The sequence below is a fragment of the Furipterus horrens genome, unplaced genomic scaffold, assembly GCF_987537825.1.
Source record: "Furipterus horrens unplaced genomic scaffold, mFurHor1.1.pri manual_scaffold_17, whole genome shotgun sequence".
Lineage (NCBI taxonomy): Eukaryota > Metazoa > Chordata > Mammalia > Chiroptera > Furipteridae > Furipterus > Furipterus horrens.
Genome location: NW_028327187.1, coordinates 2312857 through 2457035, shown reverse-complemented (window position 1 = coordinate 2457035; position 144179 = coordinate 2312857). Strand labels below are relative to the sequence as shown.

General features: G+C 39.4%; 1 protein-coding gene across 1 annotated transcript; it reads left to right on the top strand.

The window, feature by feature from the left end:
- Positions 1 to 49174: 49174 nt before the first annotated feature.
- On the top strand, positions 49175 to 101509 carry KLHL4 (kelch like family member 4). The gene is made up of 11 exons (XM_090263957.1): positions 49175 to 49837; positions 72363 to 72530; positions 72911 to 73047; positions 76779 to 76975; positions 81218 to 81430; positions 84061 to 84247; positions 89098 to 89322; positions 91006 to 91168; positions 94810 to 95022; positions 98778 to 98949; positions 100067 to 101509. Exons 1-11 carry the CDS (start codon positions 49449 to 49451, stop codon positions 100124 to 100126), a joined length of 2124 nt encoding a protein of 707 aa, XP_090120083.1. The 5' UTR covers positions 49175 to 49448; the 3' UTR covers positions 100127 to 101509.
- Positions 101510 to 144179: the final 42670 nt, after the last annotated feature.

The following is a 144179-nucleotide window of genomic DNA, read 5'->3' as shown; positions in this document are numbered from 1 at the left end:
GGTGAAAAACGTGAAGGGATTAAGAAGCACATTGGTGAAAGAAGCCAGTCAGAGGAAGACAGATATCCTGTGGCCTCACTCATATGTGGAATCTGATGAACAAACTAAACTGGGGGACAAAATAGCAGCAGAGGCAGAGGCACGTGGGACAGACTGACAGCTGTCAGGGGGGAAGGGGACTGGGTGAAAGGAGGTTAAATAATAGCAAAAAAATGTTAACGCAGAGATACAGACAATAGTGTGGTCATAAGCACGGGGGAAGGGGGTGGGCAGAGGGGAGAGAAATGGGGGCATGTGTAATAGTGTCAACAATAAAAATAAAGTTTTAAAAAATACAAAAATAAAGAACTTATCTTGACAAACACCGAAAAGTAGGACATAAATTATTGTGTAAATAAGAATATAAATAAACTATGTTCAGACATAAAAAGTACAGATTGGCATTTACAAAATAGTTATGGGGACATAAAGTCCAGCACAGGGAATACGGTGAATAATATTGTAATAACTGTGTATGGTGCCAAGTGGGTGCTAGATTCATCAAAGTGATAACGTAGTAAGTTATATAATGTTCAACCACTGGGTTGTACACCTGAACCTAATATAGTATTGTATGTTAACTGTGATTATATACACACACACACACACACACACACACACATTTAGAGTAAAAAAAGGAATACAGTGAAATGAAGTTAAATTTATACAGTGAAATGAAGTCCAATTTATTGTTAGACAAACATTTTTGAAAATTTCAAACAAAAATTACAATACACTATATATAAAGTATTGATTACAGAAGCCATTTTTTCACATTGTATTTTCTTCAAACATCTTTCTCCGACTTTTCGAGTAAATCAATTTATTCTGTCAAGTTTACAGAACCAGAGAAGAAGTGCAAAATGGCTCCAAATGTTTTCAAACTATTCAAAGCATTGCACACATTTTATAGAATTTAATTTTGAGAAAAATTTTTAAAATATCCACCATGCAGACTATTTTTTATTTTATGTCCAATATAGAATGAAAGCATTTTATGTTTTATATTAATATGATGATACATTACATAGCTTTTAGAAATAACTTTCTGAAGACAGCGGAAATAGAAATGTTTCTTATTTATAATATCAAATCATATAATAATATACTATACAAGATAGGCATCTATGTAAAATGGATAAGCACAAAGAAAAAGAGAAAAAGTTTTAAACATATTTGCGACTTTTTTTGAAGACCAGAGGGGAAGCGGGAGGGGGTTAATGGAGGAAAAAAGAGGAAGGGCCTAGGCAAGGAACAGGTATAAATAACCCACGGACGTGGACAACAGGATGGGGACTGACTGTGGGAGTGGGGGCGGGCGGGGCGGAGGAGGGCAAAGGGGGGAAATGGGGACCACTGTAATAGACGAACAGCAAAAAATTATTTAATCAAAAAAAAAGAAAACAAAACTTCTAAGGTTTAGAATTGGAAGTTTCCCCACACTTTGCTTAATCACCTCCGTTATCTTCTCTATTTCAATTTTATTTTTCAATTATAATTTACATTCAATATTATTTTGTTTTAGTTTCAAATGTACTGCTAAATGTCCCCACCCCTGAAATTTCCAATACCCACAGGCACCATACAGCTATTTCAATATCAACTCCATTAATTTTATAGATGAAAATAAGATCATTAAGTTTAGTATGAAAAAGAAAATTTCCCATATCAGTCCTATAAGCTGTGAAAAGTAAACAAGAAAATATTAAAATAATTTTACATTTCTCAAATAATTATATAAAGCATTATAAAATTTCCTAATTAAAAAATAATTTAAAGCTCTAGGAACTAACATCGCTTAAAAAAAAAAAAAAGAAAGACAATGGAAATCTTTGATGATACTGCAACTTATTTTTAAAAAATAGAAAGCACAGAACTCAGGAAGTGCTGATTGGCGTCAGAATTGTTGAATGTCAGGTCTGTGGGCAGTACAACGGAAAACATTTTTTAGGAGTTTCCTTGCTGAGAGCAAAGTGGTTTTTCTTTTTTCTCCAAAGGTAAAATGCATACATTTGTCATAAGCAGTTTGGGGGCAGAAAAGAGGAAGTGAATCAGTGAGTTCTATGAAATATCCTGTCCCTGGAAAGCAAGAAAAAACATGTTTACTAGAACAATAGTCAAAGTAAAACTTCACATCTCGCTAAAACTAAGACAAGTTTCTCTTGGTAAAAGAACAATGCCCATATTCCTATATAGTTTATATATAGTTAATATCTCTTTTCCGCAAAATATTTATATAAAATTAGTTTTAAAGTAACTACAGTTGGTTTGGCATCTATTGTGAGGAGAAAACTGTGTTAGGTATCTCAGGAGAGCATATATGATTTCTGATTTCATGCTTCAAGATACATTTCATTTATCCCCACTTGATAGATGAGAAAACAGCCTCCGAGAAATCAAGGCACTTGTTCGAGGTCTAACAGCGGTTCGGAGTCTAATGTCCGAGTTAAACCTGGATCTGTATGGCTTAAAGTTCTTGCACATTTCACTAGACCTAAAACTGTAATCGTCCTGTTTCCTATTAACACAATATCTGCCATATCTGCAAAGAAAACATACTATGATTTCCTTAACATTTTTTGGGGTTCCAGTGGCACAATCGGTTAGCACGCCGGAATTATACTTAACATTTGTTAATTAACTAAAGCATCTTGCTTTGCTTTGGATGGGGCAGAGAGAATTTAGCCAGGTATCAAAGTCACAAAAAATTATGATGTCACCAGTTTGATGGATTAGTTTCACTACTTCTAACACACATTCAAATAACTTAAAAAACTGTGTCAGTGTAACACCTAAAACCATCTTGCATAATCCCCAAAGTATAATATATTGTCATATTGGGAAATACTGCCAGCCACCAATCTTGAACTGCAAAAGCATTCATATTTCAATGCCAGAGAGACATTTCTAAATGGCATCTAGTTACAGTTTCAGGTGTATAGTAGAGATGGGAAACTAGAAGTTACCAGAAGATAGAAAATCGATGCCGTAAGTGTGTATGAGTATATGTAACGACTAGGGGACAGTGTATAGTGAGATGGGAAGGATAAGAATAAATCTAGCCCTGGCTGGTGTGGCTCAGTGGATTGAGTGCTGGCCGGAGAATCAAAGGGTTGCCAGTTCGATTCCCAGTCAGGGCACATGTCTGGGTTGTGGGCCAGGTCCCCAGTAGGGGGCGTGCAAGAGGCAACCACATGTCAGTGTTTCTCTCTTTCTTCCCTACCTTCTCCTCTACCTAAAAATAAAAGTAAATAAAATATTTTTTTAAATAAAAATGGTTAAATCTAGACAAATATTTACTTTTAGGGAATATAAAGATAAAATGTATTCTATGATTTTTTTATGCCAAAGAGGAGAAAATTTCCAATGGAATCATTTGCAACATTGGCTTCCTGGAAGCGGGTGAAGGGATTGAAGAAATGCCACAAGATTTAATAATTAGGTGATTGCTGCTTTTATTTGTATAATTGTGGTAAAACAAGCTGGAAGGCATTAAGGTGTAAGTTGGCCATGAAATTAAGTACCATTGGCTCAACCTATGAGAAAGTTGAAAATATCTAGGCAAGATATTCTTAGGATAGGTGAGGTGGAGATGTTCATAGACTGAGAGGAAGAAGCAGGTGGACAGATATTTAAAATATTAAGGGAACAGACATCTCGTTGGAGCAAAGACCCAGAGGGAATAGAAAATAGACAGTGGGGTAAGAGGTGTAAGACAGAGTTTTAGCAGGGAAGAAGGATAAATTTTGCCTTCTGACAGGAAAATTGTTTAAAAATGGAAATCGTAAGCTAGAGAAAAATCAAAGTTTTGCAGTGGCTTGATCTGATCAGTATAGAGAGGCATGTGCTAAACATAAAAACCAGGGGTGAGTTTGGGTCTCTAAGTGTGGAAAATATGTGAACATCTGTTTTGTGAAATGTAATAGGGGGTCAACACTGATAAACAGGAGGATTTCCAAGCAACGGGGATGGTTTGTCTGAGGGTAGATGACCTGAAGTTGCAATGGACCCAATTAGCATTGTCTCATGAATTTTTGCAGCAATGTTTCGCTGTTCAGATGTGGGAGCAGAGAAGGGAAACTGGGAGTTCACCCAGGGTTGGGAACTGGCATTTCATGCTAACCAGACAATGGCTGAAGTGATCAGCTGTGTCCACGTGAAGTCAGATGATAGAAATCCAAAAGAGAAAATTGTGAGGGAGCGAAATGCTTCATCACAATGTGAGGCGGTTCAATCTCGGCGGGAGCGGATTAGTTTAGATGTGAGTCTGGGGTGCCAAGAAGGAGTGTCAGAACTTTGGGCCTCAAAGAAGACCACGTCTCAGTAACGAGGGTAGAAAGGAGGGCCGAAGTACAGCAGAGCTGACAATCACTGAAGACAAACTTAAGAAAGCATGATACGTAATGTCTAGCCACCCGAAACTAATATAATACTCTGTTGACTATCACTGAAAATTAAAGAAATGATTTAAAAAATTAAATTAAATTAAAATTGCACAGGAGAAAAGGAATCATGATATCAAGAAAAGTCATAATTGTACTGCAAAAAAATCACAACGCTTTAAAATCCTGGTTTTGGTTTTGTCTATGCCATTAACTATTTTAAAAAAATTTCTCTGGAGAGCCAGGATGTCCCTCAATATTAAACTAGATATATTATGTATGGTGATTAAAATTCAAACATCTGCTATTGTAAAATATATAACATTCCTGCCCTCTAAAAACTTATGAGACCTTGAGAAGACAGATATAATCAGCTATACATATTTTTGTTCATAAAGTTTGTGCTAACAATTTTATTTTATTTTTTAAGATCTTATTTTTAGAGAAAGGGGAAGGGAGGGAGAAAGAGAGAAAAACATCAATGCGTGGCTGCCTCTCACATGCTCACAAATGGGAACTCCATCTGCAACCCAGGCACGTGCCCTGACTGGGAATTGAACTGGCGACCCTTTGGTTTGCAGGCCGGTTCTCAATCCACTGAGCCACCCCAGTCAGGGCTGTGCTAATGATTTTACAGACCCTCAAAACACTTTATTTTGTAGAATGTTGAACAGCCCCTTCACTTGCTTTCTCTATGAGATACAATTGAACTCTTGCTTTGTATGTAATGCATATCTTTAAGTCAAGATTTTCAGTCAGAATTTAATAATTGTCTGACATACTTTACATGCCTGCCAAAGCAGTTACTGTTACAAGTTTCTAAAATGGAGCACTAACTTGCTTCATCTAAGAGTACTTACTACAAAATTAGGGACAGTACAAATTTTTACATGAAGAATACAAATTTATTTAAAACAAATTAAAATCTACACATACATAGAGGAAATATAATCTGAAAGTCTGACGCCCCAATTCTAATTTTTCCCAATCCCACAAGTGTGTTCATTGATATAAAAATATTTTAAAGGATTCAGAAAGATAAATCACATAATTTTCTTTCAAAATATATTCACTCGGGCTTCTTGAATATGGGGATTTAGCAATGAGTTTGGACCTCTGTCATTAGTTGAATAGTTGCTTCATATTTGTTCAGAATTAATAATTTTAAGCTCAGTAGCAATCTGGAATTTATGACAGGCTCATAACCAAGGAATACTGAATGGTAATCTATAATTCACAGATTCCAAACATGCATAATCATATGTAAACTTCAGAAAACGCTCAGTCTTTTCAGAGAATGTTCCTCACACCCAGCTATGCATCTGAATCACTTAGGGAACTTTTGAAAATACATATTACTGGTGTTTATCCCACACCTACTGAAGTCAGAGGCCCAGAATTGTGATCTCCAAATATCTATTTTCAGAAGCTCTCCTCCTGCTGATTTTATATGCCACCCATCAGCTGGTGTTTTGGAACTATTGTTGTAGAGAAGTTATTCAAAATAGAATTCATTTTAAACATAATATTTTCATAGCCATTGTTTTAAGCAGTTTTTTCCTTCTAAGAATTATAAAATCCTATATCGTAAAACTGACCTACTGATCAAAGTACATATAGTACAGCCTCCATCCCAGGACAGCAATAACCCCTTTGGCAGTATCCCTGGGCAAGCATTTGCAAACTTCCGGCACCGATTGGAGAAGGTTGCTTATGACCTGTCACACAATGCATATTTCACTAACAGCTTTATTGATGTATAATTCATACACCACAAAATTCCCTCTTTAAAAATACAGTAGTCCCTCCTTGTATCGTGGTTCACGTAGCACGGCCTCACTGTATCGCGGGATTTTTAAAAATATTATATTTAATTGTTTATCACGGACTTTTCGCTCTATCACAGGATTTTGCGGTACTGTATACGTATGTTGTTAAAGTTACGAAGGTTTAAGAGTGTAGAATAGGTTTAAAACAGAAGCAGTGCTTATAAAAGTGTGGATAAGGTTAATAAGGGAGAGGGAAAGGTTAATAAGGAATTGGAACGGTTTATAAGTGTGTGGGAAGGATTTATAAAGCCTTAAAATATATATAAATACTAAAATAAATTTAGGGTTCCTGCTTCGTGGATTTTCACCTATCGTGGGGCTAGAACATAATACCCTCAATAAGTGAGGGAATACTGTATGTAATTCAGTGGTATATTCACAGAGCTGTGCAACAATCTTAGAACATTTCCATCACCCCCAAAATAGAAACTTGTTAGCATTTTCTCCCCTATTTTTTTTTCTCCCCAGTCCTAGGCAGTCACTAATCTACTTTCTGTCTCTATTGCATGAGGATTCCAATACTTGTGTTAACATTTCTTACTGCCTGTATTCTGTTTTAGAAATCCCCTCCAGTGTAGAGTGGTATCTCACTCCGGGTTTGATTTGGATTCCTCTGAGGGGCAACCGCATTGAGCTTGTTTTCTTGTGCTGACTCTCCACTTGCATATCTTCTGGGAGAAATGTCTATTCAAATCTTTTGCTCATTTTTAAGTGAAATTATTAATCGTTTTATTGTTCAGCAGTAAGAATTCCTCATACATTCTGATACAACTTCCTGACAACACGTTGTGGATGGCATTGTTTGCAACACAAAGATTTTAGTTTTTATGAAGTCCAATTATTTTTTCTTTTTGTTACTTCTAGTTTTGGTATTATACTTAAAAAATTATTGTCTGTTCCAGAGTCACAAATATGTACTCCTTTGTGTTCATCTAAGACTTTTATAGTTTGGGTACTTACATTTATTTATGTGTGTGACCCATTCAGACCCAATTTTTATATCCGGTGTACAACAATTATACTTCATGTAATTCTTCCTTCTTATAACACACATCTGCTGTGATAGCAATTCTCTTCAGTCTTGGTGTTTTCCTCTGAAATAGAAGGAATTTAAATCTATTCTGTTATGCACATAAGGACCATCAAACATGTGAATTCAACTCTGATAATTCTCATTACAGCTTGGGGGTTTACTTGACTGAGTCAACAGTGTTATGTAGATGCCAAGTAAGCCAGTGATATCATAGTCTCTGCAAGAAAAGCAATGATAAGGATTTACATCAACTGACCCCAACAAGGGTGACCCCAACAAGGGTGAAAGGCAATATAATCTAGCCTTTCATCATTTTAAAGGTAGCAGAACACGTGAATGATCTCTTTCTTCTGCTAGCAGACCAGGAAGAAAAATGTTTACTTGTGAGAGGTTTAGGGTAGACATAAGAAAAAAAATCATGCCACGGTAACTTCTGTTCACGTTGAAACAAAAGACGTGTGTGCTTTCCACGCTCCCACTTACAAACACAGAGTTAGGGCTTTAGAAAGTCCAATGACGTGCTTTGCTCCTTTGGCCCCCTCTTTTGTTCATGTATTTCACCTTAACGTGAAAACCAGAAACGGTAAGCACGGGCAGAAGGCAGCAGTGGACACCCAAGAATGTGAGCAGCCTCCAGGTTCCAAAGGTGACATTTAGAACTGAAACAGAAAATGTTTCACATTTATTGTTACCGCAAATCCCGGACTGGCAATGTTTTAAGTATAGAGTGGTGTCAGTGGGTGAGGAGGGAAGAGAAAGGGCCCGTGTGTTTCAAAGCAAACATTTTAGCACTGAGACTCTTATTTACACTGACTCCTGCAAAGATGAACATACTGAAGTAGAAATTGAAGGAAAATATTATTTTTATCTTATGAAACTTTTCATTTTCCTGAAAAGTTGGAGTGCACTGAACGTTATTGACTTTTAGATAATATGTACAGATATGTGACCATTGAATTTTAACAGCGTGGAATTTTATGTAAAATATTATCAAATGCTATTCTAACACAACCACAGTTGTGAACCCGAAAGGTGGCATTAGTATAAGGTCCCAGGTGTAAGTATATTTTCTATATGATTGGCTGAGGAATTTTCTGCATAACAGCTTTTCCAAACTTAGTTTTTACAGACTCAAATTCTGTAAGAATCAAAAGTAAACTTTTAGTCTTCTAGAGTTCACATAAAGCCTATATACTTCCTGGCCCTCCACAGATGATGTCTTGTAAAGGGACATAAGGCTATTGCAAAAACTGAAATACTCAGCAGTTTCTGATGTCGTCCTGACTCCAGTTCCAAGGTGAAAAGTCATTGTAAACATGAAGAACCGGACAGCAGATTTAAACAGCCAAAGGGAAAAACTTTCAAACCCATGAATGACATTTTCAACAAAGATTTACTACATAGGATACATGTTGGGGAACTAGCCTTTGATTGCCTGTTCCCTGAAATAACAAAGCTGGTTACAAAAGAACAATGGGAGCACAGGGGATTGTTGACAGTGGGAACAAAACAGCATCATGAGATTTTCCAGGCTGTGGTGTAATGTTATCTAATGATAGGATTTCTCTCCATTCTCTCATTGAACCAAACACATCTGTCACAGAAAGCGGATAGTCAGTGGATATGCTAAAATGATGATAGGAGTTTTCTTTGGGGCAATAACTCTTAGTTGAGAGACTTTTTTTTTTTTTGAAAAATGGAACTATGTGTGTCTATAATAAATTACCAAGAATTCAAATTTTATAAGTTAAACTCTTAAGTGACTTTTCTAATTTGACATAAAAAGAAATGTGCAAAATGATGAATTATTTTATATTCATTCATTTATTCAACGATATGTATTGAGAGCCTAGTAGGTACCAAAAACTGTTCACAGGTGCGTAGGCAGTGATAAAAAAAAAACATGTCTCACCCTGGCTGGTGTGGTGCAGTGGATTGACCACCGGCCTGCAAACCAAAGGGTCACCAGTTCAATTCCCAGTCAGGGCACATGCCTGAGTTGCAGGTCAGGTCCCTGGTTGGGGGCTTGCAAGAGGCAACCACACATTGATGTTTTTTCTCTCTCTTTCTTCCTTCCTTGCCCTCTCTAAAAATAAATTTTAAAAAATAAATAAAATCAATTTAATAATATAATGTTGCTTTTCAAAGACTTTATAACTGAGACCAATTTATATAAGTTCTTATATTAATCCCAGTAAGCAGTGGCTGAGGAGAGAATATTGCCAGTCAGGGAAAAATTTAAGGCCTTAGGATGTAGGAATTTATGAAAATTGTAGAGAATGTACATAATTGTGACATCTATTCTTTCTTCCTTTCTTTACTTTTGAAGATTTTATTTATTTACTTTCGGTGATGCAGACTGGAGACTGGACGTGGCCCGCTGAGCTCCTCCACCACAATTGGTCATTGAAACATGTAACAAAGAATCTTGAGTTTGCCAGGCCTTTGATAGTGCATTTCATCAACAAAGCTCAATGGGCCTCTAGGAGGGGATTTAACCAGGTTCAGTGAGATCTAGACTTTAAAGCAGATTGCAAACATATTAATATTAAGCAAAATGTATAACTGCTATCCATTCTCATGAATCCACAAAGAGCGCCTCTTCATGTAAGAAAATCACATTCGGAAAGCAAATGAGAACGAAGGGGTGGTTTGTGAACACAGAATCAAAACAAGGAAAGCCATCAGGTTAAGTCAGCAGGACGCACTCGCTTCCAATAGTGACAATACACCTGCAGTATCATTAGTCCTGCTCAGAGTCAGCAGTAAACAAATTTTGACTCTCTGTGTTACAGAAGAGATCCACAAAGTGGTGGGTTTCACCACTCTTTCAAAACGTGGGGATTCCTTTTGTGACCTCTTTAAATCTGCTTTTTTGTTTTTCTATTACAGTTGTCCCATTTTTCCCGCCATTGCTCTCCCCTGACCTGACCGCCTCCCCCCTCTCCCACAGTCAGTCTGCACCCTGTTGTTCATATTCATGGGTCATTCACACTAGTTCCCATGACTAGACCCTTCCCCTTCTTTCCTCCCTCCTCCCCTCCCCCCTCCCCTCTGGTCACTGTCAGTCTGCTCCTTGTTTACTTGCCTCTGGTTCTATTTTGCTCATTTGTTTTGTTCATTAGTTTCCTGCATTAGGTGAGATCATATGGTATTTGCCTTTGGCCACCTGGATTATTTCACTAAGCATAATACTCTCCAGTTCCATCCACGCTGTACATGTGCTTTTTTATTAAACTTCTTTCACTTGAGATAATCATAGAGTCATTTGCAGATGTAAGGAATAACATGAAGATAGCCCATTATCTAGTCCCCAGTTTTCCCAAAACAAACATTTTGCAAAACTGTTAGGACAATATCACAGCTGGATATTGGCACTGAGACAGGCAAGAATCAAAACAGTTCTACCACAAACACCTTCCACTGCCAACCGTCAGTTTGTTTTATTATTTTAGGTTCTTTTGGACAGACTTACCTATCCAGACTCTACAGAAACAAACTTTGCTGAGATTTTTATAGGAATTGTATTAAACCTATAGATCAATTTTTTGAGAATTGACATTATTATTATAGGAAGTCTTCCAATCCATGAAGGTGATATAGCTTTCCATTCTTCAGATCTTTTTATGAGTTCTCTTATCAGTATTTTATAATTTTGAGCATAACAATCTGATGCATTTTTCCTGAAACTTAGATATAAGTATTTCTTTATCTTTGAAACAATTATAAGCGGTATTATGATTTTTTATTATGGTTTCAGTATTTTCATTGTTAGCATATGGAAATGTGATTGATTTGTGCATGTTGATCATGAATACTGCAACTTTACTGATTTTGCTAATTAGCTCTAGTAGGGTTTATTTTTTTGTAGATTCCACTACTGCATGTTTACCCAAAGCAAATGAAAACAATATTTCAAAAAGATATATGCACTCCCATGTTTATTGCAGCATTATTTACAATAGCCAAGAAATGGAAACAACCTAACTGCCCATCAGTGGATGAATGGATTAAAAAGACTGTGGTACATGTGAGGGGGGACCCTCCAAAAAATAGAATTTATTATTTAAAAAATTGTGCACTTATTCTTTCATGTTTAAATTTCAGTCACCTTCAAAGTACTCTCCATTTGATGCAATATATCTATTGAGACTTTTTCCCACGGCTCAAAACAGTGTTTGAACTCATCAATTTTGATGCCTTTTAGTGCTCCAACCAATTTTTGTTTCCCCTCCTCCACATTGGCAAAACGGTTCTCTCTGAGAAATTTTTCATCCAGGAAAACAAAGTCACTCTGGAGGGATCGGGTGAATAAGGATGGTGGGGTACAGGGATCTTGCTATTTTTAGTCAAAAACTGCTGAACACTCAGCATGGCATGAGCAGGTGCACTTGTAAATCACCCATCATGAAATGAGCAAATGTATTGAAAGAATCTTCAAAAAAATTCACTGAAGCCGAATGCAGCCTCTCACAACAACACCAGCTGATACACAGATACAGATGGGTTCCTAGAACACATATTTAGCAGGGGAAGCCTGTACTACAAGGGGCCCACCATCCAGAAAATAATTCTGGCGCTTTTGGGTACCCCCTCATACACACAATAGAATATTATTCAGCGATGAAAAAGGAGGATATCTTGCTATTTGGGACAACATGGGTGGCACAAGCTTGCAATGAGTGATAATGAATATAGGAAACAATATTGTACTGTAGTTACATATAGTGATAATATTGCTAGAAGGTGATCATATTATAAGTGTATCGAAATAACACTTTTTACACCTTCATGTTATATGTCAAATATATTCGATAATTTACAAAAAACAAAAGCTAGAAATGAAAAAGAGAAGTACCGATGGGGACCAAAGACCATATTGAATATACCTACCTCCCCAAGATTTAGTAATAACAGTAACAATAATGCTAAAAACATCAATGGCAATAAATTTAGTGACGAATAATTTTGTCTTGCTTGCTATATGCCAGATATTGTTTTAATCACTTTGTGCATATGAACTCAATTCTCAGAACACTATTGTTGTCATTATTTCAAAGGTGAGAGAAATCAGGCATACAAAAGGTAGTTTTTTCAAAGTGATATCACTTTTCAGTCACAGGGCTATTCTTCCTCTCTTTCTAGACTCTGCTACAATGTGTGCTACTAAAGTGTGGAAGGTACAGGAGAAAATACAGCCTTAGCTTTTTCCAATGTCACACAGCTCATAAAAGCCAGAAATAGGATCCTCCTGAGCATTCTGCTTCCAAGTGCATTCACATTAACGTTCAAAGTTGTATTAAACAAAGTAATGACTGAATCAAAATCATTTAGAAAAACAGTAGGGCTAAAATTCTTCATGCACTCTTTTAACATATAACATCACAGACCTAATAAATAGATGTCTGTATGATCTTGGAAATTGCAAAAGAATATTAATAAGGTCTGGAATTCCATTCTGTCAGGGAATAAACATTTAAGTTTAGCAACGGTGGTTTGAAGCATGTACACATGATTCAAGCCCTGGCATCTCTAAAGTGAAATCTCTTTCTGTGAAATTAATGAACTGCTTTCACATTTTATGAAGGCCTTATTAATTTTAGGGTCTAACTTCCTAGTTTTCTCAAGTAATTTCCGTGAAGTGTACAATGAAGATCTGTTTCAGGGATTAAACAAATTGAGGGTGAAGAAAGTCTATTTGAGTGTATATTAAAATGCACAGCAGGAACAGGAAATCAGAATGTTTGCTCACTGGTTGAATGTCTCTGGCTCTGTTGACTGGCACCCAGAGAACAGCACAGTCTAGCTTCATGGCCCGGAGGCAAGGAGCAGAGATCTCAGAGTATTGGTTATTCCTATCACCACAGCTTCACAGAGAAGGAAGTCAATGTACCAGTAAGCTACAGCTGTGAAGCTTCAGAATTGCTCAGGTGTGATGGACGTATACAGAGAAAGTCAAACACATCCCATGGAGAAGTAAAAGCACACAAATCACATATCATAAGAATGTACACCTGAAACTTATGCAATCATATTAACCAATGCCACCCCCCCAAATTTAACTTAAAAAAGTAGAAACACATTTAATTATTTTTCTCATTAATTCTTTTTTTTTATTTTTTTGCCCACTACCATTTAGTCCCCGTACACCCCCCTCCCCCCAGCAATCACCACACTGCAGTCCACGTCCATGAGTTCTTTTTCCTTTTTGCTCAGTCCCTGCACTCCCTCACCACCCCCCAGAGCTGTCATCCTTCTATCTATGCATCTGCCCCTATTTTCCTTGTTAGTTCAGTTTGTTCATTAGATTCCACGTATGAGTGAGATCATATGGTACTTGTCTTTTTCTGGCTGGCTTATTTCACTTAGCCTAATGCTCTCCAGGTCCATCCGTGCTGTTGCAAAGGGTAAAATTTTCTTTTTTTGTGGCTGCATAGTATTCCATTATATAAATGTCCCATAGTTGTTCTATCTACTCATCTACTGATGGGCACTTGGGCTGTTTCCAAATCTTGGCTATTGTAAATAATGCTGCTATGAACATAAGGGTGCTTTATGTTCTTTCAAATTAGTGTTTTAGGTTCCTTGTGATATATTCTCAGACATGGAATTGCTGGGTCAAAAGACAGCTCCATTTTCAATTTTTTGAGAAAACCCCATACTGTTTTCCATAGTGGCTGCCCCAGTCTGCATTCCCACCAGCAGTGCACTAGGGTTCCCGTTTCTCCACATCCTCGCCAGCACTTGTTGTTTGTTGATTTGTTGATGATGGCCATTCTGACAGGAGTGAGGTGGTATCTCATTGTGGCTTTAATTTGCATCTCTATGATGATTAGTGACGTTGAGCATATTTTCATGTATCTACTGGACATCTGTATGTTCTCTTTGGAGAAGCATCTTTTCAGGTCCTTTGCCCATTTTTTAATTAGATTGTTTTAGGGTTTTATTGTTTGTTTTTTTTTGTGTGTGTGTTTTGGTGTTCAGTTTTGTGGTTCTTTATAAATTGTGGATATTTTTTAATTGATTTTTATTTTCCTTTTTTTATCATAATGAAGTTTACTGATTCAAATATGGTATAAAATTCAGGTAGGAGCTATAAGGTTATCATCAATAAGAAATTTACTTTAATTATAAATCTGTAAAGGGATATAAAATTAAATATTCATAGAAGAGTATTGAATCCAAATTGTTTGGAAGATATTTTGACAATGGGCATTAGCTTCTCCTAAGTCTCTTGTCCATTACGTAATTGAAACCTTAGTCAATTTTCACATAATTAAATGGTTTAATTCAAATGACCATTAAAAGGTGAGCAAATGTACTCAGTGCATTTTGTCAACATTTATCTGTAAATAAGGTAGTTTTCTTGGCATTAAAGCTATCAAATAAAATTTTTACCTCCATGTTTCTGATATATAAATTTTCAGATGTACAGGTTGGGTTAAACAATTGTCTATTTTACATTATAGAGTTTATCATATCCTTACACACCCATCCCAATATATCTTTACCATCATTACCTGCCAACAAACACATTTTCCAGCAATGCCCACGTCACTTTTACACCTCCATACTTCTCAGAAATTGCAGGATACAATTCCTTTATTCAGCTATGTTGTGGAATTCAATTTCCTTATGGATTGATTTTAGCATTATCTCTTCTTCTCCATTATTTCCCCCTGGACTCAATTATATTCATTTTCCCCTCTGGAGTGAGTTATATTTAGCTGGTCATGAGAGTGGTCTGAACAAATCTATGGAAATAAATTTTACAGGAATTTACTTTCATTTGTAAATATTGAATACACTCATACATTCCATATGACATGACTATGTGTTATATCTATATGTCATTAAATATCTTGATCTTGGTATTTGTACTTCTCACTAACATACCATTATTTAAAAAATGAACTGAAACAAATTAATATTATTTTATATGTTTCAGGTTGTAAATGAAATTTATTGGAGGAAAATGAGCTCTAATTGAGAATGTATCACAAATATTTTCAAAATATGATTTCTGGATGCTTTGGCCTCTCCATTTTGCAAAGTTTCAGTAAGAATATACACAAGCTTGTTTGTTAAAGCACTTGTGCCTTCTGGAAATGTCACTGAGGAGGGAAACTAGTCTGATGCTTTCAGAAATGTCTGCGTACATCTATCAGAGCATGAAATCAGCTTTGGACATATGTGAGCTTTTGATATGGTGTGCCTGTGTAAATTAGTTTCAAAAAGTTAAAATTTCTAAATATTTGTGTATATTGGATGTTTCTAGGACATGATAACTCTAAGCAATAGTCTGCAGTTTAAAATGTCAGAGTAAATGATTATGACAAGATACAGCCTCGAAAAGCTTTCACTTATACATTGAAAAAAAAAACAACAAATCACATATGTGAGGCAATTTAACAATAGACATGAGAAATAATGTTACCATATACTACAAACAGAATAGTTTTGCTACCTCTAACCCATGACCTAGTTATAATCAAATTTAGGGCAAAAATCATATCTTTTGAGACAGCAAATCTATTTATCTATATTATATTCAGTGCTGATCTCACAAGGTTATGTTGAACATTAAATGATATAATGTTTGAAAACAAGCTTAGCACAATGGCTGGTGTGTAATTATTTCCTCTTTCCTTCCTTTTCAAAGACAATGTCTGTTAAATTAATTGGGAAAAACAAAGAAAAGAGAAAGAAATACATTATTTAAAAAACAATGAAAAGTAACCTCTGAGGTATAATCACAAAATTTCTCATTATGCTAAACAGTTTGGCCTCTTATCAGAACTATATTTCCGGTTCTAGGTCTATCCTCAGGGGATATAAAAAGCCAAAAAATGTGGGGAAAGACTCCAGATTTATTCACTTTGGTGAAGAAAAGGATGTGGAGCCTTTAACAAAAAGGATAATGACCTTTGGTTTCCAGGCTCCATGAATGGGAGAAAAAGTAGAAATGCCTTTAGTTGAAAGTGGAGGGAGCTCACAGAATTTATTCAGTAGTAAAATAGGGATAATAAGTAAATACTGTTAAAGCATAATTTCAACCAAAGCTGAAAAATGAATCTCTTACAAATATACCATGAACATGCATCAAATATTTTCTTTAGCCCATTGGTTAATTGGAGATCCAATATAAGGTTAAAAATATTTCAAAGAGTAGTTGAAGAGTTAGAAATGTATAAGTAATATTAGGATAATATTTTTTGGTTATATAAAAATTGGTTAAGGTCCAACAGGCCATAGAATATAAGAATGTAATATTTTTAATCATATAGCAATGACTTGCTATGAAACAAAAACCTGTACTGACATATAGCTTTAATGACTCTGAAATCTTCATCAATAGTAAAGTGAGAACGCCGGTAAGTGTGTTCCCCCAGGAAACCTTACTTGGCCTGTGCCTCTATATGTCACTAAATGGTGATTTTACCAAGTTTTTTTCTTTTTTCCTCAAGTTTTGAAAGATTGTTCTGATGGTATTGACCTGGAGAGATAAACATTTTATTTAGAATCATTGTCTCAGCTGGGTTGATGTGTTTCTCAGACCTAAATGGAAATGTGTCCTCAGAATAAAAATACCGAAGATAAATGACTCTGAATTCTGTTACCAATGACACATAAAAGAACAATAATTTCCCCTTAGGAAAGCCAACATCTGTTGAAAAAATAATATGTACCAGTCACTATTAGGCATATGATTCATTGATAAAATCATCACAATAACTCTTCAGAGTAAAAATTGTTATCTGTAATTTAAAAATAATTACTGTTATTGGAAACTGTCAACAAGATTCTCTGCCACCAATCAAATGCCAGCAGGAGTTTCCAATCTGAGGTGCACAAAAAGGAGAAATTGTATTTAGGTGAACAGTTTGTAAAGCAGGAAAATGCAGCCTCTGGTCACAACCCAAAGTGCTGTCCCTTGAGACAAAAGGAAGGCCCCTTTTATAGAGAAAGTTCACACTCTGGTCCTATATGGTCCAATTTTATGCAAATGAGGAATCCAAATTTGCACAGTGTGATTGGTCCACTGTCCTTATTATTTGGAATTGCATGTTCTGATTGGTTATTATGGAGCTGTTCTGACTGGTCAGGAAAAATGTAAGTGAGGCTATAGCTGTGCAGTTCTGTTTGATCAAGGCCAGTCTCAGCCCATTGGTTGAAAGACGATTCCAGACACCTCTTTAAAAAAGTCAACTCAGAAGGCAGAAGCACAGTGTAGCAGCCAAAAGGTTCAGTCTAGCTTTTCCTTGAAATGAAATGTTCATGTGAGGCCTCTGCCAGCAAAGGCTACTAAGCTCTGGTTATGAATTTGAGCCCAACTAACCAGAAGGAATCCTTCTTGGCAAGTATATTTCTTCACAGGATTCACAAAATTCACTGCCTACGGAAACTATTCTTAATTATTTCCATTTCAGTCAATTCCACTTAGCTTGCAAAAATACTGTGAGGTAAATATTAATACTATTTCTATTTTAAAAGCTCAGAAAACCAACTACTAGAATAATTAAATACCAGATAAGGAAACTGTTAGAACTGAAAAGTGCTGTGAATAAGCCTTATACTGCTTTATTTAAACTTTATTTAAAAATTCAAATAAGCCATGGTATTGTCCAAGCTGTACACTTTATTCCTCTGTGAACAATAATTCTCGACAATGGTGGCATATCATTATCAGTGGAGCTACATAACCAGACAGATGACTTGATCAAAACCCAAAGTGAATAAATCAATAAATCTCTAGGGTTGCACTTTTTCAAGTGCATTTTTAAATTAAATTTAATAGGGGAATTTTGGTTATTAACATTATATACATGTCAGGTGTCCAATGTTAAGATACATTGTGTGTATATTGCATTCTGTATTCCACACCCAGCCCTGGCTGGTTTGGCTCAGTGGATTGAGCGTCGGCCTGCGAGCTAAGTGTCGCTGGTTCGATCTTCCAGTCAGGGCACATCAGAGAAGGAAAACTCTGACTCCAAAAAACCTCCGCTGCCTTGCGGCATACCTCTTCAGGGGAAAGGCTAAGGGAGTAAACCCCGACAGAAAATCCGGAGCCGGAGTCCCTAAGGCGGTTTGACGTTGTAGTCAACACCGGCAACTCCTGCGGCGCACCTGAAGCCAAGCTGTATTGACTCCGTCTTTCCCTTGGACCCTTCAGCTGCGAAGAGAGGGGGGGTCTGCTGCATGGGCAACAGCAGACCCTCCATATCACCCTGCCCAGGCTCTGTAGCTTCAGCGTCATCGCATGATGTCGATTCAACACGGGAGGAGACAGATACCGTGTCACTCCCGAGTCGGACTGCACAGCCATTCTCGGCGGTGCAGATAGACTCTTAAGAAGCTACACCATCGTCTCTCGAGACGGACGGCTGCCGACGACGACACAGAGCAAAAGCAAGAGGAAGAAAGCCACACTGAAAGAACTAAGCATGCGAAAGGCATGATGTGATTTTTCATGTCAGAATGATGAAAGCAAACCTTTGATTTTCCCGAGTGAAGTCCTGTTTAGATTGTTGAAGAAGGAGGGCCAACTACCTTGCAGAGGCCATGATGACAGAGAGGCAGAAACCATGTGTTTCTGGGCCCTGGTCTGGATTCCCCAGGAGTGTGTCCTTCCAGGTTTCTATTTATAAAGAGAAAAAGGTGTCAAGGCTCAATAAATTCAGTTCATCAAAGCACACAATCATGAATCTGTGATTTTATTTCATAGTGGATCTCACAAAGCTATTTCGAAGTGAATAGTTTATTCTGTTATAATAATTAAGTTCTGGTTTTCCCTGTCATAGGGTCAGGAGGACTGAACAAGTAATGGACAGTGAGGAAATAATTCAATTATTATTAACAATACACCATTGTATTTTTAATTTACCCCAGAAAAACACATTTGCTTTTGTTTGAAAGATTTGGTATTCCATAAGAAAGAGCTACTATCAAATCTGTAAAAATGTAGACACTTGTGTAATATTGTAATTACTATGCAGTATACCTTTGTTAATTCTACACCTTCTAACATTATCAGTAGAAATAAAAATAACAACATATAATATTGATTTCAATTTTAATGATATCAACTAAAAGACTGATCCTAAACCTAACAAAAAATATTTTTCTCAGTAAGAGCACTACTTTTATGAAAGTACCTTTATATTTTCTCCTTATTGAAGTCTAATGAATCCCATTTTATGCACGTTATTTCTGTTTATATTTTATTTTTTATTGTTATTCTATTACAGTGGTCCCAATTTTCCCCTTTGCCCTCCTCCATCCATCCCGGCCCCTTTACCACAGTCAGTCCTCTCCCTGCTGTCCGTGTCCATGGGTCACTTATACCTGTTCTTTGTCTAGTCCCATCCTCTTCTTTCCTCCATTATCCACCCCTCACCTCTGGGAACTGTCAGCCTATTCCGTGTTTCCATGTCTCTGGTTCTATTTTGTTCATTAGTTTATTTTCTTCATTAGATTTCTCTTATAGATGAGATCATATGGTATTTTTCTTTCTTTGCCTGGCTTATTTCACTAAGCGTAATACTCTCTAGTTCCACCCATGTTGTCGCAAATGGCAGGAGTTCCTTCTTTCTCTCTGCTGCATAGTATCCCATTGTGTAAATGCACCACAGCTTTTTGATCCACTCATCTACAGATGGGCACTTAGGTTGTTTCCTGCACTTAGCCATTGTAAACAGTGCTGCAATGAACATAGGGGTGCATAAGTTCTTTTGAATTGCTGTTTTGGGATTCTTAGGATGTATTCCCAACAGTGAAATCACTGGGTCAAAAGGCAGTTCCAGTTTTAGTTTCTGGAGGAAATTGCAAATGGTGTTGGAAGAACTGGATGGTACCTGCAAAAAAAGAAAAGGAAAAATGGAAGGAAGGAAGGAAGGAAGGAAGGAAGGAAGGAAGGAAGGAAGGAAGGAAGGGAGGGAGGAAGGAAGGAAGGAATTAGCCCAACTTCCACTATATACCAGGATAGACTCAAGTGGATAAAAGACTTAAATATAAAAGTCCTGGTGGAGAACACAGGCAGTAAAATCTCAGATATCTCACCCAGCAATATTGTTGCCAATATATCTCCTAGGGCAAGGGAAACAAAGGAAAAAATAAACAAATGGGACGACATCAAATTAAGAAGCTCCTGCTCAGCTAAAGAAAGCATCATCAAAATGAAAAGGGAACTGACCATACAGGAAAACATATTTGCCAATAATAGTTGTGTTAGTTGAAACTATAGAGGCAAGAAATAATGCTATGAAAAGCACTATAGACTCATTAGAAACTAGATCAGACGTGCAGATGACTTTGACGTCTAAGGTCAATAGCTAATATCGGACCATAACAACTTGCTACTGGCCTCAGTGACTTAAATAACATTTCCGTTAAAGCGCTATGGAAGTTATAGACTGAAGGAAGCACAGCATATTACAACCAAATAGAACTTATTTTTTATCTGTTGTTTCTTTGTCCTTGTGAGTTCATTAACTGAAAGAAGAGTGTTTCATTACTCTAGGTCAGGATTCGTAACCTCATATTTCAAAAATCTGGTGTAGAATCTAATTATCCCTAAGTTTGAATAGAGACTGACCTTGAGGGAATAACACTTAGGAAATAAGCTATTCAATTTGCAACACATTTATATTTTGTAATTATAGCTATCATTGAGTTCCTTTCAATGCGTCTCATGAAAATATATAGCAGAAGACGGGTCCTGAAACCCTTGTGATTTAAAGTAGTTGTATCAGTAAATGATTGCACTCAGCTTAATGCAGAGGATGGCAATATGCTTTAAAAATCAGTACATTTTTATATAAAGCCTGTTTATTTTGATACTTGTTTGCTTCTAAGGCATTATTTCTCGCCACAAAGAAGTTGCAAAACTGAAGCATGTTTCTATAGTTATACACTGTGCTTTGTTTATTGTTATAGAGAATATTTCCATATTTCAAACTGAAGAACTCATTCTGTCATTTCTTTGTTTCAACCCTTGTCCTTTTAAGTCAACCAAGCCCTAAGAACAAGACAAAGACTCCGTGAGTTTGAGAAACAATCCTCATGAAATCTAAAGAGATAATCCTCATTTCAAAAGTGTAGAAAGAAAGAGCTAGAAAAAGCTCCCCCAAGATCAACAATTGCACAGCTATCGGCCAACGGCCAACAAAAATAGCTCGGGAAGAGCTCTGGAGTCGACTTAGGACCCTTCAGCAACACAGCGGAACAAAAACCCCGGAGAGTAATTGCACAGAAAGGGAAGGGAGAACAACGTCATCTGCCTTCCCCATGCCAGCGCAGCTCAGCAACAGGCCAGAGGGTTCTTTCTGTCACTGGAAGAGAGGGAGCAGGGTGAGTGACCACTTCCCGAATTCCTTGCACACCTGCAAAGGGCCCACCTGGAATTCACCCTGTCCAGAAACTTGCAAAGCTGGGTGAGACGGACAGAGACGGCCAGGAAACGGGGGAGAGAAGTGGGGGTCAGTCAGTCCCGACCACCTTTTCGGAGTGACTACATTTCCTAGTCCCGTGCTTTGTCAACAACTTCAGCAACATCACCCCAGAAGAAAACAGCCACCAGCCCAGCGGCTGTGGATGCCCTAGAGCTCTCCATCCCTTCCCCACAGGTATTTGCATTTGCTGATGCAAGATACCTGATTCCTTCTCCACTCCCTCTCCTGGGGGGGGGGGGGGTAGGGAAGTCCAGACCTGAACCTGCCCTCCAGGCCAGCTCTCCGCAGCTGAGTGCAAGACTCCAGGTCAGGTCCCTGCAGTTGCCTCTCCTGTCTCTGTGTGCTTTCAGTGCTGCTCCTCCTGCGGTGTGCTTGCATGCCCAGCACCAAACTCCATGCGCTCACTCACAGCAAGGTCTTTCAGCAAGAAAAAGTGCATGCTGCTAGTCAAGGCTCCCACTACCGCTTGTGGGCCCGAATTAGGGCCTATCGCTGGCTGCCACCAATGGGTTTACATGCCACTAGCCCTCCCCCGCAAGCTGTCCACTGTCCTCCAACCCATTCCTCAGTGCCAGTCTCCACTGCTCCGCACACATCTGTGGGGTGATATTGGCCCCAAGAGTGCATGCAAATACCCAGGGCCAATGCAGCCCCTTGTGTCTGACTCCAGCCCGTACTTAGGTTTGTGCTCTGCATTATTGGGCTCTCTTGCAGCTAGTCCCTTCAGCTGTTCACTTGCCTGATCCTGCCCAGAGCCTCTACACTGGCCTCCACTGATGTATGCACATGGCAAAAAGCAGCAGCCACTGTAGTAAAGGTCAAAATCCAGGGCCCTGCAGCTGACCCAGGCCCGTGCTGCCACCTCTGGCCCCCACTACTCTTTGTGTGTTTGCAACCGAGCCCTGCCACTACACAGGCATGGATAGCTGGCCCTCACAGCCAGGTGTGTGTACCTCACCAGTTCCAGCCAACGTTGCTGGCTGCCCCAGCCCCCGGCCACTGGAGCAGGAGGTGTACATCTGCGTAAATATCACAAACATTTCACTTCCTATTTGTTTCCTTAGAAACCCATTTGTCTTTCCTGCACAAACCATTGACCTTCCCATAGCATTCCTTTACTCCCCCCTCCCTCCCTTTCACTTATTAAGTTAGTTGTATAAACCTCCAACTACTGATCAAGAAAATTCTTTTGTGCACACCTAGATGCATATATTGAATTTTGTCTTTTCTCCTGTTACTCTATGGTTTGACAGTTTAATACACAGACTCACAGTGACTGATTGTAACAGGGCAGAAGAGACATGCTCTTTGTCTCCTCATTTTGGCAGTCTCCCTGTGTTTATTACTATGTATTACCCTGGCTGGTTTGGCTCAGTGGAGTGAGCGTCGGCCTGCGAGCTAAGTGTCGCTGGTTCCATCTTCCAGTCAGGGCACATCAGAGAAGGAAAACTCTGACTCCAAAAAACCTCCGCTGCCTTGCGGCATACCTCTTCAGGGGAAAGGCTAAGGGAGTAAACCCCGACAGAAAATCCGGAGCCGGAGTCCCTAAGGCGGTTTGACGTTGTAGTCAACACCGGCAACTCCTGCGGCGCACCTGAAGCCAAGCTGTATTGACTCCGTCTTTCCCTTGGACCCTTCAGCTGCGAAGAGAGGGGGGGTCTGCTGCATGGGCAACAGCAGACCCTCCATATCACCCTGCCCAGGCTCTGTAGCTTCAGCTTCACTGGAGAGGACACTCCAGCGTCATCGCAAGATGTCGATTCAACACGGGAGGAGACAGATACCGTGTCACTCCCGAGTCGGACTGCACAGCCATTCTCGGCGGTGCAGATAGACTCTTAAGAAGCTACACCATCGTCTCTCGAGACGGACGGCTGCCGACGTAGAGTTGCTACATCTTCCAGTCTTGGTAGAGTGGCCTAATGTAGCAGGTGTACTGTAAGGCCCAGTGGCACAGCCTCCCTGGTCACTCAGGCTGGGTACTCCAGGTATGTCCCGGTGTGGGCTGTGTGTACGCTCCTGTTGTAACTGAGACTTGATTGCTGTTGGCACCTCAGTAGGAGGGATTTACTCCCAGGCTCACTGGCTTATTAGGCTGGCTGTGACTTCAGTAGAGAAGAGCTGCTGTGCAATTCAGCAGAGCTCTGGCGCTCAATGGGTCTGCCATTTGAGTGTGTTGTTGGTGGAGGCAGTTGGGTGGTGCTCCCATGTGGTCTGAAGCTGGCCACCCAGTGTTCTGGCTCCGCAGCCTCCCGGGAGGCACAGGTTATGATCAGCTCAGAATGCTCCCTGCCTGAGGCCACTAGGCATGAACTACAAAGTGATCTGCAGCATGGCTGCTTCTTGTCCTGAACTTGGAGGTGCCCTGGAAAGGCCAAGCTGCAAACCAAGGCCAGCTGCCACGCGTGCTGGTCATTGGGCCACTTAGTGAGAGGTACAGGTCATTCTGAGGCCAGTTGCTGGCTTGCTTGAGAGATTTTAGGGAAGCCTGAAGCATGAGCCAAGAGAGGCCATTTGTACAAAAAAGTGACTGGAAACAGCTTGGGTGGGCTCACACATTGGGTGGGGCATGGGTCACAGAATCACCAGGGTGAGGCAAAGAGTGAGAGCCAGGTTGATGGAGACTCAGTTATGGTGCTCACTTGCTGTTTCTGTTTGGGGCGTTGGGGAGGGTTCAGTAAAGGAAAAATGACGTCTGCCACTTTTTCCATCTAGGAGAAAGCTGCCCCTTCAACTCTTACCCCTGTATCAGGCAATTCCGCTCATTGTGAGTGTATAGATTTTTATGTAATGGTTTTGTATCCTTTAGCTTTGCCAAATTTATTAGTCCTTCCATTAGATTTCATGGAATCTTTTGAGTTTCCTACATATAAGATGATTATATCTGTGAACATATATAATTTTATTCCTTACCAATTTGGATGCCTTTCTTGCCTAATTCCTCTGCCTAGGACTGCCAATACTATGCTGAATAGAAAGTATATTCAGCAATTTTAAAGAACTTGTAGGAACAAAATTATTAAGAGAGCTGAAAAAGAGGAGGACACAACCTTAAAAAGAAAAACACAAGATTGTACTTTCACCCCCTAAACTATAAAGATCTTCTCTTGTATAAAGTAAATATTATATTTAACTTCATGATTTACCTTTCTTGCAGAATTTAATCTAAGAGAATGTGGGTTCAGATAATTAGCAAAAACTAAATGAGAACATTTTTATATATTTTTTATCTTGTGTACTAACATTGATTGTTAAAAGGTGTAAATGTTGTACCATAATTTTAATACATAACTTTAACTGTACCCTTAAGATACTTTTTGGATCTATGAGAAAAACTATTCCTTAATTTGTTTCCTGGCCCTTTAAATATGATTTTTGACTTTTACTTTCTGGATGTAAAAATTCTGTTTCTCTTAAACAGACTTATCACATGTAATGGGTGTATCATGTTTAATATTACTTATGGCTTGTATCTGAAAGCCTCAACTATTTGTTGCTAATGTGCTTATTTTATAAGCCCTCTATGATGAAGCTCATGATGTGTCTTATAATGTAAAATTAAAAAGGAGACATTATCTCGATAGCATATTTCCATAACTATATCTCCCTTTTTGATGTGTTTCTTTAAAGCAGGGAACTTTTTAGAGGTGATTTTATGGGGAGTCATGGAAACTGATGGATACTACCAATATTCACAAGTTAATTTGCAAAATATCCAGCTTAGCAATTTTCTGCCAGAGCATAACAGGCTAGCTATATACACGCCATAGTATAACGTGCTGGGCAGATAATGTCTTGTCATAGTCCGCAGCTAAGGACGAACCAACCAGCACCTTGATAAGCTTTTAAACAAAATGCACCAAAGGGAAAAGCCACTTTGGTAGGACTACCAGCAGTATTGAGTGTAAGACAGGCTGTTGTTTGCTTTTTGTTCACCAACCTAACTGAATGTGTGTTAATTTCCTCTTTAGTTTATGACTATTTTGGTGGAATATTACTTTCAAAGAAGGTGAATTATTCCCAAAGCATGTTCCTACCCACGCCAAGATAAAAGAAGACATTTACATAAGAATATAATACTTAAACAATAATGTTTATATTATTGTTTTTGACTGAAATATTTTCTTATTCAATTGCAGCTGCAACAACAAATTGCCATAGACTGGGCAGCTTACACAGCAAACATATATTTCTCATAATTCTGGAGGCTGGGAAGTCAGAGATCAAGGTGCCAGCCAACCTGGTGCCTGGTGAGAACTAGTCCTGGTTTGTAGACAGTCTCCTCTCTGTGTTCTCTAATAGTGGAGAGAGAGTGGGTTCCGGCCTCTTCTTTTTCTAAAATAAGGTCACTGATTTTTAATCATGGAGGCTCCACCCACATGGTGTCCTCTAAACCTAATTACTTCCCATAAGCCCCACCTCCAAATACCATGACATTGGGGATTAGGATTTCAACATGAATTTTGAGGGACATAAACATTCAGTCCACAGCAACTATCGATATTACCAATGCATTACCAAAGATATGGAATAAGATGATCCATTTATAGCGCATTACTATAATCTGATAAAAGTTGAGCAAATGACGTGTTTAAATTGTCGTATACTTACAACTGGACAGAAAAATATTCTGGGTGTCCCGGGCATTTTTTAGCAAATCCTCTGGGGATTATTTGATTAAAGAGGCATTTTAACTTTGATAATCCATTCACTGAGTTATTTTGTATTTCTTTAAGGGTAGAAGTTATCTCGTAGACAACTGATTATAATACAGATAATTTTTCTTTTACACTATGCAAAAGGTTTTTATTCAGTAAAAATACATTTGATTGCCACCTGGAAGAAAAAATCCCATACATTACCTTTCATTCTTTTATCACATGTAACTCATTTTGTATATATTACAAACTTACTTCAGTACTTCTACCGAATTTTTATGTGTCTTTTCTTTATGTTCTCCTTTGAACCAATGATAATATATCGCTGGTTCCTTCATTAACTGCAGTGTTAAACACAATTTTTGACCCATTCTCAGTTTATATTTGCATGTGACATGTTTTCAAATATCTGAAAAGTATCCTGTAGCAGATACATAAAATACACTGAACAATAAAGGCTTCATTTAGGCACTATTATGTATAGGGTGCCACTTACTTGGTCTGACGTTTTTTTCCATAAAGATCATCAGTGTACTTACTAGCTGTCTCCTTTCAGTGGTGATATGTATTTTAAAATGACTGAAGTGATTCTTTACTTATCGTTTATATAAAATCCCAAACAAATTATAAAATAATGTCTGAGTACATGGCACAGGAACACAAAATGTTTAAAATATACTTATAGTTAGTTCATTTACTTATCAAATTGTATATACATATATTTTTTCATTTTTAATTTATTTTATTTATTGCTTTTCTATTACAGTTGTCCCACTTTTTCCCCCATTGCTCCCCCCACCCCACCCCCTCCCACAGTCAATCCCACCCTGTTGTCCCCATCCATGGATCATTCATACTAGTTCCCTGACTAGACCTTCCCCTCTTTCCTCCCTTCTCCCCCTCCCCTCTCCCCTCTGGTCACTGTCAGTCTGTTCCTTGCTTACCTGCTCCCAGTTCTATTTTGCTCATTTGCTTGTGTTGTTCATTAGTTTGCTGTATTAGGTTGAGATATGATACTTGTCTTTCGTTGCCTGGCTTATTTTGCTCAGCATAATTCTTTCCATAACAATATTTTAAAAGAAACCTATCACTTCTAGTCTTGCAGGTATGGTTAGAGGCAGTCGTTTTGTACTGATCCTGCATAGAGTCTCCTTTTGAGTTCCTGCATCTGTGGGGTTTACTTGTTATTTTCTCTTTCCCAATACATTCCAAATTCCACAATGTTAAAATACACATGTCTTTGCATATGGGCTTTTCTATTAATCACAGAATATTTTCAATATTTCTGCCTACAACTGCTTCATGTTCACAATGTACTACAGAATTGAGACTAATTGTATTTTGACAGGTTTCTGTTATATTTGGGTAGAAAAACAAAATAAAACAAAACAAGATCACTGGCTATTAAATAATGTCTGTTTAGAAAGTGTGTAGGTAGGTAGGTAGGAAACACGCTGTAAAGAAGGGGACTCAGGAATTTTTCTTAAAACTGCATTGGAAGGGCAAGCAAAGTGTTTCTATTGAGATTATTTGTTTGGAAGAACTGTGGAGGGGCTGATGGGATTATGAAGAGATCTCCCTGAGCCAGTCCTTGAAAATACTGCTGAATAAGATATACAGTGATCCAAATGAGACACTCCTGTGTGTTATCAAGATCAAAAGACTACCTTAAAAAGAGCACCTGATTTGTCGTTCTCATGCGGCTGTCTATTAGTGATATGACCTAGGTTTGATCAATGACCCCAGCAATTTTCAACAGGTGCGCCATGACAAACTCTTTAGTCAGGGGCACTGACCTCTTTTCCCTTAGATTGTCCAATAAAACCATGACAATCGCCAACACAACAATAGCCGCCCAGTGTCAACGAATCAAACTTATACCTTTGCTTTTGGTCAGGCCAGTAAATAATATACTTCTGGTGTGCCACAGAATTTTAGAGATTAGTTTATGTGTGCCACGAGATGAAAAAGGTTGAAAAATCGCTGAATGAACCTACTCCTTAGTTTCCTGAATCTGTAAAACGGACTTAACTAACCATTGCCTGCCTACTTTACAACTTTATTGTAAAATGACACATAGGTGACACATTTGTAACTAAAAAATTTTCTATATAAATGTAAGTACAGTAATCAAATAGGTTAGATTGAGAAATTATTTTCAGAAAGCTACAGAAATTGAAGGTTTATTTTTTTGTATTACTAGAGCCACTAAAATCATAATGTTCAACTTAACTGTTTGCTAGACCGTAGGCAAATTCTATCCTGCAATTTGGCTGTAAGATTCCTTCCCCACATCATGGGGTTGTGTCTTTGTTGTTAGAAAAGAAAAAAAAAAAATCCCGCAATGGTTTCAAGACATTTTCCAATCTGTTATTTTGTCATTCTCTACATTGAGGGAAGGTGATTTCAGTACAAGTTTTTAAACCATGCCAGATCTTTCCATCCTTACCTCTAGCTCTCTTTTTTTTCATCTCACTGTGATAAAAGTAGTTGCTGGGATGGAAAGAAGGTTGTGAGAAGAGTAATTACGATGACAGGTAAACCCACCTTCAGAGAGAAAATTCCCTCTTCCTGAATATGTATACTATAATTATATATACATACTAGTTGTTGAAGCATTAGAAAATTGTAAAGTTAAGTCTAGGTTTTTCTAAAGACAGGTCCTTTGCAAATATTATTGCCACATTTAGTGAATAATAACAGAGGACGCCTGTTACATTTGAATCTCAGATAAGCAACGAATATTTTAGTCTAAGCATATCTAAAATATTTTATTAGATGTACTCATGACAAAAAAACTTCTTCGTTATTTATCTGGACTAAGATTGCAACCCTCTGTCCCGTATTTCATCTGGTAGCCCTACCTACATTGGCCAAGTAAAGAAGTTTTCAGAAGGAAGCAGTGTTAGAAAAGCAGAACCAACCCTCGCTGGGTCCAGCACATGCCCCCAAAATGGTTATTGACCAATGAGAATGCAATTAGAGTCGGGGCTGTGCTGAAGAGGCTGCTCCTTGTAGGCCGGTGACAGTTGAAAGAGGATCCCATCATCTGGCAAGAGGGGAAGGAAAGAGAAAATGTTATACAGTAGTCTCTCACTTTATCGTGGTTCACTCATTATGGCCTCACTGTATCACGGGATTTAAAAAAATATTATATGTAATTATTTATCACGAATTTTTCACTATATCACAGGATTTTGTGGTGCTGTATACATATGTTGTTAAAGTTACGTAGGTTTAAGAGAGTAGAATAAATGTAAGGTTCCTACTTCGTGGGGGACTCTGGAACGTAATACCCGTGATATGTGAGGGGATACTATAATCTACTGGTTGAACTGAGATATAATCCTTCCTATCTTGACAACAACTGATGATACTAGGTGAATGGACTGACATTTGATAAAGAGGTGAGCAGGTTACTTACCACGTGCTTATTATACATCCTAACAGACCAAGGAAAGGAAATGGCAGGAGCGAGGTTAAGTCACTGAAGACACCAAGGGGCATAAAGATTTGAAAGAGGGTTAAAGCAATGCAGACAAGTCCCTTAGGTGGGGTTTGCAGCCCGGGCAGGAGCCTTAGAACTAAAGTAACAAACAAAATTCACCTGAGCTTGGAGACTAGGAAAACGCAGATGGAAATACCTGAGGAGTATTTCCTGGAAATGAAACTTAGAAGATGACAAGGTAGGTTATAAATAAAATGCAAATTTCACAATGTCTCAAAATTTGCTGTTCTTGGTAATGGTATCAAGCAGGAAAAGTTTAAGTGAGATGCCATGAATATTTAACTCGATTTTTACTTTTTCCACCTTTTCTTCCCTTTTGGGAAATGATTTCCCTACGGCTTAATTTTTATGGGGAAATAAATGTCCTTATGATTTCTTAGAAAAACTTACTCTGAACAATATTAACCTTTCATAAAGTTTCCTCTGATGGTTGTTTTTAAAGCTGCCTGTAACAATTCCTGCAAAAAAAAAAAAATATTGAGAGTTCTGTGAAAAAAATTACTTTTCCCTACCCTGAATCTTTCTCTACACGGCATGATATTGCTATACTAAAACATCGTAGGCCAAGATGTAGCAATCTTACAAATATTTCAAGAAGTTGTGGTTATAAATGGGCTCAGGTAAATAAATGCCTTTTAGATTTTTGTGTAGTGTTCCTCTAATTGTAGAAAATTAAATATATTTTAAACTCCATATAAGATGAAGCGTAGTCATGAGTTAAATTGTAAACTTCATTATAACTTAGTTTGTCTAAAGGTTTCCTCAAAATCAGTTCAAAGTACTTGTCATGAGAACGAATTCTCAAGTGCAAATGTCAGCTTCGATTGCTTGATTGTGACATTCTGCTTGGCAAAGTTTTTTGCTATTAAGTGCCGTGGTTTGTTTGGTCTCTCTTACATGATATGCATAAAATATATTTTGACCATAAGCTATTTTTAATACACGTGATTTTTCCCGAGGCATTATATTCTATATCATAAGAGACAAGAGTGCCAACCATTGCTAATTTTTTTGTGGTTGATGAAGAGAAGTGCTAGAGAGTAGAATTTAAAACAAACGCAGCTGCGATGCAGACACCACAGCGCGAAGAAAACTTTCATCACTGTTTCTGTCTACACAATGTGAGAAACTTACCAACAGAAGTGAAACATCTTCCCTTCTATTTTAGTAAGTGTTGTTAAGCAAATCTTTCGACTTAGAAAACATGTATTTTTCAGTTTTTATAAAACATCTATTTAGAAGGTTTGGGAGACTTATGAAATTGAGAGAGAGGGTTTATGGCTTGATGTTAATCTTAAGACAGATTTTCTATATTTGTCTGTTAGCCTTGGAGTAGTATTAGAATGAATCCTTAATGGATCCACTTGATCCTAAGACTGGCAGTTGAACAAGTAAGGGAAAAGAAAGCCCTCCTCCCTTCTGGCTGAAAAGAGGAACTGTAAACTCTGGATCTGAAATATATTTTCCCTCTTTCATTGGCCATGGCACTTGAAATTACACGCATTATAGTGCTGCCTTTTATTTGTTTTAAGAGAGTAATGTATTATTAGACCCAAAATAGGAGTGATTGAATAATATCATATTAAAATAACATAGAACAGGTGAAAAAGAGAAAAACATATAGAAAATGGTAGAGTATTAAAAATGTCTATTGACAGAAAATAAAAGCAAACCTAACTGCACACTATTTATGCAATAAGTGCAGGTGAACTAAAGACAATTGTAAAAACCATATAAATATTATAAAGAAATAAAGAACATCATTTGTATAATCTTTAAGGAAGGACTTCTTCAGCAATACCAGAATCTCAAAAGCCGTAAATTGAAAACACAATGAGTTCATAAATATTTCTCTATAGCAAAAACAAATCATTGAAGTCCAAAGACAAGTCTGAAAAATTGATTGCAACACAGAAATTATTTTCATTGCCAATGTTCGTCACAATAAATAAACAAAAGGCACCCACAAAATCTATGAATAAAACAACCAATCAGATGTAAAAGGGGAGATATAAATACACAGTTCACAGTAGAGGGGATAAAGGAAAGGAACACATCAAAAATGCTGAAGAGCTCTAGTAATAAGAGGCAAACACGTTAAAGCAACAATAAATGAACGGTTTTCTATTGTGGCTAAATGAGCGAATCGAAGAGGATGTACATGGGTTTCAATAATAACTCAGTCAGTAGCTACTCTGCCATTCTGTGCCCATTAACAAGCTCATCTCTAATTCAGTCTCTTTATCTACAGAAATGAAAGTAATAATGGTTCCCATATAGCATAACTATTTGGTATTGATTATGCCCCTGCAATATTGTTGAAGTGTAACCCATCAGTGATTTTTTAAATTATGAATTCACACCCTTTTGAGTCCCATACTGAACAATTTATCTTAAAAAATTAAATGTACCTTTATGAAAGAGATTTGAACAAAGTATTTATTTCCATGTTGTTTGTTGCGATATTAGAACTTTAAGTGCCTTTAAGATCTATCAATAGGGAAAAGAGGTGGTAAATACGGCATAGGGGCAATGGGATATGGTCAAGCTACTGAAAAACATAAAGTAAATTTATATGCAAATACTTAAAGGAATAGCCACCATGTTTTGTTAAGTGAATAAAACCAGTATATGAGTATAAGAATATGTATAGTGCAAAACAAAAGCTAGCATCTACACGCACATATATGTTTGTGGAAGAAAAAGAAAATGCACGAGAAAAGAGGCATTGGGTTTCCAACACGAATTGCTTTTGTGGATGGGGTGACAGGATGAAGGGGAGCCTGTTGGTTTTACTTCGGTCACTGCCAGATACACGCAGACAGGACCTTATACAGTGTTATGTCACTGTATCTGGGGCCTTAGCATTGTCAAATGTTGTTCTGTTTTGTTTGAATTTATTTTTTATTGTTGTTCTATTTCAGTTGTCCCATCCCCCCGCCGTTGCTCTCCCCTGCCCCGCCCACCCTGCTCCCACAATCATATCCCTCCCCGTTGTCCATGTCCATGGGTTATTTATACACGTTCCTTGACTAGACATTCCCCCCCCCGCCCCCCACGCCTTCTCTCCCTCCCGCCTCTCTGGTCACTGTCAGTCTGTTCCCTGTTTCCCTGTCTCTGGTTCTGTTTTGCTCATTTGTTTGTTTTGTTCATTATGTTCCTGTGTTAGGTGAGGTCAGTCAAATGTTTTTATATACGTTCTCCCATTTGGGCCTTCCTTATCCAAAAGTTTGGCTTCTACCCCACTTTATAAAAGGAAACACTAAAACTCTGAAAAGTATCTTGCTCAAAGCCTCAGAGGTAATAACTATTCCTGAAAGTCCTCCCCAAAGTATACCTTGCAAAGTTATCAGTGAAACTCCCTGCCAACATTGTCTCCCCGTGAGGTCTAGGAATGGTTTGTGGTTTCTAATGCTATACATCTTAACCACGCTTTTGGACTTCCTCCTCTCTTGGATCGAACTAATGTGCCTATAATGCAATACGGCCACTTAAATGTTTGAAGTGAGTTGGCATTCCATGGGGTGGCGCATGTTTCTTAATTACCATTCATAGATAACATGTATAAAAGTAAAACTTCCAACCATAGAAGATATAGTAACAACAAATTGTTGCACTTCCAGTTTTACACGGTGCAATCACATTTAATGGGGTTCACAATATATTTTAATGAAAGACCTGTTTTCTATATTACATACAAAATTCTGCCAAGCACATGCTTTGTGTTTTATATATATATGTATATATATAGTGGTTTTATTGTGAGGCAATTTCACTAGAACAATTAAATAGGCCAAATTGTTCAGCTATAAGGACCTAAGACTCTTCTGTTACGTTCTAGGGGTTAGATTATTTAATGTAACCGTTTTTTTGTTTTTTTTTTTTTTTACTGTAAAAGTTTAAACAATGCTATTTTGCACATATCTTGCATCCAGTCCATGGGAAGTGGATTAATGGTGAAATGAGACCAGGGACCATGCATTCTCTGAACACAGGATTAAGTCAGGATTCTGTCTGCTGAGACATTATGTGACTTCGGCTACTAGTTACCTACTTCAGGGTCTAACAGAAATAATCATAGCATTCAACTGGTGGCGGTAGCGCATCGCTGTAAACACTGTGGACTCCAAAGTGGGACTGCCGTGCTTAAAGTCCTGGCTCTGCCGCTTCCACGAAGTGCGAGATTAGAAAACATCACTTCTTTGTCTTTCAGTTTCCTCGATTGTATGGTGAAATGGATCCAGGTCTGCTGGGTCCGAATCCACTGCTTTTTCCATCACACCACGCTGAGATAACTTCCGTGAAAGCTCATTGTGATGGACAAAGGAACATGAGTTATAAACACCTCCAGCCTGAGAAAGAAATGTAGCGATGCAAAGGGTGGACACATAAAAATAAAGCAGCATTAAAAGAAACTCATCTTGCCACCTCATTGAGGTAAGCCAGCTATTTCAAGAGATCTTTTTTTAAACGTTTCTCAAAACAAGAAACAAGAGTGAATATCTGTCAAAGCATAGCAGGCAGGAAATGCCGAAGACGCTGACCTTCCTCTGGAAACACGTGACCCCCATTGTTGGCGGTGCGAATCTGGGAACTTCAGTAGGAAGGACGTGAGCAGTGCTGAGTTATCATGAGGCCCCATAAGTATCCAGGTTTAAATCATGGGAGACTTCATAGATTGTGGTCAGAGTTGCAGAGATAGTAAATTAAGTCAAAGTGAGAGTAAACTTCCTTTTTTCATAATACTCGATCTGCCCCCCTACTGAGCCTAGGTTGTGAGGGAGGTCTGAGCTCAGATAAACAGCAAAAAGGATGTGTTCATGGAACTGCAGGACAGCGAAACCACCGATTAATTCAGTAAGATAAAAAAAAATGTTAATTGAAAAGATTTTTGAAACAGACCAGAAACAAAAGGGAACTGCTCATTTGCGTTGAATTGCTGAAACTGGTTAAGTGAACCTGTCTTCAGTTTTCTCTTGGTTTTGCTTCGTTTCCACTTTTCATTGGTATTGTTTTCTTATTTGACAGAAGCATTCAGTGGTTTTCGCTGCTAAGAAACCCAACTCAAGGTCATGGACTTGAGCATGATTTGCACATCCAATTGCCGGCTTAATCTATCTAGTTCAAGGACTAATAGGCATCTCCAATTTGTCCCCAAAGGTCCTTGATTTCTTTCCTATCCCTGCCCTTCTTTCTCATCACAGAAAATGGGAATCCATCCACGGTGCTGATTGAGACAGAAACCTAGAAGGCTTCCTTGATTCCTTCGATTCCTTCACTCTGTTGCCCATAACTGATTCATCACTAATTCTTGTGGGATTTACATTGAAACATGTGTCTTAACTCTGGCCACTGGTTTTCATCTCTATTGCCACCAACACATTCCAAGCCACTGTCATCTCAAGCCTGAACTATCCCATTAGTCTCTTTTATATGATCTCCTCATTTATACACTTCCACTCGTAAGCTTGTCTGATTCAGTCTCTAAAGAGAGTTTTTTTTTCTTTTAACGTAAATAAGACCCAGTTACATCCTTCTCTAAATGTGTTTTTCCATTGCAATTAGAATAAAATCCAAACTCTTGTCTGTGGTTCCTGTTTCTTTTTAAATTGATACGGCAAAGAGGGAAAACTGGGACAACTGTAACAGCACAATCAATCAAATAGACTTTAAAAAAAGAAGGGTCACTGAATGTGGTATGATCCTTAACAGATAAGTAGGATTTGAATAATCAGAGAAAAAGAAGCGGTCATTCTTAGCAGAGAGAATGGTATGAACAAAGGCAAAGAGGTAATAATGAATAAACTTATATTTCAACAACTTGGTTCTAAACAGAGGGTCTCAGTCAGCATGTTGTAAAAAGATACAGCTAGGTGGGTAACTAAAGTTAGAGTAGAGATGACCTTATACACCAGGGAGTAAAATAACCGAAAGCGCCTTCACCTCTATTCATATGGAGTCTGCTCAAGTCCTTCCCCCACCAATTGTATCAGCGCTACCTCTCCACTTACTGATCACTGTCGCTTTGGAAGTACAGCCAGTGCCATAAACTTGAGGAGCCGGAGAAGCACAATTGCAACTGGGCACTCTTTCTACTTTTATCACAAACAAAGCGTCTTGCCCACGGTTTCCACTTAATTTAGGTCTAGCCTTTTAAGAGTAGGGCCAGAGGCGTTACGCTTCTGCCCACACCGCGCTGCCAGGGACACGTGCAATAACAGGCATGGCATTCATGTAAATTACTGTTTCAGAAGCACAGCAAATTGCCCACGGCTTTCACTCATATCACAATTTCTCTCTGGATTCACTCCATTTGGGCTTGGTACTGGTGGTTCACATTTTAGGGTGTCTGCAAATGTGGTTTGTTCTCTCGCAGAAATGAGAGCTATAATTAGGCTAAGTCCCTCTTAACATCCAGAAATTATAGTGATACCTATTATAGTGCATCAAAAAATGACAGGAGAACTAAGTCACCATTTTCTACATTAATGGGGAGAGGAGGTAGCGGAGAGCGTAAAACAAATCATTTCGGAAACCGCTTGCATTTTGTCTTGGGCTCCAGTCAGACAGAGATGCACATCTTCATGGATTCTCTCTGCCCTAAACACACAGGGTGGGGTGGGGTTGAGGAGGATCTGATGACGTACAGGAGGAGTCAGCCTGTGAGTCATTTCTACTCCTCCTGAGACGTGTATGTCCTTCCCCGTCTTGATGGCCGCGTCCCCAGCCCAGGTTTTTCAGAGCCTTCCTGCAGCACGAAGAGCAGGTCACAGTACGCATTCTCCCTAGACTGCCAATGCTACCCCAGACTACACAAGGACATCTGCCTACGGGTCCCTGCTTGTCTATCTTACAGACACCCCAAACTCAACTCTTTTCTTTCATCAAACCCTCTCTTCCTCTTGGGACCTCAACGTGGTTGCTGAAAGCAGCCAAGTGAGCCGGGACCGGATTCTCTGCCAGGTTTGGCATCGCCTCTGCCCCACCTCTCATGCCAGTTGAAAGTCTTAATGATGCCCTCAGCAACCTTCCTGTGGTTGGTTCTGCCACTGTGTGAACTCCCGCTCATATCGTGTCTTTTTGACAGGGCTAATTTCTTTTCTGCTGTCTTTGTCAGGTAAAAACCCTTGTCATTTTCTCTTTTGTAAGAAAAAATTTTATTTATTTATTTTTAGAGAGAGGGGAAGGGAGGGATAAAGAGACTGAGAGACACATCAATGTGTGGTTGCCTCTCACGCGCCCCCAACTAGGGACCTGGCCCGCAACCCAGGCATGTGCCCTGGCTGGGAATTGAACCAGCAACCCTTTGGTCCATTTAGCCACACCAGCCAGGGCCCTTGTCATTTCTTAAGGCCCAGTTCAAATGCTCTATTTTCCAATATTATTCTGTTTCTGTTTTTATTAATACTTATTTGGAAGACTTTACAGAACCTTGTACTTATCACATTCTGTTTCGTATCATAGTTTGGTGTACTTCCCTTTGTTGAAGCTACATCTAGATTACAGGATCCTCAGGGGAGACAAGAACAAGATTCTAAATATATATTTGGGAAGATAAATAGAATTTTACTTATTTTTACATATGTAAACTTATGATCTTGGATATACTGATTTGTACATGTGACTTGTCTCCCCAATACCCTATAAATTATACAAGAAGGCAAAAGACTAGATTTTGGGTTGTGAGCATATATTAGAGTATTGTATTACAGAGTTGTACACCTGAAGTTTATGTAATGTTATTAACCAATGTCACATCAATAAATTTAATGTAAAAGTATTCAAACGTGTTTGAAACATGCATGCATGAACATCATTGCTAACAAGTATGGACAGTAATATGACAAAGGTAGTGGAAACTGATCACAGGGTTCAGAGGAAGACATGGCACCCAGATAGGGTGGCAGGTTGAAGGTTGCAAGGAAATAGCAAAGACTGGAAAATGAAGATTATTTGGAAGTCTGATTCGGTCCAGGTTAGGGAATTAGTACAGATGAAGAGACCAGAATGCTATTTTTTTTTTTTTTACCTTGGGAGAAATTGGCTACCTTATTACACTCAAGAAAATAAAATTCTTTCAGTTGCATTCAGTTTGTTACCATGTGTTATGAAACCACGTGACATGTCATGCAGATTAGTTGATTAGAGGAATATTTGGTAAGAATCACGTGTATAGGAAAGATACATTCATGTGTCCGATGGGCAATGAAGAGAAGTAAATGGGACTCAAGTATAACATGAGAGCTTAAATTAAGCAAAAATTACTGTCTGTTAATATTATTAAATTCTAGATTATGTCAGCTTTGAATTTTTAAAATAATCTTGGAGTTCTCTTTAAAGATAAGTTTCTTTCATATTGCTATGTGTTAATTCTAAGAGCAGCCTTCCTTGTTAGAATATCTATGCGTGTGAAAATTTTAATGGTGCCTGGAAGGCTCTCCTCACATATGCACATACATACGCATTTTCCCACATGACCCTCCTTTAATCATTCATGTTATTTCAATATTCATTCTTTAGTCAGATGCAAATGCGTTGAGAGTAGTAACAGCTAGCTGAAGACAAGTTAATACAGGATGTAAAGGGAAAAAAGTAGGATTTGAGTGTAGTGCATAGTATATATTAAGGTACAGTATAAAGTTAAGGCCAGCCTCTCTGTTAATGATGGGGAGTATACATTCAGAGGTCAACTAGTCTTCACCATCCTGGCTGACTCCCTGCTATATCTGATTACATATGTATGCATTTCCTTTCTCTTACCTTTCTAATGTGGCTGAACAGTAGTGTTTTCAACTCTATTTTCCTGTTGTGTGCTCACATTTACATTATTGGTATCATTGTTCTCTCTTTTTTTAATTTATTGCTTTGAGGGAAAGAAGAAAACAGAAGAGAGAGAGAGAGAAGAGAGAGAGAGAGAGAGAGGGAAAGAGGAAAGTGAGATAGAGGGAGAGACAGGGAGAGAGAGGGAGAGGGGGAAGAGAGAGGGAGAGAGATGGGGGGAGAGAGAGAGAGGGGGAGAGAGGGAGAGAAACATCCATCTGTTGTGCCATTTGTATGCATTCATTGGTTGGTTCTTGTATGTGTCCTAACTGGACATTGTCACAACTCTCTAACCAAACCGACTGAGCTACCCAGCCAGATTGGTATCATTTTCAAGCTGCTTTTTTTTTTCTTCTGCAAGAAGAACACACACATGCACACAGTCAATTCTCGTTATTCCCAATAATTATGTTCTTCAGTCACCTTGAACAGTGAATTAGCGAAAACCTAAACATGGCTTTTTTGTAAAATTTAGGACTAGCTTCTGTCAAACCTCTGGCAACATTTACGTCAACTTACCATTATGCTATGTTGTTTTATGTGTGTTTCTGCTTAAAGACACCTACTGTTGAATCATGAGTATTGAATTCATGGCCAACAGCACTGCAACTCATGCCTAAAATAAGCTTATCCAGGACGCTCATATTTTCCTAGTGTGCTCCAGAGCCTTCTTACTCTTGGCAAAACCTGACAGCAGTTCAGCTGACGCTTGAGGGCCATTTTAAGCACAGAAATCACCAATAAAAAGCACAATAAATGCAGGAAACATGGCTTTGCCTTCTGGCCTCAGCTGGAAATGTGTGTGCTCAGATCTCTGCTGCTCCGTGCAACTTTGCAAATAAACACAAAGACGTTGCGAGTATTGATTTTGGGCTTACAAATCCATGTTAGCAGGTAGGTCAATACAGAATTCCCCCCAAAAGGAAGATCGCCTGCATGTAGGTAAAATTGCTTATTCTATACATACATATATGTATATATACATATAAAATTATATATAATTCTATGTATGCTTTAATTTATATACATACATAAATGCATATACATGCAACCCTTAGACATATGATATGTATACAATCTTATATACTGCATTTTATCTTATTGTATGTACTTATGGACATATTTTCACCACAAAAGGTGTTGACCTGCTGTGATAGTATTACAGAAATACCAGATCAAAGTGCCTAGATGCTATCATTATTTTCTGATCTTATTTGTATGAAATGCAAAACCATTTTCTGGTGTGAAGCAAATTCATTTTCTCAAAAGCACCCATTTCCCTGTTGAATATGTCGTGTACCTTTTAAGGTTTACCATTTTATGAATTTAAAGGAAATAATTTTTGGTAACATATAACATACCTTTGGTAAATCAGTCTGCTGGAAAAAGCCACCGAAGTCCAAGCAGCTTTCTGTGACTAAAGGACTCCACCCATTGTCCTTTTCGCACACACAAGGATTCCAGGGAGTCTCAGTCTTCATGCCACTCAGAAGCACTTTTCATTTGCAGGGTTAGCTGCAGAGGTGAAAATTCAGCGCTCCTACAGTCTCTGGGGAGGAAAGAAGCAGGACCGGGGGAGGGGAGAACGAGGGATGAAAAGGTAGGACCAGACTTCGTTCCCTTGTTGCTTGCGACTATTTGATTGTAAGGCTTCTGCAAAGAGGATGCATTGGCCCAAAGTTTCAGAGACTGTAGCTGAAATCTATCAAGATAACACACAGGAGAGCTCAGGGGGCTGAGGTGGGGGCACCCAGGCTGACTTAGTGTGAGAAGAAGATGAACCGTAACAACCCAGCTTAAATCACACCTCTAAAATTGCAATTTCTCCAATTCTAAAAAAACCCACACAGGCCGGACCTATTTGACATTTAGATGTTTCCCACAGTTTAATTTTTATTTCATCTGCCAATGATTTTGACTGTCATATTTTTCATATGGTTTTAGAAAAGCATTTTAATTTTGTGTTCATGAAGAAATGGGTTTTGAAAAGAACAGACAACAGAAACAAACAGCTTCGATGTGCCTTTTAGTTTCTGCAAACATGGCCAAGAACCATAGTGACTTCTGCCATAATTAAATTAATGTTAATGAAGTTTAATTGAAGTAGGCTTTCTTTCTGGTGTTTGGAAATTTAAATGCATATACAAAGTTTACAAATTGCTAAGACCCATAACGTTTTTACATGTCTATTCAGTCTTAGCAAATGTGATTTGATTTTCTTTTTTGAGAAGTTTAATTTCAATTTTTATTTTTCAATGTCAGTTTAAGTTCAATATTATTTTGTATTAGTTTCAGGTATACAGCATAGAGGTTAGACAATCATATACTTTTCATAGTGGTCCCCTCAATATTTCCTGTGTCCACCTCACACCATACCTTATTATTACAATGTTATCGACTGAATTCCCTGTGCTGTGCTTTACACCCCGTGATTGTTCTGTAACTACCGGTGTGTACTTCATAATTCCTTCCCCTTTTCACCCATTCCCCCACACTTTCTGTTCTCTGGCAACCACCCGTCTATTCTCTGTATCTATGAGTCTGTTTAAACTTTGTTTTTTTAATTTATTTTGTTTTTTAGATTCCTCATATAAGTGAAATCATATGGTATTTGTCTTCAATCAAATTTGATTTTAAAGAATTATCTAGCTAAAAGATTTTTAAATGTGTTCATATGTTTTATTGATTTTCTGTTATTTTTCTATTTCCCTTTCATTAAATTATGTTTTGATTTTTTTATTTCCTTCTTTTGTTGATTTTAAACTTATTTCTTTTCTTTTCTTTTCTTTTTCCAGTGTCTTCAGCTAGAATTTTGGATTATTGTTTGAAGTCCGTCCTCTGTGTGAATATAAGCATTCAAAGCTATAAATTGCTATTTAAGCATGTTCTAGCTGCATCCCATGTTTTTGTATGGGCTGTCTTTTTCATTTACTCAAGGTATTATTAAATTTCTTTTTGAAATTTCTCTTGGTTAATTATTCATGTATTACTTCCACATATTTGTGTTTCCCAAATGTCTCTCTTTTTGCTGTTGACATCTAATTGCATTTCATTGTCTTTGAAGAACATATTAGTATTATTTAAATTATGGAGTTTGCAAGTGTACGATATAATACATCATTATATATTGCATTGTGTTTACCAACCATTAGAAAATACTGAAAGCCAAGACAGATTGGACATTTTACATGGATGTGAAGAAGAGAACGTGGAATAGGGAACCAAAAATTGTAACAAATGCAGTCACTGCTCTTTTAATGAAGGCCATGGTTGATTTTTTTATGTTTAGCAAATGTTCTCAATCCATTAAGGAAAGAGTCAAATTTTCCTTCAAGAAGAAGGACATGAAAATAAAAAAACAAACGGAAGAACATAGTTTTTAAAAATGGCAATAAATATGTAACTATGAATATTCACTTTAAATGTAAATGGCTTAGCCCTGGCTGCTGTGGCTCAGGGGATTGAGTGTCAGTCGGCCTGCGAGCCTAGTGTCGCTGGTTCGATTCCCAGTCAGGGCACATGACTAGGTTGCACGTCAGGTCCCCAATTGGGGGCGCAAGTGAGAGGCAACCGCACAGTGATGTTTCTCTCCCTGTCTTTATCCTTTCCCCTCTCTCTAAAAATAAATAAAGAAAGAAACAAACAAATTAATTAATTAATTTTTAAAAATCAGATCACTTTAAAAAAAAAATAAATGTAAATGGCTTAAATGCTCCAGTCGAAAGACATAAGGTAGCTGAATGGGTAAGAAAACAAGGCTCACATATATATGCTGCCTATAAGAGACCCACTTCAGAACAAAAGCTCCACACAGACGACAAGTCAAGAGATGGAAAAAGGTATTTCGTGCAAGTGGAAAAGAAGAAACAGCAGGGGCAGCAATACTTATATCTGACAAAATAGCCTTGAAAACAAAGGCTATGGGAAGAGACAAAGAAAGTGCACTACTTAGTGATAAAGGGAGCAATTCAGAAAGAGGATAGAACCATTGTAGATGTGTACGTGCCCAACATAGGAGACTCTAAACATATGAAGCAAATCATAGCGGACTAAAAGGAGAGATTGGCAGTAATACAGTCATAGTCAGGGATTTTAACAGCCCATTGACATCAGTGGACAGATATTCTAGACAGAAAATCACCAAGGAGACAGCAGCCTTCAATGACACACTAGATCAGATGGATTTAATTGATATCTTCGGAGCGTTTTACCCCCCAAAAGCAGACTATACATTCTTTTCAAGTGCACATGCAACATTTTCTAGGGAAGACCATGTGCTAGGACAGAAAATAAGTTTCAATGAATTTAAGAAGATTTAAATCATATCTGACAGCCTTGGTTCCCACGCCATGCCCCCTCCCTCCACCCGCCTGCAGTTGTCTGGGAGTTTCCCATGATAGTGGGGTGCATCAACCCAAGCTCCGTTTGGCCTTGATCAGCCCCCAGACTCACAGCTGCATGATAACAACTGAATTCAGTAGCTTTTTTTTTCTTCTGCCTATAAAACAGCCCCTCCTTCCCTAGGAGCCCGGGGTCGGGCCATTCACGGTGCGGCTTCCTCCCCGCTTGCCAATTCCCTCAATAAACTTCTTTTCTTCTGCTCGCTGCCACCTGATGGTTCTCTGAGTGACATCTTTCTTACATTATCGAGCATCTTTTCTGACCACCATGGTGTGACACGAGAAAGCATATGCAAGGAGAAAAACTAAAAAACACACAAGGCATAGAGGCTAAATAGCAGGTTACTAAATAATGAATGGATCAACAATGAGATCAAGGAAAAAATCAAAGGTACTTTTTCATTATCATTACACTTGTCACGGTGATGTGTGACTAGTGATCTTTGATGTTACTCTTGTAATTGCTCCTGGCTGCCAAGAGCTGTGCCCTTATGACAATTGACTTAACTAATAAATGCTACATGTGTGTGATGGTTCCACTGGCGGCCCGTTCACCCATCTCTCTCCCGGTCCTTGGGCCTCCCTATTCCCTGAGAAAAAACAGCATTGAAATTAAGCCAATGAATAACCCTACAATAGCCTCTAAGTATTCAATTAAGAGAAAGAGTTGCGTGTGCCTGAGTGGAAGTTCAAAACTAGCCATGATTCAGTGAGGAAGCCGCGCTGAAAGCCAAGAGAGGCTGAAAGCTAGGCTCCTTGTGCCAATCAGTTAGGCGGGTTGTGAATGCAAAGGAAAGCTTTGGAAGGAAATGGAAGGTGCTACTCCAGAGCATACACACACGATAAGAAAGTGCAACAGCCTTACTGCTGATACGGAGAGAGCGTGAGTGGTCTGGATAGATGATCAAACCTGCCACACCATTCCCTTAAGCCAAAGCCTGATGGGGAGCCAGGCCCTAACTCTCTTTCATTCTGTGAACTTGAGAGAGGCGAGGAAGCGAGAACAGACGGGTCCATGAGGCTTTAGGAAAGAAGCCGTCTTCATAGCATAATCAAAGGGCAAAGTGAAGCACCATGTGCCGGTGTAAAGCTTCAGGAAGCTATCGACAAAAATCAGATATGTGCTATATCTGAGATATGTCATCTGTACTGCTTTGTTATTTATTTTTATTTTTTTAAGATTTTACTTATATATTTTTAGAGAGAGAGGGGAGGGGAGGGAGAAAGAGAGGAAGAGAAACATCATGTGTGGTTGCCTCTCACATGCCCCCAACTGGGGACCTGGCCCACAATCCAGGCCTGTGCCCTGACTGGGAATTGAACCGGTGACCCTTTAATTTGCAGGCCGGTGCTTAATCCACTGAGCCATGCCAGGCAGGGCAGTACTGCTTTTTTTTTTTTAATTGTTTTAATGTTGCCCAACGGAGTTTGTGTCAATTGAGAAGATCCATCTCAGGACTATGAGAAGTTGTTGATGTGCAGCTTTTAATACACAGATGTCCATGACTATGTCATTTTCCTTCAAGTCATGTGATCAGATAATTATAGTGAAAAAAGCATTCCTATGTACATTTCAACAATGTTACATTCTGAGGTGTCCTAATAACGGAATATTTCAATCTCCTGGTCAGGCTTTCACTTAGAATATACCACCAGGAGAGCACACAGCTGCTAAGTTGCCAGGATTTTTTCAACTAGTTTAGAGGTTTACTCCCCACCCATATAATCATTAATATCTAGGAGGGTATTTTAGCCCATACCCAGTTTTCAGTTTCACTGTAAAATAGAAACAGACTCATAGATACACAGAATGAACTAATGGTTATCGGAGGATAGGGGGATGGGGGGATGGGTGGAAAAAGTGAAGAGGAATAAAATGTACAAACCTTCAGTTACAAGTAACGGGGATGTAATGTACAACATAAGAAACAGAGGGTTGGTTACTAGACTTATTGAGGCAATAACATAGTAACGTATATAAATGTCACATCATTATATTGTACACCTCTAAGTAATGTCATGTTGTATGTCCACTATACTTTCATTTAAAAATATTAATGTATGAAAATATACTAGCACTTATTGGGACAATAAATTCATATAATAATAAATTCCTTTAGAATTGATTATTCATTAATTCTACATGTATTAAGTAGTTGCTTGATTTCAAGTAGATAATAAGACAATGGGAAAGCAAAGGTAAATAAGATATTGTTCTTACCCTCACAGACCTCTTATTTCTGGCTGACTCTGTTTGCATGTATCTTTTATAGTCAGAAACTTAGAGAAACCCTCATCCTTCATAAAATAGTATTCTCTTCAATTTTCTAGATCTATATACCTTCTTAGTCAATTCTGTGTCCAAGATCCAGGAAAATGTCCATAGTGTGCATACTTTACAACAGCACATCTTCAGTAAAGTCACACTGAAACCTGTGCAATCAGTGTTAAGGTTTTTGCAAGTATCAGTTAGCATTCACCTCTCTGTAAACAGTACACAGGGAAATGCACAATTATATCTGAATCATAATAAGCTCAGGGAAATATATTAGAAAAATAATATAGACTCTTGCTGTCCAAGAAGATATTACTTAGAGCTACTTAGATGACCAATGTAGTCATTGTTGTTGTGCTGTGACACATTATTTGCACCTCTATTTATTCTGTTTTCCGACGGAGGCCTGCCCCTGAGCAGGTCTGCCCAGGCCAGCTGTCGTGTGTGGGCTCTTGATTTCGTGTAGGAAAGATTTCACAACACGAGTCCAGGTGACTATGAGGACACATTTATTAAATCTGGGGACAGTGAAACAAGGAAGGGCCTAGCACAGAAGAAGCAACAGGAGAGCCCGGGCTGGGCTCCCTGAGCTCACTGGGAAGTCAGAGAAAAGGGGCTTTGGGGACAGATTCATGGGGTCAGCCTGGGATGAGCTGCCAGATGCCCACTGCCTTAGAGTTCAGGAGATGCATGCCTGTGGGGGGAGGGGTGGGGAGACCCTGGGAAAGGGAACGGTGCAGGCTGCTCCCCACAGGGAGAGCTGATGGGCTGCATCTTTTGTCTTGAGGCCTTTATTTCTCCTGCAGGTGGGAATCTTAAAGGAGGTGTCAGGGGAGGGTCTCAGCAGAACATTCATCCACCCTCCAGGTGTGCCCTCTCTGGGTCATGGTCTCCACTGATTGATCAGCGCCAGGGCAGGGGGTCTCTTTAGTCATTGCAGCGGGTCCTGGCTTTGCCCACCTGGCCTGGCTGCTTTTCTGGGCCTGGAACTGAAACACGACTGAGGCCTGGATGTTGTCTCCAGAGAGGAAAGGCCTGGGGAGCAGAGGTTCCCCTGGGGGCCAGGGCCTTGTTTTCCCAGTTTTGCCCCCTGCCAGGCACTTTGCAGCCTTCTGCCCCGTGACCCTCTGCACCTGGCTGTCAATTGCTCAGCCACTGTGCTCAGCTCTCGGTCTCAGTTTCCCTAGTCCACTTGCCAAGGAATCTCTATCCTGTCTCATGACTGCTGTTTACAGTATTCTTACTCATACCCAAGGCTGTGCTTTGAGCACTGGGCGGAATACAAAGGCGGAAAACACAGATCTTGACTTCAGGCAGTTTACTTGGGATGTTACCTACCCAGATAACGGAGTGTCAATTCCTGTTTTGTTGCCAGTACTTAAGGATCTGCCTGGGGCTCATGCGAAGAACTGTTTGAGCTCCTCTCCAATTGTTTGCATGCTAAGTACTGGAAATGGACAGCACCCTCCCTGAGGAGACTGATAACAGATGCTAACACTGCAGATTAAGATGCTTGTTGCGAAATAGGCTGAAAAGTTGGAGATGGAAGTAATTTATTTGCAACTGGTATAAAAATCAACTATATATATATATATATTTGCCCTGGCTGGTTTAGCTCAGTGGATTGAGCGTCGGCCTGCGAGCTAAGTGTCGCTGGTTCGATCTTCCAGTCAGGGTACATCAGAGAAGGAAAACTCTGACTCCAAAAAACCTCCGCTGCCTTGCGGCATACCTCTTCAGGGGAAAGGCTAGGGGAGTAAACCCCGACAGAAAATCCGGAGCCGGAGTCCCTAAGGCGGTTTGACGTTGTAGTCAACACCGGCAACTCCTGCGGCGCACCTGAACCCAAGCTGTATCGACTCCGTCTTTCCCTTGGACCCTTCAGCTGCGAAGAGAGGGGGGGTCTGCTGCATGGGCAACAGCAGACCCTCCATATTACCCTGCCCAGGCTCTGTAGCTTCAGCGTCATCGCAAGATGTCGATTCAACACGGGAGGAGACAGATACCGTGTCACTCCCGAGTCGGACTGCACAGCCATTCTCGGCGGTGCAGATAGACTCTGAAGAAGCTACACCATCGTCTCTCGAGACGGACGGCTGCCGACGACGATATATATATATATATATATATATCTGTTTATTAATTTTTTAGTATTGGAGAAAAAGCTACTGTATCATTCACAGTTCTCCAGAGAAAGAGACAATAGAGGTATGTGCAGGGTAGAGAGAAACAAGAGAGAGGTTGTTTTAGGATAAGGAATTGGATCGCATGACTCAGGAGGCTGACAGGTCCCAAGACCTGCCCTCTGTGAGTTGGACACCTCAGAGAGCAAATAGTATAGTTCCAGTGCAAAGACCAGCATGAGGCCTGGGAAGAGCCAGTGTTCCCATGTAAGTCTGCAGTCAGGGGAAAAAATGATGTCCTAGAGCAAAGGCAGCCAGCAGGAGGAAGGCCCTCTTAGCAAGGGCAGCATCAGCCTGCTGTGGGTTCGCACCCCCAATTAGCTGTAGAGGCCCATCTGTGGTAGAGAGGGCTGTTCACTCGACTCAGTCTTACTGAAATGTTCAACTCACCCCAAAACAGTGTCACAGAAGCACCCAAAATAATGTTTAAGCAAACATCTAGGTGCCCTATAGCCCCGTCACGTTGAGATATTTATTACCTATTCCACCTAGAAAAGAAGAGGGGGTGTAGAAGAAAGGTATATTCAATTTATACAAAGCTTCATGCAAAATACATACCAAACTAAGAAAAAGATATTTACTTCCTTCTCTGTTCCTAAGTTTTTAAAACGCACGGCAAGTGGAAATTTTGGAAATCTGTTGAGCCTCTCAATATTATGTATGAAAAAGTTGTGATTCAAACAAGTGACTTGTCCAAGGTCAATATATCATTAACCCTAAAGGCAGCATTAAAACGCAAACCTCCCAGTTTCAATACTCTTTCTAAGGGTACACTGATACAATTGCCCCCTTTTCACCTGTGCGCATGGCCTGGAGGCTGGGTAAAGTTCAAAGTAAGTTTCAAGGCGGCCTTGGGAGACGGATTCCTGATACGTGAGCGTGGTAGACGCATTGGCCTCAGTGCTACTAGTGATTCTCATTGAGATCTCAGCTAGGACTGAGTCAGGTGTCGATGCGGAGTTAATTCAAACCATGTCGTTTTGCATCCTCTTGTGAAATTCTGAACAAAAGAAGCAGACCTCCATCACCGCCCGTGAGAGTAAGGAGTGGGATAAGGCTGGTTTCCATGCTTTGGTCAGTGAGAGAAGACATCTCTTCTAAGCTAACGAGCTTAGAAAAACCACTGCTTTCTTCCTTCATCTGCAGACATAAAGCCCCTTTAATTATCCCACAGCGTGTCAGGGGAAGTGCAGTCTTGGCTAACCCACACTCTCTCATATTCCTGAAACTGTTCAGGTTTTCAAGCAAATATTTATATGCAGACATTCGCATTTTCAGATGTTTTGTAAAAACAAGGACAAACGCGCCTGAGGGGACTGGTGTTTTTCCTTAATAAAACAGCTTCGACACTTCCATAAGACCCCTAAAATAGATCCTAATGAATTCGTCGTCGCCAATTCTCCCAGGACAAAGTGGCACAGTTTTACAAGTGAGCGGCTGGAAGAAGGATCTGGCGGGGGCGGGGGTGGTGGTGGTGGTGAGTTTTTCAACACTTTGCTTCTGCTCACGTGCCCGGGTGCAAGCCGAGCCGCAGCTACTGTACTTGCAAGTCCAGGGGGGAAGGCGGGGAGCACTTGTAGCAGCCGGAGGGGGTGGCGGCGGCCGCTTTCCTGTGCTAAGCTGATTTACTCGTTCGGGGTCTGACCTCATCATCCTGTCTCAGCGAGGGTTCCCACCTCCACCGTGAGCTGGAAGGACCTATTCAGCGCGGAGCACCGGCAGCCCGCGGGGGAGGGGGGAACGCGCGGGGCTGCTCTAAACGCCCCTGTGCTTTTGTTAGTTCAACAGAAGAGGCAGAGGGACGGCAGATAACAAAGGCTCCGTTTCCTCTCCGCTCGAGAGAAGGCTGTTTTGTCTTTCCTCCCGCCACCATGTCCATGTCTGGCAAGAAGGACTTTGATGTGAAGCAGATCCTCCGGCTGCGCTGGAGGTGGTTTACTCATCCTTCGCAAGGCGCTCCCAGCGCTGGGAGCTGCCCACAGCAGGAAGGATATGAGCTTAGAGGGACCCCGGTCCAGGGCAGGCTGAAGAGCCACTCTCGGGACAGGGACAGGGACAGGGACAGAAGCGGGCTGAAGAAAAGCAGCAGCCCCAACTTGCTGGCGACAGGGCCACCAGCACCGGCCCCTACCCCTCCGAGAGCCGTGCGGAGCTGGAATCCACCGAACCTGCTAGAGCATCTTCGAGTCGATGAAGATTCTCCTAAAGCAGTTGCAGAGCAGATGATGGCTGATGACCCCGCAGAAGGTCCCACGGCGAGGTAGGAATTTTCGTTCGCGTCACTCCCAAGGCACGGTCTAGGTCAGCTTATCCTCTAAAACTCTCATTTAGTGCTTCAGTAAAAGTGCTGTCATAATCTGAGTCTGTACGCAGCCCATCGGGGGCTCCCAGACACTCCCCCCCCCCGAGTCTGTAAAGAAAACAGTCATAAAACATTTTCATAATTACCGGGCTATATGTTTTAGGTTTCTGGTTTGACTTCCTATTTCACCCTGATTGCATTAATAATCCTGTTTCAGTTCTAACAGCCGTTTGTCATCAGTATTTATTTTTTGAAAACATCCTCTGCAGCTTGGATGTTCAAATAGTTGGGATTCTTCGCACAAGTATGAAGGGTCAACTCGAACTCTTCTTACTTTGTGAGTGCAGCCAACTCTGACCAAATAAAAGCTCTGACTGCTCAGCACATCCTTGTCGATGCCGTGGCGCATAGTTGTTATACTGATGATTGATAAGTGTTATCTTTTCGTGACAATATGGAACAGCCTCCTTTGATGTTTCAGATTCATCTCAAGTTGCATTGCTTTCATAGCTAATTAGAATTCAAAAATTCTGCATAAAGCAGGTAATAAAGTGCTGTTCACAGCAGAGAGATCTTGAAGTAGGAAACACAACGTTCAGCTATTTTAGGGCATTAAATGGAACAAGACGTAAGTTCGAGGACTATAATTTCAGTATAGTTAAAAAAATAGTTGACTTTGTCTTTATTGTTTGACTGGGAGAAAATTATGCTCCTTTCTCTAATATTGCCCAATATAAGTCAACCTAATCTATCTTTATTTTTTGTTTTATTGTAAGATTTTATTTCCCCAACATGGTATAGACCAAGTCAATGATTTTGGCAGTCTCATTAAGTGGTAAAAGAGCTTTGGTACGTTTAAAATTGTATACCAGTTTGGCATGAACTATGTTTATAATTATTTGGAAATTGGATATTTGATAATTGAGTCTCTACATAAGTACAAAGGAGAACAGCCAGCATATTTGCTTCTAGATATGTTTTTCCAACATACCTGCCTCAGAGTATCTTTCTTCCAGAAATTTAAAACATGATACCAGTAGAAAAAGAACATTACAACATTATGGCAAAAGACAAGTCAACTGTGCAAAATGATGCCTTGATAGCTCAATCTTCTTGTGGAAATGTAAACATGCAAAAGACTTTTGTAAAATGACAAAGTGTGTATGAATGAATTTTCCTAAATACTTTTGTGATTACCCCCAAAATGCTATATAACTCTTGAGATCGCAGGTTGTATTTACTACAATTAACTGGACATTCAAAGTAATATAGAATCCACACTTTCAGGTTTTGCAGGCTTTCAGATTATCTCTACTCACCATGAAACTCAATCTTTAAAACTGCCAAATTCGGAGGTTGAGACTAAACACATTTGACTCTCTTGTAGAGAAATTTAAATGATGCAGTCAGACCTCGTAACAAAATTCTTTGAGGATCCCTGAGTTGAATTTCCTGCATGAGAATATATTGACCGTAAATTAATTGCTTAAAATTAAATGCTGGATAAAATGTCAAATATAAAGTGTTGCCAAATAATACCTTTAAAAATATGTCTTTTTAGAATTTTAGTTATTTTTTAAAAAATCTTTATAACTTTTTTAAACTTTATTGTTGTTCTGTTACAGTTGTCCCACTTTTTCCCATTGCTCCCCCTGCCCTGCCTACTCCCCTCCCACAGCCAGTCTGCACCCCATTGTCCATGGGTCATTTACATTAGTTCTTTGATGAGACCCTTCCCTTCTTTTCCCTCTCCCCCCCCCCCCCGTCACTGTTATTTCTGATAGTTTTCCTGTTCTAAAGAAATGTTCTGTTAATGATCCTATGGCTAACGTGGAAAGTTAACAATTTTTTTTTTTAAATGAAAAGGAAGTAGTTTTATAGGTGGGCGAAGACCATTGTCAGCAGAAGAGAGGGGGCAAATTAGGGAGCACTCTTAACTGGAATGTGAGGACTTATTAGTTTATCATTGCCTATTCTGAATTATGTCTTGGTCAAGGAGAGTTAGAGAAGGAGCCTTCTTCTGTCCAGCTTCTGTAATACCTCTTCTTCAACAAGATAGGGGAGCCAGGAGGAAAGGATCGCCTCAGTAGAAATCTTGTAGCTAAAGTCAAACGAAAATGGCAGACGAGGCAAAGGGATGATCTTTAAGCCATGAGGCCTTCTATAAACATTGCACAGAATGAATATAGAATGGACTATATTACTACCATGCGATATGACTGAATAACCTGCAGTCGTTCCTGAAATAGACAGTAAAGCCACATTATTAAAGTTATTAGTTTGGGGATTTAAAAGCCCAAATACATTTGTAAGTAATTTAAGTATATGGACTTGATTTAAGAACATCTGTGTGTGATGACCCCACATTGTGAGTATGCATGTATTAGTATGTCTGTCACCAGAGACCTGGGCTCAACTGTCATTTTTTTCTGTCTTTCATCTACTAACTCTGAATCTTTACTTCCCCATAACTGCCCTTGCTTGGTGTCTTTTTTTCTTCTTTATTTCACCCCTGGCATTCCAAAAAGCAGAACACATATTTTAACAATGTATTATGGTCATGCTTCATGTGACCTAATGTTTACCTATGACATTATATACAATATTTTTATTTGCTCATAAGGAAATGATGATATACGCACCCAGGTGCATGTGAAAGTGTTCAGCTGCCTTTGATAAGACAAATAGTATCTCCTTCTGGTGTTTGGGAGCATTTCTCTGAACTGCTGGTAACAAGTGTGTGGACCCAGGCAACTGCTCCAGTACAAAGCTGCTGTCTCTCCGGGCTGGTTAGTTTTAAGAAAATGACAGGAATTGGGATCGTACCCTCATTCTACTGGTTGGGGCTTGAAGGTTTTGCATAACCTACAGTTGTACAAATATGCAGTTTTGTAGATCTTTGCCAGTGCTGCACTGTCAGATAAGACTTTAAATTCCCCCTTCACTTAACTTTTTTGCTATTTTCAAGTGAGGCTTGCTCAGAGGGAAAAAAAAAAAAAAAGAGTAGCTGTCATTATATATTTTGATATCCCCAAGAAGGAGGGAGTGGATGAATAAAATTTAGGATTTATTAATAATTCATCCCACACATATTGAACATCAATTGGGCATCAAGCAGACTTGTAGATGATGGAGTTAAAACGGAGTCAAAATCGAATATACTTTCATGGAGTATAACTTCTAATGGGGAGTGAGAAGGGCATGAAAAATAAACCAGCCCTGGCTGGGTAGCGCAGTGGGTTAGAGCGTGGTTCTAATGTGCCAAGGTTGCAGGTTCGATCACGGTCAGGGCCCGTACAGGAGTCGACCAATGAGTGCATAACCAAGTGGAGCAACAGCTTGGTGTTTCTCCCTCTCTCAAATCAATAACAAGATAAATAAATAAATAAACCGAAATATTCCAGGTAAGGAGGGGAACTCCTTCAAGTAGCGGAGGAGGCGTTTCTAATGAGCGGACGCTGGAGCAGAGATCTAAATGCAGTGAAGGAGGAGGCCATAGGGGTGTCTGGCTCAGAGACTGGAAGCAAGTGAGAAGTTCTTACTGCTGGGCCACAAAGGAGCCCTTGTCCTCGCCACCGATGTCACTGGCCACCCCCCACAGTCCATTGGTTAATATCCAAAACATCCTGGACCGGGGAACTCAGCAATGTACTCTGACCTGGTCATTATAGTGATTTTTGAGACCGCGTGTCGGTTCTGCCGCCACAGAAATGACCTTGCGGCCGTTCAGTACCTGTGCCATGTTGTGCTGAGAGGGGCTGGCTGCAGGTACAGAGGGCCAGTGCCCTTTGGGAAAATGCTCGTGGTGCGGTGCCTTGGCTTCCTTAACAGAACCATCTAGATGGGGCCAAGTGAACCCTCCACACACACCCTTCTGCGATATGAAATACTCTTGAGAAATGTTTTTGCCTAAAGGAAATCCTAGATCTCAAACAGCAAAACTTACTGTAAACATTCTTTCTCACAGAGTAGGAAGTAAACTGTGTGAGCATTTACAGGGGGAACTTTCCAGAAAGAACAGCAATTCCAAGGGTCCTGAGATGGGAGTATGTGTTATATATCCAAATACGAAGAGGCCAGTGCATCTGGTAGAGTCCTCCGTGGGCAGCGGTGACCTTCTAGGAAGGCAGCAGCGGTAAAACAATAGTAATACAACACTAAAAATGATACGTTCCTTTTGTAGACACTCTGTGCTTGCTAAGTACCTCGAATATAGTTTTCTGATTTTTGCAAGGAAAATATTTGAATGCGAATGTTGTGTTCTCATCTACAAATGATATTTCTCTGGGTATTACATTGCGAGATATTTGTTGTTCCTTACCTTCTTACAGTGAACAGAATGTGCTTCTCAAAAGTTTATTGCTAAACTGTTCAAAGGAGAGAAGGAAGAATCTATAATTTTATTGTTGTTTATAGCAGTTTAAGATTAAGTCCCTTTTCCTATAGTTTAAAATATACCACCCAAAAATACATAGTTCAACTGCTTTATTAAATATAGAGCATTTTAACAAATAATTTAAACATAATGCAATAATTTCTAACTTACTTTTTTACTATTTCACATGCTTTTTATTGACTATATTGGGGTGACATTTGTTAACAAAATTATATAGGTTTCAGATGTACAACTCTATAATACATCATATGTATATTGTGTGTTCACCACCCCAAAACATTTAGTCCCCTTTTACCTTCTTCTACCTCTCTTCACCCCTCCTTCCCTCTGGTAATCACCATACAGTTGTCTGTGTCTATGAGTTTTTAAACATTTTTTGCTTAATCTCTTCATCTTTTTCACCCAGCATCCTCACTCCCCTCCCTTGTGACAGTTGTCTGTTCTCTGTATCTATGAGTCTGTTTCTATTTTGTCCCTCAGTTTACTTTGTGCATTAGATTCCACATATGAGTGAGATCATATGGTGTTTGTCTTTCTCTGACTGGCTCATTTCATTATCATAATGTTCTCTAGTTCATCCATGTTGTCACAGAGTAAGGTTTCCTTTTTGACAGCCAAGTAGTATTCCACGGTGTAAGTTATTACAGCTTTTTATCCTCTCATTTACTGATGGGCACTTTGGCTGTTTTCAGATCTTGTCCGTTGTAAATAATGCTGCAATTCACATGGGGGGGGGATATATTCTTTGATTGGTGTTTCAGTATTCTTAGGATATATCCCCAGAAGTGGAATCACTGGATCAAAAGGCAGTTCCATTTCTTTGGTTTTTTTGAGGAAACTCCACACTGTTTTACACAGTGGCTGCAGAGGCATGGATGCAGGGAACACACTGCTAGCTAGCTGTCAGAGAGGAGGGGTTGGTGGGGTGGGAGAGATTAGCCAAAGAAAATAGACCTCTATATGCAAAGCCCATGGTACAGACAACAATGTGGGGGGGGTGCTGGTTAGAGGCGGGCAAAAGGGACAAAATGGAGGACATCAGTAATAGTGTCAGCAATTTAAAAATGAATGAACTGTGAATATTTACCTATTTACTTATACAGTGGAGCCTCGGTTCTCAAACTTCCTTCATCCCAGAAGGCTGCTCCAGAACTTAATTGTTTGACATGGGAGATGTTTGAGAACTGAGGTTTGACTGTCTTTTCAAAATAAAATGTTTGATAAACAAACAAACAAAACAGAACACTGATCATATTCTGGCTGGTCTTCTCTTCCTTTATCCTTAGTGGGCTTTTTTTTTTTCTTTTTTCCTTTTTTGGTACTTCAGAGTTGCTCTTTTCAACATACATATTTTTTGCTCTCTGCATAGGATAATACATCAAAAGTACGTAAGTCTAAAACTATAACCCCATACTGAAAAAAAGAAGAAATAGCTTATTGTCATTTTTAAGCAAGAGAGAAAATGAGATGAAAAGTTAAACATTTATCTATAAATTATGAATCTGAATAAGATATTTAATTTAATATTTAAATAATCACCTTTGAGGAGCAATTGGCTGCTCTTAATAACTTGACTTGCTTAATGACGTAAGGTGGATAGCAATTGCCATACGTCTTGCAGCCGATCAAGATGATTTTTATTCCTACATAAAGCATTGTGAGTACACTTGAACTTGACTAGAGTATTACTTGTGTGCTGTAATTATTTTCGTACCTACTGTATATCTGGAGAAAAAGGAAATTTCTGCTCTAGGTGTTTTCATCCTTTTGACTTTGATTGAATTGTGTCTTAGGATTTTATTTTTTATTATTTATTTATTTATTCTTAAGATTTTATTTATTTATTTTTAGAGAGGGGGGAAAGGGAGGGAGAAGGAGGGGGAGAGAAACATCAATGTGAGGTTGCCTCTCACCTGCCCTCAACTGGAGACCTGGCCTGCAACTCAGGCATGTGCCCTGACTGGGAATTGAACTGGTGACCCTTTGGTTCTCAAGCTAGGACTCAATCCGCTCAGCAACACCAGCCAGGGAATGTCTTAGGATTTTAATAGAGAGTACTTCTAAATAACTGTACAAGTATAGAAATTGAAGCCTAAAACATAGAATGACTACAGCTTATTAGTGGCAAAACTGGGACTAGAAGTCACATTTCTAACTCTTAGGCTTTCATCCACACTAGTCTCCCAATAGTGTATTCGACTCCTTCCTTCTGACAAAATTATGAATGTCCAGTCATCATTACAGCTGATGTCAAAAAAGTGCTTAGATTAGGCTGACTCCAATTTAAGTATCCGAAATAATCATGGCATTTTAACTCAGCTAACTGCCATGTCAGAGATATAAATTAGGACATTTCACAAACTCTCGTGTCATAGAAATAGTGAAATCATCTCGTTCATTCCACTGTTCTCAGAATATATCTACAACATTCAGTCAATTCAGGAGTAGACATCAGTCTGCCAGCACACTGGGGCTTCCCCACACACTCAGAAGTTCAAAAACAAGGCAAGAGCGGTCTCTGGACAAGGAATTACCTACTCCTTGGGTCTTCACCGGTTAGCAGTATGTACGTTCAACAACTGGATTCATAGTTATGCTGTTATTTAAATACTATTGACAGCTTCTCTGAGAGCTAGCCAACGCATACACTAAAACAATGTAGGCCTTACGCCACATTCTTTTGTCAGGAATGTAAAACAAATGATAAGCAGATCTATGTAAAACCTCTGAGGTACTTTCAAAGTTGCCCTACAATTTCCTCTTCTTCAAGCTGAATTTCCAAACTGCCATAACAATGGAACTGCCTTTTGATCCAGCAATTTCACTGCTAGGATTATACCCAAAGAATCCTGAAACCCCAATTCAAAAGAACCTAAGCACCCCTATGTTCATAGCAGCGCTGTTTACAACAGCCAAGTGCTGGAAACAGCCTAAGTGCCCATCTGTAGATGAGTGGATCAAAAAACTGTGGTACATTTACACAATGGAATACTATGTAGCAGAAAGAAAGAAGGAACTCCTGCCATTTGCGACAACATGGATGGAACTGGAGAGAATTATGCTTAGTGAAATAAGCCAGGCAAAGAAAGAAAAATACCGTATGATATCACCTGATACAGAAACCTAATGAACAGCACAAACAAATGAGCAAACTAGAACCAGAGGCAAGTAAACAAGGAGCAGACTGACAGTGACCAGAGGGGAGAAGGGAGGAAAGAAGGGGAAGGGTCTAGTCAGGGAACTAGTGTGAATGACCCATGGACATGGACAACGGGGTGGGGATTGGCTGTGGGAGGGACATGGGTGGGTGGAGCAGGGGAGAGCAAAGGGGAAAAATGGGACAACTGTAATAGAAAAACAATAAAAATTAAAAAAATAAAAACAAATAAAAATAATTTTACTCTTTAGATAATTTTGTTAGCTTTCTGTTGACAGCTAGTAAGGGCCTGTCATGGATTTTTAAATTTTGTGTTGAAAGCGGCTTGCAAACATAAATGAATGTGAAATTTTACTTTTACTCAAAAGTTCTGTGCCATCAGAGGAGAGGAGAATACTGGCAAAAGCATAAAGAATTCATGAAACATCTGATATTGCTTCCAGTCAAGCTCAAGTAATAGGTATTTCTCCTGGCATAAAATTATTTTCTTTCATTTTTTCAGCATCGCATAAGTTTTTACAGGTGCATGTCAGTCTTTGTCATTATTTAACTAAAACCTTCTGTCACAAGAAGAAATGAACCAGGTGGGTGATATAATTTGCAAAATTAATACATAGCATTACATTGTCTTTTCATTTTAAATGAATAAAATATATAACCGTCTTCCTAAGGACATATCAAAACAAAAGTCACTCTTAAACAGCTTAGCCATCACATACTTTTTAAAATATTCATCTTCAATTCTTTAATATTTAAGGTCAAAATATTTCATTTTCTCTTTTTTAATTACAGTTATTGGGTGATATTGGTTAATAAAATCATATAGCTTTGAAATGCCCATTTCCGTGACACATGATCTGTATATTGCTCTGTGTGCCCACCTCCCAAACTCTAATCATCCTCTGTCACCAAATAATTGACCCCCTTTACCCTTTACTATCCCGCATCCCCTTCCTTATGGGATCCAGCATCCTGTTTGTGTCTATGAGGTTTAAAACATAATATACAAATGTTTGTAAAAGTTACAGTTTAAATATGTCTGTCTATTTATTAACATTACACTACATCAAAATATTTATTCATTAGTAAATAAAAAAGTAGAAGTATTCTTACTTGTTGAATAATAACTGCTTAATTCTGGGAGTGCATCTAAGAAGCACTTATAAGCTAATGGACTATTAAATATATATTTTTAAAGTTGTATTTATTTATTTAGAGAGAGAGGGGGGGAAAGGGAGCGAGAAAGAGGGAAACATCCATGTGTGGTTGCCTTTTGCACACCCCCAACTGGGGACCTGGCCCACAACCCAGGCCTGTGCCCTGACTGAGAATTGAACCAGCGACCCTTTGGTTCACAGACCAGCACTCAATCCACTGAGCCACAACAGCCAGGGCAGCTATTAAATATTTTTAATGATTAATAGTAGTAAGAATGGAATTCACTATGACATCAAAACATACTTGATTTGTTTATTTCAAGCCTGTTATCTAATTTATTTGATTTGTAAAATATGTTGAAATCTATCTTAATCACTCATCTTTGTGACCCTTATAGTGTTATTTCCCAGGAAACATGCTTTTGACACCTGTGTGTTATTTTTAAAAATTAAAACAATATAATCAAGTGGATGTATGGGTAAAAGGGTAAACTTCAGATACCTAGATATAACCTTTTTACTTTAGTTGATATATGGGGATCAATAGATCATTGAATTGAAGTAACTTGTCCTTTGAAAACACATGTCTTTGACTGCATCAAAGAGACATAAGATGAAAGGTCATTTCTGCTTATAATATTAATTAGGATTCTAGAAAATATTTTATTCAAATGATTTTCTAGCTTTTCAACTTTTTTTCTTTTTTGCTCGATCCCTCCACTAGCTTTTAAACTTTAAATGGAAATTAAACATATGACTTTATGACTTTCATCTTGAAGGTACCATAATGCTATACACGCTCTCTCTCTCTCTCTCTCTCTCTCTCTCTCTCTTCCTAGATAGAAAAGGTTGAGCTTTCAAAAACCATGTCCTCTTAACTAAATATAATTTGCTTTTGTGATGAAAAGCTTAAATTAAACTTAACTAACTTGAATATCATGCATGCCTTTCAGATTCCACTTAATATTTTTAAAAATGTTCAATATTTCATTATTTTTATCAATAACTATATCATTCTTGTCATTTCATGAAAAGTAAGGGCACATGTCAAGAAAAGGGGTGACATGGGGAAATCCCATACTGATTTGGTTCTTGGAATTAATGTCAGGCACTCTAAGAATTGAAGAGAAATGATCCCACATCAGTTACTAGATATTTCATTAAGAAATGCTCACTGGCGATACCAGGAAGACTTCCGGTCAATATGGAGGCATAGACAGACACGCTGCGTCTCCCTCCACAACTAAGAAGGAATACAACTACCTCAAAACTAGAGTCAACCAGAAGCTCCAGAAAATCCAGCTACATGGAAGTCCAGCAAACAAGGATATAAAGAAGAAATACTCATCCAGACACATAGGAGGGGTGGCGCTGAGGCAGAGAGCAGTGGTGGCGGCAGCAGTGGTGGCGGCAGCAACAGGCTGGCAGAAAGCACAGTCACACATTTTAAAAGTCGGGAGGGACACCTGGGGAGCGCTCCGAGCACCAGACGAGACCACACAGCTCACGGTCCCAGCTCCGGGGAGAATCAAGCCTCATTGCTTCTGACGTTGCAGATCAGTGGGGGTTGGGGCGGAGGCAGAAACTGCCGGTCTCTCAGCAGAGTCCGCTTGTTTAAAGGGCCCCCACGGTCCTAGGATGTCCGCAGACCCACCCACTCTGGGAACGACGGCCAGGGCAACAGCTAGAGGGGTGCCAGTCCCATACGGAAGTGGGAGAAGTGCCTGGAAAAGGGGCGAGTGCTGGGCAGGCGGCATTGTTCCCTCTCAGACCCCTCCCCCACACACAGCGCCACAATGTGGTGAAACGGGTCGCCCATCACTGACGAATCCCTAAGGCCCCGCCCCTTACAACGTAACAGGAACCGCGGCTCTCCGTGGGACACGGAAGCAAACTCACACAGGGGACTTCCGGCCAAGGTGGAGGCCTAGGCTGACACGCTCCGTCTCCGTCCACAACTAAGAAGGAACACAACTACCGCAAAAGCAGCAACAACCAGAAGTTCCAGAAAGGAAATGGAAGCCCAACTGAAGAAGTTAAGAAGGTGTGTTGCTCGTCTGGACAGGTGGGAGGGGCGAAGCCGGGAGGAGAGTTCAAGCTGTGCTGTCCGCGGGGCGGCGGTGAGCACGGACACCCTTATTTAGGGGGAGGCGAGAAGCGCCTGGGGAGCACCCCCGGCTGCAGACCAGACCCGTAAGCTTGCGATTCCAACGCTGGGGAAGGCAGACCCCCACTGCCTTGGACTGTGAGGCCCAGAGGGGATTGGGACGGATTAGTAGGCTCCTGGTCTCTCAGCAGAGAGTGAACGGCAGGACTCCATCTTGGATCCCCGCCCCACAGAAAATGCCACAATGTGGTCAGACAGGTCGCCCGGTTGTGACGAGTGCACGGGGCTCCACCCCCTATAGTGTAGGAAGTGTGACAGCCCCGCCCAGGAGGCAAAGGTAAACACAAAACTGTTCAGGATGGCACAGATCGCGATAGAGATCCTGGTGACGCAGCCGACCAGACAGCAAATATCTAATCTAATGGCTCAGCAGATAGGAAATCTTTCTGAGGCTCAGTTCAGAGCTCTGGGTATACGAATGCTTACAGACCTGACAGCAGATGTTAAACAAGATGGGGAAGGAATGAAGGTTAGTCCTGCTGAAATGAACAAAAACACATATGAAACTAGTGGTGAGGGAAAGAAAACCAGGGATCAAATCAACAAATCGAAACATAGGGAAGGAACAAACAGCCAGGGCAGAAAGAGGAAACAAAAAGTGAGGAAAATGAGGAGAGGCTCAGAAACCTCTGGGACAGCTATAAGCAGGCCAACATCCGAATCATAGGGCTGCCAGAAGGTGAAGAAGAAGAACTAGAAATTAAAAAATTATGTGAAAAATCAATGAAGCAGGGCTTTCCTAACTTGGGGAAGGAAATAGACTTACAGGTCCAGGAAACACAGAGAGTTCCAAAAAAACTGGACCCAGGGAGAACCACACCAAGACACATTATAATCAAAATGTCAAAAATTAAGGATAAAGAGAGAATCTTAAAAGCAGCAAGAGAGAAGAGAATTACATACAAAGGGGTCCCAATAAGACTGTCAGCTGATTTCTCAAAGGAAACTGCAGGCAAGAAGGGACTGGCAAGAAATATTCAAAGTAATAAAAAGCAAAAACCTACAGCCACGATTACTCTATCCAGTGAAGCTGTCATTCAGAATAGAAGGGCAAAGAAAGTGCTTCCAGGACAAAGTAAAACTGAAGTTCATCATATCCAAACCACTGTTACAAAAAATGTTAAAGGACTTGTTTAGGAGAAAGAGGATCAAAACTATGAACATTAAAAAGAAAACTGAATCACAACAACCAACAACAGAAGCTAGGGAACTGAAACAAAGGCAGACTAAGTAGGCAACGAGAGTGGGAAAAGAACTATAGGTGTGGGGAACATATTGGGGGGATGTCAGCGGGGAGGGGAAGGGGGAAAGGGAGGGAGATGGTGCAGGAATTAAGAAGCACAGTAGGAGGGAATGGAGTAGACAGGAAGATGCTGAGAAGAACTATATGCACAACCAATGGGCATGGACTAAAGGGGGGGCACAGCTGGAGGGAAGGGTGTCACTGGGTGGAGGGGAGAAGAGGGAAAAGAAATTGGGGACAACTGTAATAGCATAAACAATAAAGGATATTAAAAATTATAAAAAAAAGAAATGCTCACTGGGGAACACACATAACTGTAGGTGAGGCCAATGTGCCATGAAGTCCTGTACTTAGCACCAAATACTAGTGTAGGATGTAAAAGTTTCAGCGTCTCGCTGCAGTTCTTCATTCTCTGCCGGGTGCAGACAACATCTAAACACCTGTGATTTTCTAATGCCTCAGCTTCTCTTTTTATTCCTCTTCTGTCTTTTTTCCCTTTCATTACCATTTTGATTCCATTCCTAAGGGGATGAACAGGAGTACAGTATTCCCTCTCTTATAGCAGGTATTACATTCTATACCCCACCCCCCGCTGTAGGTGAAAATCCACAAAGTAGGAACCTTACATTTATTTTAGTATTTATATATATATTTGAAGGCTTTATAAACCCTTCTCACACACTTATAAACTGTTCCCAGTCCCTTATTAACCTTTCCCACACGTTTATAAACACTCTATGTTCTTAAACATATTCTACACTCTTAAACTTACATCACTTTAACAACATCTGTGTATAGTACCTCAAAATCCCGCGATAGAGCGAAAAACCCGTGATAAATAATGAAATACAATATTTTTAAAAATCCCGTGATACAGTGAGGCTGTGATAAGTGAACTGCGATATAGAGAGGGACTGCTGTGTTGGAAAGATGTAGGGTGAAGAATCTCTGCTGTATTTTGTTACAAAAGGAACTCCAGGAAGTCAGCATAAATTAAAATAAGATTCTAATCTCTGCCCCAAACTTATTCTGGTTGATTATATTATACGGTTAGATTTGCATCAGGAACCAACTATGCCATACAGACCATGCTTATATAATTGAGTATGAACTATGAGGATTATTGACATTCATTTTTGGAAATACTATCTTTATTGCACTAACTTTGCTAGGTATGGTGATTTAATAATTACAGAAACCTTAAGCTAAGGTGACATAATTGGCCTTGACAAAGGTGGCAACTGAATTTTTGGAGGGCCATGACTACAGTTAGAACATAGAAAATCTAATTAAAAGAGAAAATCATTTTTAGAACTTTCTACTTAGGAAATTTGACTCGTACTCATCACCTTGGAAGTCAAACTTTGAAATAAAATTTATATTTTAAAGAAGAGATTTATTTTGTGGTGGCTTGCTGGAAACCACATATGTATACGTATTCTCAGGTACATATATTTATGTATTTATTTTGAATTTATACTTTAAATGGATGATCTTTTTTTAAAGTATATTTTATTGATTATGTTGTTACAGTAGTTCCAATTTTTTCCCCTTTGCTCCCCTCTGCCCAGTACCCCCTTCCCCCAGTAGTCCCACCCCCCTTACCCTTAGTTCATGTCCATGGGTCCTGCATGTAAGCTCTTTGGCTTCACCCTTTCCTGTATTATTCTTAACATCCTCCTGTCTATTTTGTACAAACCAATTATGCTTCTTAGTCCCTGCATCAGGTAAATATATTTAATATATTTTTAGTAATATTAAGACTGTGTGATTTCAGTCATTTTTATTTATACTGTTCTCTCAATTCAAACATATCCACATCATCTTTGTTTAAGTAGAAAATATGCTTTGATCCCCCCGCCCCCCAGTCTCCAGTTTTTGTGCTTTTGTGTTTTTGTCTCCTGCCTATACGTAAAAAATTTTGATCTTTTCTGTTAAAAATTACATTCATGGTAATTTTTTATCTTTGTTTTGATGGATGTATCTGATTTTTACACTTTTTTTTTGCTTCAGCAATACGAAATGGTCTTATTTTAACATTTTCCCCATGATTGAGCATTTCTCTACAAAACATCTGCAATAACATGACATGAAAATATACCTTTGTGATATTCAGAGTAAGCTGTGACTGAGAAGCAATGGTAGTTGGGCAATGTTAATTTCCAGGGTCAATATCTATGTATTTCAAGCAGGCTGCACTGAAAGGTCAGATCTGAGGTCCTACATGGCAATGCTCTCTGCCTGTGATGTCACATGCAAACCACTGTCTCTCTGTCCCTTGATCAGCTCTGTGCCACTGGCCCCAAACACAGAGAAGAATTGGCAATTGTTATGGACAGAGACAAAATGTGACTTTGTAGCTTATGGGTTTTTCCCCCTAAAAAACCTTTATTTTACAGTGGACCTCATTGTGTATTGAGTTTTCTAAAAATATTATCAAGCCTCATGTTTTACAAAACTAGCCAATATGAAAAAGCACCTTGACAAAATGGATAATATGCTGAAGAAAAAAGTAATGAATTGATATGAGCGACATAACTTATCTTCCGGTCTTGCTAACCAACCTAAAATGCCCATTGTTTTCTGGGGCTGGGGCGGGAGCTATTTACGGCTGCACGACCCGTTCAGGCACATTGGGTTTTTGTCCTGGGCATTTGTCTACCGCAGCCTATAGAAAAGGCATAGTAATGTGACTCTGCAGGCAGATTGTCAGAATCAAAGGCCAGGCATACCACTTCCTGGTATTATTATTTGTGCCACGACCTCAAGTGGGCTATTTAACCTCTTTGTGCCTCAGTGTCTTTCTTCTTAATTAGTTAACTTTTGATTGAGGTGACCTTGGTTAATATAAATTTCAGGTGTACAGCATGTTCCCCACAGAGGTCTGGTTTCCCTGTGTTGCCATATATTTGACCCCTTGACCCATTTCACCCTCCCCCAGTGCACTGCTGGTGGGAATGCAGACTGGTGCAGCCACTGGGGAAAGCAGGATGGAGTTTCCTCAAAAAAACAATGGACGTGCCTTTTGACCCAGTGATCCCACTTCTGGGAATATATTCAAAGAACCCGAAACACTAATTTGAAAAGAATTAATGCTCATCTATATTCATTGCACAGCTATTTAAAATTGCCAAGATTTAGAAACAGCCAAAGTGTCCATCAGTAGATAATTGGATCAAACAGCTTGGCACATCTACACAATGGAATACTACGCAGTCATAAAAAAGAAGAAAGTCTTCTGTTTTGTGGCGACGTGGATGGACCCAGAAATTAATAAGTTGTCTGTATCTCAGTTGGTTTTTGTTTTGCTTTGTCAGTTTGTTTCTTTGTTTTATATTCCACATGTGAGTGAAATCATACAGTTTTTGTTTTTTCCATCTGACATTTCACTTAGCATAACACACTCAATATGCATCCATGTTGTCACAAATGGCAGTGTTTTATATTTTATATGCTTGAGTAGTATTCCATTGTTTGTGTGTGTGTGTGCACACGCATGTATGTGTATATATACCACATCTTCTTTATCTACTCATCAATTGATGGACGCTTAAATTGTTTCTGTATCTCCACATATTTATGATTTTTTCCAGCTTTTTAATGGTTGATTTCTAGTTTTATACTATTCTGATAGAAAAGAATGCTTGATGTGATTTAAAATATCTTTAAAATCTTAAGACGTATATTATGTCCCAACATATGGCCTATCCTTGAGAATGTTCCATGGGCACTTGATAGTGTTATGTATTCTGTCTCTTTTGGATAGAAAGCCCTACAAATATCTATTAAGTCCATTTTGTCTAATGTGTAATTCAAGGCCAATGTTCTTGGCTCTCTGTCTGGATGATGTATCCACTGATTTGAGTGGGGATGTTAAAGTCTCCTACTATGATTGTTTTATTTTCTATTTCTACCTTTAGGTTTGTTTATAATTGCTTTACATATATCAATGCTCTTAAACTGGGTGCAAATATATTAATAAATATTATGTCTTCTTGAGGAGTATCTCCTTTATAATCATAAAATGTCCATTTTTGCCTCTTGTTACTATTTCGTCTTGCAGTCTATCTTGTTCGATGTAAGTATGGCTATACCCACTTTTCTCTGGATAGCATTCGCTTGGGGTAGCATCTTCACCCCTTCACTTTGAGTCTCTGTCTGTCTTTGGAGCTGAGCTGAGTTGAGTCTCCTGAACGCGGCATGTACAGTAGCAGTCCCTCGCTATATTGCGGTTCACTTATCGTGGCCTCACTGTACCGCGGGGTTTTTTAAAATATTATATTTAATTATTTCTCATGGATTTTTCACTATATTGCGGGGTTTTGCGGTCCTGTATATGTATGTTGTTAAAGTGATGTAGGTTTAAGAGTGTAGAATAAATGTAAGGTTCCTACTTCGCGGGGGTGTCTAGAATGTAATACCTGCGATAGGTGAGGGAACACTACTTCATTGCTGCCATTTTGCCTTTTGTTTTCTGGTTTCTCCATATCTCCAGTGTTTCATTTGTTTTTCTCCTAATGTTGTTCTCTCTGATTGAGTCAGATAGTTCTCATTGTGTTTTTTTATTTATTTTTAATCTTATATTTTCTGTTCTGCCACCTGAATTATTTCTAGATTTCTATCTCCAAGCTCACTACTTCTCTTTCCCATAAGGCCTGTTCTAGATTCAGTGCTTCCTAATGCATTCTTCTTCTCACTTATTGAGTTCTTCGGTTCTGAAATTTGTTTTTTTAAAACTCAATTTCATATCTTAAGTAAAGCATTTTATTCAGTTCATTAGTTTTATTCTTGAGTCACTTGAAATGCATTTCAATGTTTTCTTGTACTCGATTTTCTTCATAATTACTACCTTGAATTCTTCATTATTTAGGTCGCAACATTGTATTGCTTTGAGTTTGGTTTCAAGAGAATTATTATTTTCTAATGTGTTTCCATGTTACTTTGGCTGTTCGTGGGGATTGGAAGTTACAAACACCTTTTTTATTTTGATACCATTTTGATTTTAATGTTTCAGCAGGTTGATAAATAGAGGTCTTTTGTTTTCTGGTATATGGTGCTATAACACAAACTTTTGTTTTATCTGCACTACTTATCCTCCAGGGTCATGGCGGGGAAGCATCACTTCGGTTGTTCAGGTCACCATCTGGGTGACTGGGCTGGCATGTGCTCCATCTGTGTCTGAATCACCTGGGTTGGGGCACAGCCACTGTGGGGAAGGGGGTATGATCGTTTGCGGAGAGTCCCGTCTGTAAGCTTGTAGCACTGATGCCTGGTTTGCCATGGTGGCCCCAGGAGGAGATAGATATATTCTCCGTTGCTGCTATGAGGTTTCACAGCAAGTGAAGGAAAAAGCCAGATTCTGAGGTCCCATTGCTGTTTCTGTCCCTCTTATCCTTCACTTACTGTGGTGTGGGGGCCGCACTCCAAGTCCCCCACTGCGGAGGTTTTCTCTGGGGCTGCAGCCTCAGCCACAGTGAGGGAACCATGTCTGTGGGCACCATCCTTGCTCTTCACCCCAGCCTACCTCCCCTTCATGTTTCAGTGTGCCCACCTTCATTTGTGCTCACGTTCGGATTGCTCAGGCATCCAGAGCGTTGAGCAGAGGAACCTTTGTTGGGACATAGATGTCCGGCTAGTTTGTTGTGCGGGGAGATAAATACAAAGGAGCTGTCTCACTCCACCATGATGCTCAGTGGGGCTTTTGCTCGAGTTTTTAAAATGAGGAAAGTCTATGCACTTATGTCATATGACTGTGTGGGAGATTAACTGAAGTAATAAATGTAAAGTCATTTGGAGAGTGCATCACATATGTGTTCAATAAATATTAACATTTATGAACAATTTTCATCACATGGGACAAGCATACTACAGTATGAATATTTTAGAACAAGGGTAAGTTTATCTTTTCTTTAAAAGAAGAGAGGGTAAATACTTGGGGCTTTTCAGGCCATTGGGTCTGTAGCAACTACTCAACTCTGACTTCAGTGCAAAAATAGCCTCTGATAATATGTAAATGAATGAATGTTACAGTATTCCAATAAGAGACCATGTTCATGGATATTGATTTTTGAAATTTCAGATAATTTTACTTTTTCTTTTTGATTGTGTTAGGCATTTAAAAATGTAAAATCCACTTCTAGCTCACTAACCACGAAAACTGATGGCTGGCTGGGTTTGGCCCGTAGGCCATAGTTCCCCAACTCTTCTCCTAGAAGCACTTTGTGACACATTGAAGGGATTATTTTCTCCAACAGGCAACTACAAAAATTCTATCTTTTGACAGCCTTAGCTGAGATACTACTCTGAGCTTCGGACCTTGCCACTAGCTGAGTCTTGCTCATTTGTCAAAGGTGCTTTGATTTGATACTCTATTTAAAATCAATTTTGCATGTCAAAATGCTTGTATACTGTTCAAGAAGCTAAACTAATTCTGACTGCATGTGCTTTACACTGATATAAAATAGGAAATGAAAGTCAAGAAAATGTATTACTGTAGATTCCTCTCATGTCTGCAAAACAAAAACCACATGAAAGTAAAAATCCCCCCAAAACTACTACTTCATTCATACATTCAGTAACCACTTAGGATGCATAATATATCCAAAGGAGCTTTACAGAGAGAATGCTGTATAAAACAACTGCTTTATCATTGCTTACGTCCCAGTACAGGACATAAAATATGTATGAATAACCATAATGCAAGATGGAATGTGGTAAGTGGTGTAATAGTAGTATATCGAATAAGCCTTAGATAATGTTAGTATTTTGTGAATTAAACAAAATTGTTTACAAAAACTACCCTTAGTCCCGGTATGTCTACTGCTGATATATTTACTTGTGTGTATGTGACATGTTTATTCCTTGGACAATTATGGGCCTCTTAGTTTTAGAAAAAGCTAGCCATTCTCTATACCAGGGCAATGTTTATGTTACCGAAGTAAAGTTCAGATACCTAAAGAGAGTGTCACTGACCAGCATTTGCTTTTAGAGACTAGTGATAATACTGTTTCATTCTTGTTTATGGACTTTTTGTAGTAGCCTCTAAAGTGAAAAAGTGTGATTTTAAGAATACTAGAAAAGACACCTCATGGCCCAAATATTCCCTTTTATCCATCTAGCTAATTTCCACATTTATCTTTGGAAGTCACTTCATTGTCTTCTCTTACACCATAAATAGCCCTAGTTTTTAAGTTAGTGATTTCAATAAGGATGATGTTTATTTGGCAGGTGTATGATTCTATTTTTATAAGTTATGTTAATTTTGCCATAATGCAGATAAGGCTATGATATATCAAAATAGATTCTTAAATTTATCATGTTCCATCTACTGCTTAAATTACTAGAATATATTATCAAATTTATTGACTTTTAATTTATGGACAGCCAGATTACACAGAAATGACTACATATTTTTGTAGGACTTTTCTAACAGAAGGTTTTTATAGTCACATCATCAAAGCAAGACCAATTGTTTTGTTTTGTTTTTTATCAAAACTCATGTCAATATTATACTACTGTTACTGTAGTTTCACTTCTTTAAAAGGAAGCCCTTATTTACATTAAAAAGGTACAGGAAAAAATAAATTTCAACAAAATGAAAAGACAACCTATGAAATGGGAAAAAATATTTGCAAGCTATTTACCTATTGAGGGGTTAATATAAAAATATATGAAGACTACAACTCAATAGCAAAGAATAATAATCTGAATAAAAAATATGCAGAAGACTTCAATATTTTTCTAAAGAACACATCCAAATGGCCAACAAGTACATCAAAGGATGCTCAACATCACTAATTGTCAGGGAACTAAAAACAACATCCTGATGAGGTATGACCTCACACTTCTTAGAATAGCTATTATAAAAGATACAAGAGCTATCAAGAGTTGGCAAGGGTGTTGAGAAACAGGAAGGAACGCTTGTGTACTGCTGGCGGGAATGTAAAATTGTGCAACTACTATGGAGTTGGGTTTGTAACTTCCTCAAAAATTAAAAATAAAACTACCATATCATCTTAGCAATCGCACCTTTAGTTATTCATACTAAAACTGAAATCAGTATCTTGTAGAGGTATCTGCACTGCCATGTTCATTGCAGCATTATTCACTTTAGCCAAGGCATGGGAACAACCCAAGTCTCCATTTATAGATGAATTGTTAAAGAGAATGTAACAAATACACACACTGCAGTGTTATTCAGCCATAAAAAATAAGGAAACTTTCCATGTGCAAACAGCAGTGAACCTTGAGGGCATTATGCTAATGAAATAAGTCAGACAAAGTCAGATACAATCGCACTTAAATGTGGAATCTAAGAAAGTCAAACTCAGATTCAGATAGATTGGTAGATTGATGGTTGCTATTGGTGCAGGGTGGAAATAATGGGGAGATGTTGATTAAAGGGTACATATTTCCAGTTATGAAATGAGTAAGTTCGGGACATCTAATATGCACCATGGTGACTATAATTAATAACACTGTACCATATACTTGAAAGTAGCTAAGAGGGATCTTCATTGTTCCCATTACAAAAAATAATTTATAATTATGTGAGGTGATAGAAGTGTTAACTAACTTTATTTTGGTAATTAAAATATATACATGTTATGTGTCAATTATATTTAAACATAGCTGGGAAAAAAGATGCAATGTGGAAGAAAATATAAAAATATAAGGTAGAATTAGGAAGTTGTAAAGTGAAGCAAGACATGATTCTATTTCCTGAGAATAGCTGGAGTTACTGAGTTTACTGTTTAAAAAAAAGAAATTTAGAGACAGAAAGTAGATAAGTTGTTTACAAAGTCCAGGGCATGAGGGAAATAGGGAGAGATTGTAAAAAGGATACGTATTTTTAGCTAAAAGATTAATATGTCCTAAGGATGCAATTTAACATGGTGAATATAATTGAAAACATTGTGTAAATGAAATTTGCTCAGAGAGTACAATTTAAATATTATCACTGACATTAATTAATTGATTAATATTGGAGTGATCAACATGTTAATTAACTAGAGGGAGGGATCTTTTCTAAATGTAGATGTATATCAAATCATCACATTGTGCACCTTAAGAATTGTACAATTTTATTTTTCAGTGATACCTCTGTAAAGGTGAATAAACAATGCTAAATATAGTTAATGTTTTAGCAAGAACTGTACATTTAACCCTTCAGCATACACCTACCTGTATGTTGCAATCTAAGGCAGTATAGCTTATTTGATCCTGAATGTCCCTAGAGTGTAACTTGATAACAATATTTCAAAATGTGGCGTGTCCTGATGAAGGAGATGGCATCGCAGAAGCTTTCCGTTTCTCAGCAGGATTCAGTCAATACTATTCTTAAAGGCCAGCTCACTGCAGACCTCATGGTTCTCTGTCACTCCTACTTTTGGACCTCCCCGGGGTGGGGGGCCCTCCTCTCTTACTGCAGATCGAGAGGCTTCTCCCTCTTCTCTCTCATCCCACCCTCACTTAAAGGCTTGGTCTGGAACTTCCTGTGTGATCTCACTTCTGGCCCCTCCTAGGATGTGCTAGCATCACCAAATTTTGGCCAGTTCCCTGGTATCTTTTACCTTCTTTTGGCTGCCATCTGTAGTCAGGGCAAGACTTCCCAGCGACGCATGGGACCCTTGCTCTGCACTCTGTTACTATTTTATGACAGGTGATAGCCATGTCACAAAATCTACGTGGCCCTTTAAAACTATAACTAAGAAAATACTTCTATAATGAAATAGATTCCCCATAAAGCATCAACTAGTTTATTTTATTTTGAATATTATGATATATTTAAAGGGAAATGCATTTGTCACTGAGGCTGATTGTTTAAAAACACCTATCTTGCCTGGCATTCCCCGTGTTTTGTTTCCTTCTCTTTTATTTAAAATACAGACACCCATAAACCATTTCCTTCCAGTTGTCACTTCTTACCTCGAATCTCCAAAATGCCATCAAGGAACGCCTTGGTGTCAGGGTGGTGACCAACTTCATCATAAAGGCTAGCTCCCAGTTGGCATTGGCTCTATGAAAACAAAAGATTCCACTTGCTTGGCAATATCACAGAATCACAGGAATCTCATTTAAAAGGAAGACTCTGATGTGGGTCGTTACAACATACATTTTGTTCCAGTTTCATTAATGAGTGTTTCTGTGTTCAGACAGTCAATACTAGTACTGCAGCTGAACCACACATAGTATGGCTGCATTTCGGATGTAAACACTAACCGCGACACTTTATGTTCACAGTGAACTATTGAGAATCGGAGTAAAATGCTTAGTTTATTTTAATGCAATATATTTCTTTTAGAAGTCAATGTGCCTAAATTTCAATTGCTAAACCATCTTCTCGCTCCTGTCCCCCTTCCAGATCATACATGCGACATCTCGAAGAAATGAATGCCAGTGTATCTGAGGAGCAGTTCCATGCTGCAAACCACGCGGATGATGCTCTCCGTAAAATGCAGAGGTACCTGAAGGACAAACAACTGTGTGATGTGCTCCTCATCGCTGGACACCTCCGCATCCCAGCCCATCGGTGAGTAGCCTTGTGCACACAGAACCTTTGGGGAGCGTAGCAAGTACGAATGACAAAGAATCAGTCCATTGATTAGAAATTAGAATGTTGAGGAAAACAGATTTTTATCATCCTGTCTTACAAAGCATCACCATATATGATTCGCTTCCCTATGGTATATTTAGGAGATCCAGACTTTTGAGAAATTGAAGAAAACCAGCACAAATCCTCTAAAAGAAAATCAACTTCTTACTTGCCTTTCTAACTTAACTACACTTTACTAACCCGTGGAAGTTTTATACAAAAAATCTCAGCAGTGTTATGAAATTATTGACTGCATTGCAGCTTTTCAGTAAGCTTGTGGACTGATTTAAGTTTCTGTGAAACATTTTTATCTCCAGGTTGGTTCTCAGTGCAGTGTCTGATTATTTTGCTGCAATGTTTACTAATGATGTGCTTGAAGCCAAGCAAGAAGAGGTCAAGATGGAGGGAGTTGATCCTATCGCACTGAATGCCCTAGTGCAGTATGCTTACACAGGTAAGTACTGGGCGTCTGTGAGCTCATTCAATCTGCATAATAATCCTTTATCATATAACCCATATTATTATTATTCATTCCTATTCTGCAGGCAAAAAAGTTGAGAATAGACCAATTAAGTAACTTTCCTGAAGTGCTAAGGGGCAGAATCAGGATTTAAATTCAATACTATAAAAAATCAAGAGGTAACTAATATGTTATAAAAATTATGACCATGAGAGAATAGAACTGTTTGAACAGAAGCATATGAGAACATGGCTCTCTCTCTCACAATGTAGGTAAATTCTCACTTAAAAAAACGAGAGTGGAAATGGGATATTTTAACTCAATGGTAAAGATTTAATCTGTCTCTTTCTTTGAAATATTTGAATCATATTTACTGAAATTATAAAACAAAAATAACAGAATGAGGTTGGGGGGCAAGTGGTGTGTGTGTGTGTTGTACATATGTATGTATTCTAACTTTATTAAGGAATAGTTGACAAACATAATTGTATGCTTTTAAAGTATATAGTGTGAGATCATACTGTGTGTGTATGTCTGTGTGTGTGTGTGTATATATATATATATATATAGTGGAATGATTATCAAGGTCAAGATAATTTATGCATACATCATCTCAAATAGTTAACTCTGTACATCCCAGACAGAACTTCTTATTACTGAAAGTTTGGGCCATTTAACCTACATTTATCATTGCCACCTCCCGGCCCCTGGCAACCATCAATTTACTTGCTGTTTCTATGAAACTGGCATCTTTTTTTATTCTACATAAAAGTAATACTATACACTATACTTTCTGTGACTGGCTTATTTCACTTAGCATAATGACTTCCAGGTTCATCCATGTTGTCACAAATGGCAGGATTGCCATCTTTCTCATGGTTAAATAATATTCCATTCTTCCCATTTATGTATATTCACATTTTATTTAGCAATTCACCTGTCAAAAGACAGGTAGGTTGTTTCCATATCTCGGTCTTGTGAATAATGTTGCAATAAATATTGGAGTGTAGATATCTCTTTAAGATCCTGATTGCACTTCCTTTACATAGTTACCCAGGAGTGGGGGTTCTGGGTCAAACTGTAGTTCTATTTTTTTAAAGTTTCTAGGAACCTTCATACTGTTTTCCCTAATAGTTGTATCAATTGACATTCTCACCAACAGTGCACCAGAGTTCCTTTGATCCAAAGCCTTACCATCGTTAGTTATCCCTTCTCTCTCTCTCTTTTTTTTCTTTTTGGCTTTTCTCCAACCCACAGGTTGGGGCATTTGACAAAATACTTTGCACAGATGCAACTGTAAAATAACATCGTCTTCATTACTATAATACAAACTGGATTAAGAGATGGGGGGAAATGAGTTTAAATAATACTGTAGAAAAAGAAGGCCCATCTTTTATTGTTTTTAAGGATAAACAGGCTTATCCTTCTTGTAAGAGACTGTTTGTGAAACCCTTTCTTCTCGCCAACATGGGACTCCCTTTAATATCATTTAACTTTCCCACTAAAGTCACTAGGATCCCAAGTCCCCACGTGTCTGCCTTTCCCTCTGGGGTCTTGGATGAAGTCTTCTCTCTCATGTTACTTCTGCTCTGGCTGTCCCCTGCTGCTGTGGCACTTGCTGGGCTCATTCCCACACTGCTGCTTCTGCCATTCCCCCTTCTCTTTTTAATATTAGCCATTCGGACAGGTGTGAGGTGGTATCTCATTGTGGTTCTGCCTTGCATTTCCCTGGTGACTAGCGATGCTGAGCACCTTTTCGTGAACGTGTTGGCCATTTGTATGTCGTCTTTGGAAAAATGTCAATTCATGCCCTTTGCCCCTTTCTTTAATTGGATTGTTTTTGTGCTTTTGAGTTGTATGAGTCCTTTACATATTCTGGATATTAACCCCTTGTAATGTATACGGTTTGCAAATAGCCTGTCTCATTCCATCAATTGCTTTTTCAGTTTTCTTTGCTGTGCAGAAGTTCTTTAGTTGGATGTAGTCCCTCCTGTTCATTTTACCTTCTGTTTCTTATGCTTTGGTATCTTATCCAAGAATTGCCAAGGTCAATGTCAAGGAGCCTTTTGGTTATGTTTTCTTTGACAGCCTTGCTTCGCACACCACCCCCCCTCCCTGCCTGCCTGCAGCTGTCTGGGAGTTTCCCATGATAGTGGGGTGCATCAACCTGAGCTCCATTTGGCCTTGGTGAGCTCTAGACTCACAGCTGCGAGGTAACGACTGAATTCAATGGTTTCTTTTTTCTTCCGCCTATAAAACAGCCCCTCCTTCCCTAGGAGCCCAAAGTTGGGCCATTCGCAACACGACTTCCTCCCCACATGCTAGTTCCCTCAATAAACTTCTTTTCTCTGCTCACTCCCTCCTCATGGTTATCTGAACGACACCGTTCTTACATTCTTCTAGGAGTTTCATTTACTTGGAAGTTAATACTCTACTTAATAACCAAGCCAAATTTCAATGTCTGTAGCAAGTGAATCTTTATATCTGAATCTGAGAGTAGTTCATCTTTCTCTGGGTCTCATGAGATATAGGCAGGGCTCTTCCTTCAAAATCCAGGTCAAGAAAGTCTGCTGATGGACTGGACTCTTTCACAATACATTTTAGGGAGTAAACCAAATATAGAACATCTCACAGTATGTATTACTCTTTTATTTAGGTTTCTGCAACACATTGAATACATATAAAGGTATTTTACAAGGCCAGATTGTATAATTTATAAAATCCATTTGAAATGTGATTCTTTGTACCTTAACTATAGTTTGGCTTAAATAGAAAGTGATGATATAGCTAATCAAAATAGCATAACATTTGCAATAATTCATCGATAATATTTGCTCCAAAATAACACAGATATATTAATATAAAAGAAACGGTTTAATTGCTCTGATCTCATTTAAAAAAAATTATTTACAGTTATTTTTTAAACAGTTGGTTTTTTTATACACCTAACAAAATAATGATATAAGCAACTTTTTATTTGTGGACTCTTGGCAACATTTTCTTTCTTTCGAGAGTGTCAGGCATCAGTTCTAAGTGTAGTATTTGGGCAAAGTTATCCTTCTCAGCTAATAAATGCAGATGACAAAGTAAGCATATAAGCTCAACGTTCTTATTTACCAAGATGTTTTTCCACACAAACGACAGGTACCTGTATGGCTGATTATATCACCCTTATACAATATCACATGATGTTCCTTGAATCATAATGTGGAGAGTTTTTCACATATAAGATTTAGATACTGATAAGGAAATAACAGGTTGCTTTTTTTGCAATGATAGTATTCAATATTCATTTGCTACAGCTGTTTTTTTTTTTTAATGACTTGTTTTAAGGCTTGATTTATTTAGTTTTAGAGAGAGGGGAAGGGAGGGAGAAAGAGAGGGAGAGAAACATCAGTGTGTGGTTGCCTCTCACCCACAGCCCAGCCGTGTGCCCTGACTGGGAATTGAATCAGTGATCCTTTGGTTTGCAGGCTGGAGCTCACTCCACTGAGCCACACCGGCCAGGACTACAGTTGTTTTTGATAATCTAGTCTGGCTCCCCTCAGCCATCTTGCTAGTGTTTGTATACACACTCTCTTGCCTATGTTGGCTTTAAAAGATTGTTACCTTACTCGAGAAAACACAGCTTCACTAATGACTGAAACTGCACATTTCAACTAGCTAGCATGTCAATTTCACGTTCTGGGACATGTAATCATTCTGTACTTTTTCAAACCGTGTAGGTGTCCTTCTACTGAGAGAAGATACTATTGAAAATTTGCTGTCTGCAGCTTGTCTCCTGCAGCTGAATCGAGTCATTGAAGTCTGCTCCAATTTTCTCATAAAGCAGCTCCACCCTTCAAACTGCTTAGGGATCCGGTCGTTTGGAGATGCGCAGGGCTGTGCCAACCTCCTGAGTGTGGCGCACAAGTACACAATGGTAAACTCCGCTAATTGACACTAATTTGTGATGATAGTGTACTAACCCGGTCTCTAACTTACTGATCTGTTTCATGTATGTGTGTGTGTACATGTTTATGTGTGTGTGTATAAATCTACATAGATATATGTGTGTATAAGACTTTTCCAAGTAAATATTACAGTGTTGGCATAAAATGAAAAGGCAATATAAACTCATATAATTTACAAATGACACGCACATAATAGATGTTAGATTAAAATATTTGGTTGAGCTGTACGGAAACAAGTTTCTCATTTCTGAAACTAGAAAGATTTAATTGAATCTCAAAGCATGGAGAAATGTAAATATTGCCTCAAATTAAATTGTACAGTACATATTTCAAGACTAATCCACACTATTAAGAAAAGATACTTTTCCTAATATTTTTACACTATTAGAACTTTAGTTTGTAAATTTGTGCAAATTATTATTTCTAATGAAAACATCATTCAAAAAAATATTAATGGATGAATACTGACTGGAATGCTTAAGAACTATCAAAAGTAATAAACCAGACAATTTTATTCAATGGACTTTTCATCTTAATGGATACACTAGTTTGTTTAAAAGCAATTTGTAGTCCAGTCCTTTAATTAACTTAAACTGCCTCTCAATTCTATTAGTAATTATCATAAGTAGACATGTGCATTTGTTTCTTTATTTTTTAAAGACTTTACTTATTTATTTTAGAGGGGAAGGGAGGGAGAAATAGAGGGAGAGACACATCAATGTGCAAGAGATACCTCAATCAGTTGCCTCTCACGTGCCCCCAGCTGGGGATCTGGCCTGCAACCCAGGCATGTGCCCTGACCAAGAATCAAACCAGTGGCCCTTTGGTTCGCAGGCCAGCGCTCAATCCACTGAACCATTCCAGCCAGGGCTCTTATGTGTTAATTCTTTGAAAGTTGCATGGGATAGAACTATGTTTAGTTAGACAAGTGACAGTGGCATGAAAGATAGATCATCTGTAGTGAGGCAAGAGAAAGTAGACAATGGATATTAATTAAACATAGCTCTCTCACTAATGCTAATAATTCCCTGAGGCAAAGAAGAAAATCAATTTTTTAACCTCCAAAGCGTGAAGCAACACAAGCAATGGATCTCTCTGTGAAACCCAAAGATAAGTATTTCAAACTAAGAGAAGTGCTACAGTTATTTAAGATTCAATACTAAAATGCAAGTATTATACGGAAAAGTGAACAAAGAGAAAAACATGCCTAAAAATAACTTAAATGATCATTAAAATCTTAGGATTGAGATGTATATGATTATTTTTCCAGAGTTTTACATCCCTGGCTGGTTTGGCTCAGTGGATTGAGCGTCGGCCTGCGAGCTAAGTGTCGCTGGTTCGATCTTCCAGTCAGGGCACATCAGAGAAGGAAAACTCTGACTCCAAAAAACCTCCGCTGCCTTGCGGCATACATCTTCAGGGGAAAGGCTAAGGGAGTAAACCCCGACAGAAAATCCGGAGCCGGAGTCCCTAAGGCGGTTTGACGTTGTAGTCAACACCGGCAACTCCTGCGGCGCACCTGAAGCCAAGCTGTATTGACTCCGTCTTTCCCTTGGACCCTTCAGCTGCGAAGAGAGGGGGGGTCTGCTGCATGGGCAACAGCAGACCCTCCGTATCACCCTGCCCAGGCTCTGTAGCTTCAGCTTCACTGGAGAGGACACTCCAGCGTCATCGCAAGATGTCGATTCAACACGGGAGGAGACAGATACCGTGTCACTCCCGAGTCGGACTGCACAGCCATTCTCGGCGGTGCAGATAGACTCTTAAGAAGCTACACCATCGTCTCTCGAGACGGACGGCTGCCGACGACATAGGCCTTAAAATTTCCAAAGTTTTAATATTTGAATTTTCTAAAAATTTATTGTAAAACTCTCTCCCTCTTGTTTCTGTCTTTGGTCAATGTTGAAAATCTGAAATTTCAAACATAATCCTGAAGCAGTGCCATTACGGGAGAATCATATTATAATCGATTGGTATTTTAACATGTGTCATTTAGTTATGCTATTTATATTACTGTATCCTAAACAAAATGCCATATAATCTATACTAACAGTAGTTATATAGTTTAAAGATTAATCCTACCATAAAAGCCAAACATGAAAACTTCCTGTTAAATTACTTCAATTCTTGAACTAAGTATTAACAGTTTCCTGTCTGGTATCTTACTTGTACAGACAAAACACATGCTGATAAACAGCTTGAAATTTTTTTTGTTGCTCAAAATCAACTCGTCTTCCTTTTCCTATTATGTGACTGAAACTGAGTTTGAAAGCAGGATGTGCATAAAAACGCAATATTGTTGGCCTCTTTAATCCCCTTCTTTAGTTATTTTAGTATCTGTTACATATGCAGTAAAATAGGTAAAGGTCTTGTTATAATAATGCTTTTGTAATACTGGACTGATAGTATAAAATGTAAATAACTTTAATGGTTTAATTACAGTTGTTGGAATCATAGACTGTATAAAACAGATTACTCTCCCTAATGTGTGTGGGCCACATCCAGAATAATGTTTGGCCAAAGGCCTAGAAATCTCATGACTCAGTGAAGTTCATACACAATATTAACCACCATAATCATATAAGTAGTAGTCTGCATTGATAAAAAATTCCGCAAGTATGGTACATTTATTTGATAAGTTTTACAACAATAGAAGTGTAGATTTAAAAAAGTGAATCAAACCAAAGGTAGAAAAAACACTCTTGAGAAGGTGCATAAGAGAGTTTACCTTGAAATTAGGATCAAAATAATTTCCATAGTAAAATAATTTAAAATTAATCTCAGTTGAGGTATGTACATTGTTATATAGACACGATGCTATTGCATACTTAACAAGACTACAGTATGTTTTAACGTAACTGTTCTACACACTAGAAAACCAAAATATTGGTATTGCTCACTTTACTGTGGTATCCACCTCATGGTGGTGGTCTGGAATCGAACCCGCAGTGCATCCAAGACAGGTCTATGCTTTGCCATTGACTGCACAGGAGACCAGACAAACTCATATAGCTCATTTTCCTACTAGAGTAATTCCACTTCCCGTAAGACCGTGTTGGTGGTGGTGCTGTTTTTGGAAGAAGTCTGGTAAGCATGAAGTACTGGATACACGCAATGGATTATTAGCTGTAGGGCTAGCTCCGTTATTTTGCTATCAGTTAGAGGCTTTTCAACCTGGGACACCAGCTATTGTGAAAACCTCAGTTCTCTCTCAGTCATGCGCCTTGGTCACAAGAGGGCAGTTTGGCCAAACAGGCAAGTTAACTTGGCATTTATGGTATCACAACTTCCTGATGCGGCTGCCAAACCTGATGGCTATTGTGAGGATCACTTGGCTATTAGGCTAACTCAATCCCACAATGACTAAAGTCAGAGATTAGGACGTGATAGGATGTATCCAGGCCCCTCCGTTACTCACATGCTTCCAGAATAGCTACTAATTGTACAACATAACTTACCAGCTAGCCATGTTTATCTTCATTTGAGAAACGTTTTTCTTTGCATTTTAAAATTGAGATTAAAAAAAAAAAGGAAAAGAAAGCCTACAACTTGACATTTTTCAGCCTTTCTCTTGCGACTTTTGGTAAAAACCAACATGGCATCAGGCACTCGTATCACCTTGGACACCATCCATATGCACTCTGAAGCAGTTAAGGCCTTTCCTTGTGTTCTTAGATAATTTCTAGTAGGAGCATTTGGCTCCCTGGCTTCAGAAGGCTTCCCCATGCCCCTTGCTATAGGCAGCAATAACACCCACTGTAAGAACGGTGTCGCTCAGAGAACCATGAGGATGCAGCGAGCAGAGAAAAGAAGTTTATTGAGGGAATTGGCAAGCGGGGAGGAAGTCCTGCCACGAATGGCCCGACCCCGGGCTCCTAGGGAAGGAGGGGCTGTTTTATAGGCGGAAGAAAAAAGAAACTATTGAATTCAGTCGTTATCTCACAGCTGTGAGTCTGGGGCTGATCAAGGCCAAACGGAGCTCGGGTTGATGCACCCTACTATCATGGGAAACTCCCTGACAGCTGTAGGCGGGCAGGGGTGGGGGTGGGGGGGTGGCTTCGGAACCGAGGCTGTCACCTATGTGTTGTAAAAGCATCTGTTTGTCCCTCTGGCCTGTTGTGAAGTTTGGCAAAGTGAAATCCTTTGATATGCTTACTTTGTTAAGAAGTCTCTAAAGTACAGGGTTTCAGTAGAGGACCTTTCCTTTCTAGGAACACTTCATGGAGGTAATAAAGAACCAAGAATTCCTCCTGCTCCCAGCGAGTGAAGTGGCCAAGCTCCTGTGCAGTGATGACATCAACGTGCCGGATGAAGAGACCATTTTCCACGCCCTGATGCAGTGGGTGGGGCACGACCTGCCCGCGAGGCAGCAGGACCTGGCCATGTTGCTGTCGTACATCCGGCTGCCGCTACTTCCACCGCAGGTCTGAAATGTACCCGTAATGTGACTAGAATTCGAGCTACCGTTGTATAGTGATCCGTTTCGGTTTTTTGCATTTCATTTTATTCAGAGGGTTTCTGGTAACGGAAGTGCACAGGGTTTGTTTGCAGAATAGATCCAACCTTCAATTAGCAATGTTAATGATGAAGAGAGGAAATAAAGATGAAGAAACTCCAGATAATCCCCAACTGCAGCATACTCATTAGTTTCAGTTTCTTCGCGCCAAACAACCCATGTGACAAGCAGGAAAAATGACCAGGCTAGTTTTTTCTTTCCCTACCTTCTTTCTAGGCAAGGGGATAATAGCAAAAGAGCACCCCAGAGCAGTCAGAGTCTGGATAACAGCTACTAACGTGGGTCATTAGCTATTATGATTGAAAGCACACTAGAGTAGTTTCAGATGCACTAAAGCATCATTCTAATGGCAACCCTGTCATGGACACTGAAGGATTCTAGTAAAAATGGTTCTAAAAACAAACACCCTTGGATGAGATGCAGGATTGGCCCAGCTTGTACTGAATTTTCGTATGTGAAGTTTAGTGAGGTCAGAGTGCAGCCTCTCTGCATTGTTCTACCATAGCCGATAACCACAGTCATTGCCCTGTTGCAAATTGACCAGTGGTAGATGTTTATGCATTATATTGGGTTGGCAGAGATGTTCCTTTAGCTTTTTCTGTAAAATAAGAAGGCACACTTTTCATTCTCACCAATAACTTGATTGGTTTAGATATTTTGAGTATGTCTGCTGTCTCCCATGTGGAATAACACTGATCACTCTCAATCAATGTCTCAATTTGATCGCTGTCAGCTTCGGCTGGTCTACCCGACCGCGGAGCATCGTCCAGCGAGGAATCTCCAGCACAGAACCTCGCAAACCACCTCGGACACGTTCAGTTGGTCACAGCACCTTCTCTGTACACTGCACACATCTTTTTTATTTTTTTGCATTTCAGTTGCATTTTTACTTTTCTTGAAATAATAAAAAGCATAATATACCAAAAATATTGCATATTTCCTTCCATCTTCAGTATCAAAATGGTTATACAGAAATTTGCCAATTTTGGTAAGTTTTTAAAATGCACGTTGAGATGACAGCTGTCACACTGCAATCTAACAAAATTACTTCAAATGAAGTTAAAGACAACTGAATGCTACTAGAGCCATCTTATGGGAAAAAACCAAACAATCATTTTGGCCAACTCAATATATACATAAGTATTGCACATAAGCACACTTCATATATTATATAGCTTATAACTGAAGTTTTCACACATCAGCCACTTTGGAAGAAAGGACCTGATCTGTAATTAGTAGAGCAGTAGTATTAGCATTAAAATGTATTAATTTCCTTTTTAAATTAATTTTTATGGAACATATTGGGGTGACATTGGTTAATAAAATTAGGTGAGTTGTAGGTATACAATTCTTCAACCCATCATCTGTATATTGTATTGGGTGTTTACCACCCCCAGCAAAGCCTCCTTCCGTCACCACTTATTAAAACGTTACTAATTAAATGTTAATGTTGGAAAATGGAACGTTAATTTGCTGATGGCTTCTCTAGTTTTTTGACTTTTCAAGCCAAGGTTCAAAACCTTCAAGTGTATGTGTCTCTGCGAAGCTGTGTATACCTGTGAGGTGGTCTGTGTGATGCATCAGCTTCCCTAATAGGCAGTGCTGCTCCAAGTGTCCCTGGGCCGGCAGCACCGCCCTGCCTGGGGGCTTGCTAGCAGCCTGCTCTCTCAGGCCTCTACCACAGACCAACCAAAATAATTTGGGGGGTGACGCCAAGGAATCTTAACAAGTCCTCCAAGTGACTTTAAGGTATGCAAAACTTTAAGATGCACTGTTATTTTGTAAATGGCCATAAATCTCTGAAGAGCCTTTTGCGGGGAGAAAACCACAACAACTGTATAACCCAATTTTCAAACCTGTTTTCAGAAGTGTATGAATGAAGGAAATGGCTGGGGTCTCACCAGTCACCTCCAAACAGCGATCCCTCGGAGGTGGCAGGTGGAGTGAGAACAGAGCGAGACTGAGCCCATACAGAACAGGAAACTTCAGTGACGATTCAGGGAGTGACATTAGCACCTCCCTTCCAACCACCTGCTTGCTCTTCCTCCCTGGGACACCATGGGCCCAAAACTCCAGGAAGTTCATCTGAATGGAAAAACACTTCACCTAGGTCTTTCCCCATTCAATAAGTGACGGACTTACTCACTGCTCGTCTATTGGGGCCGATGTATTGGCACTACTAACAGCCAAGTACCCTACTGATGCCCACATACACATGTGAAGATTTCAAAAAGACCTGCTTTTGGAATACTTTGTAGAAGTGATTTGATGATAAAGACGCAGCCTCTTGTGGGTGCTATTTTATTTTAACGCGCCATGTTGGTACCATCTCCTCTAAATCTACCAAAAGCACAACTGCTTCTCTAGCTCCATGCCATAAGTGAACATACAATGTATTACTAGTAAGAAAAAAATATTAAATAATAGCATTTCTACATTTGAATCAGCATGAGTTTTCTCCAAAGTTACATAAACACAAAGGTGTCCTTTCTAATGCTGAGCTCTTCACTTCATATACCACGTGTCCTTATTTTTCAGCTACTGGCAGATCTTGAAAATAGCTCCATGTTTACTGGGGACCTTGAATGTCAGAAGCTCCTGATAGAAGCTATGAAGTACCATCTCTTACCCGAGAGAAGGCCCATGATGCAAAGCCCTCGAACGAGGCCCAGAAAATCAACCGTGGGGGCACTTTATGCTGTGGGAGGCATGGATGCTATGAAAGGTATGATTTGTTCCTCTTAACTTAGAGAGCGTCATTCAGAAAATATATATATTCTCAGCACCCTGCACGTTATGAGGGTAGTATTAAAGCTGTATTTGAATGTATGCATCTAAAGCTAATTTTCATAAATAGGCTACATTATGTAATTTTGTAACCTCTTTTTCATAGTTTACGGGAGATAACCCTTTAATTGGCGCTGGCTAAACCATTAATAGGTAAATTTATGGCATAAGATTTTTAAATTTGAGTATTCATTTTGCAATACAAAGTATTTTCAGGGAAGACTTGTTTAAGGCTTATCATAAAAGGAAGGGTCGAGGTCCTCCAAGTTTGGTTTTTGACAGAAATAGAATATTGGCACCTAATTCATTGCTGTCAATTTCCTGTTAAATGCTCAAAGACGCGTGAAAATGAACCTTGAATTATTGATAACAAGATCAGAAACTCAAGGCTGGAATAAAGTAGTGGTTTTATATAAGAGTTTTATCAAACGGAATAGGGAGCAGTTTCTGCAGCCAACATATCTACTCTGAGCCCGTTTGAGAACCGGTTTTTCTATAGGTCTGCCTTCCGTACACTGTTTCTCGGTCTATAGCGCCCTGTTGCCAAAACGACGAGGCAAGGATTTTGTAATTAAGAGCTGACTGCGTAGGAAATAAAATCAATCCATTTAAAATTTGTCACATTGCACATATAAATGTCATTTGACACCTGTAGAAAATGATGCGAGAGTCAAAGTTCTGTGTTACTAAAACTGATTCTTTTTAAAAAATATGTTCAACAGGAAATTGGAAAACTCTAAAAGATCTATGCTAATTAATCATAAAAGTAGAAAACCTGAGTTTATAAATGCAATTATTTACAAAGTAGTAGAGTGTCTTCACAGAACTAATGTTCTTCAGAAAACAATAAATATAGTGTGGTCCTATAATTAATTTCAAGTCTGGCAACCTGATATTTTATTGCATTTTGTTGAATAGAATGAATCATAACAGCCTTTTAAAATGTGTCTTTTTCATATTTAAATTTTAAAAAGGACTAAATACAATATGCAAGCATAGTTATCCTTAGTTTCTGACTTTTAAAAAAAAGCCTAACCTGCAAAGTGAGAACTGGAAGATTTTGTGTTTATCTGTTTGGTTTTTATGTTTATTTTTTGTTTTTGTTAACATTTACAGGTTCCTGTTTAAGATAAGATTGCAAAAGTGAATGAATGTGCTACAAAAATGGTAGTAAATCAGACAGAAAAAGACAAATACTATATGGTTTCACTTATATATGGAATCTAAAAAAAAAAAAAACTGATCAAACAAAGCAAAACAAAACAAAAATACTCATAAAAAACAACGACCGAAAGGATAGTTATCAGAGGGTCAGCATAATGGGTGGAAAAGGTGAAGGGAAATATAGTTAATAATATTGTGGCAAGTTTACAGGGTGACAGATGATGACTAGACTTGGTGTGGCGATCACATTGTGAAGTATAGACATGTCTAATCTCTATTGTACACCTGAAACTAATATAATTAATGTAATATTGTATACCAGCTCTACTTAAATCTTAAAACTAAAACACGTAGTAGTAAGGATCAGTTTCTAAAAATGGATGAAATGCATGCCTGTAGTCCCATGACTCCATTTCCATGGTTTGGTATGGAGGGAAGCGAGGCCACCGTTTTGAGATTGAGTATCTAGTGGACAGAGACATAACAGGCTTAATGGAAGTTTCAGATGACTACAATGCCAGTACAAATGGCTATTTATGAGTATCTGATCCTTGATTGGGACTTTGCAAGCATCATTTCTAATCCTCACAATCAAGCTACAAGATGGATTTTATTACCCCAATTTTGCAGATGAGGAAACCAAGGCTCTTTAAGGTTAGACAGCCAGTTCGAGGAAAAATATACAGAAATACTGGAAATGGAATTTTTACTCAAATTCTACATCCCTTTTTGCTATACTTCCACTATTTTAGAAGAAAGAGGAATGACAACAAAATTGACCCTTCTCTTTGTGGGTGTCAGAGTCTGTTGAAAAATCCAAGTGAGCACTCAGGAACAAAACAATGAAGAAAGAAAAGAAAAAAAAATGAAGTATAGCAAAAACATTAAGGGGGTAGCATTTACCTGTATAAATCAGTACTATACCTAAACATGTACCAGTTCACATTATTTTACAAAACTATAATTTTATATTACATGTCTTTTCTTACAATGTCTTGTTTCATTTATCTTTTTCTAAAGATACTTTTTGAACTTTCACCTTTTGATATTTAGGAAATACAATACTTCCTCAGTCTTTAATTTCTTCTCTGACTCCTACAACTGACTTGGAAGTACTTGTTCAAAATAGATGCTATACAAGTGGCTTAGGTAAACTATAACTTCTACCACAAATATTAAAAGAATCATCAGAAAGTAAAAATTTTAAAATTGTCCAATGGTAAACTTTGGGCTATTGTACATACAAAGTGTTCAGTAATGTTTTGTTTATTAAAAACAATGAATTCTGAGAGACATTAAAACAGGGGACACATTAAAGTCTACTACAGTCATTTTTTAAATTTTTTTTTGCCCTGGCCCTCCACCCCACTAACACAGCATCCCGACTCATTCACAGTGTAGTCATCTTTAAATTATTTTAAAAACAGATGGAGGAAATCACTAACTCATATATTCCCGACTACAGGAACTATCCTGTTACCATCAATATTACAAAATTTAGTTGGTTTTGTTCCCTTTTGAATGAATCATAAATGAGTGTTGACTAGGAGTTTAGAAATGAATTGAGAAACAATATTTGTAATGTTTTATGGCTGAAGTGCAATTTACACAGAAAAATTATAAAGTAGGTCCTTAAGAGTGAGATCAGTAAAAAAAAAAAAGAGAGAGAAAATTAGTGTTCCATTAAATATAAAGCTGCCATACTCAGCTAGCTACAGAATTTACATTTTGATTACTTGGAGCGATAGTGGAGGTGGGCAAATGGGCTGAAGAAATCTTCAGAATTCAAAATGCAGACTTACCAGTCACACATGCTTACAGATGCAGATAAGAGATGCTGGGTGAGTATATCTGCTGTATGTGATCTAATGCCAAGAAAGATTTATCCTGGCATGAAGCAGACTTCTATAATCTTTTCATTTTAAATCTTCTATAAATAATGTCCTGACTGATTACTTCACTATTAGCATCATATCCACACTCTTAATAATTAGTGCAGCCTAACTCCATTTCCTAATTTATCTTAGGTCTTTGGTAAACTCTGCTGATGAAAAGAGTTAGAAATAAAAAGTTAAAATAGGAAGGAGAGGATAGGAAGACAGATTCAGGAAGATTGGAATAAGAAAGTGGAAAGATATGAAAACATTTGGAGAAAATTGGTTGACAGAGAGAAAGAAGCTGTGAGTTTGGTTGTAGGTGTTCCCATGTTAACAGTGTAATCCAGTGATATTTAGAGTGAAAACGATACTCTGCTAGCTGGTGTTATTGGACTTCTCAGCAGTCTATGTGGTCAGTAGAGCAATTGCTGATCTGTAAGTCAGTGAAATAGGTGTTATCAGTAAGATGCAGAGATTAAAGAGAAAATCAGTATCTGTATATTCATGTTTTTATTGTAAAAATTAAAACTCTTGAGACAGAAATGCTTATAGTACACTGTTCATAAAATATTTAGAATTAGCGAAAAGAAACAGATGCTGTTTCCACTAATGAAATATACACAGAAAACCTCATAAGAAACCATAGATAGAATATATATATCCTGCTTATATTTTGACCTGATATGACCACATACCATAGACTTACACTTGGCCAGTAAGTATGCTTCAGATGTTAACTATATTTTCAGTGCAACCAATGGATTGTATTTTCTCCACAAGTCTCCTATTAGAGGAACAAAACTGAAAAGTGGTTTTTTAAAATTCTTTTGGTTGACTTTGTAAAATTGGGATGACATTTTCTAAACCTGTTAAAAGGTGTCTTAGGTACACTACACATGTAAATAATAATTCTTCTATTTTTCATTTTGGTTTTTAGACAAACTTTCCTGTTGTGTAAAATCAACTTACTTAAAAAACAAGAACAAGAAAACATAGCAGCTATTCTGAATGATTGGTAAAACGCATTGCCTACAAAAGTGACAATTTATAATAAAGTAGTGACAATTTACTATGATAGTTGTGACAGTATACTATGGTAGTAAACTTGGTATTCCAGTAATTGACTAAGAAATGAACATTTATTAAGCAATAAAAGAGATGGTACCTTTGCATTATAGTTTTAATTCCAATAAATAATACATATTCTTAATTATAATCCTTTGTGTTACCATCATGAAATATTGTGTGAATGAACAACAAAGGCCCATTTAAAAGAAAGTTTCCTTCCTATTTCTTCAGTCATTTCTATTTTAAGTCAACAGAGATACACACACACCAAACTGAATAAAATAAAAAAGCATAAATTAATATATTGAATAGTCATAGGTAAGTCAATTCATAATGGATGAGTAAACAGCAATAGAGTCTAAGGTAATTTTCTGTTGTCAAATATGTTTGACACCCGTATTAGTACTTGTAGTAGCATAGTATAGGCAAAGAAGCCACTATGAATGTATAAACCATACTCATTAAATAAACCATTCCTGAGTCTTCCATTTGGATCTAGGAGTAGTAAAATAATCACCCTTGCATTGTCTGCCAGGTTGGAGAATCATCTGGACTACTTTAATTTGAATTGCAATTACAGACTTTCTGCTAAATTAGAGGTCCACAGATGTAATGTAAATGATGCCAATTAATTTTTTATACAGTTGGTTTTTCCCATTGTTCAATATTCCTCTAACAGGTACCACTACAATCGAAAGATATGACCTCAGGACCAATAACTGGGTGCATATCGGCTCCATGAGCGGCCGTAGGCTTCAGTTTGGAGTAGCAGTGATTGATAATAAGCTCTATGTCGTGGGAGGCAGAGATGGCTTAAAAACTCTGAATACTGTGGAATGCTTTAATCCAGTTGGCAAGATCTGGACTGTGATGCCTCCCATGTCAACCCATAGGCATGGCTTAGGTAAGAGCTTCACGTTACACGATATCTAAGGAACGGCTAGTTAGTAGAGCTATTGAAATATTAAATTCAGCTGTACTCTTATTGGGACGTAGCAAATCCCTTAGTGAAAATGCCTTCAGAATACTGAAATCTTAAGGAAATGCTAAAACTTTCAAACTTTCTTTTTCCAGATGTCATACTTGTTAATCCCACTTCCCTTCCATGGTATTGTAAAGGGGTCCTACCTTACAAAGGATAAAAACTTTGCAAAGGCTTACATTCTTGAGGAACACAAAACTAACAGAAATCTCCTCTAAACTCAATGCAGTGGAAAGAGCACTTGCTGCTGGAGAGACATTGTTTCTAGTCACGTGAATCCTGTCCCTTCCTCTAACAGGCAAATCTGTGTTTCAGCGGAAAGCTTTTTGATGCAGATCAGAGGCAGGGATATTTAGAGAAACCACTTTGGTTGAGCACAGATGTAACTTACATGGAAGCCAGGCAATCCAAAGAACTTTTGGAAAGATGGTGTGGAGACTCCTGGACCAGTGGGGAGATTGGATTCTCCTAAATCTCTTTCAGGGGACTTCCACATTCGTACTAGTCTTCATACATTTTCAGTATCACAGAGTTTGTTTAAAACAAACAGGGTAATTTCCATTTTTTTACAAATTAAGTGTTACACAGCTAAAGAGTAGCAGACCCATGTGTGGTAGCAGTTGCCCCACATTATCTGATAAATGAGCCAAGCCAAGTGGTGAATCGTAGACCGTATTATACCTTCAGCTCAGTTGAGTCACTCATTCCTAGACATAGATTAGAAAGTATATCTCACAGAAAGCATAGCAAGTTTTTCAGTCTATTGATGTTACTAAAGAGCTCGGAGAGGCGGCAAGGCTCTACCTGAGAGGCTTGCTGAGATGCGGAAGAGGCTGTGGGCAAATGACGTGTATTCCTAGAGCACATGACAAGCAGTTAGAAAGGGGATACTTATAGTATCTAATATAAATAATTTCTAATTATTCATCAAAAGCCCTGTCTAGCCCTGGCTGGTGTGGCTCAGGGGATTGAAAGACTGCCTGCGAACCAAAAGGTCACCAGTTCGATTCCCAGTCAGGGCACGTGCCTGGGCTGTGGGCCAGGTCCCCAGTTGGGAGTGTGAGAGAGGCAGCCACACATTGATGTTTCCCTCTTTCTCCCTCCCTTCCCCTCTCTGAGAATAAAATAAGTTCTAAAAAAATGTTTTTGAAAAACCCTGTCTGTTTAGTTATCTGGTGAGAATCTTCTTATCATTATAATAACGAGCAGAAATTATAAAGACCTACCACAGTTAGCCTACTAGGGTTTCTCTAACAGCCCATGTCCTGTCTCACCTACCCCTTACATTCAAAACATGGCATTGAAATCTCATCCAAAACAAGCCAGCTTCCCTTTTTCTATCACACCCCCAGAAATGGTGTGCTCTGCTACCTCCTTTGACTTCAGAATTACAGCAATGTTACCTTCCCATGATGATGTTATCTATGGCTGAAAATTTCCTAGGGTTAAAAGACCTTATTTAGTTTCATGTTAAGATCAGTAAGTTCTCTGTGTGCACACAAAGTCATTTAAGAAGCAAAATCAAATGTTTAAGCAGTTAGTGGTTTGCAGAGTGAAACGGTATCCATTATAGGTGTTATGCCCTCACGCTGTTTTATCCATTAGGTGTTGCCACACTTGAAGGACCAATGTATGCCGTTGGTGGTCACGATGGATGGAGCTATCTCAACACTGTAGAGCGATGGGACCCAGAGGGACGTCAGTGGAATTACGTGGCCAGTATGTCAACTCCTAGAAGCACAGTTGGTGTCGTTGCCTTGAACAACAAGTGAGTAAACCAAAACATGCATGTGCTTTGCTCCTACGTCATGGGCTACAGCACTTTAGTGATGTGATCCAGCAATCAATAGGCATTCCCAGTGACCACAATATCCTAGTTATCAATAATAAAAGGCCTGCCCTGGCGGGTGTGGCTCAGTGGATTGAGTGCCAGCCTGAGGACCAAAAGGTCGCCAGTTCAATTCCCAGTCAGGGCACAGGCGTGGGTTGCAGGCCAGGTCCCCAGTTGGGGGCAACCGAGAGGCAACCAATCAATATATATATCTCACACATCAATGTTTCTCTTTCTCTCTTTCTACCTCCCTCTCCTCTCTAAAAATAAATAAATAAAACCTTTAAAAAAAGCCCTTCGTTGGAATCCTCCATTATGATGGAAATATTGGGTTGGTCAAAAAAAGTCTGTTATGTTTTTCCCATAAGATGGCTCTAGTAGCGCTTAGTTGTCTTTAACTTCACTGGAAACAATGTTGATAGATTGTATTGTGACAACTGTCATATCAGCGTGCATTTTTAAAAAATCTTTAAAAATTGGTGAATTTTTGTGCAGCCATTTCAATATTGAAAATGGAAGAAAATATGCAAATTTTCAGCATATTATGCTTTATTATTTCAAGAAAAGTGAAAACACAACTGAAACTCAAAGGTTTGTGCCGTGTATGAAGAAGGTGCTGTGACTGATAGACTGTGTCCAAAGTGGTTTGCAGAGTTTCTTGGTACTATTGACATTTTGGCCAAACAATTCTTTGCTGTGGGGCTGCCTTATGCATTGGAAGATGTTTAGCAGCGCCCCTGGCCTCTGCCCACTAGAAGCCAATAGCAGGAGACAGACGACATGCTCAAGATATCCAAATCAATGAACTTATTGGTGAAAATGAAAAATGTCACTTTATTGTACGGAAAAAAACCATATGGACTTTTTGGCCAACCCGGGACTTGTCTAAAATGAACATTTAATGAAATATTCTGTAGTCCTTGCTATTCAAGTGTGGCCCTGAGACCGGGAACATCAGCATTGCCTGAGATCTACTCAGAAATGCTGAATCCTAGACCTACCGAATCAGAATCACCCTTTCAACAAGATCCTCAGGTGACCTGTGCGCATGTTAAATTTGAGAAGCACTTCTGCATCCAAAGCAGTTCCAGTTTTACCCTCAAGAAGTTCCACTTATTACTTATTTCACTTATTCTTGGCTTATCAAAACTTTGGTCTGTCTTTGTAATAGGGCCAGTTTTTCTTGTTGTTCTTTATCACACACTATCCTTAATATTTAGGGTTCACAACTCTAGAATTACACCTAGTTTCATCATCCTGAACCTTTCCCTCTTCCTGATCACTTGCCTTTAAGAGGAAGCTAATATCTATCTTAAAACCCAATGAACTTAGAGGTTGTTGAGGTCTTGAATTTTTAATTATATGTGCTTTCTAACAAGAGACCTTTGGAGACAATGACTAGCAGATAGGATGGACTTGAATTATAAGAAATTCAGACATCAGGAAGGATCAGTGGCAGGGGACAGTCTTGTATGTACTGACTATGCATGAAGGCAATACCTGATCACATAAATAAGCCCGGTAGAAATTTCAGCACAGATTGATTTTAGCACATTATGCAAGAAAAGTAGGAAATGTCTGTAGTTTAGAGGAGACCTAGACTTATAGTGTCTTAGAGCTTAAAATACTCTGAAGTCTGGTTATCTGTGCTGCTGTTCACAACTGAATGTGAATGACCATTGTAGACATATGGCTGAGTAAATGCTTATCCTCTTTATTGATGCAGAATTAAATGTAAATTATGTTAAAATATTGCTCATCAAAAGAATTGACATTTTAAAGTTTATGGAAGAAATGTCATACCTAGTATATATTTCTCAGAAAAAAATTGGTTTCTAGGTTCAATTCTATTCCCTTAGTCATTTATCAAGTTAACATATTCCTAGTGACAAATGTATATTTTTAGTAAATAAAGTAGCTCATAAAAGCACAAGGGATTCTAGCGCTAAACAATTGAATGTAGATAAATTGCAAGGTTGCCAGAGTTGGTCCTTGAAAGCATGCTACTTTTTCTTTTCTAATTTTCAACTTTCACTGAGGTATAATGGACAAACTTTGCTGATATTTTTAATGTCTCCTTTCTCTGTACATAACTTGCCATGGGATCTTTTTTCAAACTTTATTTCTATTGTGGACACTATTACAGATGTTGCCATGTTCCCCACATTTGCCCACTTCCACCCAGCTGCCACTCCCTTTCCCTCTGGCCGTCACCACACTGCTGTCTGTGTCCATGAGTCATGCACACATGTTCTTTGTTTCATACTTCACCTTCTCTCATCCAAGCCGCCCCTCCCCCGCTCACCCTTCTGACAGCTGTCAGTCTGTCCCATGTGTCCGTGCCTCTTTTGCTTTGCACTTTATTTTGTTCATTAGGTTCCACATATGAATGAAATCATATGGTACTTGTCTTTCTCTGCCTGGCTTATTTCACTTAGTATAATACTCTCCAGGCCCATCCATGTGTTGGAAATGTAAGAGTTCCTGATTTTTTATGGTCTGTAATATTCCATTGTTTAAATAAATGTACCAGTTTATTCATCCACTCATCTACTGATGGGCACGTGGTCTGCTTCCCAATCTTGGTTATTGTAACTAACACAGTTATGAACATAGGGGTGCATTATTCTTTCGAATTGGTGTTTCAGGATTCTTAGGCTATCTTCTCAGAAGTGGGATCGCTGGGTCAAAAGGCAGTTCCATTTTTAGTTTTTTGAGGAAACTCCACACTGCTTCCCACAGTGGCTGCACCAGTCTGCATTCCCACCAACAGGGCAGTAGGGTTCCCTTTTCTCCACATCCTCGCCAGCACTTGTTGTTCATTGATTTATTGATGGTGGCCATTCTGACTGGTGTGAGGTGGTATCTCATTGTGGTTTTTATTTCCATCTCTCTGATGACTAGTGATGTTGAGCATCTTTTTATATGTATATTGGCCATCTCTGTATCCTCTTTGGAAAAGTGTCTATTCAGGTCCTTTGCTCACTTTTTAATTGGATTTTTTGATGTTGAGTTATATAAGTTCTTTTTATATTTTGGATATTAACCCCTTATCAGCTGTATCATTGGCAAATATGTTCTCCCATGCAGTGGGTTCCCTTTCATTTTGTTAATGGTTTCCTTTGTCACGCAGAAGCTCTTCAATGTGATGCAGTCCCATTTGTTTATTTTTCCTTTGTTTTGCTTGCCCTAGGAGATCTATTAGCAAAAGTATTGCTATTCAAGATATCTGAGATTTTGCTGCCTATATTTTCTTCTATAATTTTTATAGTTTTGTGAAAACTTGAGTCCTTTATCCATTTTGAGTTTATTCTTGTGTATGGTGTAAGGTACTGGTCTAGTTTCATATTTTTGCTTGTACCTGCTCAATTTTCCCAACGGCACTTATTGAAGAGACTGTCTTTGCTCCATTGTATGCTCTTGTCTCCTTTGTCAAATATTAATTGACCAGAAAGACATGGGTTTATTTCTGGGCCCCACACTGTACAGTCAAAAGCCTAAAATGCTTTGTGCAAGGTTCTTTCACTTCATTCTTTGCACAAACTGGAAATTATACATGTGTGTGTGTTTTTTTCTAGGCTGTATGCTATTGGTGGGCGTGATGGAAGCTCCTGTCTCAGAACAATGGAGTACTTTGACCCCCACACTAACAAGTGGAGTCTGTGTGCTCCAATGTCCAGAAGACGTGGGGGTGTGGGAGTCGCAACGCACAATGGATTCTTATATGTCATCGGTGGCCACGATGCACCTGCTTCTAACCATTGCTCCAGGCTTTCTGACTGCGCGGAACGGTACAAAGTTTTTGTTTTATTTATGTATGTCTTTATTTGGTTAGTTCAGAAATGAGAAATATTTTTAGGCTGCCAGGTGTAGTTTTCCGAATCAGTTTTAATCCTTTCAGAGAATCAATCCTTTGTAACATTGCACACTTAGTTCTAGTGTCAAAATATTCTGAAGAAATCCACCTCCTTATGTGTTGCAGATCCATCAAAGGAAATATATGAAAAGAATATGCTGTTTTATTGTTTGATAGTCAGCCTATTAAATAATGAGACAAATGAGATGTAAGAATAAAGACATTTTATGCCAATCAATATCACTCAACATATTCACCAGCTCAAATCAAAATAACTTTACTGTTTGCAAATTCAAATCAATCATCAAAAGGATAAAGACCGCACCACATATTACGCAGAAGGAATTTCCTATGGGAGGTGTTAATACTGTTCTGAACAATGAGTCTATTGCATTAAGTATTTAATTTCCCAAAGGTAATTTCTTCTAATGGGAAACATTCATTTAAATGAATAAAATATGATATGTTTGTTAAAATATGTCAGTAATATGACTTTGTAGTTATACCATTTACATTCCCCTTCGAGACAGAAAATGTACATGTAAACACAATAGTAAAATAATACTATCATAAGACCAAATGACAAATTTATAGTCAGTACAGTTATTAGAATTCAGAAGACAGATCAGTATCTGATGGTGTCCTCAAAGTAATTCACGGAGTAAGTAGAATTTGTAGTTTGTAAACACACAAATGGATGGAGGGGATTTCAGGTCTAAGGAAAAGCACAACCAAAATTATTGGTTGTTTAAACATGTTTTTTTTTTCTTTCCCTGTGTTTGTACATATTCTAGCTTTCCTTCTGCTATTAATTATAGTTTAATTCCATTGTGAAAAATCATTGCATGTTTTCAGCCTTTTTAAATGTATTAAGACTTATTTTGTGGCTTAACATGTGGTCTATCCTGGATTATTATTATTTTTTGTTTACTTGAGAAAAACTGTGTTCTATTTTTGGGGGGTAGAATATTTTATATCTACATTTAGATTCAGTTGGTCTATAATGTTGTTCAAGTTTTCCATGTACCTATAGATTTTCTGTCTGTTCATTCTATCCATTATTGAAGGTTGGGAATATAGCACTTTTAGTGTTACTGTAGAGCTTTCTCTCTCCAATTCTGTCAATGTTTGCTTCATATATTTAGAAGGTGTGGTGTTTGGTCTCCTTGTTTAAAAATATAATGACGACCTTCACACAAATATAAAGTTAGCAGGTCAAAGACTTTTATGTGATTCATTAATTAATGAGGTAACCTATAAGATGTTAAAACCAGTTCCAATGAGGTAGGCTGAAAAACATTGTTCATGGTTGCAAAGGTAGCTAACATCCTATATAGGGAATATACTCTAATCCTTGGGAGTCATCATGTCTACATGGTAAAAATTAATTCTACCTCTAAAGAGCAAAATTAACTTGCCTCGTTCTGTACAATAATTACAAGAAAACTCAGTTTTCTACAACTTTACTTCTATACCTATAGAGACGTAAAACAGGCTTGTCAGTAGAAAGTCAATCAAAGGTGTGCACTTTGGAGTCAGCTATTATTGCCCTTCCCAGTACTGCAGGTGTCTCATCCAATGAAGATAATCATTCACGTGAAATGTTTCTGAAATTATTATATAAGCCTATCTTGATTAGCTCAGGGATTACTAGTCTTATAATGTGGATGCAAAAATTGAGGCAAAGAAGTCAAGTTAAATCATCCTTAACTTCTCTTGGTGGAAGAATAAGTTTATAACTAATTCCGTTAGCTGAGGCTCCATTTTACTTCACATATATATATATATATATATATATATATATATATATATATATATATCCCCAATGTAAGGAGAGATAGACAAGCAAAAGAGAAAAAGGGAGAGACATGATGTTATTTTAATTTGAGAGTGATGTAATGACTAATTTTTTCTTTAATAACTTCTCCTGTGTTTCTTTACAGATAATAACCATGCTATAAATTTCTTCCTTCAAAAGATTCAACATCCCCCAAACCCCCTTTTTTAAATCAAGCAGTATCCAGATAAAATTAACATTATCAATATTTTTGTATTAAAGATCATGTATATGCATGACAGTCTTGGGTTTTGGTTGCAAATCTCTAAGGATATCTTTTTATGAACCCTGGTTCACTATTCAAACAAGTGTATTATACTGTTATGCTGACTAGCCTCAGAGCACAATAGCAATTGTGTTGAAGATTCAGCATAGCTAAGCATACAGCTATGGATTTTCTGGTTCTGAGTTTTATTAGAATATCAGAATTTAAGGCGATATGCTATGTGACACGCAACAGTATACACTGGATGTTGAGGTTATCTTAATTATTTATGATCTCAGGCATTATTAAAAGTATTACTGGATATGAGGCCAAGTTCAAATGGAAGCTGGAATCAGATGATTTAGAATATGATTAAAGAGATTAAAAACATAAATCACAAAAGTAATAGATATATAAACAGATCAGTAGAGGCTAATACTCATGTGTCTTTTGTAAAATAAATCTTTATCATTGGATTTTACAAAGAGGCCAGTATAAAATCAGAGACTATTTCCATGTACAATTATATTAGTTTTCTTTTATTGTTCACTTTGTTTAGATTTTAGTTATGTATTTTTAAAAATAATCTTTAAATTTTAGGACAGAATTCCTGGAGAACATTTTAATTAATATTATTTACTGAATTATCTTTCATCTTGGTTAATAGAAAGGTTTGGGTATAAAGAGTTAACTTCAGATTAAAATGGAAAAAACCCTGGGCTCTTGCGAAGATAAATAGGAACTCTCCTAGGGGAAAAATATAGGGTAAGGCTGTGGTCACTCTAACCAGAACCAGTATTAAAACCAGACTACCACATTCTATAAAACTAAAACGCGGGTTATACTGAGACGTACGGAAAACGTGAGCTTTCGGATAAACAGGCTCAGGCATCCCGGTGTATAACTTTGATACACAGAGAATAAAAGAAAGCTGAAAGCTCCCCAGCCAGCATAATGAGAGAGGGGCCATTGTCCACACAATGTGAAGATGCTAATAAGTGAAATGTCCTCATAGGGAATCTTGAGTGCCAACCAAACAAGTGCGTGGTATTTTGGAAAGAAAATACATTTTAGATATGCCTTGAGTGACCTCTGGTGGCTGAAGAGAATTTTGGCATGTACTTCTCTTTCACATTATTAGTCAGACCGGCACTTGATATTTAGAAAGAAGGAAGGAACTCCTACCTTTTGCGACAACAGGGATGGAACTGGAGAGAATTATGCTCAGTGAAATAAGCCAGGCAAAGAAAGCAAAATACCATATGATATCACCCAATACAGGAGACTAATGATCAACACAAACAAACAGGCAAAACTGAACCAGAGGCATGGAAACAAGGAGCAGACTGACAGTGACCAGGGAGGAGGAGGAAGGGAGGGTGGGGTAAGAAGGGGAAGGGTCTAGTCAAGGAATAACCTGGGGACATGGACAAGAGGGTGGGGACTGACTGTGGGAGAGGGGGAGGTGGGCGGGGCAGGGGAGAGCAAGGGGGAGGGGAATGGAACAACTGTTATAGAACACCATGGAAAAAAGGGAAGGTATTTTAATTGCTTCTGTTAGGTAAGCATACAGTTTATGAAAACCTATTACTTTTTATTTTAACACTATTGGACTTCCCGTCTCGCTTGTGTTCCAAAACGCCTTAAGGTATGACCCCAAAAATGATTCATGGTCAGGTGTGGCGTCGCTGGGTGTCCCCCGAGATGCTGCTGCTGTGTGCGCTCTGGGAGACAAGCTCTTCGTGGTCGGAGGGTATGACGGACAGAATTACTTGAACACCGTTGAGTCATATGATGCACACAGAGATGAATGGAAACAGGTACTCGCTCATGTTAAATGGATCCACGTTGGTGCCGTTCAGGTTTAAATAAAATATATTTACGTATGTTTGGAATTAACAGTGGTAACTTTTAAGCAGTCATTCAAGGAGTTCAGTGCACAATTAAGAAACTGGAATCGAATCCTCTCGCGAGTACCAGGCATCTAACAGTAGAAATTATAAGGAGAGTATAATCTGGGCCATTGAAAAAGACATCTTGAGGATATTAAATGCAAACTAGATGCTTTTGACAGGTTTTCCAATGATATCTCTAGGTTTATTCCAAAATATCTAATGGTGTTTTGCTCATTAAATTGTGGGTTAATCATAATGAAATACGATAAACTTCACCATTTTCACAAAGAGGCAAACCTTGTATTTCGTATCTAACTTCACTTTCCCTTATAATGACTTTCTGCTGCTTTGTATTCTACATAGTGAGCTGGTTACTGTTTGAAATAAATATATATACATGTAATTACAGCCGATAATGGGTTTCTATCTCTTTCCTTCAACAATTTGATTCATTAAGAGCCTTGGAATCATTCCAGCTCTGCCATGTTGGTAGCCACTGCTTAGGGCCAGCTAGAAATGGAAGAAACCTTTTTAGCAAACCAGCAGTTAGGCCAAATACAATCCTCAGAATGACTGTTTAAGCTGGCGGAATGTACTTTTCTGAAAATTGTAGACCAGCATCTGAGAGTCCTAGATTCTACTCCTGGCTTTTCACTGTTTCATTGTTTGATGTTGGAAAGAGTGAAGGAGAATGAACAAATGCAGGAACTATAAGTACTAGATGCTGAATTATTTTCATATACTATCTTTTCCCCTTGAACTTCCCTCTAACAAAATGTTGCAGGATAAGTCTTGGCAGCTGTAATTTTCTATTGAAAAAAATGACCAGAGAGGTGAAATGTACTCAATATCATATCTTTGTAAAGACTGTGTTTTCTACGGCACTGGACTGTTCTCTGGGTTACATTTTCCTTCGTCCTTATGCAAAGTGAAGGTTAGACCAGAGTAGCTATGGGCTTTTATCAACTCCAATGTGCTGTATTATGCTGAACACAGACTTCATTCAAACATAATTTCTTGTTTCTGTTTTTTTTTGTGTTAGGAAGTTCCTATTAACATTGGAAGAGCCGGTGCCTGTGTTGTGGTGGTGAAGCTACCATAAAGCTCTCTCGTCACAGAGGAGGAAACTGGAAACTTTTAAGAAATAGAGTAGGAAGAAGAGAGGAGGAAAAATATGTTCTTTCCTTCAATTTGTAATCAAACATAAAATTCTTGTGTCATTTTAATATGTAGTTATGATTGCTCTCATCTGTGAAGCCAAAACAAGTTTTAAGTGTGAGTTACATATAGGTGTTAAGTGTATGTTGTTATAGCTGGTAGTATACATGGAAATCTACTCCTTTAAGTTTAACCTCATTACTTCAAAATATTCTAAAGGAAATTACTAGTGGCCAAGGTATGAAAGGTTATAAAAGCATTGTTAATTTTTAAGTTAAGAATCTGAGAAATTACAGATATTTTCTATTTCAAAAAAAGGTACTGCATTATCTGGAACATAACTAATAAAAGACGAGAACCTCTAAAGCTTAACAAATAGTCTTGATTTTCAGTAAGACAGCATTTCCCTTTTCAAACCATATCCCAAAGAGCTTAATAATACCTCACATCTATTAATAAGAAAGCTTTACTGTGTTGATAAAGGGAAAAAAACATGAAAAACTCATTGGCATAGCTTGTTATGATGATCATAGAATGTTAAAATGTTCACAAAGTTACTCTGACAGTACCATCTCCCAAAGCACACATATAAATTTGGTATCCCTTACCATGTTGTTTTATTACATGTGTTACACATAAAACATTACTGTAAGTTCATATGCACAATCTATACAATAATATAGTGAATATTTATCATATTGATACAAACTGTGACCTCTGCTTGAAGCATCAGGGCCTCACTTGTAGAGAAAGGAATAGTCTCTTCAAACATTTCTGTGAACTCAGTCAACACCTACCGTTAAGTTTAACAAGGTTTCAAAACAGTAAAATTGAGAACGTGTTCTACGATACTAACATGTGGAAATGCCAAAACGTTCAACATCCATGGCAATTGCTGTATTTATCTTTTATGTAACAATACATGCTTTTCTGTTACTGTTACAGTCATCCGTAGAAAATGTTAAGGATGGGCACACTACAGTCAACATTTTTTAATTAAATAAAAAACAAAACAGGTTAGTTGGGTAGTACTTTAGCTTTAAGTTTTTATTTGCATTTATCCCATTATAAAAATATTTAACGTAAGATGTTGAAAACACTTTTGTGAAAGTAATTTTTCAAGTAAATGTACAATTTTAGAATTTCTGCTCTATGTTCTTTTAAACAGGCTTTGTATTGTAGTATGTGAAACCAGCAAAAATCCAGAGAGATGCTTATAAAATGTACTATTACATTTTAAGTTTTAAAAAAAAGAGCAACAAAAGTTGTACAAAGATATTTGTACTTGACAGATTGGATTTGAATAAAATATTTCTTCTGGTTATAACGACTGTGGCTCTAGACTGTCAAATGTAGCTCGAATTTACTTTTTTTGTATTTCTTGTCCCCATAGGTGAAATACTGTTTTTAAATACAAAAACATAATTTCCCTCCTTTGTTTCTTTTCCCTGCCATTGTCTCTAATTCTAAATAGAGGGCTGTAGACATTTTGGGTTCCAGGGGGACAGATGGACATGTAGAGATGCTATAAAAAATAACCACACACACAGCTCTGTGGGATGTTTAAATGTATGCCTCATTCAAATGAATGTAGAAGTAGAGCTACATAAACCTTTATTCCTAGAGCACAGCTTGGTTTGTCACATAAAATTGGAGAGTAAGCCCATGGGAAAAGAAAAAACCAGAGGACCTATCCCAGCAAAGCTTACCAATGCTCCAGTCACAGCGAGCTGTTACCAGTAGGGAGACCATGTCCAGAAGAACACCTGCTCAAGCAAGCAGAGATTGGATACCATCTTTTTTTTAAAGTATATTTTATTGATTATGTTGTTACAGTACCAACTTTTACTCCTTTGCTCTGCTCTGCCTAGTACCCCCCTTCCCTTCAGCAATCCTATCCCCATTAGTTCATGTCCATGGGTCGTGCATATAAGTTCTTTGGCTTCACCCTTTCCTGTATTATTCTTCCCTGACTATTTTGTACCAACCAATTATGCTTCTTAATCACTGTACCATTTCCCCATTTCTCCCCCTCCCCCTCCCAGCTGATAACCCTCCAGATAATCCCCATACCTATGAACTGCTCCTCTTCTGGTTTGCTTACTTGGATTTTTTTATTTTTTAGGTTCAGTAGTTGATAGTTGGTTGTTGTCATTTTAGTGTTCGTAATTTTGATCTTTTTCTTAAGTAAGTCACTTTCACATTTCATATAATAATGGCTTGGTGATGATGAAGTCCTTTAGCTTTACCTTGTCTGGGAAGCACTTCATCTGCCCTTCCATTCTAAATGATAGCCTTGCTGGATAGAGTAATCTTGGGTGTAGGTTGCTTTTCATCACATTGACTACTGCTTGCCATTCCCTCTTGCCTGCAAAATGTCTTTTGAGAAATCAGCTGATAGTCTTATTGGGATTCCTTTGTAAGTAATTCTCTTCCCTCTTGCTGCTTTTAAGATTCTCTATCTTTCACCTTTGGCTTTTTAAAAATATTTATTTACTTGTTTATTGTCTTATTTATTTATTTATTTTAGAAAGAGGGGAAAGGAGAAAGAGAGGGAGAGAAACATAACTGTGTGGTTGCCTCTCACTTGCGCCCCCAACCGGGGACCTGACGTGATACCAAGTCATGTTCCCTGACTGGGAATCGAACCAGCGACACTTGGCTCACAGGCCGATGCTCAATCCACTGAGCCACAGCAGCCAGGGTCACCTTTGGCTTTTTAATCACAATGTGTCTTGGTGTGGTCGCCTCTGGGTCCAGCTCTCCTGGGACTCTGTGCTTCCTGGACATGTATGTCTATATCCTTCATCAAATTTGGGAAGTCTTCCTCCATTACTTTTTCACATAAGCTTTAAATTTCTTGCTCTTCCTCTTCTCCTTCTGGCACCGCTATGATTCAGATGTTGGCACGTTTAAAGTTGTACCAGAGGTTCTCAAGCCTCTTCATTTTTTTCAATTCTTGTTCCCTCATTCTGTACTGGTTGACTGTTTTTTTCTTCCTTATGTTCCAAATCGTTGATTTGAACCCTGGTTTTCTTCCCTGCACCATTGGTTTTGTGTGGATTTTCCTTCATTTCAATTAGCATGGCCTTCACTTCTCTTATGCTTTTGCTGTACTCAAGCATATCTGTCAAGCCTGTGAGCATCTTTATTCCCAGTGTTTTGAACTCTGCATCTGTTAGGTTGGCTGTCTCTTCATCTGTGAGGTTGGCTATCTCCTCGTCACTTAGTTCTCCCACCGGAACCTTGATCCATTTCCCATTTTGGGCCATACTTCTCTGTCTCCTCATTCTGACAGGCTCCTGTGTGTGTTTGTCTCTGTGTCTTAGGTAGAGCTGTCATTCCTGTTACATTGTAAGGGGCGGAGCCTTAGGGATTTGTCAGTACAGAGCAACCTGTTTCACCACGTTGTGGGGCTGTATGTTGGGGAAGGGTCTGAGAGGGTACAATGCCACCTACCCAGCACCCACCCCTTTTCCAGGCACTTCTCCCAGTTCCTTATGGGACTGGTGCCCCTCTAGCCGCTGCCCTGGCTGTTGTTCCCAGAGTGGGTGGCTCTGCAGATGTTCTAGGACCGTGGGGACCCTTTAAACAAGCGGACTCTGCTGAGAGACCGGCAGTTTCTGCCTCCGCCCCAGCCCCACTGGTCTGCACAGTCAGAAGCAATGAGGCTTGATTTTTCCTGGCACTGGGACTGTAAGCTGCTCATTCCAGTGAGGATCTGGGAACACTCCCCAGGTGTCCGTCCTGACTTTAAAACCTGTAACTGCTTTCTGCCTGCCAGCTGCTGCTACCACCACACCACATCCTCTGCACCCCGGCTCCGCCCATCCTACCTGTCTGGGTGAGTATTTCTTCTTTATATCTTTGTTTGTTGGACTTCCATGCAGTTTGATTTTCTGGAACTTCTGGTTGTTTCTAGTTTTGAGGTAGATGTATTCCTCTTAGTTGTGGAAGGAGACGCAGCTTGTCTGTCTATGCCTCCATCTTGGCTGGAAGTCTGGATACCATATACTTGATGGTCCAGTTGAGCTTGCTTCACTTTTGTCAGGTATTGACTGTTGGGAGAGATACATATGCTGGCCAGTGTCACCACTGCACAGCTGCATTGGAAAGTTGTGTTCAGGCTGTGGCCTGGCTGGACTACCCAAACCTGAGCAGGTGCAGGTGCAAGCCATCAGGATGGAGAGCTGAAGATGCTCAGGGCACTGCCACGCAATGGTCCAAACTGCGTGGGAAACGTCAGAGGGCCAGATCCCTTGTTACTATGGTGATGTGAAGATGACCCATCTGGATTTCCGGCCAAGATGGAGGCGTAGACAGATAGGCTGCATCTTCCTCCACAACTAAGAAGGAATACAACTACCTCAAAACTAGAGTCAACCAGAAGCTCCAGAAAATCGAGTGGCATGGAAGTACAAACAACAAAGATATAAAGAAGAAATACTCATCCAGACAGGTAGGAGGGGCGGAGCCAGAGTGGAGAAAATGCGGTGTGATGGCAGCAGCGGCAGCAATGTCAGGCCAGCAGAAAGCGCAGTCACACATTTTAAAAAGCAGAAAGGGACACCTGGGGGCGTTCCCAGCTCCTGACCAGACTGCGCAGGTCACGGTCCCAGCACCAGGGAAAATCAATCCTCATTGCTTCTGACTGTGCAGAGCAGAGAGGGTTGGGGTGGAGGAAGAACTGCCGGTCTCTCAGCAGAGTCTGCTTATTTAAAGGGCCCCCATGGTCCTAGAATGTCCGCAGACCCCCCCCCACTCTGGGAACGATGGCCACGGCAGCAGCTAGAGGGGGTGCCAGTTCCATACAGAAGTGGGAAAAATGCCTGGAAAAGGGGCAAGTGCTGGGCAGGCAGCATTGTTCCCTCTCAGACCCCCTCCCCCCCACAGCACCACAAGGAGGTGAAACAGGTTGCTCTGTACTGACGAATCCCTCAGGCTCCACCCATTACAATGTAGCAGGTGTGGCAGCTCTACCTAAGACACAGAGGCAAACAAACCCAGGAGCCTATCCGAAAGACGAGACAGAGAAGTATGGCCCAAAACGGGGAATGGATCAAGGTTCCAGTTGAAGAACTAAGTGACAAGTAGATAGCCAACCTCACAGATGAGGAGATAAGACAAACTAACAGATGCAGAGTTCAAAACCCTGGTGATAAAGATGCTCACAGGCTTGACAGATATGCTTGAGTATGACAAACGCATAAGAGAAGAAGTGAAGGCTATGCTAATTGAAACGAAGGAAAATCCACACAAAACAAGTGGTGAAGGGAAGGAAACGAGGGTTCAAATCAATGATTTGGAACATAAGGAAGAAAAAACAGTCAACCAGTACAGAATGAGGAAACAAGAATTGAAAAAAATGAAGAGGCTTAGGAACCTCTGGGACAACTTTAAACATACCAATACCTGAACCCTAGGGGTGCCAGAAGGAGAAGAGGAAGAGAAAGAAATTGAAAGCTAAAATGGAAAAATAATGAAGGAAAACTTCCCAAATTTGGCGAAGGAAATAGATGTACAAGTCCAGGAAGCACAGAGAACTTATGTGCACTACCCATGAACATGAACTATGGGAGGTGGGATTGCTGGAGGGAAGTGGGTACTGGGAAGAGGGGAACAAATGAAAAAAAAATGAGACTACTCTAACAACATAATCTATAAAATATACTTAAATAAAAAGATGACCCATCTGGCTGGTGAAAGCCAACAAGGATAAGCTAGGGAGTTACTCAGTTATATATTCTTTCAATAGGCATCAGGGCATACACATTTACACACTACAGTCAGGCTAAAAGAAAATCTCTTGGTTTTTTTTTTTTTTTTTTTTGTGATCACTCACCTTTTTCAGGATACTCCTGTCTGCTCCCCTCAGCCTGTATCATAATTAGTGGACAGGAAACACCATCTCCTTGTATCACCACAGGGCCTTTGGGAACTTCTAAATAACTTCTATACCTCACAGGAGTCGCAGGCGAGACTGGGGCACCAAACTTGGTTCCTCCCCCTGCCAGCCGATGCCATCCATCACCCTGGCTCCCATGTCACAGCTGCCCTGCTCTTGTAGGTAACAGAGAAACCCAGTCTCTTAGAGGAAATAGAACTCAACTCCACACTCCACGGATTTTAGATCGTTCCTTTTTCTTGAGGTCCCTTAACAAGACTTCTACCCTGAGGTCTTATTCCAGGAAAAGAAAAAAAGCCATAAAGCCTGTTTCCTCAGCTGTCATCATTCTGTCCTTTCTCTTATGACAGTCACGTGAAATAGAGGGATAGGTCTTCCAGTCACTTCTCTTTGTGTTGGACTTCCTTTTTATCACAGACTCTGTTGCTGGGGATATGAATCCACAACCTGAGCGATGAAAGAAATGTACCCTCCCTAGTCTGCGGACGAGGCTACATGAACTTCCTATTTTACCAAGCTGGCCTCCATATGCCAAAGGAAACTTTAAAGTGTTTATAGCTTTTTTTTTCAACTCTTGACAATACTTCTTTCCCAAGATTATTGCCTGTTACTGACTGGGGGGCGGGGGGGAAATCCGCTTCTTCATGCTAAAAGTTTAAAATGACAACTTTTAAAAAAGGTTTTATTTTTACAGAGAGGGTAAGGGAGGGCGAAAGAGAGGGAGAAAAACATAATTGTGTGGTTGCCTCTTGTGTGCCCCCAACTGGGGACCTGGCCTGCAACTCAAGCATGTGCCCTGACTAGGAATCGAACCAGCAACCCTTTGGTTCTCAGTCAGGTGCTCAATCCACTGAGTCACACCAGCCAGAGCTAAAATTAATATTTTTTTGGGGGGCATTTCTGTTATAACCCTAATCCTTCCCTTACACCATGCACACACATAGAGAAGGCAAACATGATAGAAATGGGCACATCTAGCCAAACATAGGAAATCTCATACATGAGTATGTGTTAAAGGAAAAAAGTACATTAATATTATTCAAAACCAGTATCCTTGTATCATGAACATTTGTTAAGGATTTACTGTATCTTACGCTCTAGTAACATGTACCTAAATTAAGGCTAACCTTAGGAAATCTACCAAATCGAGGTGTACAGGGTTTATGCTTCAATTAGCAGATAATCAGAATGTGATGGCCTCTCTTCTACAAAGTTCAACTCAAATTTGCTAAGTTCATGTTTCATGAAAGAGCATAGAAACCCTGATACCAACAGCCCAGTTCTGTGTGCTAAATTCAGTATCTCTCTGAGGGGTTAAACCCTCTTATCTGGATCATTACTATTCAGAACCTAACAGAATTGGGTCACATAGAGATTCTGGTCATCGGAGAACGGCTAGTTTTATTTTAATATAGGCCTGTAAAGGCGGTGATAGATGGTTACTAAACTTATTAGAGTGACCACATCATAAGGTAATATAAATGCTGAATCTCTATGTTGCACATCTGAAATGAGTATAGAAACTAAATGAGTATCATATGCCAGCTATAATAGAAATAAATGTGTTATGTATGCTGCAATTTTGAAGAAGCCAAGATTAGAATATTATTCACAATTAAAGGCCGACCAAAAAAAGTTACATACCTCCAGGACCAGAAATTTGAATATATTGGTCCAGGGGGTTTTACTGGGAAAGATCTTCAGGCACCCTAGTAATACATACTATTCTATGAAATTTTTTGTTATAAATGATAACTCTGAGGTATCAGTACTATTTATTCAAAATATTTACTTATTTATTTTTAGAGAGAGGGGAAGAGGGGAAGAGGGAGAGAAACATAAATGTGTGGTTGCTTCTCACATGCCCCCAACTGGGGACGTTGCCTACAACTCAAGCATGTGCCCTGACTGGAAACTGAACCAGTGGCCCTTTGGTTCGCAGGCCAGTGCTCAATCCACTGAGCCACACCAGCCAGGGCTAGTATTCTTTTTGATTTCAGCTATTGCCCAAATTCCTGGCAAAGAGGAGGTCAGGAATATGCCAGCTTAATTTCACTATATAATGTAAAAGAAAAATCGTGACACAGATGCTACAAGGTGCCGTGACAAGGAGCGATGCTGTCCACAACAGTACTTTCTCTCTCACGAGCATACTTCTTTCTTTTTTTTTAGCAAAATTATTTTCTTTTATTCTGCAAAATTTCAGTAAAGTAAATAGATGTATGCATGATTTATGTTAATTTAGACATGATGGGAATTAAGACCAAGGAGAGGCTTTCGGGGAAACTCCACTATTTCTTTCAGAAGATCTTCGGGCCAGGGGCTGCTTCCTCTCGACTTCCCCACACTCCTGACATTGGGCCTGAATACACATGGGCCTAACTTTCAAAGTAGATTCCTGAAGATGGACAATCTGTTTAGAAGAGCCCATTAACCTGCTCGGTTTTAGGGTCCAAATCAATGTCATAGAAACAGGGCCGGGTAGGGAGTCCAGGCATTGTGTTCATCGTTCCCACCAGCAGGTACAGAAAACCTGCCCCAACACTGGCGCGGATGTCACGGATGGGCAGGCCGAAGCCGGTGGGCACACCTTTTTGCTCTGGATTATGAGACAAGGACAGGTGAGTTTTGGCCATGCAGATGGGCAGATTCCCAAAGCCCTGTTCTGTGTAGACTTCTGCCTTGTGCTTAGCTTCAGGGAGCAATTCAATGTCATCTGGCCCATAGATTTTCTGTGCAATGATCCTGATTTTACCCTCAGCTGGAAGCTTGAGGTCATAAAGGAGCCAGATTGCACTCAAGCTTGTTGGCCCCGAAGGGCTTGTAGTGACTGAAGCAGGATTCGGAGCAGACATTGGAGTGGAAAAGGTTTTTAACACCAAATGCCGGTATTCTGGTCTCTGCCCTCACGTGGTGGCGCTGGTTGCCACTGTCAGAGCTCTGAAAACGCATGGGGGCGGCCCCACGGTTACCGCTGGAGCGCCTCTCCCCAGGGCTTACGTAGAGGAGAACCTGGAGCTGGTTGAAAAAGGCTTCAGTCACTTGAAGAAACAAATTGAAAATGCCACAATGTTTGCAGTTCCAGTAGTGGTGGCCGTGAATGCATTCAAGACAGATACAGAGACCGAGCCGGACCTCATCAGCCGCCTGGCCAAAGAACATGGGGCTTTTGACGCCGTGAAATGTACTCACTGGGCAGAAGGGGGCAAGGGCGCCCTAGCCTTGGCTCAAGCCGTCCAACGAGCATACTTCTTTGGAGAACACCATGTTTTATATCGCTCTAAAACCCGAGATAGATTCACATTCCTGAAAAAGATGGCAGCTTTCAAATTAGCTGTTAGACATATCTCTTGTCTTTCCATGTCACCACTTCTAAGGTAGAGCTGAAGGTTTACTACTGACCAACTGAGACAGTGTTGTGATTAAAAGCAGTGACAGCTCATCGGTGGCCTTCTAAAGACGGCCTCAGTCTTCTGGGGCCATGCTGTATGTTCTCTAGGCCTTGGTTTCCATACCAGGTAGGCCTATATGTTTTTGCAGCCCTAATTGGTTGGGACTTAACGTGACTATCCCTGATGTGCAGAACGTACCCGAGGCCATTCCAAGGTTTGCCTGCTTTGACTGCCCCTGATTTGCCTGCTCAGTGTGAGGCACTGTAACTTCCCAGACGGTGCCCATAGCCTCATGAGCGAAAAGCGTCCATTACTCCAGCCATGCAAACATCGTCACAAATTTCCTCTGGGAGGAGAATCCCCAGGTATGGAGAAGATGCTTGACCAAACAATCTCCAGTCTGTCACACACTTACCACGTTTGCCTTTCTCTTGTTGCTCTCTTACTTAGGTGCTAATGTCGCCATCACCATGCTGGCCTGCAAAGATGAGATTTAGTTTCACTTAAGCATGTTTTTCTGAGCATTGCCTCTATATCATTCATACAACCAACTACCAAGCTGGAATACACCAAACATGGGAAGAAGCACAGCATATTCAATCACATAGAGATAAACACAAGTCTACAGACCAGATGCCTGACAAAGTCTTAAGCTTCTGATCCTGACATGGTAACTTATTCCCCGGCTCTGTAGACCTTGTCCTACTCTATAGATGCTGTTAGAGATATTTATACTCAAGCTAGAGTTACCAGATTTAGCAAATAAGGATGGGGTGAGCAGCTGTATTTCGCATAGACAACAGATTACGTTTTAGTGTAAGAATAATCCATGTTGTATGAGGAACAAAATCACACTGAAAATATATTCATTGCTTATCTTTACTTCAAATTTAATTGGGTCTCCTATATTTTTGGCAACGCTGACTCCAGCCCCAAAGGACAGTCACATATTCACAGTCGCTGCATCAGTCTTTTCCTTACAAGTCTCTGGCCTGCCTTCATGAAGAAAGCACCACCATTCTGTCTATCCCCTATGGCACCCTCTTGTATTTCCTGAATACCTAGCCCTAAGAGAAAGTAAGGCAAGGCCCTGGCTGCTGTGGCTCAGGGGACTGAGTGTCAGTGTGAGAACCAAAAGGTTGCCAATCTGGTTCCCAGTCAGGGCACAGGCCTGGATTGCGGGCCTGGTCCCCAGTAGGGGCGTGCAAGAGGCAACCACACATTGATGCTTCTCTCCCTCCTTGCCCCTCTCTAAAAATAAATTTAAAAATAATTTTTAAGAAGAGAACAAAGCAAAACTAAAGCTTATATTATGTAGTTGGTCTCCTAGGCACATTGCCCCTTTGACAGCCATTGTCTTACAGAGATTCCCCAAGTTACACAAGTACCTACCTGGAGGAGACTTCTTCCCCAAGCTCTGTTGTACCGAGAAGAAAAGTCCTAGAGGAACCACATCTCACATTTCAGGAGAAGAGGAAGAAGACAGCATTAAAATCAGAATTGATTTTCTGGGATCAGCAGCTGGGGGAGATGACAGAACAATGACATTGGCCTGGTGACACCAGGATCTATAAGGCTTTGGAACTGATATGTGTGGGCTTCTGTGCTTTCTTGACTAGAAGGATTAGCAACTTGTGATCAACGATTTCTCTTTTTCAAAGACAAACAGAAAGCATCAGTGAAGATACACTAGATGGCTCCACATCTACATATTTACTTAGACACTTAAAATTTTTCAAGTCTTGAAAAATTTCCACTCGCTTATTGCTGTCATTTCTGGGTCAGATGAGTCACTGCTGTGTGAGTCTCATTAAGTTTTATTGGTCATTATCCTCAGTGATGGATGAAATATAACATTTCATGTCACACAGTTGTGTAGTAATAGGGGTCGGAAAGGACTCTCAGGACAAAAAGCTATTTTTCTTAATCAGGAGATTTTGAGAGATGCTACAGGGATGAAACAAAAACAATTTTTAAAGAGAAAACACTGAAAGAAGGGAACGGACGAAGAACAAACTGGTAGCTACAAAATAGTCATGGGACAGAAAGAAGAGCACAGAGAATACAGTCAATAATATTGTGCCAGGAGAGCACTGGAAGTACCAGAGGGAGTGCCCTGTAAAGTGCATGATTGTCTAATCACTATGCTGCACACCCAAGACCAATACATGTAATAAAAATTAATACTTAGTTTACAGAGGAAAACTGATTTATCATATAATGAGGAGATAGACATTTGCCATTTATGTGTATCTGAGCCTCTGGAGTGCTGCACCTCAGTCATGCTGATTTTTTAAAATTAATTAATTGTTCTATTACAGTTGTCCCATTTTCCCCCATTGCCCACCCCCAGCTGTCCCCGCTCCCGCTGTCAGTCCCCACCCCATTGTCGATGTCCATGGGTCACTCATACTAGTTCCTTGCATGCTGATTTCTATACACATTACAACGGCAGAGTGAGCAGGTGCAGCAGGGACTGGATTTAGTCCACAGAGTTGAAATATTTGCTGTCTGGCCTTCACAGAAAAAGTTTACTGATATCTGGGCTGTGTCTTTATTTTAATTGTTTTTCAATTACACTTTACATTCAGTATAATTTTGTTCTAGTTTCCGTGTACAGCATAGCGATCAGACAATCATATATTTTATAAGGTGTTCCTTCCAATACTGCCAGTTTCTACTTGGCAGCACATCGAATATTACTCAGCCACTAACAGGAATGAAATCTAATCATTTGTGACAGCATGGATGGACCTAGAGGGCATTGTGCATGCCCTGGCTGGTGTGGCTCAGTGGATTGAGCACTGGCCTGAGAACCAGAGGGTCTCTGGTTCAATTCCCAGTCAGGGTACATGTCTGGGTTGTGGGCCAGGTCCCCAGTCGAGGGTGTGAGAGAGGCAACCACATACTGATGTTTCTCTCCCTCTCCTTCTCCCTCCGTCATCCTCTTTCTAAAAATAAAGAAATGAATTCTTTTCTAAAAATGAGGGTGGTATGCTGAGTGACATAAGTCTGACATAGAAATACAAATACCATATGGTTTCAGTTACATGTGGAATCTAAAGAGCAATATATATGGAAAAAAAAACAAATGGATTCATAGATACAGAGAATAGACTGCTGGTTGCCACGGGCGGGGGGGGGGGGTTGGGGGACTGGGTGAAACAGGGGAAGGGAATGAAAAGTACAGATAGGAAGTTACCGAATAGTCATGGGGATGTAAAGGACAGTGTAGTGAATATAAGCAATAATAATCTAGTAACTATGGCCTATGTCTTGAGAGAGATTTTTTCTAGGTTTCTCTACCCCTCCTTTAACATGTGATAGGATGATCCAAGATGAATCCATTCTTACAGTTTTCCTCTACTATAAAAAATACCATTTCTGGGTTTCCAGTTCTGCATGTAAGGAGCTTGGAAGTTGCCGCTCCATCCTAAAAGCAGGTAAAACGCTTTAGAGATTGAAAAATGAACTCTAAGGATCCATATAATAAGGACCCAGGGAGAAGAGCTGTTGTCAAGATTGGAGAGACATACAGGTAAATCCAGAGAGTCACAGCTTATCAGAGAAGAGAATATTTTATATGAATAAAATGCTCAGTTAAAACCACAAAATGTAGAAAAATAGTGAAGACAAAACTAGAAACAAAGAACAAGAGCAACAAATAGAAAATAGTAACAAATATGGGAGCTATTCATCCAACTAGATCAATAATAATTTTGAATGTCAATGGTCTGAATGCAGCCAATTAAAAGACAGAGAGGATCAGAATAGATCAAAAAGGAAAACCTAACTATATGTTACCTAAAAAAATGTCAAACATGTGGGCACATAGAATAAGAGTAGGTGGATGGAGAGAAATTGACCATGCTTAAAATAACTGAACGAAAGCAGGAATAGCTATACTAACTTCTGACAAAGCATTCCTCAAAGCAGAGAAATGTATCAAGGGTAAATAAGGGCATTACAGAATGATAAAGGGGTCAATTCTCCAAGAAATGACATCTGTGCAGGTACAGCGATGACTTTTTATATATGCCAACAAAGGCCCAGGCATGGAAGAGAAAATGGATAAGCTGGACTTCGTTAAGATGTAAATCCTCTGCTCTGTCTGTGGAAGACACTATCAAGAGAAAGCGAAGACATGCCAGAGACTGGGAGAAAATATTTGGGAGAGATGTCGATAAAGAAGTGTTCTACTATATTTGAAAAGAACACTTCAAACTCAATGATAAGAAAACAAATACCCCAATTTAAAAATGAGCCAAAGACCCTACCAGACACATCTTCCAAGAAGAAGATATATATGCCAAATAAGCCTAAGGGAAAACGCCACATATCATATGTCATTGGGGAATGCAAATTATATAAAACAACCGTGAGATGCCGTTACACACCTGTTGGAATGATGGCGAGGACGTGGAGCGGTACTTTCTGAGGATTTGGAACACAGCAGCGGACTCGTTGTGTGCTTCCTTATGAGAGTCGCTCACGAGGCTGTGGTCAACCTGTACGCTTAGGCTGCAATCTTCTTCAAGTGTGAAGTTATAAACCCATCCCAAGTGTCATAGGCTGCCCAGGAAATGGATATTGTATCAATGAGCACTGTGAAGTAAACGGGCTTTTAAACATTGAAATCCCCCAGACATTTTCTATGTTCATTTGTAGTTCATATACTATATGTTAGATATATGTGATGCTTGGTATGTTGGGGTTTTTTTGTGTGTATGGTAATTATAGTTTCTAATTTGACTCTCCAGAAGAGAACCACCCCTGTATTTTAGGTGAGTCTTGGGAAAGGGTTTGATGGTGTTCAGATACTATATCAACCCATGATTAAGTCTTTATATAGTAGACAGATTTAGAGTTGAACTGACTTGAGTTTAAATCCAAATTTTGCACATACTAGATGAATTATCTTGACTTCTTAGACTCTATTTCCTCATCAGTACAATGGAAATAATAATAGTACTTATTTCATTTACAGAATGATGCTGGGGATCAAGTTAAGCAAAGTAGAGATATACATATATGATACATAAATGTTATAAATATGCACATATATATGTACATAATCACTTAGCCCTACAAAATGTTCAATACATGGTAAAATTATTGTGATATTTTTATGTGTGTGCATGTATGCACATTGCAGTGATCTTTACAGTTTTTAAAAAATCTCCTCTAAGCTTCAGTTTCTTTATCTGTAATTTATGACTTTAATAATGGTATCCACTTCCAAGGTGTCTTACGCCCTAACTCCCACCACTGAAAAGAAAACTTAGCAGAAGCACTGCTAGCATTGCCCAGGCAACTCTGCTGCTACTACCTTCTCTCTCCTTCCCTAACCAGCTTCTCCTCTGCAGTGCATGGCAGTCCTGAGACAGGAAGAAAGACAGATGGCCACACACGTGTGGCCACACAGAGCTCCACAGCACCGTAAGTATACGCTGGGAGCTGGAGCGCAAACGTCTGCAGTGGGCACTTCTTAGAAGGAGCTTCATGCTGGGCGTGTGTATCTAGCCTCTGCTTCAGACTGCAGTTCTATACTCCTGAGCTGGTGAAACCTGACAAAATGGGCAGTAGAGCGCCTGTTAGGAGAATTCACCGGATCTCCTCCTCCCACCCAGATCACCCATCCCAGTGTACTCACCTAAATTGCCCAAGCCTGTCTTCTGGCTCCTGGTCTGGTGCAGGTGAGTCTACCAGCCCCTAGCTTTCAGCCTGACGTCTCCCGAATTCCAATGAGCACACCCTAAATACATACAAGATGAGGAAATGTAAATGGACACGTGTCTGTCGTTTCTCCCAGGGATGGGCCTTGTTTTAGATTGATGTTTCTCAAAGAGGTTTCAAGGATCACCTGCATCAGAGTGACTTGTGCTGTCTACTGAAAATTCATGTTTCTGGGATACGCTCTTGAGCTGCACCCCAGTTGTATTGCAGCAAAATATACAATCAGTGTGATCCAGAAATGTGTATTTCAAACCAGCAATCCAGGCAATGCTCATACAGGCAAAAATCGAGGAAAACTAGTTTTGTTACACCTTCTGGTAATTTCAGATTTTCTGACTAGATGGTGCTATCGGACCATTTTTCTCTATCAGTATCAGAAGAAGTGGAAAATTCTGTCACTCCATACTCCTCACTGTTTGATAAATTTGCCTTTTCTGAGTCTCATACATGCTATTCTCTCAAAAGACACATCCACCCAAAATGTATAAATAAAATGGAGATGTCGTCCAAAGTTAGGAGAACAGGTAGGTAGATCAGGAATTGGCAAGCATTTTCTACAAAGGACTAGATGGCGAATATCCAGTGTTAAGCTTAGTGGGCCGGACCTTCTCTGTAGCAACTATACAACTATGCTCTTGTGACTGTGTGTGGACACTGACATTTCAAGTTCAGCAATTTTTACCTGTCACAAAACTGCATTCTTCTTTGGATTGTCTTTCAACCTCTTAAAAATGTACAAAACAGTCCTAGCTCACGGGCCACGCAAGAAGAGGGCGGGCCCTAGTTACTCTGCTTCTGGGGCCCGTAGTTTGCCAAATGTACTTATACTTGTTCACACCAAAGGCATGGATAGTAGTTAAAAGTTTGGGTTCTGATATCAAGCAAAGGATGGCTTACAATTTTTCATAACATTTCCAAGACTTGATTTCTCTCTATATAAAATGGGAAGAATAATAGCGAAGGCCTCGTAACATGATTTTGAAGATTGTAGAAAACAAGCTGTGAACCGAAAGCACCCAGTAAGTGATAACTATTGTAGGCCTGGTCGCTCCCCAGATATTTTCAAGGCAATAGCTCATTGTTGTCTGGTCCTGCCAGGTCTGTCTCAACCAGAGCTCATGCTTCTGCTGCTCTTCTGATCTCTTCCTTCAGTTCATCTCTGTAAGGCTGTGGATTAAGGTTAGAACTCTCGAAACGTCTTTGTTTCACAGAGCTAAAATTTCTGTTTTAAAGAATTATTGATCAGAAGGGAAGGGAAGGGGGAGACTGGATTAGCCAGAGAACATATATGCAGCTCTGATTCTGATTCTCTGGAGAGGCGTGACTATTACAGATGACACTTTTGACATATATGACAAAAAATCTGCGTATATCTTCATATGTCACTGGGGTTTTTGTGGCTCCTCTCTCTTAGAGGGGAAGACTTAAATGACAGTAACAGTCACAAGCAAGATTTCTCTGACTGTGCTTTCTCGCTCTACAGCAAAATTTCTCAACTGGGACCAATTTTGTCTACCCAGAGGACATTTGGTAATGTCTGGAGACATTTGTGTTTGTCACAGCTGACGGGTACAGCTAGAAGGTAGGAGGTAGAAATCAGGGATGGTACTAAAGATCCTACAATTACACAGTACATATCCCCACAGCAAAGGACTATACATCCCCAAATGTCATAGTGCTGGTGTTAAAAAAAATCTTCCATACAAGAATATAGTCCCTTGGAAATCTTCTCAAATAGTCATTGGAGTCCTTAGGTGTGAGCAGAGAGGAGCTGTTTTCCATACTAAGTCATCTGTAGTCCCATTTCTCCATTCGCCCACATTGACTTCCTTGTTGCTGCTAATGCTCAAAGTAGCAACTATACCCTCATTTGTCAAGAAAGAATTCTTCAACATCGGTGTTGGTATTTGCTGAGGGTGGAGGTACTGCTCCTAATGCCCACTGGTATCTGGTATGAGGTGCCAAATGCTTAATATCTAGGGTCCTGGTGTCAGTATTGAGGACACCATCTCTCGTTGCCGAAATTGCTAGAACCTGTGCTGCCAATCCTAGGGCCTCCTGGATGGTCGACACTGCTACTCTTCTCAGTTTTAGCTGCAATTTATCACAGCACTCTCCTAAGACTCAGGAAACACCCTGAGTGACACATGCTGTACGGTAAGCGACACACACCATACAGTAGTACTCAGAGGTGCTCTTTCCTTTGAATGGGCCCATTTTCCTAGAACCAGGTTAGGTTCCTAAACTGCTCAGTCCTTAGAATGAGACCTTTCCCAATAGCAGTTTCAATCCCTCCTTGTAATTCCTAAGGGACACCTACCATTAACTCTCTAAATATGGCTAAAATGTTAGCCATATTAGAGTAAGCTGGGTTCCCCACTGCATAGACACCTGATTACTTCCTTCAACTCTTATACACATATTCATGGAACACAACTAATTACTTCAAAAATCTACTGAGCAGCTGGCATGGGCGATGTAGTGTTCTGAGAAACAAAAATAAAGTAGTAGCAAAGCAAAGCAAGGTCTTTGCCCCCATGGAACTCACACACTGGTTGGAAAATAAAGGTGTTAAAGGGAGTGAACAAAGTTCAGAAAGCAATGATTACCCTGAAGAACAAAACAAAACAAAACTGTAGAACGTGACTTGTAATAGGAAGAAGATTCTTAGCATTGCTGGGTCGGGGAAGGCTCTCTGAGGAGGTCATTCTGAACCGGACAGCTGAGTTATGTGAAATATCTAAACAAAGCAGGCGTGTGGTATAAAATAAGATGAGAGTTTGACAGACTCCGGGCCACATCAACCCCAGTAAGTCCCAGTGCTGTGTGTTAGGGTAGCTACATGAGCCAGGTATGTTATGGGCCTCACAGCATAGTTATAAAAAGATATACGTTAATCCAAATGAACACAAAGAAATGTATAATTGCCAAGTACGGTAAGTACAATGGAGGAATCACCTACTGGGACAAGAGTACGTTAGCGTGTGACCTGAAGATGATGAGGTGACAGCTCAAGAATGAGCAGCTGAGAAGCAAAGAAGAGGGGATGAAAACACTGAACTTTTTTCACTTTTAACAAGTACTGAGGCAAAGATCACACGCTCTTTCAAAGGGCTAAACTTAGTTTCCTCCTTCTACTTGGATACCCGAGCGAAGAACGTTTAGATGAAGAAGAAACGAGTTTGAGGGTTAAGTACACTTCCGTTAATGATAAAATCACTAAGCCTGAAAGGGCTAACCCCAGGGTTCCAGGGCCGATTGATTTCCCATTCTATTCAGCTACCACAGCATGACTTGGAAGAGAAGGCAACACTTAGTTAGATCAGGTAAAGTGACACCAACGGACATTGAGCGGCAAACTGCTGCTAGTCTCCCAGGGAAGGTCATGGTCATTTGTCGGTAGACAGGCACAGTATTCTCAACTCTGGACAATGTTCTCGGTAGTCAGGCATCATGAAAATCTCTACCAATCAGCCTGTTCTACTAACTTGGCTTTAAGAAAATGGATTTCATGAAGCAAACAGAAAAGGATCAACAGTGTTGCATGATGAAGCTTCACGGGTATGAAGCAAAAGATAACTTTATAATACATTTATGTGTGTATATATGTCAGGAAAATGTCAGCTGCAAGTCATGGAACAATTTGGTAAGCAGCTTAAGTAGGACTTTCCAATGTATCACATACAAAGAAATCTAGAAATAGGTAACTCCTGAAATGATCCGCAGGCCAGAGAGATTGACGTGGTTGTGATAATCTTTAAAATACTTCTTACTCAGAATCTGTAAACGTTGTCCAATTTCCTGATATCAGCACTGAGGTTTACAAATGTGAATATAATATGTCATTACCATCCCCATTGGTACACTGCCGGTGCTGATATCTGTTTCTGAAATAAGACAAACACTAACCTGTGATCAGACAAACCTCAGATCCTGAGAGAAATTAGGAAAAAGTTTGAAAAACTAAATGATACTTCCTCTAAAGTTGACCAAAGAAGTACTTCTATAGACAGTTGAAAGTTGACACTGAGAAAAATGTTTTTAAACTTTGATATTCTAAAATGAATATAGACATCTCCTACCAGTAGCATGAAGACAACCAGGACTGATTGCCATAACAACATATGTGCTAGAATTGCAACCAACTCATTCTGGAGGATCCAATTGAAACATGAGAAATATGATGTCTACACATGTAGAAAAGTTCCATCTTTTCCGCTTAAGCTCAGGAACAGTCAAATTAAGAGCGCAAATAGCAATTTGGTGACTAAAGGGTTTATTGTAGCCACTTCAGAAAATACAGTGGGCAGAGGAGTTATGCTATTTTTATTTTTCTATTGTCTTTGCACTTGACATGATTTGCGAGACCCTAAATAGGCTCCTAGAACTTGGAACTTTCCCAAGGGTGGAAGTAGGAAGAGTAACAATAATTCACATTTTACCTATTAAAATATGCACGTAACATGAACTTAGGACACAGGACTATGTCAGGCTTTACAGCAGTCCACTCAAAAGGTGGTCCATGAAGAGGTTCAGTCTGGGTTAGTTTTGTCTCAGATGTTTTATTTTAACACAATGGTATTATTAATAGGTACATTAAAATTAGCTTGGAGGTTCGGTTAACCATCATTTTGTACTTGCAATTTCTGTCCTTGTCTTGTTGTTTTGTTTTCTTTTTTCCCTTTTTTAAAAAGGAGATTTTATTTCTTTATTTTTAAATAGAGGAGAAGGGAGGGAGAAAGAGAGGGAGAGAAACACCAACTGGGGACCTGGCCCACAACCCAGCATGTGCCCTGACTGGGGATCAAACCAGTGACCCTTCAGTTCTCAGGCCGGTGCTCAATCCACTGAGCCACACCAGCCAGGGTGCCATTGCCTTGTTTAATAGTGTATGACACACACAAGGATGTGTAGTGAGCAACGTCTTACTCTACCATTTGGATAAATCTGAAAGACCTTTACCAGACTGAACATTATTAACATCTCCTTGTTAAAATCAACAGGAAGAAGTCTTAGTAATAAAAGAATGTAAACTGGGACATAAGCAGCTAGGGACTGCTACTCCTTCTGTCCTTAAGGGGTGGTACTCAGGCCTGCCCCATGTACAAAGCCACCAGGCTACCAGTAGTTGGGGTTAGTTGGAATTGTGAACAATCAAAGACTAAATGGGGATAAAATACGTGCCAGTCCCTGCTGAACAGCCGTATGACAGCTCTGTTTTCTATATTCTATTGTAGCATAGCTTTCTTGCTTCTGTGGCTTGCCCATATGTTCTCTAACTATTTATTAACTCCGCCGTTTGGCAGAACTTATTTTTGTAATAAGCACATCATGAATCAATAAACTTCAGAAAGTGTGTGTTTAATGACAAGTAAGACAACTGAGTTTCTCAAGACGTTTAAGACAAATATGGAACTCGCACCAAATGTGACGTTCATTTAGATCAACCGACCTATTCCAAATTAATTTTTCATACTTGGTTCTAGCCTTTCACTTGCATAAACAAAAAGTGAGGTGATAACTTAATGAGCTGCTTCCATTAACAGAAGAAATTGACAGTTAGCGATGGCGATTTTAGACCAATGATATCAAATGCTTCAAGTAGAAAATGTTATGTTTGCCATTTTTCACATTTTTTTCACCCAATTGATAGAATCAATATAAAGCGTTTGGAAGATTATGTATTCTGTAAAAGGCCAAACATGTGAAATTAGTGTGATAGCTGTTTCTAATTGAGTTTAAAAGTTTAATCTGGAGATAAAATTATTTTTATAATCTTATGAAAGGTATTACATTTTTTGGTTTTCATTTTGTTTATGCCTCTTAAGAGAGCTCTTATGCAGACCTGTTCCATTTCCACGTTTCTTTCCTCCCTAATTTGGCTAATCAACTTCTAATGAGGACTATAATTATTTTAGACCCATGGAAAACTTCATTTACCCACTGCTCATCTTTTCTACCAAATAAATACAGCATAACTTTCACAAAAATTCAAATTGTAAAATATAATTTCCAAATAAAGGGTGCTATTTAACTGTGATTTCTTATGCGCCTTTTCATTTACTATATATTGTGTGTGATAGCTCTCTTCCACTGGAATATATGATTTTCTAATTCAATGTACTGGGGTCCCATTGGTTAATAAACTTACGTATCACTCATCAGATGCCCCTGAATCACCGAGATCCAACAGTGAGTGAAGCGGGCACCATCTCTCATATGCTGGGGTCGGAGGAGCCTGGATTTGAATCTTGCAACTACTAACTGTGGAAATTAATAGCATTCATTTCACAATTTTAACCTCATGAGTTTCCAGATGCATAGAGAACTCTCAATAAATGTTAACTGCTCTCATAAATAGTAAATATTTTCATGACTATTATTAAGATTCTTGTGAGGTGTATATCTTTGAGTGTCTACATGTATGTTAACAGTACTAAAAAAATAAATGGAGAATATAGTATTTATGAACCTTAGCTCTAAGGAATGAGAAGAAAACTAATCATGAAGGGGGTATTGTTTTACTTCTAGATTTTATTTTAATTGGAAAGGATTCTCAAAGAAAAGAGTGACGAAACTAAAAATTGATTAAGGCAAAATTATTATAAAGAACATGTCTAAGAAAGCATTTTTAAAATATATTGTCCTTTTTTATTGAGTTAAATTTTTGATGCCATTTTAACAGCAAGCCATTCGACTGATAATATTGTTTGATAATGGGCTTGGGACTACACATGAGACTATTGATAATGAAAGCACTTCCAATGAACAAACAAGGCTGCATCTGAGATGCAGATGCCAGTTTAAATGAATGTAAAGGGAAATTAGACATGAGATAAAAAGAAATGTAAATCTAAATATTAAAATGTGTTCAACAAAAGAGTGTGGAAGGACACACAGGCTCCTAAAAAGAAAGTAATCTGAGATTATTTGTGTTACTTCAAAGAGAAGTCTAATGCTGAGATTGATTAAGTGTGTTTTTCATTCTCTTTTGAAATCCTTAGCCCACTGTCTTGAGGTAAAAAGTGTTTTTTGTTTTTTTTTGCAAATTTCATATCATTTCTTGTTCTCTCATAGGATCTTCAAGTCCTTTATAACATGATTTTATAAATCCAACAAATACAGGCTAGACAGTCATAACAATATATAGCCACCATTAAGATTTCTATAGATGGTCCAAGTACTGAACAGGTGGGCCTGGTTACAATGGAATGATGAGGCTCAAATACAGTTATTGTACTAGATTTAACAAAGGAACTGACAATAAAGAAAGACATTTCTTTCCATGTGGAAAACTACTAGTGTCTCTGAATATTACACTACCTCCGGTCACAAAGGCCTTCTTATATCCAGAAGATGCTCAAAAATTTATCAATAGCCAGATGTGTTCTGCAATGTGATTGAATAAAATAGATGCTCCAAAGACTATATGAAAGGGACATTGAAGCAGGAAAAGTTTCCTTCTTCAGAAATGAATGGCTATAGTCACACAAACTTGTTACTTCGATGCAATTTCCCAAGAAGATTTTGTCTACTATCGAATTCTATTCAGGGCTGTCACTAACTATCCCACTTTAAGGAAGGTGCAGATGTTTCTATAGAGCAATATAATTTTACCTCATGAAAGAATAAAACCTCAAAATGTCAATGATGTTTTTCTCCCTTTAATATCATCATCCAATCTTTTCTTACAGATTGAGTGTTTTTATCAAGAGGAAAGGGGAGAGTGAGTTCGACTGTATCTCTAAAGGATGCCCCGATCCAAAAGTCCCAGGCAATTAGCCTTGGGTATGACCCAAGAGAAAGAAGAGCTTTCCTAAGACTCTGGGCAACTTGCTGTAAGTTCGGATGACATTCAAAGTAAGTTTCAAGTTTTAATTTGCACTATTAAGGGGCTTAAAAAGTTTCAATTTTGCTTCAGAAAAGACGCTTTATACAGGAGGCCTGCAGGGCATTCAACAGGAATTTTCTAATTCAGCTCAACATGTCTCATGCACCTGACCCTCCTCCTCAGCTTTAATAGTCTATAGATCTAGGATATGAATACTTGGAAACTTTCCAAGATCACCAAGCTAGTAAGTGATGAAACTAGAATGAAACACATATTCTCTGAGCCTAGTCCCATGCTTTTCACACAGTCATGGAAAAAATTCACAGAGTAAGTGATACACGAGGAAATGGAAGAAGGAAAGAGCCTATTGAGATAGAGCCAGTCTGTGGTTTTAATCACTGATAAACATCGTATATATATTTTTATCTTAGGATGTAAACACATTGAAATGCATATGTTTAAGTGTAGAAGTTGATTTGTTTCTTTCTCAAAGGTCAACATGACCCCAGTCAAAATATAGAGCATTTCCGTGCCCTTAACCCCCGGAAGCTTCCTCGTGACTGCTTTTAGTTCATCACAAAAGCACAGGCGAAGACTATGTTTCTAAGAGCAGGGATAGATTTTACCTATTCCAGAACTCTACAACAGAGAAATCGTACCATGTATACAATGTTGTATGTGGCTTCTTTCATTCAGCATGTTTTAGACTCATTCGTGCTTTGATATCTATTATTAGTTCACTTTTTTTTTGTTTTGTTTTGAGGAGAGGTAACCCATTGTAGGAAAATTGAAGATCTGTTTATATATTGTCCTGAGTAAATAACCTAGGAGTAGAATTACAAGCCCATTTCATCTGCATCTTCGTAAATATTTGGATTTTCCACTTTTTAACTCGAGACATTTTAGTAGATGTGAAATTTCTCTCATTGGTTTTAGTTTGCATTTAGCTACCTAATAATAACACTGTGTACATTTTCATGTATTTAATGGCCATTTGATATCTTCTTTTTAAAACTTCTATTCAGACTTTAAACCATCATTTTGCATTTTTTTTTGTTATTATTGAGTTGTAAGAATTCCTTATATATTTGGAATAAATTCTTTGTCATATATACACATTGCACTATCCTTTCAGCCTATGGCTTGTCCACTCACTTTTTAAAACTTTTTAAAATTGAGGTATAACTGATGTATATAATATTAGTTTTAGATGTACAACATAATGATGTGACATCTGTACACATTGCAAAATGATCACCACCTAAGCGTAGTTAATATCCACCATGTTAGATAGTAACAAGAATGTTTATAAGTTTTGATGAGAAATTTAAGTTCTCGCTTACCATCTTTCAAATATGCAATACAGTACTATTAATGATTGTCACCCTGCTGTATATTACATATGCATGACATATTGATTTTTTAACTGGAACTTTGTACCTTTTGACCTCCTTCCCGTATTTTGCTCACTCTCAACTCAACACCTCTGACAACCACCAATCTGCTCTCTCTGTATCTATAATCCTGTTATATGTGTTTTTTTTGTTTGTTTTGTCTTTTAGATTATACATAAACTGAGATCATAAGATATTTTTCTTTCTCTTTCTGGCTAATTTTACTAAACATAATGCCCTCAAGATCCCTCCATGTTGTTACAAATGACAGCATTTTTTCCTTCTTTATGACCAAATAATATTCCTACATATACACACATATATACCACATCTTCTTCATCAATTCATCCATCAATAAACATTTATGTTGTTTCCATTTCCATTTCTATCTGTAATTTTTTGAGGATTATGCATGCTCTTTTCCATGGTGGTTGCACCAGTTTACATTCCCACCAACTGTGCACAAGGATTATTCTTTCTCCACATCTTTGCCAACACTTGTTATTTCTTTTCTTTTTGATGATGGTCATTCTGACAGGTGTGAGGTAGTATGTATTTCATTGTGGTTTTGACTTCCCTGATTGTTAGTGATGTTGTGTTTTTTTTGTTTTTGTTTTTGTTTTTTTCATGTACCTGTTGGTTATTTGGATATTTTCTTTGGAAAAATGTCTAATGAGCTTCTCTATCCATTTTTAAATGAGCTTGTTTGTGGTTTTGTGTTATCAACTGTTACAATGTCAATGTAAGAAATGTCCAAACCTGCAAGAATTTTTATGAGTTTCTTTCAGCCAAACTGATGGCAATTGTCTGTAAGTAAAACCTCAAGGGATTGAGAAAATGATCCAAAAAATAGCAGTTTTGCACCTTACTTTATTCATTACAATCAAAGGAGAAGACATAATGGGGTCACATGGAATCCCTTGGTGAGAAATTAGGGAGGCGGGAGGAAGCCAAGTGTGGGTTGGTGGGTACAATAGTTGACAGTCAACAATTAGCATGATAACAGAGATGATAAGGGGACTTCTGGTCTCTCCCTGGTGCAGCGCCTGTGCTTTAAGGGATCTGGAAAAGGGGGCTTTGACATTCCAAAGGCACGTTATCATAGATGCAAAAAGAAAATAGACAGGCTGAGTTAAAGTAAAGATTGACCTTTGTCAGGAGAGATACTGGCCTAGGACATGACTACCCTCCATGACTCACTTATAGTTAATAAGTTTTAATTTCTGACCATCCTTTGTGGCTACTTTCAGTCTCTGAGTGTGTAAGGCCACCATGCAGGCCTCCCATGAGCGTGTCAGGTTGGGTAAGTGGTCCCTTTTTGTCCACAGGAAGTTCTTTATGTATATAGGATATTAACCTCTTATCTGATACATGGTTTGCGAACTTTTCTTCCAATTCTGTAGATTGCCTTTCATTTTGTGGGAGCCACGTGGGGTCAAACTGGATCAGTTAGGTACCAAGTAAGACAAGGGACCCATCAGCAGCCTGATGCCCCGGACACCACCTGAGGCTGTGGGAGCTGTTTGGAACAATGAGATCTGACAGGTGCTGGGGACAGCCAAGGGCCTACCATCACAAAAGCCTCCTGGTTTTTACACGTGGTTGGTTGAATCTGTGGATGTGAAACCCACTGACAAGTGGGGCTGACTGCATTTCTTGAAGAAATATGTGTATAAGTGGGCCTGCATGGTGTAAACCCATGTTGTCAAGGATCAACTGTATACACTTTCTGGAAAAGGCAAAGTTAGGGAGATAGTAAAAAAATCACTGGTTTCCAGGGATTCGGCAGAAGGAAGGAAGGGATGAATAGATGGAGCACAGGGGATTTTTAGGGATTGAAACTGTCCTGTTTGATACTCTAATGGTGGGTGTGATGTAGAAGCCCGCCAGTTTGAAGCTCATCATCCCAAACAAAATCTCGCCACAAGGCAACTCACCTTCCTCCCTGCGCCCCCGGCTGCCCTAGACTCAGGCAACTGTCGGGAGGTTGCAACTGGGCCAACCACCAACCTGCTGGCTGTGCCAGAGAGCACCTTAGCCTGTCCTGTACTGCTGACGTATTCTAAGCCTCAGAACTCCTTAAAACTACCCCCGCCCTGACCCCAGCTGCTGGGGTCTGACCCCAAGGCCCCCGCTCACTGTGTCACATGCTCAAATAATAACTTTGTTCAGCATTTGGCTGCTGGCCTTCTCTACCGCTGCCAGTTCCCAAAACCTAACAGTGGATATATGTCATAACACATTTGGCAATACTCACAGAAGGTAAAATACAAATAGTGAGCCATAATGCAAACTTTAGTTAATAATATGTACCTCCAACAGCACACTAATTGTAACAAATGTACCACACTAATGCAAGATGTTAAAAACAGAGAAACATGGGGGGATAGGAAGCTTAGGGGGTAATACAGAAACTCACTGTGCTTTTTATTCAATTTTTCTATAAACATAAAGCTATTCAGATCTTCAAAAGATTATGTAAATTAAAAGAAGCCAGACACAAAAAGCCAAATATTGTATGATTTCATCTACTTTAAATCCATTTAGACAGAGAACAGTTGTTTGCCAGAATATGGGGAGAAGGGGAAATTGGGAGTATCTGCTACCACATATGGAGTTTCTTTTTGAAGTGATGAAATGTTCTGGAATTAAATAGTGGTGATGTTTTTACAATCTAGTGAAACAATACTAAATATATTCATCATCATCATCGGCAGCCGTCCGTCTCGAGAGACGATGGTGTAGCTTCTTAAGAGTCTATCTGCACCGCCGAGAATGGCTGTGCAGTCCGACTCGGGAGTGACACGGTATCTGTCTCCTCCCGTGTTGAATCGACATCTTGCGATGACGCTGGAGTGTCCTCTCCAGTGAAGCTGAAGCTACAGAGCCTGGGCAGGGTGATATGGAGGGTCTGCTGTTGCCCATGCAGCAGACCCCCCCTCTCTTCGCAGCTGAAGGGTCCAAGGGAAAGACGGAGTCAATACAGCTTGGCTTCAGGTGCGCCGCAGGAGTTGCCGGTGTTGACTACAGCGTCAAACCGCCTTAGGGACTCCGACTCCGGATTTTCTGTCGGGGTTTACTCCCTTAGCCTTTCCCCTGAAGAGGTATGCCGCAAGGCAGCGGAGGTTTTTTGGAGTCAGAGTTTTCCTTCTCTGATGTGCCCTGACTGGAAGATCGAACCAGCGACACTTAGCTCGCAGGCCGGCGCTCAATCCACTGAGCTAAACCAGCCAGGTGTAGAATTTGTAATGGTAAATATTTGCCATGTGAATTATATCTCAATAATAATTTTTATGAAAGACACCACCAGACCATCTCTAGCACCATACATAAGGATACATATTATACTATATATATATATATATATATATATATATATATATATATATATATATATATGAAGTTCCCCTTTTTCCAATCTATAGGATACTGAGTCTTTCATGCAGGGTCAAACAAAGGCTGAGTTTTCACATAAACTACCACTTCTTGCATATAATTTGGACAAGATATTTAATGCACTTAAGCTTCAATTTAATGAACTGTAATAGCAGTTTCTGTAGCATAGGAATATTTAAAGATTACATGGGATAATATACATAATGGGCACAGCACAAACTCTGAACATATTATGTGTTCAATAAATATTAACTGGTATTGTAAGGCCAGGTAATTCCATGCCTTTCGGGGTGAAACTATAAAGACTAGAAAGGGGGAGTATATTGAACAGACTACACAACACCAATACAGTTAATCTCTTTGACATATGTAGGCCAGTAGCTACTGAGACAGATGGCCATGTTTTTGTAATGGCATCGGACAACATGGCAGTGATAAAGGGCCACCTTGCCACCAGCAACTTAACAAAGTGCACTGACTGTGCCGTATGCTACTCTGCTCAGTGCAAAAGGCCCCTGGAGAACTAAGGTTTGAGGTCTTCTTAATTTCTGTATTATTTAGGATAGGTAAATCCTGTGGGAACCAACAGACAACCATCTTAGCACAATCAAAGCATCACCAAGCATAGTTTCCTTTCACTTCGTTCTAGGCAGCTTCCCTCTGGGTAGTAATTTAGGGGAAGAACAGAGAAGACCTGAGACTGAGTGAGTAATGGGGCCTGCCTAGCTGTGGTACAAATGCATCCACCACCGGAGGAAGCTCAGCTAGACAGCCACACCCAAATGCAGCAAAAGGAAGAAACACAGTTCGGCTGAACGCCAAAGAAGAGAGAACAGATTTTAAGGCACAATCAGAAGTCTGTTAAAACTTCCAAAATTGGGAGGAAATTGCCCATGTCTCAGGAATGCGTGATTAATCCTGGTATCCCTGTACAGATTACTGGCTCAGAGGTGGCACTCAGCAGCGATTGATTAAACGGAGGAACGAATGGAAACAAATAAATGAATAAGTGAACGAGAGCCTGAGAAACAAATATTAAAGTTGTCAAGGTTAGGTATGGCTTTTTCAGTACAGCATGATGACTGAGAGGGCATCTACATTCAGATTCTAGCTCTGTCCCTTAATTCTTCTGTAAACTTGGCCAGTGACTGAATCTCACGAAGCCTCAGTTTCTATGTCTTTCAAATATGGATACTGAAAATAACAACTGCCTTATAATACTGTTGTAGTAGTTAAATGAGAGTTTTTATGGAAAGCAAGGGGTACAGCACAATGCACAGTAAATATTCAAAAAGTTATCTTCACTACAACTACTCCTACTGCTCCTGCTACTACCGCCACCGCTAGAGTTTCATGGGACTTGCTGTGTGTAGATCTTATTTTTAGCTAAGAAATTAATACTGATAATGCCTTTTCATTGAAACAATGACAAATTCAACATAGTTTAAAAATAGCCTCATGCCTACTGTAAAACTCCATGCAAGGTTTATTTTTCTTATTTGGCATATGTTATAAGCTCTTTCGTATGATCTTTGAAGTGTCTAGGACCAGACCATTTAGTTTGTGAGCAAACAAAACTCCTCCAGCACAGCAGAAGGCTTATCACCAGTAGCAGAATGACATTAATGAAACTAAGTACCCCTTAGTTTTCATGAAAACCAATGGTCTTATGTCCATATTATTGTTAATTAATATGGATTTAATGCAGGGTTATTCTTAATAAGAAAAGTATAAACAATGAACTCAAATAAATGTATTATTTTCTCTTCCCTGTTTCCTATTATCTTCCAAAAAATTAAAAATTAAAATACCAAGTGTGCATGTTATTTTACCAAGGATATTTGACAGCACAAGAAAGCATATTTTGTTGCTCAAAAAGCTTAAAGATCTCTATAATCTTTGCAAATTGAACTGAGTATCTGGTTTCATTTTGCTTTTACATTAAATTCTGTATCCAAGTAGCAGGAGATATAAAATTTGAGAATTAGCTATCTTATGTGTTCGGTCTCATTTCCAGTCAATCTTCTGTGTACGTGTGTGTGCTTTTCTAATGACTCGTCTTTCTAAAATGTTTAAAAACCTCTAAAAATTGTCATATTGTTCGTCTCTCTGAAAGTCGGTATAATTGTGTCTCTGCTTCCCCTGACAACTTGTCACAAATTCTGTGTCTAGGGACACAGGGTATATTTCTTGTAACCATTAGGACTGAGAAAGTTATTCAATAATTGTAACTGTCTCAAAATGTTTCAGACCCAAAGGATAGCACTGGAAACTCAATACCCTTATAGTATACAAACCCCCAAATATGCAATTCCTCTGTAATACAGCATCCAATATTTCCAGATGACCATCATGGGCAACTTGTAGATTACTATGTGCCAATTGCAGAGAGGTCACATTCTAAACACAGATGTCAGAGAGGGTTAGTTAGCAAACATTCAAGAATGCTATCCCAATAGTTTCTCCAAAGGTACAGTTAATAAACAGTAATACTTTGGTGTCTTAAACATTATCTCAGAAAAAAAATTTTAAATATCGGACTAGAAGAACACAAGGGTGCTTTTAAATTCTGAATTTCTACAATTTTATTTCTTCCTTTTTATTGAATTTTTCTGGGTGACACTGTTAACAGAATTACACACGTTTCAGGTGTACAATTCTATAATAGATCATCTGTATATTGTATTGTGTGTTCACTACTCCCAAGCCAAGTCTCTGTCCATCATCATTTACCCCGCTTTACGCTTCTCTACCTCCCCCAGCACTCCTCTGGCAACCACCACACTGTTGTAGCTGTCCATGAGTTGTTTTCTCTTTTATAAATCAGATGAATCGTGTACCATCTATAACTGAGTTGATATCATAAAAATTATATATGTTTAAATAGCAATTTTCAATTTATAAAGTGAATTTTACATACAGCTTAAAAGCACTGTTTACAAACATTATTAGATTTGATTTTTATAACCTCAAAATATCAAACTAAAAATTAACACTAGTATTTCTATTTATAGTTAAGAAAACAAAGGGCCATGAGATCAAAGGATTCTCTCCAATTTCAATAGCTTGTGTTGGTATCTAAGCACAAGGATCAGGTCTCTGACATTTCATTCCACTTAGAAGTACAAACTAAACTCTCCCAAAACAGAGGGAGAAAAATGAGCATGATTTATCAGAATAAACTTGTGCATCTGAATCCTTGCTAATGAAGAAGGGTAACTGGCTCACAGAAAGTGATGACATTTTCCAAACTACTAGACCATTCTAACATTGTTTAATGGTCTCCTTATACCACAGCTTCATGGTAGTTATTTCACATGTGTAGTATTAAGGTCACTGGCAGCCCTTCCAGATCTAGGAAAACACTTGCTGAGGAAAAACTCCCAGGAAGTAAAGAGTCAAAAATAGCAGGAACAAAAAAATAAAGATACCTCAACAATAACAAAAAATACTCATAAATTTTCCAAGTGACAGACTTGGTGACAGTTTTAGTTGAATCAAGTATTGCAATCAAGGATGATCGATGAAATTCAATGTGACGTCTCTGGTGAAATGTGTCTAAAGGGAAATAATAATCATGAAGAAGAACAGCTCTCTACAAAAACAAAAACAAAATCTTTTAACAGCCTTCATGCAGGATGTTTTTCATACGTTTTCCTCTGTATGAAAACTTCAACTGTGAAAGTCCAGCCGTGTTGCAAGTAAGTCATCTTTGTAGGCATAACCAACTACTTTATTTTCATTATTTTTAAATGATAGATCTTAATGGACTATCCTTAAATAAATTGTACTATTGCAAAGACTGTGCAAATCAGTCAGTTCTTTTAGAACCTCGTGCCAGACATTGTTTCATTGTGCAAATCTCTGAATAGCTAGATGGAAATGTATTTATATCAAGACACAATTAAAATACTTATACAAAATATTTTGTTTATAACACTAGGAATTTTTCATTCACAAGGTAATCATTATTCTTATATCAACACTGTCATTTCCTACTTCTATTTTTATTGTTTTCAGAGTTTCCTAGTTTTTTACTTTAATACTTTTTTATTTTTCTATTACAGTTAATGTACAATATTATATTAGTTTCAGGTGTACAACCCAGTGATTAAACATTATACAAGGTCTGTCCAGAAAGTATCCAGCTGTGTAACATGAAAAATGGAGACATTTATTGAAGAAAATACAAGATACAAGAAGCATTGTACATAGGACAGTGATGTCTCAGTCCCCTTCAATGTAGGTACCTGGGGACCTCACACAGTTCTCCCAGTTGCCATCAGCTGCTCCATTATATTTTCCTGAATTTCATGCCAATCTGAAATCTCTTCCCTTTCAAAGGTGATTTTAATTTTGTGAAAAGCCAGAAGTCACAGGGTGCCAAATGTGGGCTACAGGGGGCTGAGTCACCTGGGTGATTTGATGTTTTGCCAAAAACTCTGCATAAGATGTGATGCATAGGCAGGTGTCATGTGATGAAGCTGCCATTAGACATGGCTTGGCTTGGGTTGGACTGCACCAATGAGCTGGGTGAGGCAGGGTCTCAGGAAATCACCAGGGCCAACACTTCATCCAGGTTGATGGAGACTCAGATACGGTGCCCATCTGTGGGCTCTGTGGCGAGAGGGCTAGAAGGAACAATGATCTCTGCCAGCACTACTGTCTGGGAGAAAGCTTCCCCCAGCTCTTGCCCTGATTCTGAACACTTTAGTTCCTCCTCGTATGTCCCTGGTGCTTTTTGAACTGCTGCTCCAGCACTAGAGCTCAGAGCAAGTGAGTCTGAGTAAGTGCATGTATGAGCCTTTTAAGAGGAACATCTGGGACCCCGGGGTCCTCTGTCTCACTCAGCCACAGTCCCCGCTGGTTTCACAGCCAGAAGTCATGGGCACTTCTCTTGCTTGTACAGGAACCTGGGGCTGGGGGCCTGATGTGGGGCTGCACAGCCAAGATATTCTTCCCAACTTTTAAGGGCCAAACATGGGTGTGGGACCAGCTTGTTCCATGTCTCCACCTCTCCTACCAGTCTTGATATGGCTTCTTTTTATCCCTAGTTCAGGACTTCTATTCAGCTAGATTTCAGGTGGTTCTTTTTTTTTTTTTTTTTGGTTTTTCAATTACAGTTGTCCCCTTTTCCCCTAATTTCTCTCCCCCACCCAACCCACCCCCTCTCCCGCAATCATATCCCTCCCCGTTGTCCATGTCCATGAGTCTTTTATACACGTTCCTTGACTAATCCCTTCCCTTACTTATTAATGATGGTTGTTCTGCAGTTTAGCTGATTTTGATGTGGTTGTGGGAGGATGAGTAACACATTTACATACACTGCCATTTTGACTAGGACCCCTTCCCACCTTTTTTAAAGTTATCACATTCTAGCCAAAGGAAAATATTCTTTTTTGAAGGAAGTCTAATACATTTGACTCAAAAATTTTTTTAAAATATTACACTTATGCAGATAATGCCAAAGAAACCATAAACATGTCTTATCTTTGTTAATACCATAAGACCATCTAAATCTTGATGCTTCATAAATCAAGTTGTTAGAGAATGCTAAGATATTAGAAGACAGCCTCTAGAAAGCAACTTGAGGTAGATTGACAATTCATGAACTTCCCTTAGACATTTAACCAATAGTCACTTAACCACCTATTTTTATCTATACATATGACTCAGAGGCTATGAAAAGTTTCTAAGAATAGAAAGGAAATAGCAAAGCAAGTGGATAAAAGTGTGTGTGTGTGTGTGTGTGTGTGTGTGTGTCCACATTCTCTTATACTCTTTGTGTTAGGCACAGTTGCCTGTCTACCCAAGAGGCGTTTGGACTGAGGCAAAACACTTGTAATGGGAATAAAAAGAGGGCCAGGATTTCGAAGGGAAATGAGCAATTAATAATACAAGTAGATGAAGAGTCTATAAAGCGTAGAGACTAGAATGGGAAAGGTTTAATGCATTGCCAATGGATTGTCTCCACGGTGCTTCTTAATAGTGCGTGACAGGGATGATTTTCTCCAGAAGACCCTGGGACCATCATAGGTTATTTACAGCATCTGTTCCAAGTAGTTGGTGCTCAGCCTATACTGATTGTTATTTACTTTGAATGTTAATGATGAAGCGTTGCAAATAATGACTTATGGAATCAAGGAAGGTCTAACCAGAGACTTTACTACAGTCCAGTTTTGAAGGAAAACCCCAAATCAAAAGAGCAATGACACTTTCTAGCACTTTCTTTATTGGCATTTACTTTTTAAAGAATTCTTATCAAAGTGTATTTGGCACACAATTTTATATTAGTCTCAGATGTACAGCATGCTGATTTGACATTTATACATGTTACCATGTGATGATTTAGAGAAAAACAGTGCTCCTGCTTTGTGAAGCAAAAGTAATCTGCAATAAATTACTCTAAAAAGTAAGGTTAAAAAGATAAACCAAGTGGGGAAAGCTCAAACAAAATTATAGCATGCTGCCCCTTTCCCTGTCTCTCAGTTTGACATTAGCAAACATGGCAATGACAAGCTAACTTTGCAAGTTATTTTTAGTCTATTTCAGCAGTTGCTGCTTTCAAGTAGCCATTACATAAATGGACAAGACTCATCTGTATGCCCTTTGTAGGGTTCAAAAAATGCCAATTGTATACAATTTTTTTCAGTTTTTCTGCCTCACTTTGGCTTACATTATAATGTACTAGCCCACAATTAGCATTAATAAGGTCAATCAAAGCAGCAACTTAAACCAATGTCATTAAATATAGAAGAGCAAAAATAATCTCATTATTTTATTCTAATTACTCTGGCAAGATTCTCACACATCACACTGTATAAAACCATGACTTATTGGGATTATAAAATACCCAGTACAATTTGACATTTTAAGTGGAAATTTGTGATAAGTATGTATTATATTAATCTGTAACATATTCATTATTTTTTTCAGAAATTGCATTTCAAATAAACTCAATGTACTAGACTTTAGCAGCTAATGTTGTGTTATTTCATCCAAAAGTATCCCAAAGGAGTAGAGTCAGAACATAACAATTCTTACATTCAGATAGCTAGTTAAATCATTTTCATATTGTTTTTGAATATCCCTTCGTCCTTATAAAATACACACACAGAGACTGTTATTAACTGCCACATAGTATACAGTACAGAAAATGAAGAAATGATTGTTCTGTAAAATGCTCCTTAAAAACACTCCTAAATTGGATTACATAATAGAAAGTTAATTTTTTTAAATTAGCTCTAGCACGGCTGTTAAACCCCAGGGTACTTGCTAAGTATTAAAATCAGTAATAGCTGAAGTATATGAAAAATTTACAATGATCTCATAGTACCGCAAAAAACATCTCAATTACTTCATAAAGTAATCCAATCCCTAGCTAATAACCCCATAGCATGCCTATTTAAATATATCTTCAAGATATTATTTTTCTGTTTGGCGACATTTCCCTATAGGTAGCTAAAGTATGAGTTGACTGAAAGAACCAAATTTCATTTTTCCCTAAAAGGAAATAGTTTATAACTAATCTGTTATCATCTCACTTTGCACAGAAGACATTAACTAAAACACAAATGTGTATTTGCGTCTCAAGGACAAATCAGAATGTTAAGAAATCATGCGATTCACTCTGTAATAACGCTGCATTCCAACAGGCACATTCAGAAACACTCAAATGTCTGCCGTCTGACAGGTGGTCTCCTAAACTAATGCAGCTTCCTTATTTCCTCTCGCCCTCCCAGATGATCAGCAATACTTTCCACTCCATTCTCAACATTAGCTTGCTTCTTAGGTAACCTAGAAATCAGATGAATAATATACATCTGCTCTTATTTTCTATATCAGTCAAAGACCTCTGGGGCAGAAAGACTTGTTCAGTTTGTTTTGGAGTCTGTTTTACTGCTCATTAAAGAGGACATTAAAATTATTATTCTCATTACCAAATATAATTGGATTTATTCAAATTAAATTCTATAGAATGTAACACTAATGGGCCCCTCACGTCATTGAAATTCTTCTATTCAGAATTATACTGTCACAAGGGGAGTGGCGTGTGCTAGTACTAGATAGATACAGAATAGTGGTAGGGTAGGCACAGGCTAATGTCAAAATTCATTTACTCACTTGAGCACTCAAGTACTTCTAGAGTGGCAGAGGGAGCATGTAGTTGTTCACCCCCCACTGCTGCTGAGCTGATAACGCTCTACTAAGGTAGCTCCTTTGGCTCCTTCTAAGTCTCTGGGGCACATCTAAGAACAGAGCTGGAATGAAGCCAGGTCCTTTTCAGACCTAATTTTGGGTAACTGGCAATGCTTGGATGTGCATGAGAAAAATAATTGGAATTAGGATAGTAGAGCAAACAAAGATCTAGAACTGCAACATAATCTCTTGGAATCCAAATAATTAAAATATTCCATCATTAAGATAATGTTTTTCTCATGCTCTAAGTTCGGAAGAATGTGGGGATTTTTTTAAAAGAAGAAAGGAAATGAAATCTCACATTAGGGCTCTTAAAGAACAGGCATGCAAAGCAGCCATAGCAGGACCCCACCCCACCCCCCAAAAAATAACACTTTGGGAAGACCAATTTGACAGGAGAGAGTACAGACAAATGGTGAGTAATCTGTGGCAGGAAGACAATAATTCAAGGATGAGTTTATTGTAAGGGATGGGCAAAGTCAACTTTAATTTTATTGACACTGCCCTGGCTGCTGTGGCTCTGTGGATTGGGCGCTGGCCTGTGAACCAAAGGTTCACCAGTTCAATTCCCAGTCAGGGCACAGGCCTGGGTTGTGGGCCAGGTCCCCAGTTGGGGGCGTGTGAGAGGCAGCCACACATTGATGTTTCTCTCTCTCTCTTTCTCCCTCTCTTTCTCCTTCCCTTCTCCTCTAAAAGTAAAATTAATAAAACTCTTTAAAAATTTTTTTATTGACACCAAAAGAAGTCAGATATTGTTTGGCTTTATTTACTTATTTGTTTAATTTATTTCTTTTCTATAGCTCACTAGCCACTGACATTTGAAGATGAGATACAACAGTTATCCTATGGGGACATTCTCAAAGGTTTCCAAAAGCTCTTGTACCATAGGCTGTAACAATTCCTCTGCCAATCTACAAATACTCATGTGAAAATACTTGAATGAAGTTTAACTTGAAAGAGAACATTAGTCTGGCATTTCATATACCCTCTGGTGAAGTGTACATTAACATGTACATACTTGTTAATGCGTTTGACTCTGATCTGATTGCCACCTATTGTAAAATTCCCTAAAATTCAAACTGTCTTCTGTGTACAGGCTTTGGTCAAAGACCGTACTTAAATAAAATGAAAGAAAAGTATTTCTAGAAGATTTGCATCGCAGTGAATTTTAGTTATGCATTAAACACAAACCTTTATCAGATATGGAGAAAAAAACTCATTTCCATTGGTAAAAATACAACCCATCCGTTGTTTTATGGGCTTATACTTCCAAATATTTTATGGTTATGGACTTAGAAATCCATTTCAATTCTCAGTTTGATGAACCAAATCTGGCAGGTTTATGTTCACTTCCATTCCCCAAGGGCCAGCATTCCTTAGGCTGGAGAAGCCCAGTAGAGCAGAGAAGCTTTATAAATGCATATGGTTCGGAATTAAACCATAGAGGGTTAAGGGCCTCCAAACTTTTAAAAGCCATTAAAAACTGAAGATAAAGAATTACACGTAAAGAAAACAGAAGAGCTAGGTTTTTTATATCTTGTGATTCCCAGGGCTACTTAAAAAACATAAATTCAAAAAATGTAACAACTCAAGATGTTCCAGATTACTATGCCATGTTTAATCATGTAGATTAGGGCAAGAAGTTTATGTATGGATTTTCCAGGGGGCCCATTTGAAGGTGCAAGTGGGGACTGAGGTCCACACAGGTCCCCTCACCAAGCGGTAATTGCAAAGGGGAACCACCTATTTCTGATCCATACAAAGGCACCTCCTGGGCCAGAAGCACTCTTGGATTTGGGAAACTTATATAGACAGGGAAGGATTTCAGGAGATTTCTTTAGAAACTTCTAGGGGTTGAGATTTGTCTAATAATAACTTTTGTAAGACTATTTTCAAATTATAATATTCCCCACATCCACCTAAACTGAAATACAGTAAATTTCCTATGATAGCAAGTTTTAATGCAACTCTAATACAGATGATACAGTTGGTAATTGGTTCCTGTCCTCCACCTGGTCTCCATTCTCAAAAGGAATATAAAGTTCTTATCTTCTGGAGAATGTGAAGTGGGCGCCTTGATAAGAAGTATATAGTAATAAATTGGAAAACAGGCAGGCAGCCCCATATAAGAAAACCTACAGATGTGGCAGGTGAAGGCGTGGCCTCTTTCTCAGAATTCTCCCGACTCAGTCTCGTTTGCGCTGGGACCCGTTTCTTAGTAATATTTTCGTAGCCTTTCACAATCCCGGCTGAGCAAAGGGCACTAACAAGATGACTGAATAGCGAATATTCCTTGAAAGCTGTCACTTAAGAGAAATTCAGAGACTCAGCCCCAGGAGACATCTGCTTACATTTCGGGGTAATCCTGTGGAAATCTGCACCTCACCAACTGGAGAGGATTTATTTACATTCCCGAGTAAAGAGGACGCGTCTCCTTGTCTGCAGGGGGGAGGAGGGGCAGACGTGCCAGCCGCCCTGTATAAGCTCTGAGTCTGGTGATGCTGATTGTCCTCCGCTGTGTTGCAAATTCTCTAGATGTACAGTTAACATCACAGGGACCAGCAGTAAGATGCTTCTCTAGCTCCTTTCTTTTTGACATAACAGTCCATTTTCCTGACCCAAGGGTCATGTGTTCTTTCAAAACACACACACACACACACACACACGCACACACACACACACACGCACACACACACACGCGCGCACACACACACACACGCACACACACACGCACACACACACACGCACACACACGCGCGCGCACACACACGCGCGCACACACGCGCGCACGCACACACACACGCGCACACGCACACACACGCGCGCGCACACACACGCGCGCACGCACACACACGCACACACACACACACACACACACACACACACACTGTGACTGACGCAATGGAAATCAAAACAAAGAGGTCTGAGTATCATTTTTTTTGTTGTTGTTCTGGAAACCCAACCTGCTGCAGGACCCAGAAGAATTATCTTTTTAAAAAGATTTTATTTATTTCCTTATAGAGAGAGGGGAAGGGAGGGTAAAAGAGACGGAGAGAAACATTAGTGCATGGTTGCTTCTCATGTGCCCCCAAATGGGGACCGGGCCCACAACCCAGGCATGTGCCCTAACTGGGAATCGAACCGGTGACCCTTTGGTTCACAGGCCAGCACTCAATCCACTGAGCCACACCAGCCAGGGCCAGAAGAATTATCTTGATATATATTTATGAAAGAGTAGAGGAGTAGCATCACCACAATGGTAAAGTATGAGATTCCAGCCTCCAGTTCTTGCACAAAGAACAATTAGCTACTCACAAACAAAAATAGCTGAGAGAGAGAGCTCAGGAGTTCACTTAAGAAGCTTCAGTAACACAGTGAAGCCAAAAACTTGAGAATACGTAACTCACAAAATTGTAGGAAGAGCAGTTGCATTTTGGCTATATCCTCACATTCCCCCACACTGTCACTGCTAAATTCCAAGTGGGAGCCCCTCAGCCCAAGAGAGTTCCCTTCACTGAAAAAAGATTAGAGTGGGCTAAGTGACCAATTTCCCCAGCCCTCCAGGAAGCTGAACAGAGGACCCACTTCAGTGTTACCCATACAGAGACCATCAAAGCTGAGACATGCAGAGATGGCTAGAGACAAGGAAGAAGGGCAGGGGCTACCATACCACCCATGTGATATGAGCAATCATGGTTCTTCATCATGGTTCATAACAGTGTCCTATTATGCGGGGAACTTGTGGAGAGCTGGACCAATAGAATGATACTGATCCAATCAAGACAGCATAAAGTACACAAAACAAAGTGGAGTCACTCGTGTCAACCAAGATGGCTGCCATCAGCCATGACACTTTGGTTCAAGAGGGAAACTACCTAAGTCAGAGCAGACACATCTGGCAATAAGATGCACTTAAGATATCTTCCCACGTGGTCAGAGCAGACACATCTCAGAAGGAGACACAGCAAGCTATCTGCACACATGATCAGAGCAGCTGTGTCTGCAGGGTGGGACCACCCACAGATAGGCACGTGGGCAAATTCCACACTTGCTATCAGGGGTGCCAAGACATTTATCAAAAGGACTCAGAAGGGCAGAGTACCCCACTTCCCAGGTATAACTGAGGCAGGCTCTAGACCAATACGAGACAGCCGAGCTCCACACACCAGAGCTCTGCTCCATGCCACGCTGATCTCCCTTGGCATTGGTCACCGCAGCTCTGCCCTGCTGGACTGAGGACTTTCCTTGCTCTGCTGCCCACCTGGCTCCGGAGATCCTTCCTTGTAAGATGCTGACAACTCTCTGCCCGCCATGCTGTCTCCCGGACCTGCAGACTGAGACTCTGGGACTCGGGTTCATTATCCCCCATTGATTGCTGTGTGTGTGTTATAGTTCTCTTTGATTGCCAGAGTGTGAGTAGGATATTAATGCATGTTGATGTTCTACTCTGAGTGAACCTGTATCAGTAAATGTGAGTGAAGAACACGGTTACTGTGTGTGACTCTGGTCTGCTCCTTGGTGCTGGGCACTCAGCAGGCAGTGAGCCGAGCTGCTGCCTGGCTGACTTATAGGAAAGACTAGACCAGGAACACATGCTCATGACAGAACCGCAGCAGCCTTTGCTGCTGAGGACCATCAACAGCCCTGGCAGATGGTACAGAAGCCACCCCCAGCTTTTATTGCTGAGGACCTCCTTGCAGACCCCAAAAGACTTCTCCACAAAGGAATCCAGCAGGTTTTGACACTGAGGAAACAAACATGTAGCACAGGCACCTGCAGAACCCCCACAAATTTCAACACTGAGTTTTCAGCCCACAGATTGTTGCACGTGCAGACATCAGCTGCCCAAGTTCTTTCCCGCTCCCATCTCCCCATTCCCACCACGGCCTAGGACACACCCCTGCAGCTAGACCCAGCCTCTGCACTGCGCATGGCCAAGCCAATAGTGCGGATGCCCACACCCAGCCCCGCTGCCTTGTGCACACCACTGGTGAGTCCTTAGAGCTTGCAGGAGTGCCTGTAAAAGCCACAGCCAGCATAGCTGCTAGTGAGCCTGGGTCTGTCCATGATGTCTGTCACCGTCCTCCACCATTATACGTGCCTCTGCAGCTATGAGCCTGCATCCTGCTGGTGCACAAGCCCACAGTGAGCCCGGGCAGCAGCACACATGCATACTGACAGCCACTGTGCGCACACCTTGGGCTCCGCCTCCGTTCACTAGCCTGCACCCATGTACCTGCCTGCTGCCAGTCGAGCTCCCATCACCGAGATCGGGTGAGATTTATCCCTGGGCTGCAAGGATGTTTCAACATGCGCACATCTAAACGTTATCCATCACATTCGTGACAGGAAAGATAAAAACCATATGAGCATCTCAATACATGCAGAAAATGTGTTTGACAAAATTCAACATTCTTTCATTATAAAACTCTCAACACAGTGGTTATAGAGGGACTATACTTCAACTTCATAAAGGATATATGTGACGAGCCCACGTCTAAGGTCATACTCAAGGTTGGCCGTTTTTACCCCTCTTGCTCAACCTATTCCTCGAAGTCCTAGCCAAGGACTTCTGTCAGGAAAAAGAAGTAAAAAGCATCCAAATCAGAAGGAAAGAAGTAAAATGATCCTTGTTTTAGATGACGTAACCTAATATATGAAAAGCCCTAAATATTCTATTTTAAAAAAACCTGTTAAAACTAACAAATTCAATGAAAGTGCAGGGTGCAAAATCAACAACAACAATAAAAAGATCAGTTGCATTTCTATACACTAATGACAAAACTGCTAAAAACAGAAATAGAGAAAATGGTACCATTCACAACAATTCCAAAAACAATGAAAATATTTAGAAAAACGTATAAGGAAAGAGATGAAAGAGCTACACACTGAAAATTGTATGATATAGAGTTCTTTTTAATTGAAGAAGACACATAAACAGAAAGTTACTCATATTCATGGACTCGTCGTCAGCAGCCGTCCGTCTCGAGAGACGATGGTGTAGCTTCTTAAGAGTCTATCTGCACCGCCGAGAATGGCTGTGCAGTCCGACTCCGGAGTGACACGGTATCTGTCTCCTCCCGTGTTGAATCGACATCTTGCGATGACGCTGGAGTGTCCTCTCCAGTGAAGCTGAAGCTACAGAGCCTGGGAAGGGTGATATGGAGGGTCTGCTGTTGCCCATGCAGCAGACCCCCCCTCTCTTCGCAGCTGAAGGGTCCAAGGGAAAGACGGAGTCAATACAGCTTGGCTTCAGGTGCGCCGCAGGAGTTGCCGGTGTTGACTACAACGTCGAACCGCCTTAGGGACTCCGGCTCCGGATTTTCTGTCGGGGTTTACTCCCTTAGCCTTTCCCCTGAAGAGGTATGCCGCAAGGCAGCGGAGGTTTTTTGGAGTCAGAGTTTTCCTTCTCTGATTCATGGACTAGGTGACTTAATATTGTTAAAATACCCACACTACTCAAAGCTTTCTATATATTCAACATAATCACTATCAAAATTACAATGACATTTTTCATAGAACTAGAAGAACAATCTTAAAGTTCATAGGAAACCACAAAGACCTTGAATAGCCAAAGTGTTCTTGAGAAAGAACAAAGCTGGAGGCATCACAGTTCATTTCATGCTATATTAAAAATAGTATATATTTGTATAATATATATTTCTCAAAGCAGTATGATACTAGCATGAAAACACGCATATAGATCAATTGAACAGAATAAGGAACCCAGAAATAAACCCACGCTCCAGTGATACTCACTGGGCAAAGGATAGTTTCTTCAGTAAGTGGTGTAAGGAAAGCTGAATATTCACATGAAAAGGAATGAAACTGTACTTTCATCTTAGACCATTCACCAACTAACTCTAAGTGGTTAAGGACATCATAAGACCAGAAACTATAAAACACCTAGGAGAAAACATGGTGGGGGGAGAGCTCATTGACACTGGCCTTGGCAATGACTTTTTGGGTATGACATTAAAAGTACGAGTAATAAAAGCAAAAATAAACAAGCAGGACTACATCAAAAAAGCTCCTTCAGAGAAAATAAATAAACAAACAACAAAACAAAAAGGGAACCTACAGAATGGGAAAAATTATTTCTACACTGTCTATCTGACAAGGGCTTAATATCAAAAATATATAAGGAATTCATATAACTTAATAGCAGAAAAAATATTAGATTAAAAACGGGAAAGGGACCTACATAGACATTTTTCAAAAAAAGCCATACAAATGGCCAACAGGTACATTAAAGGGTGCTCGGTGTCACTAGTCATCAGGGAAACGCAAGTCAAAGCTGTTAGGGCCAGAGACCCCATGCTGCCTGCCCCGTCACCTGCCGCCTGTGGCCCGTGGTCCCTGTGTCCGTGGGAGCTGTGGCCTGCAGTCACGCAGGACCTGAGCACCACCCGTGCTGAAACAAAGAGGGTCTGCGTCACCGGCCCTGCACCTGATCAGAAGGTTCCCCATTCACAAAGGCAGCTAAGGCACAGCCGGGGTGTCCTGCTGAGGACTAGTTACACGCCCAGGGCCCCTGCCCTCTCCCTTAGTCGTTTCCCATAAGTCTCCTGACAGCCACCCCTAATCAGGGGACAGTGCTCTTTCGCAAACACCTACACCTTGGACTCTGGAGCCGACCAGCAGGGTGACCCGTCCCCCTGAGGGTGTGATCCACGTCCTTAAAATCCCTCTGTCCCTTCCCTTGGGGCCGCGGTCTGCCTGGACTCAGCTGCCTGCTTGAACCTCCCTCAGTAAAGGCTTTGGACTGGTCCGTGCGACTCCTCCCTTCTTCCGGGCACACACCTAACAAAAGCCACAATGAGACCTCACACCTGTTAGAATGTTTATTATCAAAAAGACAAGATACGAGTTGTCAAGGTTGTGAAAAAAGGCAATGCTTGTGCACTATTGGTGTGGTGCAGAGTGGTACGGCCACTATGAGAAAAAAAAAGCCACTATAAAGTTTTCTCAAAATTAAAAATGGAGCCCTGGCTGTTGTGGCTCAGTAGATTGAGGCCAGCCTGTGAACTGAAGAGTTACTGGTTCGATTCCCAGTCAGGGGACAGGCCTGGGTTGTGGGCCAGGTACCCATTTGGGGGCATGCGAGAGGCAAGTGGTTGGTGTATCTCTTGCACACTGATGTT

Bases quoted from the DNA above. Each gene is read 5' to 3' on its own strand.
- KLHL4 (XM_090263957.1), top strand. From the start codon at position 49,449: ATGTCCATGTCTGGCAAGAAGGACTTTGATGTGAAGCAGATCCTCCGG. The intron at 81,431-84,060 runs GTCTGAAATGTA...CTTATTTTTCAG, and splicing joins TGCCGCTACTTCCACCGCAG to CTACTGGCAGATCTTGAAAA. The intron at 84,248-89,097 runs GTATGATTTGTT...TTCCTCTAACAG, and splicing joins AGGCATGGATGCTATGAAAG to GTACCACTACAATCGAAAGA.